Below are 114,448 nucleotides of genomic sequence, written 5' to 3' on the forward strand. Positions count from 1 at the left end.
TATGTTCCATGCCACTTCCCTGGGGAGGTTAAGTTCCACTTTCTCACCATGTAACTTGTTTGAAGACACACCCGGTATTGGCTCTTTGCCTTTCCTGTTCCACTTTCTCCTCCAGCTGGCGTTTTCTGGGGTCACCTTCTTGATAAACTATTTTTGCTAGAATCCTTGTCTGAGGGTCTGCCCTTGTGAGACCCTAAGATGTTACCAGAGAGAGTTAGGAAGCTGGGAATGGGGTGGAAGTGTTGCTGTATAGTGGTTAGACAGAGTTGAGATCTGAAGGAAAATAAGATAGTTAAAGCTCTTGACTCTGGAGTCAGAGGGTCCTGGGTTCAAATCTCAGGTTTGAGAGATCTTGGACAAGTTATAGCTCCTCTGCAAGTCTGTTTCCATTTTGTTGGTGAATGGAGGGAGGAAGGGGAATTCCTACTTTACGAGGTTGACATGATAATGAAATTATACTTTGTTGTCAATGTGCCTAGCACAGTGCCTGGTACATGATGGTTGTGATGGCTGTTATACGGGAGACTGGGAAGAGATCCTAAAGGCTGAGATTTGCTTCACTGGAGGCAGGAAGTGGAAGCTCCTTTATTGGGTGCAATGAAAGAAGGTGTTGAGAGATGGGAGATAGATGTTGATGGGAAAGAAAAAGGGAGAGATGGTGGGAAGGAGAGAGAGAGAATGGTACGCATTAGGCAGATTAACTTCTCTTTATTGCAGAGAAAGGGGGGAAATTAGGATTTTCTAGGCTGTCTGCAACTCAGCAAAAAGGGCTGTGATGACCGGGCAGCATTGAGCAACTCTGACTCCGCCTTCCCCTCTTCCCACACCTTCTGGTTACCGAAAACCCAGGGTGTAGAAAAGCTTCTTCTCTTTGAATGACAGAACCACAGCATAATGCATGGCTTCAACCTGCTCCTTTTCTGGGGTAAGTGTGAGGTTGAATGGGGGGCTAGGGGAGGCCTGGGTTGGAAATAGGCTTCAGGGGAAATGGGAGGGCCATGGATGGTCCAGCCAAGAGATCGTAAGTCCAGGCTGGATACTGCAAACACCTTCATTCGGGGAACCTTTGACAAAATTCCATTGCCCAGGGAAGTCCATCTGTCAGATTAGATTTTTCTCAATAGTCATTCATTTGACCTGTGTTTCCTGAGCACTTCCTGTGTCTTAGGTGCTGTTCTAGGCACTAGAGGGCATAGCAGTGAGAAAAAAAGACTAAGTTCCTGCACTCTTGAGGCTGATATTCTAGTGGGTAGGAGCAGACGGGAAAGAAGGCACAAACAATCATAGTCCACTTAGCACTGCTGTAACTTCTTTAAACATAGAATGTATCCAATTGTCACAACATTTCTATGACATTGGGTTATTATTAGCCCTATTTTGCAGATGAGAAAACTGAGGCAAAGGAGATAAAATAATTTTCCCAAGGCCACTTAGTCAATAAGGGGTAGAGGCAGGATTTCAAGCCAGGCAGTCTGACTGCAGAGTCTGTAAGCTTTTCCATTACACTATGTTGCCCCAAATTATAAGTAAACATAGGAATTTCAGGTAGCGATAAGTGCTATGAAAGAAGTTGTTACAGAATGTGGTTGGGGGTTATGTTGAAGGGAGAAGTCTGGGGTTGAGGAGGGGCAATTCGAGCTGAGTCCTGAACAATGAGATAGACCCTTCCTGTGCTTTTATTTCTCTTTCTTCAGGTGTCAGTTTGTCTCAACCTTGTTTATCTTCCATGTTTCTGGTTTTTCTTCTATGTCTTGTGTATTTTGGTCATTGGATCACATTTAAGAATGGAGGATATCGGGGACGTATTCTAAGTAGCAAGTATGGGTTTCCTCTGCTGTTGTACAGTGGATCTGAATCCCCTATTTTAACAAGGAGGAAACTGAGGAACAAAGAGATTAAATAACTTCCTCAAGGCCACACAATCATTAATTGGTGAAGCCAGATTTTTAAACCCAAGCATTTTGACTCCAGACATTGTATGCCTAAACAGTATGCTGAATTGCCTCTAAAATAATTAATGAATGAGCAGAAGAATTTTTGTTAGTAATAATAGATAGAATTTGGGAGTTTGGATCTGTGGGACCTGTTGACCAGCAGGCTACATTAGAAGAAATAGGTGGCCTGTGGGCATCAAATGTAGGAATGTAGCGTTGTTATTTTGGGGTGTTGGCAATGGTATTAACTGTTAACACTCCTTATTCTGCCCTGAAGCTAATCAGCAAAGAGTTGTGATGATGATAGTGATGATAATGATGGTGATGATCATGATGGTGGTGGTGATAATAGTGATGATGAAGATGGTAATGATTATGGTGATGGTGATGATGATGATGAGGAGGATGATAATGGTGATGATAGGGATAATGAAGATGATGATGGTGATGATGGTGTGATAATGACCATGAAGATGGTGATGATGGTGATGATGGTGGTGATGATGGTGATAATGTTGATGGTGATGATGATAATGGTGATGATGGCAATTATAATGGTGATGATGATGATGGTGATGATGAAGATGATGATGGTGATGATGACAGTGATAATGATAGAGATAATGATGATGGTGCAGGAGACCTAAATGCTGCAGGGCTGCATTGCCTTTAAACATTAAAAAATGGGCTGGGTGCGGTGGCTCACGCTTGTAATCCCAGCAGTTTAGGAGGCTAAGGCAGGCGGATCATGAGGTCAGGAGATCGAGACCATCCTGTCCAACACAGTGAAACCCTGTCTCTACTAAAAATACAAAAATTAGCTGGGCGTGGTGGCATGTGCCTGTAATCCCAGCTACTCGGGAGGCTGAGGCAGGAGAATAGCTTGAACCAGGGAGTTGGAGGTTGCAGTGAGCCTAGATCCCACCCCTGCACTCCAGCCTGGCAACAGAGCGAGACTCCATCTCAAAAAAAAAAAAGAAAAAAAGAAAAGAAAGGAAAAGAAAAGAAAAGTGAACTGCCCTACCCTGTCACGAAATTTTAATACTATAGACACACTGTATATCTATATATGTATTTTCTGTATATACATATGTATCTTATACATAAAAGAGTGAGCTTAAAAAAATCTCTTCCTGAGAACCAAGTTTGAGTCCTTTGGGGGAGATATCACCCCTTTTGAGAATGCATGCTTTAATGTATGCTTTAGAAAATCAACTGGAACTTTTTTTTTTTTTTTTTTAGAGACAGGGTCACCTAGGCTGGAGAGTAGTGGCATGATCTTGGTTCATTGCAGTCTCAATCTCCTGGGCTCAAGCAATCCACCCACCTCAGCATCCTGAGTAGCTGGGACTACAAGGAGTCACTGCCACCCAGCTAATTAAAAAAGTTTTTTTTTTTTTTGTAGAGACGAAGTCTCACTGTGTTGCCCAGGCTGGTCTCAAACTGCTGGTCTCAAGTGATCCTCCCAACTTGGCCTCCTGAGTAGCTGGGGCTATAGGCATGTGCCACTATGCCCAGATAGTTTTTGTATTTTTTGTAGAGATGGAGTTTTGCCATATTGTCCAGGCTGGTCTTGAACTCCTGGTCTCAAGGAATTTACCCACCTTGGCCTCCCGAAGTGCTGGGATTACAGGTGTGCACCATAGTGCTTAGCCTGGAACTATTTAATCAAAAAGAAAAAGAAGATAAAGACAGACAAAATGAAAAGCAAAAACAAAGTGCAGAAAACCAGGAACGGTCATTGTTAAGCTTATGCAAAATAGTGTATGTTTGTTCCTTAACTAGGTTTGTCATCTAGCCTCTTCAAACCTGTTTCCGTGGGGCCAAGCCAGGAGTAATTTTGCAGATTGAGCCCAAAAGGTCTTCTTTTGGTGGTTCATGGTGATTTTCTTTTCTCTCTTCACAGGATGTTGTGTTATGCACAGCTGGGAAAGGCACACAGGACCCACACTGAAACCAACGACGAAGGGTAAGTTGGCCAGAGAGAATGCAGATACCGGAAGGGGTGGAGAATATTTTCTCCCCAGGAAATATCCCAGGAAGCTGAGCCTCATCCAGATGCTTGCTGGGAGCTAGTTAGTGGCAGAGCAAGGGTTAATATGCAGGTCTCCTGATTCTCACTTCAGGATCTTTCCTTTGTACTTAGAATAGCTGTGTGATCTCAGATAAGTCACCTAACCTCCCTGAACTTCAGTTTCCCAAGCTGTGAAATACAGATAACAATAGGGATGTTGTGAAACTTAACTTCAAAGAGGTAGCTTTGGAAACCACCTGAGATAGATAGATAGATAGATAGATATAGTGTGTGTATATATAATGTAGTATATATTTTTAAATATTAATATATATTTAAATATATAAAATATATCCACTACATATTAATATATATTAAATGCATACATTATATATTATTAGTATATAAGATATATTTTATTAATATATAAATATATTTTATATGTTTTATAAATATAATATATATGTTTTATATATTGTTTATATATAAAATATATTTTAAAAATAAAATAAAAGCAAGGAGAGGAGGAGGAGGAAGAGGAGGAGGAAAGGGAGTGAAAAGAAGAGGGCATCGAGAAGTTGTAAAAATGTGGAACCAACCCAAATGCCCATCAGTCAACAAGTGGATAAAGAAACTGTAGGCTGGGCACACTGGCTCACGCTATAATTTCAGCGCTTTGGGAGGCCAAGCCAGGCAGATCACTCGAGGCCAGGAGTTCAAGACCAGCCTGGCCAAGATGGTGAAACCCCCATCTCTACTAAAAACGCAAAAATTAACTGGGCATGATGGCACATGCCTGCAATCCCAGCTACTCAGGAGGCTGAAGCAGGAGAATTTTATATATAAAATATATATAATAATAATAATATATAATGTATTATATAATAATATAACAATATATGATATATAAAATATTATATATTATACAATAATAAATCATTTATATAATATATTATATAACTTTAATATATAATGTATTGTATTATTAAAATACATATTAATAGTATTCATATATTAATAATATATAGCATATTATATATTAATAATATATAATGTATAATATAATACATGATTAATATATAAAACATATTTTATATATTATTATTATTATTATTATTATTTTATTTTTTTTTTTTGAGACGGAGTCTCACGCTGTTGCCCAGGCTGGAGTGCAGTGGCGCGATCTCGGCTCACTGCAAGCTCCGCCTCCTGGGTTCACGCCATTCTCCTGCCTCAGCCTCCTGAGTAGCTGGGACTACAGGCGCCCGCCACCGCGCCCGGCTAATTTTTTGTATTTTTAGTAGAGACGGGGTTTCACTGTGGTCTCGATCTCCTGACCTTGTGATCCGCCCGCCTCGGCCTCCCAAAGTGCTGGGATTACAGGCTTGAGCCACCGTGCCCGGCCATATTTTATATATTATTAGTCGAGTGTGGTGGTGCGTGCCTGTAGTCCCAGCTACTTGGGAAGCTGAGGCGGGAGGATTGCTTTAGCCTGGGGGTTTGATGCTGCAGTCCTCGAACACCCAGGCTGGAGCACAGTGGTGCTACCATGGCTGACTTCTGCCTCGAACCCCCAGGCTCAAGCGATCCTCCCGCCTCAGCTTCCCGAGTAGCTGGGACTACAGGCACGCACCACCAAACTCGACTAATTTTCTTGATTTTTTAAAATAGTAGAGATGGGGTCTTGCTATGTTGCCTAGGCTAGTCTCAAACTTCTGGGCTCAAACAATCCTCTCACCTCAGCCTCCCAAATTGTTGGGATTACAGGCATGAGCCACTGTGTCCAGCTGGCTCCTGAAATATTTACAGGGACTTTTAAGATATCTTTTTCCCCATTCACGTCTTTGCTTTCTGAGAACTCAACCAACCAATTTGGTAATTAAAAAGTAAACATTACTGTTTTGCTCTCATTGTGTGTCTGGTGCTAAAGCATCTCCAGTTCTCCTAAATGAGATGAAATCTTTCTCAGAATGGGTTGGGAGTAGTCACATCCATAAACGTGGAAAAGAGAAAATTCCATTAAAACATTTCCAAAAAGATTATCTTTGATAAAACAGCCATCATTATTATTGATCCCAGAAAGCCCTTGGAGGGTGGGGAAGAGGCTGTATTAATCTTTATACCTCTGGAACTCAGCCAGGATCTGGAAGCATGTAGGCAAGTAACGTGGGTAAATAAAAAAAGGAATAGACCGGGCATGGTGGCTCATGCCTGTAAACCCAGCGCTGTGGGAGGCCTAAGCCTTGGATTGCTTGAATCTATTGTGTCATTCTTACGTCTTTGCATCCTCATAGTTTAGCTCCCATTTATGAGTGAGACCATATAAGGTTTGGTTTTCCATTCCTGAGTTATTTCACTTAGAATAATGGTCTTCAGTCTCATCCAGGTTGTTGCAAATGCCATTAATTCATTCTTTTTTATGGCTGAGTAGTGTTCTGTCATGCATGTATGTATGTGTGTGTGTGTGTGTGTGTGTGTGTGTATATATATATATATATATCACAGTTTCCTTTTTTTTTTTTTTTTTTGATGGAGTCTCACTTCGTCACCCAGGCTGAAGTGCAATGCCACGATTTCAGCTCACTGAAACCTCTGCTTCCTGGGTTCAAGTGATTCTCCTGCCTTGGCCTCCCAAGTAGTTGGGATTACAGGCATGTGCCACCACACCTGGCTAATTTTTGCATTTTTAGTAGAGATGGGGGTTTCACCATCTTGGCCAGGCTGGTCTCAACTCCTGACCTCAAGAGATCTGCCCGCCTCGGCCTCCCAAGGTGCTGGGATTACAGGTGTAAGCCACCATGTCCGGCCTACAGTTTCTTTATCCACTTGTTGATTGATGGGCATTTGGGTTGGTTCCACATTTTTGCAATTTCTCAATGTCCTCTTCTTTTTCCTCCCTTTCTTCCTCCTCTTCCTCCCCCTCCTCCTCTCCTTCCTTTCCCTCCTCCTTTTCCTCCTCCTCCTCTTTGTCTTTGGGGTCTTTAAAAATTAAATCATCCTTTGGAAGTTAGTAATGAAGACTGAATTTAAACAGAGGCAGGATTCTGACAAACCCACTTTTTTTGATGCTTTATTTAATCTGTATAGTAACAGAGAACACATCTAAAGTATGGTAAACAACACTACAAAAAAAAATGTGCTGGTTTAAAAAACCTTTCTTTACCCTGTTTTGTCTGTTTGTTTCTTTTTCCTCCCATGCTTGCATTTGATAAAAGAGCTATTATTTTCCTGCATTATGATAAACTTTAAATTTATCCTGGTATGGTTTGGCTGTGTCCCCACCTAAATCTCATCTTGAATTGTAGCTCCCAGAATCCCCATGTGTCAGGGAAGAGACCCAGTGGGAGCTAATTGAATCATGGGGGCAGGTTTTCCCATGCTGTTCTTGTGATAGCATCTCGTGAATAAGTCTCATGAGATCTGATGGTTTGATAAAGGGTAGTTCCCCTGAACACGCTCTTGCCTGCCGCCATGTAAGACATGCCTTTGCTCTTCCTTCACCTTCCACCATGATTGTGAGGCCTCCCCTGCCAAGCTGAACTGTCAATCAAGTAAACTCCTTTCCTTTATAAATTACCCAGTCTTGGATAGGTCTTTATTAGCAGCGTAAGAACAGATGGATACAATCCCAACTTACTTTTTTCTGAAAATTATTTATGTTCTATTTTTTTTAAAGACATGAGCTGTCCCTCGTAGATTTTTTTTTTTTTTTTTGAGATGGAGTCTCACTCTTGTTCCCCAGGCGGGAGTACAGTGGCACAATTTTGGCTCACTGCAACCTCCACCTCCTGGGTTCAAGCGATTCCCTTGCCTCAGCCTCCTGAGTAGCTGGGATTATAGGCACCTGCCACCACGCCTGGCTAATTTTTGTATTTTTAGTAGAGATGGGCTTTCACCATGTTGGTCAGGCTGGTCTTGAACTCCTGACCTTAGGTGATCTGCCCACCTCAACCTTCCAAAGTGCTGGGATTACAGGCATGAGCCACTGTGCCTGGTCCCTTTGTAGGATTTTTTAAAAAGGGCTTTATTGAGATGGTTAGGAAATTTTTTTCAAGGAAGTGATGTTCCAGTGGACTTAAAGGATGGATGAATTGATGTTACCCAGGCAAAAGGGCAGGGTGGGATACGGCGTGACTGATGGCCAGAACAGTGGGTGCAAAGGTCCTGAGGTTGGAAAGAAGTTGGAGGACCGAGCGAAGGTGAGTGTGACTGATGGCAGAGGGCAGGAGATGAGATGGGGAGGTGAACAGGTACGTAGTCCCGCCAGACTGGGTTGTTATTGTGGACTTGGGTGGGTTTCAGTTGTGAGGGAGAGGGCTAGAGGAAGAGGATGATGGAAAACTCACAGCATGAAGGGACCACAACTGATAAAATACCGGAAGTCTGCATAGAGAAATGTTGCCTCTGCAGATGAAAGAGGAAGCTGGAAATGAGAAGAGAGATACCATCTGAGGTCTCATGCAGGGAAGGGAAATAAACAAGGCACATTATAGGAGCAAAGAACTTAGATCTCAAAACTGAGTGTATAACATAAACAGGGCGAATAATGTCACAGTCATGATAATCCCTTCCTTCTATTTTTATGATACGTTTTAGTTTTTCCATACTACCAATTGATGTTGGCATTATCGTTGGTTCCTCTCTTTTCACCCCTCACGTCCAATCCATTGGCAAATTTTGTTAGTGTTGCTTTAAAAAGAAAATTCTGAATTGCATTCCCTCCATTACTCCCTTCCGGGTTGTATCCACAGACATTGTTCAACTGGACAAGTGCAGCCACCCCATCCTTGGTCAGTTTGTTTCTGATCTTCTATAGTTCATCTTCCAACCAGTTGCCAGAAGGCTTATGTTAAAACCTTATGCTGTGTCCCTACTCTGCTCTAAATCCTCCCATGACTCCCATCTTTCTTTGATACAAAGCCCAAGTCTACTATTCATAATAGTCAAGATGTGGAATCCACCTCAGTGTCCATCAACAGATGAATGGATGAACACAATGTGGTCTGCATACACAACGGATTGCTATTTGGCCATAAAAAGAATGACATTCCACAATTTGGAGCAACGTGGATGAAACTGGAGGTTGTTAAGTGAAATGAGCCAGGCACAGAAAGGCAAATATCACATGTCCTGACTCATATGTAGTTGCCCTATTGTGCCACTGAGCACTGGATCTTATTCCTTCCGTCTAACTGTGGTTTTTGTACCGACTGGTTAATCCCTCATTATCCCGCTTCCCCACTATCCTTCCCAGCCTCTGGTAATTATCATTCTACTCTCTACCTCCGTGAGATAATGATGATGATTATTTTTAGCTCCCACATAGGAATGAGAACATGCAATATTTATCTTTCTGTGCATGGCTTATTTCACTTAACATAATGTCCTCCAGTCTTCCAGTTCCATCTATGTTTCTGCAAATGATAGAATTTCATTATTTCTTTTCTTTTCTTTTCCCTTTCCTTTCCTTTTTCCTTTCCCTTTCCTTTCCCCTTTCCTTTCCTTTCCTTTCCTTTCCCCTTTCCTTTCCCTTTCCTTTCCCCTTTCCTTTCCTTTCCTTTCCTTTCCTTTCCTTTCCTTTCCTTTCCTTTCCTTTCCTTTCCTTTCCTTTCCTTTCCTTTCCTTTCCTTTCCTTTCCTTTCCTTTCCTTTCCTTTCCTTTCCTATTTTGATGGAGTTTTGCTCTTATTGCTCAGGCCGGAGTGCAATGGCGTGATCTTGGCTCACTGCAACCTCCACCTCCGTGGTTCAAGTGATACTCCTGCTTCAGCCTCCCGAGTAGCTGGGATTACAGGCATGCGCCACCACACCTGGCTAATTTTTTGTATTTTTAGTAGAGACGGGGCTTTTTCATGTTGGTCAGGCTGGTCTCGAACTCCCGACCGCAAGTGATCCACCCACCTCGGCCTCCCCATGTGCTGGGATTGCCTGTGTGAGCCACCGTGCCCGCCTGATTTCATTATTTCTTATGGCTGAATGATATTCCATTGAGTACGTATACCACATCTTCCTCACCCATTCATCCATTGATGGACACTTAGGTTGATTCCATCTCTCGCATGCCCACCACAAGAATGACAGCATCAAGTGAGCCTCTTTCCTAGCACCTAGGAGCCTGACCCCACCTGTGATCTTGTCCTTTTGAAGCTCAGAGTGTGGTGGTGAAGGTGGCCATGAAGGAGGGAATCACTGAAACAATCAAGCAGTCACAGTTTTGATGAATTCCATAAAAGAAGAGCTCAGGGAGCTATGGAGGAGTCAGGGAAGGCTTCTTGGAGGAAGTGACATTAAAGCAAGATCTGAGAAATGAGTGGAAACTGGCCTGGCAAAGCAGAGGCAGCAGGAAGAGCATGTGCAAAGGCCCTGTGGTAGGAAGGCTAGAAATGGAGCGCAAAGAGAAACTGACATGATGAGGCTGAATGATGTGGTTGGGTCTGGTCACTGGGGGCTTTGCAGTTCATGTTGAGTGATTTGAGTTTTATTTCTAAGGAGAACAAACAGCATTATAGGCAAGGGGTGGAGGTGGGAGGTCGAATGTGCATTCAGAGATGACCATGGTGTGGAGTAGAAGACTGTGGAGGACAATGGGGGTATGTAGAAATGTTGAATTTAGAGGAAGATCTGGATCAGGCAGATGGTGGGGTGATGGTGGGTAATTGTCAAATGTTATTTGGGAGCGGGGATCAACAGGGCTTGGAGGCTCATTAAATGTGGTGGTTAAACAGGCAAACTGAGGTACAGAGACGTGAAATCACTTGTCCCAAGACTGGACTGACTAGTATAGAGTGTTGATTGCTTTCATAGAAACAAAGTAACTACGAATGAAACAATGCAGATGTTTATTTTTATCCATCTCATAAATCTCCAACTTGAAGATGGAACAGGGTCGTGGAACAACCTTGCCTAGGAGGTCATCCCGTCTCCCAGGTGCCTTTTGCCTTGTTGCCTCTCCAACCTTAGATGTGAGCCTCATCCCCCATGGTTGGGAATGGATCACCCTACTCTGTCCATCTTCCAGCCCAGGTGAAAAATGAAAGGAAGTGTAGAGTATGCTCTTTCTTTTCAAGGTCATGATCAGACAGTGAACACATCACTTCTATTCATTCTCCTCAGCCAGATTTTCGCCAGGTGGCCACAGCTAGCTGCGTCTGGCCCACCCTACTCCAGCACTACTTCATCTTAACTTATATCTTAATTACATCTACAAAGACGCAGTTTCTAAATAAGATGAAATTCACAGGTACCAGAGTTTAGGACTTTAACGTATCTTCTGGGAGGAACACAGTCCAACCCATAACAGCCACCTCCACCCTTGTATGCTGGGCTCTCTTGCAGCCTCACTCTAATGCTCTAATCTTGTCTAAACTTTTCTTTATACACCACCTAGATAATAAATGTAGAGACAGTACCATGTGCCCATCTCATGCCACCTGCACCAGCACTGTGGACAGTTACTATTGTGCTTGCAAACAAGGATTCCGGTCCAGCAATGGACAAAATCACTTCAAGGATCCAGGAGTGGAATGCAAAGGTGAGTTCATATCCCCTCAAACCCTCCAGCATTTGGTAGTAAAATCAAGCAAAAGCGGGCTGGGTATTGAATGTCGGTACTCCCCCACCCCCCTTTTTAAAAATCTGGTTTAATAATCTATACCTTTTAAGTGGAGCATTAGGCCATTTCTGTTCAAGGTTAATATTGATATGTGACGGTTTTGTTCCTGTCACAGCATTACTAGCTAGTGTTGCTAGCAAATGTGACTTACTTATTTCCTTCCTTCTTTCCTTCCTTCCTTCCTTCTTTTCTTCCTTCCTCCCTCCCTCCCTCCCTCCCTTCTTTCCTTCCTTCCTTCCTCCCTCCCTCCCTCCCTCCCTCCCTCCCTCCCTCCCTCCCTCCCTCCCTTCCTTCCTTCCTTCCTTCCTTCCTTCCTTCCTTCCTTCCTTCCTTCCTTCCTTCCTTCCTTCCTTCCTTTCTTTCTTCTTCCCCACCCTTCCTCTCTCTGATCGTGTAAATAAATTCCTGGTCACTGTAAAATTTCATGGATGGTTGAGTTTCTTCACAATATGGTGGCTGGATTCCAAGGATAAGCATCCCAAGAGAACAGGTGGAAGGACATCATATTTTTTATGACCTAGTGTCACTTCCACCATAGTCACAAGCATGCTCAGATTCCAGATGAGGACATACATTTCATTGCTTGATGGAAAAAGTACCAAAGTCACATTGAATGATGTGCATATGGAATGGGAGATATTGTTTTAACATTTTTTTTTTCAAAATACAGTCTTCCATGTAGTATAAGCAAATTTGTAACTCTAACTCTCTGTCTAGATGTTGATGAATGTTCTGAAAGCCAGCCCTGCGGTCCTAATTCAGTCTGCAAAAACCTGTCGGGGAGGTACGAGTGCAGCTGTTTACATGGTTTCTCTTCTCCCACTGGAAATAACTGGAAACCAGGAAAGCCAGGCAATTTCTCCTGTACTGGTAATGCTCTCAGACTCCCAGGGATGGGTCTTGGGTGGGGGATGATTTCATGTATTTCTAAACTTAGGCACCCAATTTCTTATCTGCTCACCCTCTTCCACTGCTTCTCAGATATTAATGAGTGCCTCACCGGCAGGGTGTGCCCTGAGCATTCTGACTGTGTCAACTCCATGGGAAGCTACAATTGCAACTGTCAAGTTGGATTCATCTCTAGAAACTCCATCTGTTTATTATTTACCTACTTAATTAATTAAGGGTCATCTCACTGGAAGACCCTATGAGAAAGGCATTTTTCTCATGTAGGGATGAGAAAATTGGGGCTCAGAGAGGTAAAAACATATAGTTGCCTATATCTTTTTCTCTATCCCTTTACTTTGGGCCTGTGGGTGTCTTTACATGTTAGGTAGGTCTCTTGTAGGCAGCACATGGTTAGGTCTTTTTTTTTTTTTTGTATCTTGTTTAACAATCTATATCTTTTAAGTGGAGCATTAGGCCATTTCTGTTCAAGGTTAATATTGATATTTGAGGGTTTTGCTCCTATCACAGTGTTGCTAGCTAGTTGCTTTGTGATCTCAATTGTGTAAATGCTTTATAGGATCTGTGAACTATATGCAAATGTTAAGTGGAAAGCTGGGATTTGAACTCCTGTCGAGGACCTACTATAAGTCAGATAATGGTATCAGAATATGATGGGGTGCATTGTCTCCAGATTGATATTTCCCCCAGGGGGCATTGGCAAGATCTGGACATATTTTTGATTGTCACAACTGGTGATGGTGGGGAGAGGTGCTGTGTATGCTACAGGCATCTGATGGGAAGAGGTCAGAGATGCTGCTAAACATCCTGTAATGTACAGGAAGGCCCTCACAACCAAGAATAATCTGACCCTAACTGCCAATAGTGCTGAGGTGGAAAAACCTATTTTGGGCTGGGCGTAGTGGCTCACATCTGTGATACTAGCACTTTGGGAGGCCAAGGTGGATGGATCACTTGAACTTGGAGTTCAAAACTAGCCTGGCAAACATAGTGAAACCTTGTCTCTACTAAAAATACAAAAAATTAGCCAGGCATGGTGGCAGGCACCTGTAATCCCAGCTACTCAGGAGGGTGAGGCAGGAGAATTGCTTGAACCTGGGAGGCGGAGGTTGCAGTGAGCTGAGATCATGTCATTACACTGCAGCCTGGGCAACAGAGAAAGACTCTGTTTAAAAAACAACAACAACAAAACACACAAAACCTATTCTGGGGAGATTCTACAGTCCAAACTTCAGAACTTTCCCCTAAAAGCTATTTGAATTAACACTTGAAAGTTATCTTTAATCAGCCGGGTACGGTGGCTCCCACCTGTAATCTCAGCAGTTTGGGAGGCCAAGGTGGGCTGATCATGAGGTCAGGAGATTGACACCATCCTGGCTAACACAGTGAAACCCCATCTCTACTAAAAATACAAAAAAATTAGCTGGGCATGGTGGTACGTGCATGTAATCGCAGCTACTCAGGAGGCTGAGGCAGAAGAATGGCATGAACCAAGGAGGCAGAACTTGCAGTGAGCCGAGATCGTGCCACTGCACTCCAGCCTGGGCAATAGAGCGAGACTCCATCTCAAAAAGCAAAAGACAGTTGTCTTTAATCTTTTCTCTCCCTTCACATTAAAGCGGTCATCACACCTTGGGGAATCTACCTGCTAAATATGTTTTGAGACTGGGTGTGGTGGCTCACACCTGTAATACCAGCTCTTAGGGAGGCTGAGATGGGAGAATCGCTTAAGACCAAGAGTTTGAGACCAGCCTGGGCAACATAGTGAGACCCTGTTTCTCCAAAAATTTTAGAAAATTAGCCGGGTGTGGTGGCATGTGCCTGTAGTCCCAGCTACTCAAGAGGCTAAGGTGGGAGGATCACTTGAAACTGGGAGGTTGAGGCTGCAGTGCACTGTGCTTGCATCACTGCATTCCAGCCTGGGTGACAGAGCAAGACTTTGTCTCAAAAATAAATACATAAATAAATATGTGTTGAATTCCTTCACTCTTTTCCATCCTTGGTTCAGGCTTGATCATCACTGCAGCAGCCTCCTCTCTAGTCTCACCTTTTTCGGTCTTATTCCCTCCAATCCATCCTCTATACTGCAGCCAGAATTTCCTCACCAAGAGACAAGGACTCCATCTTCCTGTGTCTGGTGCATTGTTATTCTCCACATTCATTTACAGGGATGATGACTCCATTGAGAAAGGCAAGGAGTGATCAAGCCCTCATTATATCCCCCTGGCTTAGTTTAAGAGATGTTTGAAGTCATCTCTGCCTTTGCTACTCCATTTGTAGCAGTGAGCTATCACTGGGTAACAAATCATCCTAAAAATTACTGTCTAAAAACGACCACCACATATTTAGCTCTTGATTCCATGAGCGGACATTTTAAATGGTCTATTCTAGCCAGATCTTTTGGTCTCAACTGGTCTTGTTCTTGTGTCTGCAGTCAGCTGATCTTGGCTGGACTTTTGTCTTATTGCCTCTCCAAACTTAGGTATGAGCCTCATCCCCATGGTTGGGAATGGATCACCCTACTCTGTCCATCTTCCAGCCCAGGTGAAAAGGGAGAAGAAGTGTAGAGTATGCTGTTTCTTTTCAAGGTCATGACCAGATGGTGCACACATCACTTCTATTCATTCTCCTTAGCCAGATTTTCACCATGTAGCCACACCTAGCTGCAAGAGAAGCTGGGAATGCAGTCCTCAACTGGATTGTTATACTATTACAAGGAGGAGGGAACGGGTCTCACATGTCTGGGGCTCATCTGGGAGGATTCATTTCTTTTTTTGTTTTGTTTTGTTTTGTTTTGTTTTGAGGCGGAGTCTCGCTCTGTCGCCCAGGCTGGAGTGCAGTGGCGTGATCTCAGCTCACTGCAACCTCTGCCTCCCAGGTTCAAGCAATTCTCCTGCCTCAGCCTCTTGAGTAGCTGGGATTACAGGCATGTGCCACCGTGCCTGGCTAATTTTTGATTCGGGGCAGGTGAGCCCCAAAGTGGGGTTTACCTCACAAGGGTTCTTGGCTTTGCCCAGGAAAGAATTTAAGGGCAAGCCAGAGGTAGAAGAAAACAGCTTCATTGAAGAGGCAGTGTTACAGTTTTGTAAGTGTTGCAGCTCCTGCAGAGCAGGACTACCTCATAGCAGAGAGCAGCAGCTCAGGGCAGTTTTGCAGTCATTCTTATACCGACTTTTAATCATATGCAGATTAACAGGTGGTTTCTGCAAACATTTCTAGGGAAGGGGTAGTAACTTTTGGGTCATCGGGTCATTACCATAGAAAGGGGAAGTAACTCCCCAATGTTGCCATGTCAATGGTAAACTGACCTGGCACACTGGCGAGCATGCCTTATGGAAAGCTGCTTCCACTCTGTCCTTGTTTTAGCTAGTCCTCAATTTCCTCCAGTGTCCGAGTCCCTCCTCTGGAGTTGAGTCCTGTTTCCTACCTCATTACTAGCTTAACATAATAGAAAGTTATCACTCTCATAACAATTCAATATGGATATACCTGGCCAGTGGGCAGCTTTTCTCCACGTGGTGATAAAGGAATTCAATCTCTCTCTATCTTTTGGTTCTTGCATTCCTTAGAGCCTTGGAGTTCCTGGTTTTAGCCAGTTGAGGTGAAAGAGGGAGGAGAGAAGTTACACTCACTTCTTGACCACCTTGTCCCTGAAATGACATATATTGTGGCTCTCATATTCCACGAGTGAACAGTAGTCACATGACCTCACCTAGACGCAGAGGGTTCTGGGAAATGTAGTCCCTGGCTGGGGTGCCATTTTCTAGTGAAACATGACTCCGTATTTTGCAAAGGGAAGTATGATTTTGTTGGCTCACTGACCAACTTGACTCCACACCCATTCTATACCCCACAGACATTGATGAATGCACTGAAATGTGTCTCATCAATTCAACATGCACCAACACTCCTGGGAGCTACTTTTGCACCTGCCACCCTGGCTTTGCACCAAGCAATGGACAGTTGAATTTCACAGACCAAAAAGTGGAATGTAGAGGTGAGAAGAGGGTTTGATGGACAATCCAGAAAAGACATTTCTCTTTGTTCTTCTGGGTTTCTTGATATTCTCCAGTTCTTTGCAGATATTGATGAGTGCCGCCAAGATCCATCAACATGTGGTCCAAATTCTATCTGCACCAATGCTCTGGGCTCCTACAGCTGTGGCTGCATTGCAGGCTTTCGTCCCGATCCAGAAAGCTCCCAGAAAGACGGCAACTTCAGCTGCCAAAGTAATCGTCTCTTCGTATGTGTTGGCAATGGAATCTGTTTCTGGCTTTGACTGGAAAATTCTCATTCTACCCAACCTCAGCATCTTCCTCTTACTGTTGCCTCATCTGCATATTCTGTTTCTTTTCTTCTTCATCCATTTCCTCTTTCAATAAATGATTTTTGGAGTACCTATTAATTAATTAATTAGTTAGTTAAACAGGCCCCTGCAGTAGGCGCTGAAGATTTGGTCCTAAATATGATAGGCATGATTCTTGTCCTCTTGTAGCTTATAGTGTAGGGAAGGAGCCAGAAAACACACACACACAATTATTTAATTATAACTATGAATAAAACAACAAAGAAACATAGTGTGCTTTGAAGTGACTAATAGGATATTGATTATGCTTCAAGCAAACAGTTAAGCAGAAACCTGAAGGAGGAGAAGGACTTCTCTAGAGGAAGAATGGAGATCATGCTGTTCTGGGTTATAGCAGATGCAAAGGTCCTGAGGCTCACACCAAAGGAGGACAAGGGGAAGTGGCATTAGACATATCTGATGAAGTGGACAGAGGTCAGATTCTGCAGGTTCTTGGTGGCTTGTGAAGAATTTTGAAAGGGCTGGATGCAGTGACATGCCTATAAACAGCACTTTGGCAGGCAAAGGTGAGAGGATCACTTGAGGCCAGGAATTCAAGACCAGCCTGGGCAACATTGCAAGACTCTGTCTCTACAAAAAATAATGATAAAAAATTAGCCAGATATAGTAGCATGGGCTTGTAGTCCTAGCTACTCAGGAGACTGAGGTGGGAATATCACTTGAGCCTAGGAGATCGAGGCTGCAGTGAGCTATGCTCATGCCACAGCACTCAAGCCTGGGTGACAGAGTAAGACCCTGTCTTTTATTTATTATTATTTTTTTTGACGGAGTCTCACTCTGTCGCCCAGGCTGGAGTGCAGTGGTGCTATCTCAGCTCACTGCAAGCTCCATCTCCGGGTTCAAACGATTCTTCTGCCTCGGCCTGCTGAGTAGCTAGGATTACAGGTGCCCCCACCACGCACAGCTAATTTTTGTATTTTTAGTAGAGACGGGGTTTCACCATGTTGGCCAAGCTGTTCTTGAACTCCTGACCTCGTGATCCGCCCACCTCGGCCTCTCAAAGTGCTGGGATTACAGGTGTGAGCCACCATGCCCTGCCAACCTTTCTTTTAAAAAAGAATTTCAGAGTCCTTTCCCCCCCCAAGAATAATGGGGAACCATGAAAGATTTAAAACTGTTAAATTATGGATTATTTACATTAAAAATATGTGTACCTTATTGGAGGCAATGAAGTATAACAAGTAAATGAATATAGCTGATGTATTTCCCAATATAATAAAGATAGTATCACCAATGCCACTGAATCTCCTATGCGTTTCTTCTCCACTCTATCTCCTTGTATCCTCCTCAGAAAACCACTTGGAATTTTGTGTTTATTATTTCCCTACTTAAAAAAATATTTTCCCTGGTACGTACCCCTAAACAATATCTGCCTAGTATTGCTTGTTTTGGAGCTTTGTAAAAATGATATCATACTACATATGACTATAGATGTATGTCTTTTATATGTATGACTTCTCTAATTTGCTCTGTTTCGCTCATTATCATGCCTTTTAGAGTACAAGCTGTGCAGGGACATAATATGGAGTGAGAAGTCACACATATAAAAAACATACATCCATAGTCATATGCATGATTGCCTCTAAGAGGCATGATATTGAGTGAAATAGAGCAAAGTAGAAAATTGTGTGTCGTAGTAGACACATCCTTCATGTTGTAGTGTGTAGCTGTGGTTTGTTCATTTTCCCCGTTGTGTATTAGGGTAATAGATGGATTTTAAGCCAGGGAGGGGAGGACATGAAATCAGACGTGAATTTTCATCATATTTTGCTGAGGTTGAAATTTTTTTGGTTACTGTTGTTTTCTTCCTAGGGGTTCCCTTCAAATGTAAGGAAGATGTGATACCCGATAATGAGCAGGTCCAGCAATGCCAAGACAGAACCACAGTGAAACCTGAATATGCAAGTATTTCTTAAGGTTCCTAGTTTCTGAGGTTTTCTTAGAAGCCATTCAGGTAGAATGTTGTTTTTGCAGTTCTAACAAAGGCAAAAGTAATAGTGGCCAAAACCAGACAGCAGTTTATTTTTCTCCTCTGTAACTGGCTGAGTGTAAGCTGTGCAGAGTTCGTACGATGGCTCCGTTATGCTCTGCCAGCATCAACACAACAAGCCGCTCACTTTGTGGTCCAAGATGGCTGCTCCAGCTCCTGCCCTCACATCTGCATTCCAGCCTGTGGGAAGGGGAAAAGAGGAAGTGAAAAGCACGATCCTTCTCTTTAAGCATATGACCCAGCACCACTTCTGCTTGCACCTGATTGGGTAGAAATTAGTCACGTGGTCACATCTAGCTGCAAGGGAAGCTGGGAAGAGAGGATATTTGCCCATCGAAAACTTGAGGATTCTCTTAATAAAAGAATGGGAGAATATATTGGAGTCTTCCTGTCGGTGAAGGTGTTGATGCTGCAACTGAGGGATGTTGGTGTGGGGCTGTTACACAGCCAGCCAGGCCAAAAGGAATTTGGACATCCTGATTGTCTAATGAAGTCATTGCAATGAGTAAAGACTCCGTGGCCTCTTTAGACATTGATGTCACTATTCTAAATATGAGCTTGTAAATTAGCTTTGGACCACTGTTTTTCTTTTTAAATTGTGGTGAGGTACACATAACATAAAATTCACCACTTTAACTATTTTGAAGTGTGCAATTCAGTGGCACTTAGACCATTCACAATGTTATGCAATCATCACCTCAATCTAGTTCTAGACTTGTTTTTTTTTTTTTTTTTTTTTGAGATGGAGTCTTGCTCTGTTGCCCAGGCTGGAGTGCAGTGGGGTGATCTTGGCTCACTGCAACCTCCACCTCCCGGGTTCAAACAATTCTTCCTGCCTCAGCCTCCTGAATAGCTGGGACTACAGGCACCCACCACCATGCCTGGCTAATTTTTGTGTTTTTAGTAGAGATGGGGTTTCACCATGTCGGCCAGGGCTGGTCTCAAACTCCTGACCTCAGGTGATCTGCCCACCTCAGCCTCCCAAAGTGCTGGGATTACAGGTGTGAGCCACCATGCTCAGCCAAGTTCTGGAATATTTTTATCATTAAGCAGTCACTCCCCATTTTCCCCTCCCACTAGCCCATGGCAAACACTAATCAGCTTTCTGTCTCCGTGGATTTGTCTATTCTTGACATTTTATAGAAATGGAATCATGCAATATTTTCTCCTTTGTGTCTGGCTTCTTTCACTTAGCATGATATTTTCAAGGTTTATTCATGCTGTAGTACATATCAGAGAACTCCATTCCTTTTTATGGCTGAATAATATTCCATATGGACCACTGTTAGTTCATACATTTTCTCTTCTTTTAATATCACTAAGTAGTTTCGCTATTTGTTTATGTTTGTTTTTTTTATTCATGGGAGGAAAAGGTGATATGATTCTAATTCTGATCACACAATGAGTTTTTATTTCCCTGAGAATTCTACAGACTCAGGAATTCAGGGTTACCTCATATGATGGGCTTTATGGGCTAATTTATAGATTACATGCTTGGTGGATTAATCAATTCATGCTCATAAATGCTCTTTTTTTTTTTCTGGGTCACAGGTCTCCTTTTGTGCACAAATGAATAACATCTTCAGTGTTCTGGACAATGTGTGTGAAAATAAAACAACTGTAGTTTCTCTGAAGGTAACAATTGGGTCTTTTAAATTGCGTTTTGAGTTTCAAACATCCTGGGCACACTTTGGGTGTCTTTATGGCCGGGTGTGGTGGCTCACACCCATAATCCCAGCACTTTGGGAGGTTGAGGCATGTGAATCACTTGAGGTCAGGAGTTCGAGACCAGCCTAGCCAACATGATGAAACCCTGTCTCTACTACAAATACAAAAATTAGCCGGGCATGGTGGCGGGTGCCCATAGTACCAGCTACTCAGGAGGCCGAAGCAGGAGAATTGCTTGAACCCGGGAGGCGGAGGTTGTGGTGAGCCGAGATAGCACAACTGCACTCCAGCCTTGGCAACAGAGTGAGACTCCGTCAAAAAAAATAAATAAAGGAAAGAAAGATCTCTTTAAAATTAATGGATTGTGAATTAATATTTGATTTTTTATAGCTGTAAGATTTGAAAAATTAGCATATAGTAAAATTACCTTTTTACTTGTATAGTTCGATGAGTTTTCTAACCTGAATAGATTTGTGGAACTACCACTATAATTAAGATGCAGAACAGTTTAATTATCTCTAAACATTCCCTTGGGCTTCTCCTTTATAGTCAGATACTCCCTCCACCACTAACCTCTACAAATCCCTGATCTAGTCTCTGTCACTAGAGTTTTGTCTTTTAAAGATTGTTATATAAATGAAACCACATAGTATGTGGTCTTTTGAGACTGGCTTCTTTGACTCAGCATAATGCATTTGAGATGCCTGGATAGTGTGTGTATAAACAGTGCCATTTCCTCCTCCTCCTCTTTCTTCCTCCTTTCTTTTCCTTCCTCTTTACTGTGAATGAGATTCAGCACATTCTCATTGCTGTATAACCATCCCCACTATCCATCTCGAGAACTTTCTCATCTTTCCCAAAAAACGCTGTCCCTGGCAGGGCACAGTGGCTCAGCCTGTAATCCCAGCACTTTGGGAGGCCGAGGCAGGCAGATCATGAGGTCAGGAAGAGGTCAGGAGATCGAGACCATCCTGGCCAACATGGTGAAACACCGTTTCTACTAAAATACAAAAAATTATCTGGGCATGGTGGCACGTGCCTGTTGTCCCAGCTACTCGGGAAGCTGAGGCAGGGGAATCACTTGAACCTGGGAGGCGGAGGTTGCAGTGAGCTGAGATGGAGCCACTGCACTCCAGCCTGGGCAACAGAGTAAGACTTCATCTCAAAACAAAAAAAAACCAAAAACAACAAAAACAAAAAAAAACACAAAATATCCCACTCTGTCTCCCTGAAACACTCACTTCGCATCCCAATCCCCAGCTCCTGGCACCCACCATCCTACTTTCTGTCTTTGTGAATCTGGTGACTCTAGAAACCTCCTAGGAGTGAGATCACACAGGATTTGTCCTTTTGTGTCTGACTTCTCTCACTGAGTGTGATGTCCTCGAGGTTCATCCACGTTGTAGCATGGATCAGTGCTTCATTCCTTTTTCATTACCGAGTAATATTCCATTTTATCAATAGAGCTGCTATAAACAAACATCCAGATATAGTTTGTGTGTGTGTGTGTGTGTGTGTGTGTGTGTGTATAAGCATAAATTTTAATTTCTCCAGCATAAATACCTAGGAGTTGTTAGGTTATTACAGTTGTTGATATTAAGTTTTTCTTTCTTTCTTTCTTTTTGAGGTGGAGTTTCACTCTTGTTGCCCAGGCTGGAGTGCAATGGTGCAATCTCGGCTCACCAAAACCTCCACCTCCCAGGTTCAAGTGATTCTCCTCTCTCAGCCTATAGGCATGCACCACCACATCCAGCTAATTTTCTATTTTTAGTAGAGAGGGGGTTTCTCCATGTTGGTCAGGTTGGCTTCAAACTCCCGACCCCAGGTGATCCACCCACCTCAGCCTCCCAAAATGCTAGGATTACAGGTGTGAGCCACCACTTCTGGCCAAAACCTAGTTTTTCTCCAGCTTTAAGTTGAACTCATTGACATTGTCATTTTCTTTATAAATCTGGTTATTTCTGTATGAAAATAAGAATAACTTTTTACTTGTAACTTTATTAATTTTAAATTAATACATTTATTCATAAAGTACACATTCATTCCTAGGGTTTTCAGATTAAATTTTAATAAATGGTTAACCCAATTTACAAACAGTTTAATTTCCTCAAATGTTTTATACTATGTTTATAAATATTCCAAATCCCCCCTCCCCGCTCCACGCAAATTTCAAGTACCTAGTGAAGAGGATTTACAAATCTAACACGCAAAGTCACCTGGGTCCTCAGCGACTCATAAATCCAATTGATCGAATCTGTAAATGTAGTAATTCAGATTCTTTTAGACATTAAATATGGTTTATAGACAGCCATGTTATCTTAAATTGTTCATATAAAATAACAAGTCTAATTGCTTTTTGCAATAAAAATCATGTGGTTAATTGGTTAGCTTCTCTAACGTGTCAGACTGTTCCAACTCTTTTTTTTGAGGGGGGAAAGAGTTTCTCTCTGTTGCCCAGGCTGGAGTGCAGTGGCGCCATCTTGGCTCACTGCAAGCTCCGCCCCCTGGATTCACGCCATTCTTCTGCCTCAGCCTCCCAAGTAGCTCAGCCTACAGGCACCCACCACCACACCCGGCTAATATTTTGTATTTTTAGTAAAGAAGGGGTTTCGTCATGTTGGCCAGGCTGGTCTCAAACTCCTGACCTCACGTGATCCACCCACCTCGGCCTCCCAAAGTGCTGGGATTACAGGCATGAGCCACCACACCCAGCCCCAACTATTTAAATGACAGATGTTTGTAGATTATGCTAAAGATGTCAAAAACTTCTAAATTTAACACAAATCCTACTAAGGAGTTTTAGTTGGCCTAAAATTTTCTAACTTTCCTGAGGATATAACATAACTTTCCTAGCTAGGAAGAATAGACATGACAAATCAGAGGGGCAGGATTTGAAGAGATTTCGTCAGCTGTAGAATTGAGTAATATGTTTCCTGGAGATGGTGCTAGTTGAGATATTTCTGCTATGTCAATGGGGAGGGGAATCCCACACCCATACCTTTCGGGGAATACAGAACTCAGGGCATCCTGTTTCTCTTGGACACATATCTCGCAGCTGTCCTGCTTACCCCGTGTTTATCGAAATCCTTTTTTTCCTTTTATCATCTAATTTGGATAGATAGAAATTTGTGTTGCTGCTCAAATTTCAGTTTAATTTCCTCTACCATCCGACTGGATTTAATTCATTTAATACATTTTCTTGCATTTATTAGGTTCTGAATTCCTTTTAGTTTTGGGGTTTTTTTTTGCTTGGGTCAGAGTCATATGTGATAATCCATTTATTGATGATCATCAATAATAAGGGTAATCACATGAATATTACTATTACTATTGTTGTTATTGTTTTTCTTACCTTAATCCTCTTCCTCAGACATATCCAGTGTTAAGAGGTAGAAAAGTATCTTCCCCTTTTTACCTTGTGAGCAGGTACACACATACACACATATACATACATACACATACAAATAAACACACACATATACTCACATGCACACACACATACATGTACACTGGATACATACACACAAATACACACATACACATATACACACATATACATCTCCCCCACATGCACACACATGCACACACATAAGTACATGCATACACACATATGTATATGCACATACATATAACACATACATACACACATGCACACACACACACCCCACACACATTTACACACATACACACAGGTATATACACATATATGCATATACCCATACACACATACAGACATACAGACATCTACACACAGATACACACATACACATACATACACACACATATCCACGTTCCTCACACACATACACACGTATATACATACAGGCATATACAAATGTACACACATTCACCAACACACATATACACACACGTATACATAATATACACACACATACACAGGCATACATAGACATACACAGAGATACACACACATGCACACACATGTACACAGCCCAACACATACATATACACACACTCACATACATAAGCGCACACACACACGCACACACATTGGAGTCATTTTATTGAGCACTTATTTGAGAGGTTTAGGACAGTGATTAATGATTCAGCCTCTGCTGCCAGACTGTCAAGGTTCAAATCGTAGTTCTTCCACCTGCTAGAAGAGTCCTTGTTTCTCCTTTCACACATCAAAATAATCATAAATAGCCTCTACTTCCTAGATATCTTCTACAAATTAAACAAGTTAATATATAAAAGACATTTAGAGCAATACCTGGCTCATAAAAAGTGTGTGCTATTTTTATTTCTATATACCAGAACATAAATACCATAATATATAATTTAAAATTAAACCAATTGTTTCTAAACCGAATGCGATACTATATACATGATACTCTGTAATTTGCTTTAGTTAACAATGGCTCAGAGACCTTTTTGCTTGTTGGTGCCTGTAGGTGTACTGCGGTATTCATTTTAACAGCTATATGGCTATCTCATTATTTGATTTCATTTTCATTTATTGACCCAACCTGTAGGGCATTGAGGCGTTCCACAAACTATCCAGAAATGAACACCACTGGACAAGATCCTTGCACAACTTTTAAGTATTTCTGGAAAGATTAATTCCTGGAAGGGGAATTGCTGAGTCAAAGGGTATATGCAATTTACATGGTTATAGGTACTAACTTACTACATTGCATAAAGGTCACATCAATTTTTCTTTCTTGCTTGCTTGCTTTTGACAAGATCTCACTCTGTCACCCACGCTGGAGTGCAGTGGAGTGATCACAGCTCACTGCAGCCTTGAACTCCAGGGCTCAAGAGATCCTCCCACTTCAGCCTCCTGAGTCGCTGGGACTAGAGTCATGCACCACCGTGCCTGCTCATTTTTAATTTGCTTGTATAGATGGGGTCTTGTTATATTGTCCAGACTGGTCTTGAATTCTTGGACTTGAATTTGTATTTCTTTTTTTCGTTTTTGAGATGGCCTCTCGCACTGTCGCCCAGGCTGGAGTGCAGTGGTGCGACCTCAGCTCACTGCAACCTCTGCCTCCTGGGTTCAAGCTATTCTCCTGCCTCAGCCTCCTGAGTAGCTGGGATTACAGGCACGTGCCACCACACCCGGCTAAATTTTTTTGTATTTTTAGTAGAGACAGGGTTTCACTGTGTTCGCCAGGCTGGTCTCGAACTGCTGACCTCATGATCCACCCACCTCAGCCTCCCAAAGTGCTGGGCTTACAGGTGTGAGCCGCTGCACTTGGCCTCAATTTGTATTTCTTTCTTTTTTTTTTTTTTTGAGACGGAGTCTCGCTGTGGTACCCAGGCTGGAGTGCAATGGCATGATCTCTGCTCACTGCAAGCCTGCCTCCCGGGTTCACGCCATTCTTCTGCCTCAGCCTCCCAAGTAGCTGGGACTACAGGCGCCCGCCACCATGCCTGGCTAATCGCTTTGTAATTTTAGTAGAGACGGGGTTTCACTGTGTTAACCAGGATGGTCTCGATCTCCTGACCTCGTGATCCGCCCGTCTCATCCTCCCAAAGTGCTGGGATAACAGGCGTGGCCACCACGCCCGGCCTCAGTTTGTATTTCTAATGGGGCTTCTTGAATCAGAAAAAAGAGCCCGAGTGGATGCCCCTTTTAATTCTCCCTTGGATTGACTCCCAGCCTATTCTTAATGAGAAAAAGGACAGCTGTTATTTCATTAATGAGAGAGAGAGACAGAGACAGAGAGAGAGACAGAGAGAGAGAGAGAATGAACAAACACGTCTTTCCTTGCAGAATACAACTGAGAGCTTTGTCCCTGTGCTTAAACAAATATCCACGTGGACCAAATTCACCAAGGAAGAGACGTCCTCCCTGGCCACAGTCTTCCTGGAGAGCGTGGAAACCTTGACACTGGCAGCTTTTTTGAAACCCTCAGCAAATGTCACTCAGACTGTTCGGACGGATTACTTAGGTAGGAGATACCCTTCGTGGCAAGGTTACATCTAGGTGATGATTTTGAGAGTTGACTTTGGCAATGGAATTTTCCCTGGGTTTCCTACCCATTCTTTCTCCAACTGTTTAAATACCTTGAATTCACAGCAAAGTAAGTCTAATCATATTAACAACATTTTCCATTCACTGAGCACTTGGCAAAGGCCAGGCACTATGCTAAGACCATATCATTAATTTATTCTACAAATATTTGCAGATTAGCTGCTATGTGCTGGGCTAAGGTGTGACAGTCATAGGCTGTGCTCAAGTACTTCCTGTTTGCCCTGCTGGGCCCACGGTAGAATTGTACTTCCTGGCTACCGTGTGGTTAGGTGGGATTTGGGGACTAGTTCAGGCCAATAAATTGGGGAATAGAGTAGTTGCCAGTATGAGACTTTCCAGAACTTTCTTTCCCTCTGCCCATACGATTAGCAGTGCCTCAGGTCACAGTTGCTCCATCTGCCTGGGTGCCAGAATAAAGATAATATGGAACATGGCCTCAAGTCAATTTACAATAGATACAAAGCATTAATGAGATATAAACGCTTGGTTTTTTTAATCCACTAAGACTTAGGGTTGTTTGTTACTGCTGCAAGACTGATCCTTTCCTGACTCATACATACTTGATAGATGACTACTTGGGAATAGTGGCTGCTGTAGATCTTTTGCATTAGCACCCTACTCCTGGTAGTAGTTCCAGTATCATTCACATAAACCTAGGAAGTTCCAACCTAATGGACGCCCAGAAGGCCAAGAGGTGGAAATAAAGTATTTGGTGGACTCCAACCAGTAGTGAACAAAATTAGCCTCATGAATCTTATATTTTAGTGAGTTGAGTCAGACAATAAACAAACAGACATCTGGTATACCAAATAGAGGTAGTGCTACTGAGAAAAAATACAGCAGGCTAGGGAGGTTAGAGAGGGTTGGTATTAGAGGGAGAGTTGCTACTTTATATAGTGAGATCAGGGTAAGTCTCACTGATGTCAGGGAAGAGAGTCATGTAAATATCTGGAGAAAGAGCAAGTGCAGGAATACCTGGAGAATTCAAGGAACCATGAGGTGCCCAGTGTGGCTGAAGTGGCATTGAAGATGGCGATAGCAGTAGGAGAAAGGAAGGGAGATAGAAATGTAGATAAACGTAGGGACTTGAGGTTTTTCTTTTTTTTCTTTCTTTCTTTTTTTTTTTGAGACAGGGTCCCACTCTGTCACCTAGGCTGGAGTGCAGTGGTGCAATCATAGCTCACTATAGTTTCACACTCCCAGGCTCAAGTGATCCTCCTGCCTCAGCCTCCTGAGTAGCTGGGAACTATAGGCGTGCACCACCATGTTTGTCTAGTTTTAAAAATTTTTGGTAGAAATGAGGTCTTGCTATGTTGCCCATGCTGGTCTTGAACTCCTGAGCTCAAGTGATCCTCCTGCTTGGCCTCCCAAAGTACTAGGATTACAGGCCTGAACCACTGTACCCAGCCAAGATTTTATTTGAAGTGAGATGAAAAGACATTGGAAAATTTGGGAACAGGTATGGTATTATCTGGCTTATATTTTACAAGGATTCTTCTGGTTCCATTATCTAGTTTATTTTCAGGAAGGGCCAGTGGGTTAGGTCCTGCAATGTGTTGCCATGATACAGATGAGAAATAGGAGGCATAGAGAGCTTAAGTCAATACTCAAATTTAGGCAGCTAGTGCTCCACAGAGCTGGACCTCCCAGTTACCACCATCTGACTGCAGAACCTGAGCTCTTGTGTACCATGCTAGGCTTGCCCCAATCCCTTACTATTTGTTTTGGTTTTAGAAAACACATGAAGCCGGGAGCAGTGGCTCACACCTGTAATCCCAGCACTTTGGGAGGCCGAGGCGGGCATATTACGAGGTCAGGAGATTGAGACCATCCTGGCTAACACGGTGAAACCCCGTCTCTACTAAAACTACAAAAAATTAGCTGGGCATGGTGGCGGGCGCCTGTAATCCCAGCTACTTGGGAGGCTGAGGCAGGAGAATGGCGTGAACCCAGGAGGCGGAGCTTGCAGTGAGACGAGATCGTGCCACTGCACTCTAGCCCGGGCAACAGAGCGAGACTCTGTCTCCAAAATAAAAACATCAACAAAACTAAAAAACAAAAACAAAACAAAAAACTTAGAGTAGAGAGAGGATCATGACTGTTGCCTTCCATCACTGTTGACTTTGACCCCATCTTTCCCTGATGCATCCCCTAGAATATGAGAGCTGGCTTCTAAGGCTCCACCTGGGTTACTCATTTGTTTGGTGCTATGGTTCTCCTATCATTCATTATGGGACTCAAGATCTTTCCTATCATGAATTGAACTTTCTATTCTTTTTCTCTGCTCGCCACGATGGATGTGTACTTTTTTTTGGACAGAAACCAAATTCAGGACTGACTTTCTGGGCGACCTCATAGGAACTCTCCCTTTTTCTTTTTAGACATTGAGAGCAAAGTTATCAACAAAGAATGCAGTGAAGAGAATGTGAACTTGAGCTTGGCAGCCAAGGGGGATAAGATGAAGATCCGGTGTTCCACAATTGAGGAATCTGAATCCACAGGTACAGTTCCTCTCCTGAGAATGCAGGTTATGGTGTATTCCATTAATATGCATTTATTGATCCCTTTCAAGGTGCCAAGACCAGTGCCAGATGGTTGAGAACCAATGAGGGCAGAAATGGCCTATGCTCTCAGAGTTTTCCATCTGCTAGGGAAGTCAAACATTAAATGACCTTGTAATAATGGAGTATTGAGACCTTTACTGGCCTGTATGATATGAACTGGTCACATTCAGCTGTTGAGCAGTTGAAATTTGATTAAGCCAGGTTGAGAACTACTGTAAACCTAAAATAAACATTGTATTTCAAAGGCTTGGTGCCCAAAAAGAAGGATTAAAACATCTCACTAGTCATTTTTTTGTATTTAAAATAATATAAAAATAAAAAATATTTAAATTTTTAAAATATTTAAATTTTTAAAATATATATTTAAAATTTAAAAATATTTAAATTTTTAAAATATGTAATATTTAAAATTTTAAAATATGCAATATTTAAAATATATTTTTACATTTTAAAATATCATTTATATGTTGAAATGATAATATTTGGCTTATACTGAGTTAATATATTATTAAAATTAATTTTATCTTTTTTTAATTTAAAAAAATGTGTACTAGAAAATTTAAAATTACATATGTGGTTCATACTATATTTCTGTTGGACACTGCTAATCTATGTCAGGGATGACAAACTTTTTCTGTAGAGGGCTCGTTAGTAACTATTTTAAGCATTGCAATTAATACAGCCTCTATCACAACGACTTAACTACCATTATAGTTCAAAAGCATTCATAGACAATATATGAATGTGCCTGGGCGTGTTTCAATAACACTTTATTTAAAAAAGTAGGTGACAGCCAGATTGGCCCATAGGCCATAGTTTTCCAGCCCCTGATCTGATCTATGCATATGATTAACACTGTGATTAATACTTTAATGTGCAAAATGGAAGAGATATTTAAGCGAAGTCCTGAGGAATACGTAAAGAAAGTAGGAGAGAGTGTGTTACAGGAAGTGCAAGCTATGGCTCTGTGTTGAAAAAAAGCTTGGTATGATCATGGAACTAAAAGTAGAGTGGGCTGGAGCACCAGGAACGTGGGGGAGAGAGGGAAAAGAATTGAAGGTCACTGGGCGTGGCGGCTCACACCTGTAATCCCAACACCTTGGGAGGCCGAGTTAGAAAGAGAGAGACAGGGATATGTCCTATGCCGCTTCCTGTAGGGTCCAGCCCCACAGGGTCGGTGGGTTTTTCTCCCTGTGTGTGGAGACGAGAGATTGTAGGAATAAAGACACAAGACAAAGAGATAAAAGAAAAGACAGCTGGGCCTGGGGGACCACTACCACCAAGACGTGGAGACCGGTAGTGGCCCCGAATGCCAGGCTGAGCTGATATTTATTGGATACAAGACAAAGGGGCAGGGTAAGCAGTGTGAGCCATCTCCAATGATAGGTAAGGTCACATGGGTCACGTGTCCACTGGACAGGGGACCCTACCCTGCCTGGCAGCCGAGGCAGAGAGAAAGAGAGGAGAGAGAGAGAGAAACAGCTTACGCCATTATTTCTGCATATCAGAGACTTTTAGTACTTTCACTAATTTGCTACTATTATCTAGAAGGCAGAACCAGGTGTACAGCATGGAACATGAAGGTGGACTAGGAGCATGACCACTGAAGCACAGCATCACAGGGAGACGGTCGGGCCTCCGGATAACATCAGTCAGGCCCTTCATAAGAGGTGGAGGAGTAGAGTCTTCTCTGAACTCCTCCGGGGAAAGGGAGACTCCCTTTCCCTGTCTTCCCTGTCTGCTAAGTAGCAGGTGTTTTTCCTTGACACTGACGCTACCGCTAGACCACGGTCCGCTTGGCAACGGGCATCTTCCCAGATGCTGGTGTTACTGCTAGACCAAGGAGCCCTCTGGTGGCCCTGCCTGGGCATAACAGAAGGCTCACACTCCGGTCTTCTGGTCACTTCTCACTATGTCCCCTCCGCCCCTATCTCTGTGTAGCTTGGTTTTTCCTAAGTTACAATTGTAGATCAAGGATTATTATAATATTGGAGTAAAGAGTCATTGCTACAGACTAATGATTAATGATAGTTATACATAATCATATCTATTATCTATATCTAGTATGACTATTCTTATTCTATATATTTTATTATACTGGAACAGCTCGTGCCCTCGATCTCTTGCCTCGGTACCTGGGTGGCTTGCTGTCCACAGCTTCCTGTCCCAACCAGACAGTACCATCCCCCAGGCTTCATCTGTCACTGCCAAGCTAATGAAGGGACCCCTTGGATGTCCCCCCCAGACGTCATAAATTGAGCACTTTCTCCCTCCTCCTCCTCCTCCTCCTCTTCTTCTTCTTCTTCCTCTTCTTCTTCTTCTTCTTTCTCCTCCTCCTCCTTCTTCTTCTTCTCCTTCTTCTTTTTCTTTTTCTTTTTTTTTGAGATGGAGTCTTGCTCTGTTGTCCAGGCTGGAGTGCAATGGCATGTTTAGCTCATTGCAACCTCCACCTCCTGGATTCAAGTGATTCTCGTGCCTCAGCCACCTGAGTAGCTGGGACTACAGGTGCCCGCCACCACGCCCATCTAGTTTTTTTGTTTGTTTGTTTTGTTTTGTTTTTAGTAGAGACGGGGTTTCACCCTGTTGGCCAGGCTGGTCTTGAACTCCTGACCTCAAGTGATCCACTTGCCTTGGCCTACCAAAGTGCTGGGATTACAGGTGTGACCCACTGTGCCCAGCTGTGGAAGTTTTTGTTTTGTTTTGAGACGGAGTCTTGCTCTGTCACCAGACTGGAGTGCAGTGGTGCGATCTTGGCTCACTGGTTCAAGAGATTCCCCTGCCTCAGCCTCCCAAGTAGCTGGAGCTACAAGCGCGCATCACTACGCCTGGCTAATTTTTTGTATTTTAGTAGAGACGGAGTTTCACTATGTTGGCCAGGATGGTCTGGATCTCCTGACTTTGTGATCCACCCGCCTCGGCCTCCCAAAGTGCTTGGATTATAGGTGTCAGCCACCGTGCCTGGCCGGAGTTTTATTTTTTAAACCTAGAAGCCCGCTGGTTATTTTAATCTCGGAGCAGCACAGTGAGGTGCATCTCTCTCTCTCTCTCTCGTGTGTGTGTGTGTGTGTGTGTGTGTGTGTGTGTGTGTGTGTGTGTGTGTGTTCGATCTTCTATAATAACCATTGAGCAAACGATTCCCTCTTTTTTTCATTTGGGGAAACCTGCAGGGACCACTGGTGTGGCTTTTGTCTCCTTTGTGGGCGTGGAGTCTGTTTTAAACGAACGCTTCTTCCAAGACCACCAGGCTCCCCTGACCACCTCGAAGATCAAGCTGAAGATGAATTCTCGAGTCGTTGGGGGCATCATGACTGGGGAGAAGAAAGATGGCTTCTCAGATCCAGTCATCTACACTCTGGAGAACATTCAGGTTTGTGAAGAGGTCTCTGCTGAGATTCCTGTCTACCTCTTGGGAACTCCTCGTCTCTCGATTTCCTTAACTCTCGTTTTTTATAGGAAGCTATTGTGGTCGGTAAGCTTCCACAATTTCTAGCAATTCAAGTCAATTAACAGAAGCCACCGCTAGAGGAATGAGGTCTCCCACTGTTACCAAACAGAACTAGGTCCATTTGCCCATGTGCAACAGAAAGTCAAACACTGAAGCACCGGGTTTTTGTAGAGAGAGAAGTTTATTGCAAGACTGCCAAGAAAGGACACAGGAGTCTGGCTCAAATCTGTCTACCCAAGCTGCCGGGGCTGGGGCAGGTTTTATAGTCAGTGGGTAATGAGCTGCGTTCTGATTGCATCTTACAATGAAGTGATGCAGGAAGGCGTGATCTGATTGGATGTTGCCATGGGGTGATGCCAGGGCTTGATCTGATTGGATCCTGGATCCTGCTATGTGGTTGTTGCTTCTTTTATTATTATTATTATTATACTTTAAGTTTTAGGGTACATGTGCACAACATGCAGGTTTGTTACATATGTATATATGTGCCATGTTAGTGTACTGCACTCATTAACTCATCATTTACATTAGGTATATCTCCTAATGCTTTCCCTCCCGCCTCCCCCCACCCCACAACAGGACCCAGTGTGTGATGTTCCCCTTCCTGTGTCCAAGTGTTCTCATTGTTCAATTCCCACCTATGAGTGAGAACATGCAGTGTTTGGTTTTCTGTTCTTGCGATAGTTTGCTGAGAATGATGGTTTTCAGCTGCATCCATGTCCCTACAAGGGACATGATCTCATCCGTTTTTATGGCTGCATAGTATTCCATGGTGCATATGTGCCACATTTTCTTAATCCAGTCTGTCATCGATGGACATTTGGGTTGGTTCCAAGTCTTTGTTATTGTGAATAGTGCCGCAATAAACATATGTGTGCATGTGTCTTTATAGCAGCATGATTTGTAATCCTTTGGGTATATACCCAGTAATGGGATAACTGGGTCAAATGGTATTTCTAGTTCTAGATCCTTGAGGAATCACCACACTGTCTTCCACAATGGTTGAACTAGTTCACAGTTCAACTAGTTGAACTAGTTCACACTGCAACCCCTGCCTCCTCGGTTCAAGCCATTCTCCAGAGTAACTGGGATTACAGGTGCCCACCACCACGCCCAGCTAACCTTTTTGTATTTGGTGGAGACAGGGTTTCACCGTGTTGGTCAGGCTGGTCTTGAACACCTGACCTCAGGTGATCCACCCGCCTCAGCCTCTTAAAGTGCTGGGATTACAGGCATAAGCCACCATGCCCACCCTTCTAATATACATTCTTAAAGCATGTTGTTCTTAAACTGTTACTAAAAATGTTTCTCTGTTTACTTGGCTTTTATATGTTTTTCCTCCCACTGCACTATGATCTCCTTGGGGGAAGAACTGTGTCTATTTTATTTACTAATGTCTCCTGTAAACAGCACAGATCAAGGCATGTGATAGGTATTCAATAAAAACATGTTGAACGAGGCTGGGTGTGGTGGCTCATGCCTCTAATCCCAACAGTTTGGGAGGCCTATGCAGGCGGATTACTTGAGGTCAGGAGTTTGAGACCAGCCTGGCCAATATGGAGAAACCCCATCTTTACTAAAAATACAAAAATTAGCTGGATATGGTGACACACGCCTGTAATCCCAGAACTTTGGGAGGCCCAAGGCAGGTGAATCACTTGACATCAGGAGTTCAATACTGGTCTGGCCAACATAGTAAAACCCCGTCTCTACTAAAAATACCAAAATTAGCCGAGCATGGTGGTGGGCACCTGTAATCCCAGCTACTTGGGAGGCTGAGGCAGAAGAATCACTTGAACCCTGAGGCGGAGGTTACAGTGAGCTGAGACTGTACCACTGCACTCCAGCCTGGGCGACACAGTGAGACTCAGTCACACACAGACACACAAAAAAACCACACATTGAATGAGTAAGTAAATAATGAGTGACTATGCAGAAGGCCTTATTATGGATTTGATGAAAGGAGGAGTTTTCTTCTAGCAACAGGAATGTAAGCTGCCCCATCGGATTGGCCCTCATTGCATAATGAAATATCAGCATTTTCCCCCATTCCCTCAGAATGTACCCTGTGTATTCTTGTTCCCAGTGACTCTCGAGGATGGTCACATTTAATCTATTTGATGGGGATCCTCAGGTGACCAGGGCCTTTGTTTTTTTTTTTTTTTTTTTTGTTGTTGTTGTTGTTTTAAAAATTTTTGGGGTTTTTTTAGCCAAAGCAGGAGTTTGAGAGGCCCATCTGTGTTTCCTGGAGCACCGATGTGAAGGGTGGAAGATGGACATCCTTTGGCTGTGTGATCCTGGAAGCCTCTGAGATACATACCGTCTGCAGCTGTAATCGGATGGCGAATCTTGCTGTTATCATGGCTTCTGGGGAGCTCACGGTTAGTAATGATTATTTGTTCCCTGAGGCAGAGTATCTGCCTCCAAATCCAATGGGAAAATATTGATTAAACGTCTGTCGTGTGTCTCCCACGGGGTTGGGTGTTGTGGGACGGAGTCATGGGGACAGAAGGGGTAGGTGATACGCCGTCGCCCCTGCAGAACTTACAGTCTGGTTGGAAGGCCATGAAACTCACGTATACAATGAGAAATAATGACCCTAAATAGGGCCAGGCACTGGAGCAATCACAGATCTTAATGAGCACCTACAGCGTGCTGGGCTCTTTAAGTTAAGCCGTTTCAGACGCATTTCACAGAATGGGCAAAGTGGCCCGTCTAGTCCTGAAGTTAGAAATTGGGGCAGGTGGAATTCAAATCTGGGGAAATCTCTTTCGACTAAAACATGCAAATGGGTCAAGAAGGAATACTATAAGAATTCAGAGGTATTGGCCAGGCACGGTGGCTCATGCCTGTCATCCCAGCACTTTGGAAGGCCACGGCGGGTGCATCATGAGGTCAAGAGATCAAGACCATCCTGGTCAACATGGTGAAACCCCATGTCTACTAAGAATACACAAATCAGCTGGGCGTGGTGATGCATGCCTGTTGTCCCAGCTACTCCAGAGGCAGAGGCAGGAGAATCGCTTGAATCGCTTGAACCTGGGAGGCAGAGGTTGCAGTGAGCTGAGATGGCACCACCGCATTCCAGCCTGGCAACAGAGCGAGACTCTGTCTCACATGGAGCATTCCTGAATGTCTGCATTATCAGTTGGGATGCAGTACAGGAAGGAAAAAACACCCCAGGTATTTCAAGCAGAAAGGGATTTAATACAGGGAAGTGGGTGCTCACAAAAATCTCTGGGAGAGGATGGAGGAGTTGAAGTCAGGGGGCTGTCACTTCAATTTTGGCTTCAAGATCATCCCCCAATGCAGCTATAACTCAGAGGTCAGAAATTGCTGCTGTCGTTTTTGCCACCCCACTCCACCATGAAATTGGGGACTGGACAGTGGAAATGTGGAATGAAGCTCACTCCTGTCTGCCAAAAGCTGATATTTGCCTCCCTTCTGCATTCCAAGACATTCACAGATGTATCTCACTGGAGAACCTAAATTACATCCAGGACCTTAGTTCCCAAGGATTCTGGGAGATGTAGTTTGTGGACATCCAGTTCCAGTCATACCTGGAGTAGCGCATAAGACAGGGCTGGGAATAGGTGCTGGTGGATGCCAGTTGATTGCAAAGGATAATGAAGGACAATATCTAGTTCACTGAGTGTTAGAGGGAGAAAAGGCCCCCAAGCTAATTTTGCCCGAGCCAGGGTTTTAGATAACTGTTCTTCCCACCTGGGGGAATTTTGATCCCATTCTCAGGCCAACTATGAATTCCTTCCTGACAGATGGACTTCTCCTTGTACGTCATTAGCCACGTGGGCATGATCATCTCCTTGGTGTGCCTCGTCTTGGCCATCGCCACCTTTTTGCTGTGTCAATCCATCCGAAATCACATCACCTACCTCCACCTGCACCTCTGCGTGTGTCTCCTCTTGGCCCAGATCCTCTTCCTCGCCGGTATAGACAAGACTGACAATCAGGTCTACATCGCTGGGGCTGTGTCCCTACCAAACCCCATCTTCTCCCCACCTGCCTCAGCTCATTCCTACCCAATCCCCTCTACCCCTGTTCCTACCTCAGGGCCTTTGCATAGGCTGTGCCCTCTGCCTGTAACACTCACTTCCCAGCTTCTCACCTGCTTGACTCCTTGTGACAGCTCTCAGTTCAAAATTACATCCCTGATCATGTTATGAATTGTAATGGTTCCTCCTATTACTTGTTTTTGTTTGTTTGTTTTTGATACTGAGTTTCGCCCTTGTTGCCCAGGCTGGAGTGCAATGTGATCTTGGCTCACTGCAACCCTATCCTCTGGGTTCAAGCAATTCTCCTGCCTCAGCCTCCTGAGTAGCTCGGAATACGGGCATGAGCCACTATGTCCTGCTAATTTTTTTGTATTTTTAGTAGAGACGGGGTTTCACCATTTTGGCCAGGCTAGTCCTGAACTCCTGACCTCAGGTGATCCACCCGCCTTGGCCTCCCAAAAAGTGCTGGGATTACAGGCTTGAACCACAACGCACAGCCCCTCCAATACTTTCTAAACCAGACGTGGCAATGTCTGGAGACATTTTTGGTTGTCACAACTGGAGGAGCGTGCTACTGGTATCTAGCGGGTAAAGGTTAGGGATGCTGCTAAGGATCTTGTAGTGCACAAGACAGCCTTCCATGACAGAGGATGATCCTGCAATAATGTTACAAATGTCGATAATGCTACAGCTTAGAATCTCCACTTCTCTTTTTATTTTCTCCCTTCCTTCCTTCCTTCCTTCCTTCCTTCCTTCCTTCCTTCCTTCCTTCCTTCCTTCCTTCCTTCCTTCCTTCCTTCTTTCCTTCCTTCCTTCCTTCCTTCCTTCCTTTCCTTTGCTTTCTTTCTTTCTTTCTTTTTTTTTTTGAGACAGGGTCTTGCTGTGTCACTCAGGCTAGAGTGCAGTGGCTGAATCACACCTCATTACAGCCTCCCGGGCTCAAGCGATCCTCCCACCTCTGCCTCCCAAGTACCTGGGACCACAGGCCTGTGCCACCATGTCTGGCTAATTTTTGTATTTTTCGTATGGAGAGGGGGGTTTCGTCATGTTTCCCAGGCTGGTCTCAAACTCCTGGGCTCAAGCGATCTGCCTGCCTCAGCCTTCCCAAGTGCTGGGATTACAAGCGTGAGCCACCACACCCAGCCAATAAAGCTTTATTTACAAGGCAGGCAGTCAGCCTACGGGGTCTAGTTTGCTGAACCCGCGTATTCTCAACCATTCCCTAAAGTAGGGCGATCAACAGTCAGTTTTCCTAAAACTCTTCCTGTTTTAGAACTGAAAGTCATGCGTCTTGGGAAATCTCAGTTCCAGACAAACCAGGACCATGGGTCGCCTTACCAGGAAGTGGTGCTGCTTGTGGTCGAGAACCACTGCCCATCTCTATAAATGTTTGTGAGATGAATGAGTGAGCTAGGTTTGGCGAATTTCCAGCTGAGGAGTCTCTCTCTTCCTTTCTTCCTCTCGATTTCTCTCTGGGGTGGAGGACCCTGACATGCATGCTTCTCCCCTCCAGACGGGCTGCGCCATCATCGCGGGCTTCCTGCACTACCTTTTCCTTGCCTGCTTCTTCTGGATGCTGGTGGAGGCTGTGATGCTCTTCTTGATGGTCAGAAACCTGAAGGTGGTGAATTACTTCAGCTCTCGCAACATCAAGATGCTGCACATCTGTGCCTTTGGTTATGGGCTGCCGGTGCTGGTGGTGGTGATCTCCGCCAGTGTGCAGTCGCAGGGCTATGGAATGCATAATCGGTGAGTGACATCCTCTCTCTTCCTGAAGACCGTGCTGCCAAGGATCACAGTGATAATGACATGAGCAACAAGGAGAGTAACAACAGTAGCAGTAGTTGTGGCTACCATTTATCGAGCTCTTACATTATGTGCTATTGGTTTCAGGACCACCATGTACAGGAGCACAGGTTGTGCACTGCACAAATCCAGGGTCACTACTATTTGAGATTTATGTTCCAGGAGGAGAATATCTAGTTTACCTAACTTGATTATTTTCCTTTTCTTGTGTGTATGACATGGAAGGTGGGGGTGAAAGCGAGAGAGGAATACTTCTGCATGGTGGCGTGTGTCTGTAATTCCAGCTACTCGGGAGGCTGAAGCAGGAGAATGGCTTGAACCCGGGAGGCGGAGGTTGCAATGAGCTGAGATCGCGCCATTGCACTCTAGCCTGGGGAACAAGAGTGAGACTTTGTCTCAAAAAACTGGTGGGGGGAATATTGGGGTGCTGTTATTGAACGTGACGGAATGGCTGTTATGTAGTAAAAGCAGCTAATGTACACTAGAGACATAATAAAAAGAGGCAATCCTTTCTTCCTCCCTCCAACCCTCCCTCACTCCCTCCTTCCTCCCTTCTTCCTCTCTCCGTATCTCCCTCCCCTCTTCCCTCCCTCCTTCCTTCCTTCCTCCCTTCCCTCCTTCCCTTTCTTCCTTCCTTCCCTTCCCTCCCTCCTTCCCTTCCCTCCCTCTTCCTCCCTTCCTCCTTTCCCTTTCTTCCCTTCCTTCCCTTCCTCCCTTCCTCCCTCCCTCCTTTCCCTTTCTTCCCTTCCTTCCTTTCCTCCCTTCCTCCCTTCCTTCCCTTCCCTCCTCCCTCCCTCCTTCCCTCCTTCCTCCCCTTCCTTCTTATCCTTCCCTCCTTCCTTCCCTCCCTCCCTCCCTTCCTTCCTTTAAATAAACAATTATGAAATATCTTGTCTATGCTAGGCTTTGCTCTGAGTGCTGAGTATTCAGAAATGAACAAACACCCAAGGCCCAAATTCTCATGAAGCTCATAGTCTAGTAGTGGAAGACAATTTGCAATTACACAAGCAATTAAACAAGGTAACTTATGATAGCGATAGCTGCTATTTTAAAAATGTAGTGAGCTCTGCTAGATGGATACCAGGAGTAGAGATAGGATGCCCTATCTAAGGATAGTCAGGAGTGGCTTCTCAGAGGAGGTGACGTTTGAGCTGAGATTTATTTATTTATTTATTTGTTATATATTTATTTTGAGACAGAGTTTTGCTCATGTCGCCCAGGCTGGAGTGCAGTGGCGTGATCTCGGCTCACTGCAACCTCCACCTCCCGGGCTCAAGCGATTCTCCTGCCTCAGCCTCCCAAGTAGCTGGGATTATAGACACCCACCACCACGCCCAGCTAATTGTTGTATTTTTAGTAGAGATGGGGTTTCATCATGTTGTCCAGGCTGGTCTGAAACTCCTGACCTCAGGTGATCCACCTGCCTTGGCCTCCCAAAGTGCTGGGATTCCAGGCGTGAGCCGCCGCGCCCGGCCTGAGCTGAGATTTCAATGACCAGGTGTAGCAGTGGAGAGTTCTGCACAGAGGGAAACAGGATTAGGAAGTTGTGAATTGCGAAATGAGCTCAACCTCGGGCACCAGGTAAACATTTCAGGTACATTTGCCCAGGAAGAAGGTCTAAAAGAGGAAGCACGGTGGTCTAAAGGAAGCTGAACTGCAACGGGGACCATCCTGAGTGTCATCTGAGTCTCACCTCCCAGTGTTCTCCTCCACTAGGGCATTCGTTGGGGCAGGGTTAACTGTAAGGTCCGGACTCTGAGACGAGCACTGACTCCTCCTATTTCTCTCCGTAGCTGCTGGCTGAATACAGAGACGGGGTTCATCTGGAGTTTCTTGGGGCCAGTTTGCACAGTCATAGCGGTAAGCAAATACGACAACAGCCTGGCAAAGTGTGTTCTGGAGGAGGAGCAAGGAGACCTGCGAGATCTGGAATTTCCAGGGACGTGTGCAGCTGAGAGGGTCACTTATTCCCATCAGGAGTTCTCCTTTCCAGGCTGAGCGCAGTGGCTCACGCCTGTAATCCCAGCACTTTGGGAGACTGAGGCGGGTGGATCACCTGAGGTCAGGAGTTTGAGACCAGCCTGGCCAACGTGGCAAAACCCCGTCTCTACTAAAAATACAAAAAATTAGCCGGGTGTGGTGGTGAGCACCTGTAATCCCAGCTACTCAGGAGGCTGAGGCAGGAGAATTGCTTGAATCCAGGAGACACGGAGGTTGCAGTGAGCCGAGATCATGCCACTGCACTCCAGCCTGGGTGACAGAGCGAGACTCCATCTAAAAAAAGAAAAAACAATGGCAGCTCCTTCTTCCCTTTTGTTTGTAAACCATGTGGACAGTAAGGAGAAGACAACATGTTGCCAGCCAAGTAAAGGCCCCATTTGCATAATAAAAGATCAGGGTGGGTGGCCAGCTTCCTCGTGCTCTATGTAAATGTCACACTGGGTCCAACCAATCTTTGGGCCCTATGTAAATCAGACACCGCCCCCTCAAGCCAGTCAATAAAATCCGGTACACTTTGCTGTGGGCCGGAAGTCCCACTCAGGAGGCCCTCTCTCTTGCGAGACACAGAGATCTAGTCTCCTTTCTCTTTCTTTTGCCTATTAAACTTCTGCTCTTAAACTCACTCCTCATGGGTGCCAGTGTCCTTGATTTCCTTAGCATGAGGCAATGAACCTCCAGTATTATTACCCCCGGACAACAACTCCACCTCAGAGAGACTCATGGACCCGTACACAAGATGGATACAATTATGGTCCCTCCTAGGGGCATTTGCCTTTCAGAAGGAAAAACAAAATTCGCGAATCAAAGAAATTACTCTAGGACTTAAAAATCTCAAGAATGAAATATTGAAAAGGAGAACTCATTTTTTTTTTTTTTGAGGCTGAGTTTCACTCTTGTTGCCTAGGCTGGAGTGCAATGGTGCCATCTCAGCTCACCAAAACCTCTGCCCCCCTGGTTCAAGCAATTCTTTCCTGTCTCAGCCTCCTGGGTAGCTGGGATTACAGGCGAGCACCACCACGCCCAGCTAATTTTGTATTTTTAGTAGAGATGGGGTTTCTCCATGTTGGTAGGCTCACTGCAACCTCTGCCTCCTGGTTTCAAGCTATTATTCCGCCTCAGCCTCCTGGGTAGCTGGGATTACAGGCGCGTACCACCACACCCGGCTAATTTTATATTTTTAATAGAGATGGGTTTTCACCATGTTGGCCAAGCTGGTCTCAAACTCCTGACCTCAGGTAGTTTGCCTGCCTTGGCCTCCCCAAGTGCTGGGATTACAGGCACGTGCCACTATGACCAGCTAATTTTTGTATTTTTAGTAGAGATGGGGTTTCACCACCTTGCGAGGCTCTCTACTAAAAAATACAAAAAAATTAGCCAGGTGTGGTGGCAGGCACTGATGGTCCCAGCTACTCAGGAGGCTGAGGCAGGAGAATCGTTTGGACCCGGGAGGGGGAGGTTGCAGTGAGCCGAGATAACACCACTGCACTGCAGCCTGGGTGACAGAGTGAGACTGTCTCAAAAAAAAAAAAAAAAAAAAAAAAAAAAAAAGAACCCCAGTCATATTTCAGTCATATTAGATTAGGGTCTGCCCTAATGAGTTCATCTTAACTTGATTATTTCTGTAAAGATTCTATGTCCAAATAAGGGCATATTCTGAGATCTTGGGACTTAGGGGTTCAACACACCTTTTTCTGGAGACACAATTCAACTAAAACTAGGTACGACCAACCTGAAACAATTTTAAATAAATGCCTCATCTAACAGCTTCCTAGACTATGAAGGTAGTGTAAAATTGGACTCCCAATCCATGGAAGGCCAGAGCTGGGGTTCTTTTCTCTCCCCTCCTCCTTCTCCTCCTCTTTGTCCTCCTCTTCCTCATCTTCCTCCTCCTCCTCCTTGTCCTCATCCTTTTCTTTTTCTTTTTCTTTTTTTTTGAGGCAGGGTCTTACTCTGTTGCCCAGGCTGGAGTGCAGTGGTGCAATCATGATTCACTGCAGCCTCAACCTTTCGGGCTCAATCGATCCTCCTGCCTCAGCCTCCCAAGTAGCTGGAACTACAGGTGCGTGCCACCATGTGGCCCAGGCTGGTCTTGAACTCCTGGGCTCAAGCCATCCTCCCACCTCAGCCTCCCAAAGTGCTGGGATTACAGGTGTGAGCCTTGGCAGCCGGCCCTCATCCTCTTCCTTACCCCTCTCTTCCTCTGCTTCCCCTACTCTGTCTCTCTCCTCTCTTTTCTTTTCTCTTTGTTCTTCACTAAGATCCAAAGCCTAGACAGAACAGTTACCTTGTTTCCTCTGTTGGCCAGAATTTTCTTTTGTTTTCTTTTCTTTTTTTCTTTTTTGAGATGGAATCTCACTCTGTTGCCTAGGCTAGCACAGTCCCAGCTCACTGCAAGCTCTGCTGCCCGGATTCACGCCATTCTCCTGCCTCAGCCTCCCGAATAGCTGGGACTACAGGCCTGTGCCACCATGCCTGGCTAACTTTTTGTATTTTTAGTGGAGATGGGGTTTCACTGTGTTCGCCAGGATGGTCTTGATCTCCCGACATCGTGATCCGCCTGCCTCGGCCTCCCAAAGTGCTGGGATTACATATGTGAGCCACCACGCCCAGTCCAGAGTTCTCCTTTTATAGGTGTTCTGGCCGTTGTCCATTTGTATATCCAGCCTCTCCATCCTTCTGCTTGACTTTGCAGATCAACTCCATCCTCCTGACCTGGACCTTGTGGATCCTGAGGCAGCGGCTTTCCAGTGTCAATGCCGAAGTCTCAACACTAAAAGACACCAGGTACAGCCCTCTTTCATCTCTCCTCCTCTTTTAATTTCCTCTTCCTTCTTCCCAGAAAAGTTCTTTGAGCACTTTTTGTGTGCTGGGTCCTATGCCCGAGACAGAGGTGATGAGGTCTGTTTAGCATATCACACCACCTAGATCTGGAGGCTTAAAGTCCAGCTCCCCGTCTCTACTAAAAATACAAAAAAAAATTAGCTGGGCATGGTGGCAGGTGCCTGTAGTTCCAGCTACTCGGGAGGCTGAGGCAGGAGAATGGCGTGAACCCGGGAGGCAGAGCTTGCAGTGAGCCGAGATGGTGCTACTGCACTCCAGCCTGGGCGACAGAGCAAGACTCCGTCTCAGAAGAAAAAAAAAAATTCCAGCTCAACTATTTACGAGCTGTGTGACCTCAGGCAAGTTACATAACCTCTCAGAAGCCCATTTGCCTCACCTACAGAATGGGGATATTAATATTGCTTATTTTAGGTGCCTTACAAAGCGTTTAGCACAGTTACTAGGAACAGTGGGTGTTTCATATATTACAACTATTAATAAACTTTCTAATTTTTCCCTGTGCATGCTTATATGTGCATATTTACAAGAAACTGAATCATAGTATTTGGTTTTTTATGTTTTTTTTTTTCTCTCAAGAATGTCCTGGCGATTTCTGACTTAGTTAGATATTATTCTACAATATGATTTTCTTGCACAGCATTTCGGTGTAAATTTGTAGCATATTGTATTGAAGTCATACCATATTCATGGACACTTAATTTGCTTCTGTGTGTTATCAGTTTTGTTTTGTTCTCTGTATAAACAATACCGCTTTGAGCACCCTTGTAGGTAAATCCTTCCACACCGTGGTTATTTAATTACAACACAAAACATGAAACTACATAAATCCAACTGCCTAAAGGGTAGGTTGGATTGTAATGCTTCTAGTATGTGCGTCATAAATTGATTTTCAGAAAATTTGTTTCCAATGATGAGAATATACCTATTTACTTGCAATATTGTCAACACTGGAGTGTATTGTTTTTGATGCATTTTGTGCTGATTTAATGTGTGAAATATTCTATTTCATTATTTTTGTTACACATATTTTATATTAGGGATTTGGGACTTCTTAAGTATTTTTATAGATCAGTTGTGTTTCCTAACTTCCTTACTCAACTACTGTTCATTTCAAGAAACTTCAGCAACCATCGTCTAGGTTTTATTGTCAGTAACCTAATAACATTCTTTGTGTCTTTTTTCTTCTGTATCCAATCCGTTATCCATTTTAAATATGTTTGAAAAGTTAGTACAAAAGTCAAAAAGGAGGCCAGGCATGGTGGCTCACGCCTGTAATCCCAGCACTTTGGGAGGCTGAGGCCGGCGGATCATGAGGTCAGGAGATCAAGACCATCGTGGCTAACATGGTGAAACCCCGTCTCTACTAAAAATACAAAAAATCAGCTGGGTGTGGTGCCAGGCACTTGTAGTCCCAGCTACTCGGGAGACTGAGGCAGGAGAATGGCGTGAACCCATGAGGCGGAGACTGCAGTGAGCAGAGATCACGCCACTGCACTCCAGCCTGAGCGACAGAGCGAGAATCTGTCTCAAAAAAACAAAAAAAAAGGCAAAAAGGTAAAACAAAGTTAATATATACACATGGCAGAAAATTTAAGCAATAAATTTCACATCAGATGAAATTCACTATTTTAACCATTTTAAAGCATGTAATTCAGTGGCTTTTAGTACATTCACGGTGTTGTGCCCTGACCACCACTATCTAGTGATCTAGTGGCGGATCCTTTTTTTTTTTTTTTAAGAAAGAATCTCACTCTTACCCAGGCTAGAGGGCAGTGGCATGGTCCTGGCTCATTGCAACCTCTGCCTCCCAGGTTCAAGCGATTCTCCTGCCTTAGCCTCCTGAGTAGCTGGGATTACAGGCATCTGCACCTGGACTTTTTTTTTTTTTTTTTTTTTTTTAACTTGCAAGATTCATCCATGTTCGGTCATATTCCAATACGTCATTCCGTTTCACGGCTGAATAAGATTCCATTAAATAAATATACCACATTTTGTGTATCCATTGTTGGATACTTGCATTGCTTCCACTGGAGGGAGAGGAGACTGGGAAACAATCAGTATGGGGTTTCTTTAGGAGCTGATAAAAATGCCTTGCTATGGCCGGGTGCAGTGGCTCACGCCTGTAATCCCAGCACTTTGGGAGGCCAAGGTGGGTGGATCACGAGGTCAGGAGTTTGAGACCAACCTGGCCAAGATGGTGAAACTCCGTCTCTACTAAAAATACAAAAATTAGCCAGGTGTGGTGGTGGGTGCCTGTAATCTTAGCTACTTGGGAGGCTGAGGCAGGAGAATTGTTTGAACCTGGGAGACGGAGGTTGCAGTGAGCCAAGATCATGCCACTGCACTGCAGCCTGGGCGACAGAGGGAGATTCTATCTTTTAAAAAAAAAAAAAAAAAGCCTTGGTACTATATAGTGGTGATGGTTGCACAACACTGGGATAAAATGGTGAATTTTATGTTAGGTGAATTTGACCTAAATAAAAAGAAAGGCATCACAGTATTTCATACTATGATTTCATCACTCATTTAACATGTCCCGATTTTTTGGACCCATGGGTTTTTCTACCCTTTTATTACTACAAACGAAAATTCACCAAATCCACGTGTGCATAGTGTCCATGTATATTGAAGGCTGATTGCATTTTTTTTTTTGAAATGGAGTTTCACTCTTGTCACCCAGGCTGGAGTACAATGGCATGATCTTGGCTCACTGCCACTTCCACCTCCTGGGTTCAAGTGATTCTCCTGCCTCAGCCTCCCAAGTAGTTGGGACTACAGGCATCCGCCACCATGCCCAGCTAATTTTTGTATTTTTAGTAGAGATTAGTTTTTACCATGTGAGCCAGGGTGGTCTTGAACTCCTGTCCTCAGGTGATCCACCAGCCTCGGCCTCCCAAAGTGCTGGGATTACAGGCACCCACCACCACGCCCAGCTAACTTTTGTATTTTTAGTAGAGACGGGTTTCACCATGTTGGCCAGGCTGGTCTCAAATTTCTGTCCTCAGGTGACCCGCCCACCTTGGCCTCCCAAAGTGCTGGGATTACAGGCTTGAGCCACTGCACCCAGCCTGATCGTGTTTTAAATGTCTATAGGATTTGATTTTCCCACACCTAAGCTTGGAGACCCCACCCTACATTTGTCCCCACCCAGGTGGCAAATTGCACAGTGGCCACCTCAGACCATTCCTGGAAGCGTGGCCTACAAGGACAATAGCCACCTCCCAGAGCCTTACACGCTGTACATCTCCTCCCCAGGTTACTGACCTTCAAGGCCTTTGCCCAGCTCTTCATCCTGGGCTGCTCCTGGGTGCTGGGCATTTTTCAGATTGGACCTGTGGCAGGTGTCATGGCCTACCTATTCACCATCATCAACAGCCTGCAGGGGGCCTTCATCTTCCTCATCCACTGTCTGCTTAACCGCCAGGTATGTAGCTGCTGCCCTCCCCATCCCCTCTCCCCACCCCACCCCCAGCATCCCTCCACCCAACATCCCTGTCCCTGGACCATTTCCCTGCATCTGGGTGTGCCTCCTTCTCCAGGTACGAGAAGAATACAAGAGGTGGATCACTGGGAAGATGAAGCCCAGCTCCCAGTCCCAGACTTCAAGCATCTTGCTGTCCTCCATGCCATCTACTTCCAAGACGGTGAGAGACTGCATGCTCCCTGCGGGTGCTGGTCAAGGGAGGTGCCGGCCACTTGGTGACACTCAGCTCTGCCGCGTGTTGGGTACTGAATGGGAGCTGAGGGTGCTCACCCTAGTTAGCTCATGGATGAAGTGTGGAGTTGAAGACTGGGGATTTTTATGTATATATCAGCAGACACACACACATTATCTATCTGTCTATCATCTATCTATCTATCATCTATCTATCGATCTATCATCTATCTATCTATCATCTGTCATCTATCTGTCTATCTGTCATCTATCTATCATCTATCTATCATCTATCATCCATCTATCTATCATCTATCATCTCTCTATCATCTATGTATCTATCATCTATCATCTATCTATCATCTATCTATCATCTATCTATCATCTATCTATCTGTCATCTATCATCTAGCTATCTATCATCTATCTATCATCCCTCTATCATCTATCAATTTAAATAAAATTTCAAGAATAAGACATATATAATTTATAACAGAAGATTTACATAGATGCATTTGTATACAAATTATGTAACATATTAAACATAATACATATTTTATATATTATGTTTATAAAGTAAATTTATATACATTTATTATGTACATATAATGTATAATATATACATATAAATGTAAGATGTAAGTTTAAATATAGATATCGGCTGGGCATGGTGGCTCACGCCTGTCATCCCAGCACTTTGGGAGGCCGAGGTGGGCAGATCACCTGAGGTCAGGAGTTCGAGACCAGCCTGGCCAACATGGTGAAAACCCGTCTCTATTAAAAATACAAAATTAGCCAGGCGTGGTGGCAGGCGCCTGTAATCCCAGCTGCTCGTGAGGCCGAGGCAGGAGAACGGCTTGAACCCAGGAGGTGGAGGTTGCAGGGAGCAGAGACTGCGCCATTGCACTCCAGCCAGGGCAAAAAGAGTGAAACTCCGTCTCAAAAAAAAATTAATTAAATAAATATAGATATCTTCACATATATATTTATATAGAGAAATTTTTATGTATTATGGATAGCGTATTTATATATGCAGATTTTCAGGAGTATCGAAATATTACAATGAATATGCAAATGGAGGCAAAGTTGATTTTCCCACTAGAATGTCTTATTTTTTTTCAACGATGTTTTCCATGCCCCTGAAATGCTGTCTAGCACACAGTAAGTTCTTGGTGAATATTTCCTGAGTAAATAATAATTCAATAGCTTAGTTTCCTCACTGATAAAATGGGGATAATGGTAATCCTTACCTTGGAAGGTTATACTAAATATTAGATGAACTGGTATGCAACGGGGTTGGAAGAGTGCCTAGGACGTAGCAGGATCTCAGTGTTAAGCCTTGCAAAAGTCCAGTGAGGTAGGTATCATTGGTCTGTTTTCATTATGAGGAAACTGAATGTCATCGAGGTTAAGTTTGGTGATTTCAGAATGAGCCACAGGAATCACCCACTGTAAAAATTGTCCAAATCACAGATGACGTATTCTCTTGGCAATAAGTTTTTAAGCATAATAAGGTTTACTATAGTTTTAATGAAAAAGTATAGGTATAGAACATTTTAGAAAACGGTTGTATGCATTGAAAACAAATAAAATTAAAATGTCCCATTATCCCACCACATAAAGATCCCAGTGAGTCATATTTTTGGATGCAAGCACCTTAGATCCAGTGGCTTAATTAAATAGGGAATGATTTTCCTTGCAAGAAGAGAAGTCCAGAGTTAGGTGTTGGTAATATTGCTGGTATTGCTGGTTCTATGCTTAGTGGTGTTGTAAAAGCTGTAAACTAAGAATCTAGGTTTTCCCGTTTTCCATTCCACCCTCAGCATGTTGACATTTTATTGTATTTTCATGGTTGCAATACGGTTGCCACAGCTCCAGACATCATGACTATGTTCCAGTCAAGAAGATGAGGGATGGGCAGGACCAGAAAGCCCTTCTTTCATGTCTCTGTCTTTAACAGTAAAGAAAAACTCAGAAAACGCCCAGTAGATTTCCCTTTACCTGGTTGGTCAGAAGTGTATCACGTGACCACTCATATGGGCAAAAAAATCCCAACCAACAGCTGTTTGACTTTCTGAAGTCCTACATGGGCGCTATCAATGCTGAGGAGGTGGAGAATGGCTTTTGGGTTTTCCAGCTGTGCCTGTCACACTAGGGACAATCGCATTTATCATTTTAATGTGTATCCTTCTAGTCTTTGTTACTGTATTTTTAATACTCCTGCCCCTGTAGACATGACCCTTGGAATCATGTTTGCATTAATCCCGCTGCAGACTCTGAAGAAATTCTTTTCTCTCTCACAGGGTTAAAGCCCTTTCTTGCTTTCAAATACGCTATGGAGCAACAGTTGAGGACAGTAGTTTCCTGCAGGAGCCTACCCTGAAATCTTCTCTTCGCAGCTTGACATGGAAATGAGGATCCCACCAGCCCCAGAACTCTCTGGGGAAGAACGTTTGGGGCCGTCTTCCCAGGGTTGTATGCACTGATGAGAATCAGGGGTTTCTGCTCCAAATGATCATTTTATCTTCTGTGCTCTGCAACTCCTTGAGTTCCAGAGTTTTTGAGAACAGACTCCAATTCAATGGCATGACCAAGAACATCTGGCGACCGTTTTGTTTTCTCCCACCCTTGTTGGTGCATGGTTCTAAGCGTGCCCCACTAGCGCCTATCACACGCCGGACGCAGAGGACCTCTCAATAAATTATTTGTCGGCCGGGCGCGGTGGCTCACGCCTATAATCCCAGCGCTTTGGGAGGCCGAGGCGGGTGGATCACAAGGTCAGGAGATCGAGACCATCCTGGCTAACACGGTGAAACCGTGTCTCTACTAAAAAATAGAAAAATTAGCCGGGCATGGTGGCGGCGCCTGTAGTCCCAGCTACTCGGGAGGCTGAGGCAGGAGAATGGCGTGAACCCGGGAGGTGGAGCTTGCAGTCAGCCAAGATCGCGCCACCGCACTCCAGCCTGGGTGACAGAGCGAGACTCCGTCTCAAAAACAAAATAAGAATAAAAATAAAAAATAAATGATTTGTTGCCTGTCTGACTGATTTACCCTACGACAAAGACTCTTCGTGATTTTAAAGAAATGGTCAGTAAAACTGTAATGAGAGTCCCAGGGAACCAAGATGGTGCATAGACAGATAAGCTACTTTGGCACAAACATTTAAAAAGAATTATGTTGGTAAGTAGGGGGACATTTGATGTAGCAGAACTCTAACGCTTCCTGGAGGGTTGAAGCACTTGATGACAACACCCTTTGGAAAGTGCTTTGGTTTTCTGGGGTCCTTCAGGTAACCAAGACCTCCCTTTTTTCTAGAAACTATCTAATGACTTGGCTAGGATTTAGGATTTGCTCTGTCACAGTTATCTCTACCCATCCTTAATTTTTTTTTTTTTTGACAAGAGTCTCACTCTGTTGCCCAGGCCAGAGTGCAGTGGCATGATCTTGGCTCACTGCAACCTATGCCTCCCGGATGCAAACGATTCTCCTGCCTCAGCCTCCTGAGCATCTGGGATCACAGGCAACTACCACCACACCTGGCTAATTTTTGTGTTTTTAGTAGAGACGGGGTTTCATCATGTTGACCAGGCTGGTCTTGAACTCCTGACCTCAGGTGATCTGCCCACCTCGGCCTCCCAAAGTGCTTGGATTACAGGCATGAGCCACTGCGCCCAGCCAATTATTATTATTATTTAGTGACAGATCTCACTTTTTCACCCAGGCTGCAGTGCAGTTGGTACAGTCATAGCTCACTATGCTTCAAACTCCTGCACTCAAGTGATCCTCCCACCTCAGCCTCCCAAGTAGCTGGAGCTACAGGTGCCCACTACTATGCCTGGCTAATTTAAAAAAAAATTTTATAGAAATGGGATGGAGGGGTGGTCTCACTATGTTACGCAGGCTGTCCTCGAACTCCTGAACTCAAGCAGTCCTCCTGCTTCAGCCTCTCAAAATGCTGGGATTACAGGCATAAGCCACTGCACCTAGCCCCAAATATTTTAAAACTTCTTTTTTTTTTCTTTTTTTGAAGGTCTTCATGGTAATCTGGGGTATTCATGTGTCATAAAGTATTTAATCCCAGTTTGTATCATTTCTAAATTTTCAGCACTATAAACAACACTGTAATGAATATCTTTGAGCTAAAATTTTAACACTCTACTATGTAAGTGCCTTTAAAATATAAGCAGTAGGTTATAAGTGGGAAGAAATTTATATATTCCCCTTAGTGTTTGATTAAAACAAACATTTTTCACTGTACAAAGGCTGCCAAAACTTTCCCAAACTGTAAAAAATAAACCATTACAGGCCGGGCATGGTGGTTCATGCCTGTAATCCTAGCACTTTGGGAGGCTGAGGTGGGTGAATGACTTGAGCCCAGGAGTTCAAGATCAGCCTGGGCAACATGGCAAAACCCCGTCTCTACCCAAAATACAAACATTAGCCAGTCTCATAACTGGTCTCTAAATAAATAAATAGATAAAAATTTAAAATAAAATAAATTTAAAAGCAGCCATTAGAAATATAGTAATTTGGATGGGCGCGGTGGCTCACGCCTGTAATTCCAGCACTTCAGGAGGCCGAGGCAGGAAGATCACGAGGTCAGGAGATCGAGACCATCCTGGCTAACACGGTGAAACCCCGTCTCTACTAAAAATACAAAAAATTAGCCGGGCGTGGTAGCGGGCACCTGTAGTCCCAGCTACTCGGGAGGCTGAGGTAGGAGAATGGCATGAACCCAGGAGGCAGAGCTTGCAGTGAGCCGAGACCGCACCACTGCACTCTAGCCTGTGTGACAGAGCGAGACCCTGTCTCAAAAAAAAAAAAAAAAAAAAAAAATATATATATATATATACACACACACACACACACGTATATACATATATATATATGTATATATATGGAGCATGAGTCATACCTCAGAGTTGGTCTCACTTTGAGTCAAGGGCCCCAGCCTTGTTTATGCCTGTGTCAGTCAATTATTGGCTACGTTGCCCCGACAATGGTAGGGCCGTGTGTCACCTCCCAGATGGAGCACTTCCTGTTCAGCTGAAGCCAACTTCCTGGAGAAGGGGATGGGGGCTGAAAAGGAAATTAGGAAGCGGCTACTCTGTAGCCCAGGCTGCAGTGCAGTGGCACGATCTTGGCTCACTGCAGCCTCTGCCTCCTGGGTTCAAGCAATCCTCCCACCTCAGCCTCCTGAATAGCTGGGATTACAAACGCGAGCCACTGCACCCAGCTAATTTTTTTTGTATTTTTAGTAGAGACGGGATTTCACCATGTTGGCCAGGCTGGCCTCGAACTCCTGGTCTCAAGTGATCTACCCACCTCAGTCTCCCAAAGTGCTAGGATTACAGGTGTAAGGCACCGCACTCCCCCTCTGGAAGCATTTTTGATTGTCATGACTGGTGGGGAAGTGTCACTGGCACCTACTGAATACAGGCCAAGCTGCTTCTAAACACCCTACAATGCAAAGAATGACCCCTTACAAATAAGAAATTATCAGCCGGCATGATGGCTCACACCCGTAATCCCAGCACTTTGGGAGGCTGAGGCAGGCAGATCACAAGGTCAAGAGATTGAGACCATCCTGGCCAACATGGTAAAACCCTGTCTCTACTAAAAATACAAAAATTAGCCAGGCATGGTGGCGTGCGCCTGTAGTCCCAGCTATTCAGCAGGAGGCTGAGGCACAAGAATCGCTTGGGAGGCGGAGGTTGCAGTGAGCCAAGATTGTGCCACTGTACTCTAGCCTGGGCAACAGACCGAGACTCTATCTCAAATAAATAAATACATAAATATTCAGCCCAAAATATCAATAGTGTAGAATTTGAGATATAATGATTAGGTGGAGGCCAAGAATATTTAATGTATCATCTCTGCCATTCTTGCCTTCACAAATTTTATAATTGAGGGAGGCATGATTTAAAAACACACACAACATCATTTGTGAAACAGCACACCACGTGGAGGGGTAAGTCATGTCGTACAGGCCTGAATAAATTGAGTTTAAAAGATGAATTTATTTGGCCAGGCGCAGTGGCTCACACCTGTAATCCCAGCACTTTAGGAGGCTGACAGGCTGACACGGGTGGATCACGAGGTCAGGAGTTCAAGACCAACCTGGCCAACATGGTGAAACTCTGTCTCTACTAAAAATAGAAAAATTAGCTGGGCATGCTGGCACATGCCTGTAGTCCCAGATACTCTGGAGGCTGAGGCAGGAGAATTGCTTGAACCTGGAAGGCGTACGTTGCAGTGAGCCGAGATGGTGTCATTGCACTCCAGCCTAGCCACACAGCAAGACTCCATCTCAAAAAAGAAAAAAGAAAAAAGAAAAAAAGATGGATTTATTTGAAAGCCTGAATAAGAAATTGATTTTGAAGGAAGCAGAAGCCGGACTGGCTCTTAAAAAGAGTGGAAAAGAATGGGAGAGGCAGGAAAGAAAGGAGCCTACCGGGCACGGTGGCTCACGCCTGTAATCTCAGCACTTTGAGAGGCTGAGGCAGGTGGATCACCTCAGGTCAGGAGTTCGAGATCAGCCTGGCCAACATGGAGAAACTCCATCTCTACTAAAAATACAAAATTAGCTGGGCGGGCATGGTGGTGTATGCCTGTAATCCAAGGTACTCGGGAGGCTGAGGCAGGAGAATCACTTGAACCTGGGACGCATAGGTTGCGGTGAGCCGAGATTGCGCCATTGCACTCCAGCCTGGGCAACATGAGTGAAACTCCACAAAAAACAAAACAAAAAAACAAGAAAGAGAGAGAGAGAGAGAGAGAGAGAGAGAGAGAGAGAAAAGAAAAGAAAAAAGTAAAGAAAGAAGGAAGGAAGGAAGGAAGGAGAAAGGGGGGAAGGAAAGAAGGAAGGAAGGAAGGAGAAAGAGGGGGGGAAAGAAGGAAGGAAGGAAGAAGGAAGGAAGGAAGGAAGAAGGAAGAAAGGAAGGAAGGAAGGAGGGAAGGAAGGAAGGAAGGAAGGAAGGAGGGAAGGAAGGAAGGAAGGCTTCAAGTTGGAAGGGAGGGAAAATGGCCAATAGAGGAGTCTGAATTCAAACCTGCAGCACCTACAATACATGGCTTATTTATTCTGTCTTTCTTCAACCGCCAAGGACCAGAGAGCAATAGCAACATGAGTAGGAATTCGGCACAAGGGTTTGTCAGCTGCCCAGGAAGATTGCGTTTTACGCAGCCTTTATTCGTGTAAACTTGAAATTATGCAAAACAAAAAGTTGCGCAGCATGCACACATTTTGCAACCATGTGAATTTCCCTACATTTTTTCTTTTCCAAAGGAATTACATGACTTCAAAGCCAGCAGGTGGAGTGGATGTACACTACGCTGTTTACATCGATGGAGGAGACATTTGCGTTAATTAAGCAGAAAAGTCCTCAACCCTTTGTCTGCAACCCCAAAAGAAGACCTCACATGATTTTCTTTTTTTTTTCTTTTTCTTTTTCTTTTTTTTTTTTTTTTTTTATAAGACAGAGTATCACGGCCTCCCAGGCTGGAGTGCAGTGGTGCAATCATAGCTCACTACAGCCTCGAATTCCTGGGGCTCAAGCAATCCTACTGCCTCAGCCTCCTGTGTAGCGGGGATTACAGGAACGCACCACTATGCTTAGTTAATTTCGTAAATTGTTTGTAGATATGGAGTCTCACTGTGTTTTCCAGAGCGTCTCAAACTCCTGGCCTCAAGCAATCCTCTTACATCAGCCTCCCAAAGTGCTGGGATTACAGGCATGAGCCACCGCACCTGGTTTGAAATTTCTTCAAATAAATGATGATGATTCTTGCCTATTTTTTTTTTTTTTTTTTTTTTGAGACGGAGTCTCGCTGTGTCTCCCAGGCTGGAGTGCAGTGGCGTGATCTCGGCTCACTGCAAGCTCCGCCTCCCGGGTTCATGCCATTCTCCTGCCTCAGCCTCCCGAGTAGCTGAGACTACAGGCGCCCGCCACCACGCCCGGCTAGTTTTTTGTATTTTTAGTAGAGACGGGGTTTCACCGTGTTAGCCAGGATAGTCTCGATCTCCTGACCTCGTGATCCACCCGCCTCGGCCTCCCAAAGTGCTGGGATTACAGGCTTGAGCCACCGCGCCCGGCCAATTCTTGCCTATTTTAACATTGACAGTCATTAGCATTTAAAATCTTTTTGGAGCTATTCTGTCATAACAATCATCCACACATTTACTAATGCGCTGAAAACCATACCTAAAACGCAGTAACTTTGCAAAAGCAATTAGAAATGGTAAAATGAAAAAATGAGTCTGAATGCCCCACGGTTTTTGTTTCTGGACATTTGTACTGGGACATGTTCAAGAAGACATTAAGGAAACAAAATGATCTTTAATCCATGTGTACATGCAGCTTCGAGAAGTCTCAGGCAGGCCGGGCTCAGTGGCTCACGCCTGTAATCCCAGCACTTTGGGAGGCCAAGGTGGCTGGATCACCTGAGGTCAGGAGTTCAAGACTAGCCTGGCCAACAATGGTGAAACCCTGTCTCTACTAAAAATACAAAAAATGAGCCAGGCGTTGTGGCAGCCGCCTGTAATCCCAACTACTCGGGAGGCTGAGGCAGGAGAATCTCTTGAACCCAGGAAGCAGAGGTTGCAGTGAACCGAGATGGCACCACTGCATTCCAGCCTGGGCAACAAGTGCAAAACTCTGTCAAAAAAAAAAAAAAAAGTCTCAGGCAAAGAAAATGGGGAAAATGCCAGTGTCTTGGACAAAAGAGCCTGTCCAATGACAATGCACCCCTAAGCTGAAATGATACCTTTTTGTATTGCGAAATGCAACACCCTCTTTAATATTGAACCGCATGGAAATTGCTGAATTATGTGAATGTGGAGTGACGATGTAAGATCTTTGGGAGCATAAAATACAGCAGAGAGGCCAGAAAGGGAACTATGAGCTGAATCCACATTCCAGTTAGTGATTTTCTGGCAAGGTGGCAGCAGCTGCAAGAAGAAAATCCACTTCTCCCGCCCGCCATCTTTAAAATGCATCCTTCAGACACTTCATTGCATGTGCCACACTATTAGACTCCGGATCTAAGAATTCTCCCAAATGTCTTGTTCTTTCTATGAAGATAAAAAGCCAAAATAGGTGAATGAGCCTGGACTTTTCACAGGAAAGCTAGAAATAGTAGCATTTGTCCAATCTGTGTGTGACCACAGGGGCGCCGTAGACAAACGGAAAGGAATGGTAACTTCCGGGTCATTGCCATGGCATTTGCCAGGTCAGTTCACCTTTAGCCAATCAACAGAGACGAGATGAACCTGTGGCTGTGGTTGCTTGCTTGAAACTGTAGATGATGATGGAGTGTCTCCTTTATGAATGAATTCTGAGGACTTCCCCACTTCTTCCTACTTAGGGGAAAGATAATAAGGAGAAAAGGTGAAAGAGAATGTAATACCTCAGAAATTAACTAAAACTTCTAACCTGCCCAGAGATGACAAGCTAGGATTTCTGTAAGATCCAAAGCTCAATATCTGACATTACAACTTCCCACCCTCCTCCAAAAAAGCTCCACCATCTAATAATGGTTATTTTATTTTATCTTTTCACAAACATTTACAGGGGCTTCCTGTGGTGCCAGGCAGCCTTCTACGTGCTTATTTGACATCATTTAATCCTCACGATGAGAGGTGCTACCCTAGCTAAGAAGCTCTCTGTCCCAAATAAAGCTCATATCTTTGCAACAGCTCCATGGTCTTAGCATTCAGGATGCCCTCTAGGGGCAAACCCAGTTTCATGAGTCACAGCACTCAGGAATCTGTGGTTTCTGACCAAAAGTCTCTTCCTAGTCCTCCAAATCTAGATAATTTCACAAACCAGAGGTCGTTTTTATCATACACAGCCTTCAAATTTTGGGTCAAGTGCCAACTTCTTGTAGTCACCTTATTTAAAACTGGAATCCTCCCACCCTGTCATTCCTGGCTGCTCTCCATTGCTCTATTTTTTTCTGAAGCATTTATCACTTTGTAACATACCATAAAATTCACTTTTTGAGGTCTGTTGTCAGTCCCCTCACCCAACTAGAATGTTAGCTCTGTGAGGTCAAGGACTACTGTCAATGTGTCCACTGATGGTTCTCTGGCACCTAAACAGTGCCGGACAATAAATATTTGTTAAATGAGTGTAGCTAATAAATTTTTTAAAATGTTAAATATCCTTTGGATATTTGTTGAAGGAAGAAATGAAAAGAGAGAGGAAGAGAAGGAGGGAGGGATAGAAAGAATGGATCAGAGAGTCAGAAAAGAGAGAGAAGGAGGAAGGGAGCAACAAAGAGAGATAGTGAAAAAGAGAATGAGAAAGAAATAAAATGTAAGGAAGGAAAGGGAAACCAGGAGTGAGGGAGAGAAAGAGACTGAGAGAGAGCAAGAAAAAAAGAGAGAAAAAGAAAGAAAGAAGGAAGGAAGGAAAGAAGAAAGGAAGGAAGGAAGGGTTGGTTCTGGTTTTGGTCTCAATACCCAGAAACTTCAGCTGCATAATACAGGAACCTAATGCAATTTCTCTTTTCTTTCAGATCAAAGAACCAGGAAGCTTCCAGAGGCATGAGATGTTGGGTTCCAATAAGGAACTCAGAAAGGGCTGATCTTACCGTTTTGGTTTGGGTAGTAGAGCGAGACATCTCAGTGCTTTCAGTTTCTACTCCTTTCCGCATCCCACTAAACCATTTTTTGTATTCCATTCGCACCTGGAAATTTGAGTAGAGAGGTCCATGTTACATCCAGGGCTCAGTTTAGGAGAAAGGATCCTAAAATGGGAGGTTAAAGATAAAGACACCAAGCCCTACTCTCTTTCTAGTTTTCCATATAATCTTGGCCATGCTTATGTTGATTCATTTTATTTAAACTCAAACTTCTCAGCTGTAAAAAAAAGGTATGTATTAAATATCAGACACTATAGGACTCAATAGATGATGATGATGATGGTGATGAAGGTGACTGTTGATGGTAGTGGTGGTAATGAAGGTAATTAAGATGATGATGGTGATGATGATGAAGGTGATGGTAATGGTGATGATGGTGATGATGAAGGTGATGATGATGAAGGTGATAAAGGTAATGATATTGGTGATGGTGACGTTGATGGTAATGGTGATGATGGTGAGGGTGATGATAATGAAGATGATGATAATGAAGGTGATAGTGATGATGATGGTGAAGGTGATGATGATGAAGTTGATGATAATGGAACGGACAATGGTAAAAGTAACGGTGATGATGGTGATGATGATGAAAATGATCATGATGAAGGTGATGATGGTGATGATGAAGGTGATGGTAGTGAAGGTGATGATGAAGGTCATGGTGACGGTGGTGATAGTGATGTTGATGAAAGTAATGTGAAGGTGATGATGAAGGTGATGGTAATGGTGATGATGGTGATGATCATGAAGATGGTGATGTAGGTGATGATGGTGAAAGTGATGGTAAAGGTGGTGGTGATGCTAGTGATGATGATAAGGGTGAATTAAAGGTTATGGTAATGGTGATGATGGTGATGGTGATAATAGTAAAGATGATGAAGGTGTGATAAAGGTAATGAAGGTGGTGATGGTGAAGGTGGTTATGATAAAGATGATAAGGTGGTAATGATAAAAGTGACTATTGTGATGATGGTTAGATGATAATGGTGGGAGTGTTGGTGATTATATGATGGTGAAGGTCACCATTTGTTGAACACTAGCTATATTCAATACACTGTATATGCAATATATCATTTAATTCTTACATAAATGGAGTGAGAAAGACATTTCTCCTACCCACAATTAAAGATGAAGAAGTTGAGACTCTTGCAGGTAAATTGACATGCCCAAGGTCACACAGCCAGGACTCAAAACCTTGTCATCTTTATTCAGAGCCCTGACGCTAGCCATTACACTCACCCATCCTCCATGATTCCAAGAATTGCCTTCCTCTAACCTCCTTGACATGCTAAAACTGATTTTACTTCTTCTGTGAGTGAGAAGTATCAAGCATTAAGGCACTAAAAGGTTGAAGAGAAATTAATGACATGTTAAGATAGCATTTTGCCACTAGCGTTTTAACTGCTTGTAGTTTTATTCAACAGCAAAGGGAAAATGACAGGAGAACTGGTCCTAATTTTCTATGGAGAGTAAAATTGAAATAACGACACTCACTGAGATCTTAATGTGTACTAAGGACTATGCTAGGAGATTGCACTGATTCATTTAAATATTCAACCCTGTAATGAAGGCATCACCACATTTGCAGATGAGAAAACTACAGATGAGGCTCAGAAAGGATAGGAAGTTTACCCAGAGTCACACAGCCACATACTCAGTGGAGGAACTGGGATTAGACTTGAAGTCTCTTTGAGTTTATGGTAGATTATACCACATATTTCAGCATCACTTCCTGTAGTGCTCCTCACTACAGGAGGATTATTCATCCCCTTCTTGGTGAACTGAGGTATGGCCATGTGACTCGCTTTGACCAATTAAACAAGAGCAGAACAGAGGTGCATCACTACTAGGTAGAAGCTTTAAGAGAGCTAAGCTGTGCTTTCCCACAATCTCCTTTTCCTGTGCCATGAAACCATCAATGTTCTAAAGAGGTCACACCTTCAGCCTGCACCCCAGAGGAAAGACGATGTACTTATGTAGCACAAGCAAGAAATAAACATTTATTGTTGTAAGTTGCTAAGACTGAGTGTGGGAGGCAAGGGGCTATTTGTTATTGCAGCATAGTCCATCTTATCCTGACTGATCCATGCTCTTCAGAGATATGATGCCAAACAGATGAAACCCACAGGATATAGCATACCCCAGCAACACCTAAACCCTCATCTTCAAACCAAGAAGACCCCAAAATACAATTATAAAAGGTCAGAGAAGAGTGAGAATGTGAACAACCATTCAATTAGACTTTGGGACTAGGCTGATGACAGACAAAATAAGTTGCCTTACCTGGCGATTAAGGAGACAGTGTACCACAAACAGCAATGCTCCCTGAAGAGTGTTGATGATGGTGAATGAGTATGCAAAGATTGATCCAATCGTCTTCCCTACTTCTTCAACCATAAAAAGACCAAGGCCCCAAGAACAGCCCAGGATAAATAGCTGAGCAATGGCTTTAAATGTCATGACTCTGCAGGGAATAAAAGTAATAATAACTACGGTTTACCAGGTATTCACCACAAGTGTAGTTAACATTAGTGCTAACTAAATGCTTTCCCTTATTTAAACCTCACAACAGCTTCATGCAGTTAAGTGACATATACAACAAGGTCACACAGCTTGAGGATGAAGTGGAACCCATGGTTTCAATCATGGCAAATCACTGAGAATAGTGCTTTTTCCCCACCGCTGAAAATAATTTGATTTATCTGCATGTCTTCTGCCTAGACTTTTTGGAAGATTTATGGGAAAATGCCTTCTAGAAATCTGTATTTAAAAATTTGAAGAATGGTGAATTCCTGACTTTAGAACATAACATAATGTTGAGTTTCTTCACACAAAAAATATTGTGTTTCATATAATGGAGTGGGATTGTTGATGGCAGCTGGCTGGGAGAGCTAATGAGTGTGTGTGACAGTGTGTGTGTGTGTGTGTGTATGAGACTTCACTTTTTACTTTTTGCATTACCCCCTGGGAATATAAACTCTACGAGGGCAGGGATTTTGGTCTGTTTTACTCACTGCTTTAATTCCAGTCCTTAGAACAATGCCTAGCACAAAGTAAATACTCAATACATATTATGGTTTGTGATAAACGTGCTAATCAGTCCTTCCTGCTCCTGATTTGGTTCCTAGGTTTTCCACAACTGCAATCTAGCTTGGTGATTTTTCTCATATCCAGTCCTCCTTCCATTTCCGCTTACAGAAAGATATATACTTATAGAAATGACAGAAAACCTACCTATGTCTACATTTAGGAGACAGCATAATCACTGGTATATCAGGATTCTCCCATGACAACTTTCTCTTTGACCTAAAGGGTACCATATGGCTTCATCCCCACTGACCATAGCCAGTTACCCCAGAGTAGACACCTGACCTGTAAGAAGTCAATCAATGCATTTTCCCCCCAGCCAACCAGATTTTCTGTCTTAAGCATTTGAAGTAAGAGGCTTGGAGAATGAATCTGTGAGACCCCTTTGGGGTGGCTCCGCCCTGTTCATCAGCTGTGGGTAGTCAGTCTGCAGGGAGAAGAGGACAGAGCCAAGGTGCAGGCAAAGGGAGTCATAAATACGTGATTTTTGTTTCTTTTTGAGATGGAGTCTTGCTCTGTTGCCCAAGCTGGAGAGCAGTGGTGCAATCTCGGCTCACTGCAACCTCCGCCTCCCAGGTTCAAGCGATTCTCCTGCCTCAGCCTCCTGAGTAGCTGGGACTACAGGTGCCCGCCACCACGCCCAGCTAATTTTTGTATTTTTAGTAAAGACGGGGTTTTGCCATGTTGACCACGATGGTCTCGATCTCTTGACCTTATGGTCCACCCGCCTCAGCTTCCCAAAGTGCTGGGATTACAGACGTGAACCACTGTGCCTGGCCAGTTATGGGATTCGATAGCACTATGGTTTATTCTGGAGCTTAGGAGGCAAAGGGACTCAAGTGGTTGGGGGCTTCTAACAGATCTGGAACAAGTCTCTCAACTCCTCTTATCCAGCCTCCCCTTCCTGCCATGATGTTTGAAATTTCTAGAATCCAAGTCCTTCCTATTGAAAGAGCACGATGTTTCCACCATGTCAGTGTTAACCTCGGATTTATTACTTAGGAAATAGATGAGATAGTTAATCTCTACCCCAAAGTATGACATTAACCTAGTGTAGCACAACGGGATAACTCTATTCACCAGCAAGAGGAAGAGGTTGGCAACAGGGCATGGCTGCTGGGGATGAGGTCAGACATGGAGCTTGCTGCTTGCAGTTCTAAGGAAGAAGTGAGCCCTTAGAGGATAAGGAATTGAGAAATAGGGGGATGGGGAACCACCAAGGAGGGTGGCACGTTGACCCTCAATAATTGAGGAAACCAAGGCTAAGAAATGTCAGACTGGTTTACTAAGTAGAGGAGACTAGAGACAGGGCTTGAAATTAGACAGATAGTCCTTTTAATTTTCATACATATGACTCACCAAGGCAAGATCCTTACCCACCCTTGGGTAAGGTGAGCTGTGGGCTCATATTATCAATGAGGGTATTAGTAGCATTCACCCCATAGGTTGAAAGTATTAGCATGCCATGAAATAATATTGATAAATGTCCAGCATCTATCAAGATTCTATTGAACATTAGTTTTTGTCATCATTATTTTTAATAGCGTAGATTGGTACCCATGAGAATTGAGTTACTACAACCAAAGAAATGGAGTCCAGGTCAGGTGCGGTGGCTCATGCCTGTAATCTCAGCACTTTGGGAGGCTGAGGCAGGTGGATCGTCTGAGGTCAGGAGTTCAAGACCAGCCTGACCAACATGGTAAAACCCCATCTCTACTAAAAATACAAAAATTAGCTGGGCGTGGTGGCGTGCACCTGTAGTCCCAGCTACTCAGGAGGCTGAGACAGGAGAATTGCTTGAACCCGGGAGATGGAGGTTGCAGTGAGCCAAGATCGTGCCACTGGACTCCAGCCTAGGTGACAGAGTGACACTCAGTCTCAAAAAAAAAGAAAAAAAAGAAAAAAGAAGAAATAAAGAAAGAGAGAGAGAGAAAGAAAGAAAGAAACAGAGTCCAGAGGTATATGGGCTCTTGGTGGAGTGGGAGGAGGATGTTGATACTCTTGGAAGAGTATGTTATACAAAGGAGGCACTTGATGAATGTTTCTTTTACTTTTTTTTTTTTGAGAAAGTCTCGCTCTGTTGCCCAGGATGGAGTACAGTGACGTGATCATAGCTCACTGCAGCCTCAACCTCCCTGGATCAAGTGATTCTCCTTTTGCAGCCTCCCAAATAGCTGGGACTGCAGACACACGCCACTATGCACAGCCAATTTTGTAACTTTGTTGTAGAGACAGGGGTCTCAATATGTTGCCCTGCTGGTCTTGAGCAACTAGACTCAAACAGTCTTGTCACCTCAGCCTCCCTAAGTGCTGGGATTACAAGTGTGAGTCACTGCACTCAGCATGAATATTTACTGAATAAGGAAATGAAGTTACCTGAAAATCAGAGTTTCTATTTCTTCTATAAGTTGTCCTTCACATACCCTTTATCGTATACCAGGGTAATTTATATCATATTTCTGCGTGGGTTCTTTTTTTCCCGAAAGAGTGATCATGTAGGAATAACGTGTGGGTACCACTGATTCTGATGCCCTCTTACCTGGTATCCTGAATGGTGGAAACTTCTTTATTGAGGGAGGAAAGTTTGCTTCTTAAAATCCACAGAATTTGGAAGTAGAACACCAGGTTGATCTGTGGGAACCGCATGAAAAAAGTGACTTGGAATTTTCTTTTGGAGTCATTTTATACAGTCTAATTTCAGGGGGACCTAAGAATCTTTTCCCAAAAGACACAGGTTTTATAAAGATGGTACACATATATGTTCTGGTCCATTATGTGCAACACACAGCATATGCCCTGTAGCATTTGGTGCTTGATTCGGTGACGATACAATTTATCATTCAAACCAGGACACTTTGAAAGTGGAAGGGTGCTATTAATGTCTCTACCAGGGAACAGGCGTCATCAGAAAGTTTCTGGCAAACAGGAAACCATGTCACCCTGTGTAGAGAGGCCAACCATTAAATATTTGTTGAATGAATGAATAACAGCATTTTGAAAAAGAAGTCCCAGGAGAGATGATATTATTACATCAAACAACAAGCGAGCCAGGGGGAATCCAAGGAAAGAAAAGTGAAGACAGTACTTTCGGGAAGAGGGATTGATCACATTAGGCTGTATTTCTTATCTTCATCTCATTTCCCCTTAGATAAGAAAAACATTTTACATGCTTGTTCAACCCAAGGCGGGCACACCCATAAATAATTATCACCTACCAAGATAATGACTGCCACTGGCCCTGTGAAGCTCCAGATGAATCCTTTATCAGGCTTGAGCCAACAGCTGTTGAGAGAGAGAAGCATTAGCTGCCTCTTCCCTGGGAGAAGGCAGAGACCTTGAATACAGGCTCCTGGTGCAAGATCTGAACAGGGCCAGGAGTTGCTTCGCTCAGAATCCTGAATTTTAGATGGAGTCAGATGTGAGTTCTCATTTGACGCAGATGCATGCTCTGAGGCTGAGTTTTTTCAAGTGTATAATAGAGCTGATCAAAGTACTGGAAAGATTAAATGATGACTGTAGCTCTCTACTGAGGCTTGAAGTCAGGGAATGTCAGTTCTCTGTCTTCGTTGTTCTCCTTCTAAACAGTGTTGGCCATTCTAGGTTTTTTTGCCTCCTTTATCTAAACTTCAGAATCAGTTTGTCAATATCCACAAAATAATTTTCTGGGATTTTGATTTGGAATGTGTTGGATCTATAGATCAAGTTGGGAAGAACTGCCATCTTGATAACGTTGAGTCTTCTTATCCATGAACATAGAATATCTATTTGGATATCCTTTGATTTTTTTTCATCAGAATTTTGTCACTGCTTTCATATAGAACTTGTAGGAAAGATTAAAGAAGATAATGTGCTTAAAGTTTTTGACTACAGTTCCTAGCAATGAGTTAATGGTAATAAATGTAGTTAGCAAGTTGATAATGATTGTTATATTGAGAGAGTAAAAACAATAACTTAACTACAGCTATAAAAACTAACTCTAATAAAGCATATTCCATGCATCAGGTACTCTGTTGTCCAAACAATGTGTATTCTTTCTTGGCTTATGATGGCAAAGGTAGCATACCTTTCTTTTTTTTTTTTTTTTTTTTTTTTTGAGACGGAGTCTCGCTCTGTCGCCCAGGCTGGAGTGCAGTGGCGCGATCTCGGCTCACTGCAAGCTCCGCCTCCCAGGTTCCCGCCGTTCTCCTGCCTCAGCCTCCCGAGTAGCTGGGACTACAGGCGCCCGCCATGTCGCCTGGCTAGTTTTTTGTATTTTTTAGTAGAGACGGGGTTTCACCGGGTTAGCCAGGATGGTCTCAATCTCCTCGTGATCCGCCCGTCTCGGCCTCCCAAAGTGGCATACCTTATTTTTAAATGGAAGCTGACAGCCTGAATCTCCAACATTCAGTAGGCAGAAAAGCTTCCAAATTTAAGTTCTATCCGAAGGGTCGCCAACTATGGCCCATGGATCAGATCCAGCCCACTACTTGCTTTCATAAGTTTTACTGAAAGACAATCATACTCATTCAGCTACATATTGTCCATGCTGCTTTCACACTACATGGGTAACATTGAGTAGTCACCTCAGAGACCCTGTGGCCAGCAAAGCCAAACATATTTACTATCTGGACTTTCATTGAAAATGTTGGTTCCAAGTCTTTGCTATAGTGAATAGTGCCACAATAAAACATATGTGTGCTTGTGTTTTTATATCAGCATGATTTATAATCCTTTGGGTATATAACCAGTAATGGGATGGCTGGGTCAAATGGTATTTCTAGTTCTAGATCCTTGAGGAATCACCACACTGTCTTCCACAATGGCAACCCAAATGTCCATCAGTGATAGACTGGATTAAGGAAACGTGGCACATATACACCGTGGAATACTATGCAGCCATAAAAAGGAATGAGTTAATGTCCTTTGTAAGGACATGGATGAAGCTGGAAACCATCATTCTGAGCAAACTACTGCAAGGACAGAAAACCAAACACCGTGTGTTCTCACTCATAGGTGGGAATTGAACAATGAGAACACTTGGACATAGGGTGGGGAACATCACACACCGGGGCCTATTGTGGGGAGGGAGTACAGGGGAGGGATAGCATTAGGAGATATACCTAATGTAATTAACGAGTTAATGGGTGCAGCAAACCAACATGGCACATGTATACATATGTAACAAACCTGCACATTATGCACATGTACCCTAGAACTTAAAGTATCATTTTAAAAGAACACACACACCAAATTTCCATCTCCCATAATAGAAAAATATCAGAAGGGAGTACCTAAAATTGTAAAAAAAAGAAAATGTTGGTCAACTCCTCCACCATTCTATCTCCACCATTCTGGCAGGATATAGAGTTCAAGCTGAAAACAAAGCACCTCTTTGACTTTAAGAGGGACAACATTGGGAGGCCGAGGCAGGCAGATCACCTGAGGTCTGGAGTTCAAGACCAGCCTGGCCAACATGGTGAAACCCTGTCTCCACTAAAAAATACAAAAATTAGCCGGGCATGATAGCGGGTGCCTGTAATCCCAGCTAGTCAGGAGGCTGAGACGGGAGAATTCTTTGAACCCAGGAGATAGTGGCTGCAGTGAGCCGAGATCACGCCACTGCACAGGTGAGCAAGACTCCATTGCAAAAAAAAAAAAAAGAGAGGGACTGCATACATGATAAAACAACATACATGATGTTTTAGTGTATGCACAACCTACTTCCTAACCCAAGCACCATTAACAAAGTATTAACTACTTCAACTAACGGTTGTGTGTTGAGTTTTGCAAGCTTCTTTAGTGAAGCAATAAAACATGGCTATTCAGAGTATTGCCTTGAAAATTCTGACATACTCACCTTGCAGCTCTGACCTTGGAAAAGTTTATGAAATGCACTCAAGCCCAGGTGTCCCGTAAGTAAGAAAATAAACTGCTGACATCATAGGGTCATGGTGAGAATGGCATGAGCTGCTGCAGAGAGGAAGCACCATTTTTGATGCACCACAGGGCTTTGATACTTTTAATATTGGTGTTATTCTTGACATCTTGGAGATTCATCTCAGCCCATTCCACCTACTCTTTCAGAATCCAGGAGAACATGTAGCTCATGGGTGCTTAATGTGGGGCTCTGAATTTGCTTTTTTTTCTTTCCTTTTGACACCAAGTTTTGCTCTTGTTGTCCAGGCTGGAGTGCCATGGTACAATCTCAGCTCACTGCAACCTCCGCCTCCTGGGTTCAAGTGATTCTCCTGCCTTAGCCTCCTGAGTAGCTGGGATTACAGGCATCCACCACCACGCCCAGCTAATTTTTTGTATTTTTAGTAGAGTCGCGGTTTCACCATGTTGGCCAGGCTGGTCTTGAACTCCTGACCTCAGGTGATCCGCCCACCTCGGCCTCCCAAAGTGCTGGGATTACAGGTGTGAGTCACTGTGCCTGGCCGGAATCTGCCATTCCTGTCTCAGAATTAACTGAAGTTGTATTCAAAATTTTGTTTATATGTACATTTGTCTGAGGAAAGGGGCTTTGACTTTCAACAAAATTCTCAAAAGGATCCAACCTCAAAGATGCTGAGAACCACTGCTCTAGGGATTTTCAAGAGAAAACAGGCTTAAGAAAGGACTGGTTTGAAGTATAATTGGCAATTAAAAGATGGACTAAGGGCTGAGTGTGAAGGTTCATGCCTATAATCCCAGCACCTTGGGAGGCTGAGGTATGTGGATCGCCTGAGGTCAGGAGTTCGAGACCAGCCTAGTCAACATGGTGAAACCTCGTCTCCACTAAAAATACAAAAATAAGCCAGGCATGGTGGCAGGCACCTGTAGTCCCAGCTACTTGGGAAACTGAGGCAGGAGAATAACTTGAATCCAGGAGATGGAGGTTGCAGTGAGCCAAGACCTCACCATTGCACTCCAGCCTGGGCAACCAGAGCAAAACTCCATCTCAAAAAAAAAAAAAAAAGAAAAGAAAAGATGGACTAAGAAAACATTTTGATTTTAGTCACACAGGAGCCATGGCCATTGCTACCACCATCATAAAGACACGCATTATGCTTACTGAGTAAATGTTCCATAATTCTGGGGTCCAACTATTGCAGACACAGCAATAATCACAGCTGGGATCCCGTAGCCTACAGGGTACATGAACCTCTTCTTGAATCTGCCCATGCTGGTGTAGTTGGCCACCCTGAGGTTCCTGACGGTGAGGAAGAGGTGCAGCCCTTCCAGGAGCATCCAGGTGAAGCAAGCCAGGTAGAGGAAGTGCAGCAGCCCTGCAATGACGGAGCACAGCACCTGAAGGGAACAGAAGAGTCAGGGGTGTACAGCAGATGTGGTCTGTACCTGATTATATGCTCAGCACGTAGCATTTCCTGGATGCTGCCTGGAATTTCTATTTGAGCATCTATAACATTTTGCCTGGGGGCTAAACATTTTCTGAGGACTTCTGCTACTTATTGAAGTCTGTTTACATCATGCATAGAGCAGGGTAGAAACCCAAGGAATACATGTCGTGGGAACAGCCCCCAAATGTATAATAAACAAAAATTGGCAGAATCCACTAATATCTAAGACATGTTCTCTACACTGCCCCCTGGGGATCCTCGGTGGAATTGAGCTCCAAATGTCCACAGGAGAAACTCTTAAAAACACATTTATTGGCTAGGTGCGGTGGCTCACACCTGTAATCCCCAGCATTTTGGGAGGCCGAGGCGGGTGGATCACCTGAGGTCAGGAGTTTGAGACCAGCCTGGCCAACATGGTAAAACCTCATCTCTACTAAAAATACAAAAATTAGCCAGGTGTAGTGGCGCATGCTTGTAATCCCAGCTACTCGGGAGGCTGAGGCAGGACAATCGCTTGAACCTGGGAGGAGGCGGAGGTTGCAGTGAGCTGAGATTGCGCCATTGCACTCCAGCCTGCATGAAAAGAGCGAGATTCCATCTAAAAAAAAAAAAAAAAAAAAAAAAAAATCATGTGCTGATGTTCTAATCCCCAGTATCACAGAAGGTGAGTGTACTTGGAGACAGGGCTCTCCAAGAGATCATTAAGTTAAAATAAGTTCAGATATGTGGGCCCTAATCCAATACGAGTTATGTACATCTAAAAATCTCCTATTTTTCGATGTACATAGAGGAGGATGGATCATTTGAGGTTGGGAGTTCAAGACCAGCCTGACCAACATGGAGAAACCCCGTCTCTACTAAAAATACAAAAATTAGCTGGGCGTGGTGGCACATGCCTGTAATCCAAGCTACTAGGGAGGCTGAAGCAGGAGAATCGCTTGAACCCGGGAGGTGGAGATTGCAGTGAGCTGAGATTGCACCATAGCCTGGGCAACAAGAGTGAAACTCCATCTTAAAAATAATAATAAATAAAAATTTAAAAATAGGAGATTAGAGTGCAGACACATGCAAAGGGATGACCAAGTGAGAACACAGGGAGAAGATGGCCATCAACAAGCCAAGGAAAAGGACCTCAAAAAAAGCCAATCCTGCTGACATATTGATCTCAGACCATGAGCCTCCAGAATTATGAGAAAATTAATTTCCATTGTTTAAATCACCCTGTTTGTGGTACCTTGTTATGGCAGCCAAAGCAAATGAATATACTTTTATAGAAGTCATGCTTCATGATTTCTCATAATTCTCTAGATGTGTTCCCAGACACAAAATTTTCCATTCCATGTGCGGAATAAGCTTCCATTTCTAATCGTGATAACATAATGAGGATGGGATTTACCCTCCCATATTAAAAAACTAAATGCTAAATGACATGTGTGACATTATGAATTACAGATATTGGAGAATAGGCATTGAGTACTTATGTTTACCGTGATCTCTAAAAGGAGGGAAAGGCGGAGCACAGTGGCTCATGCTTATAATCCCAGCACTTTGGGAGGCCCAGACGGGCAGATCACCTGAGGTAAGGAGTTCGAGACCAGCCTGACCAACATGGAGAAACCCCATCTCTACTAAAAATACAAAATTAGTTGGGCATGGTGGCTTATGCTTATAATCCCAGCTATTCTGGAGGCTGAGGCAGGAGAATAGCTTGAACCCAGGAGGCAGAGGTTGCAGTAAGCCAAGATCGCGCCATTGCACCCCAGCCTGGACAACAAGAGCGAAACTCCATCTCAAAAAAAAGGAGGAAAAAATGAGTTAACTTTCTCAGGTCATCTACTCACTACCTGAAGAGAGTCTACGGGTCATTCTTCAGGGAGAAGTAATGCCCCAAAAGTCCAGCAGTCTTGCTGAATTGAGGAAATAAAGTGCAAAGTATGAGGAGACAGCTGGGTGCAGTGGCTCACGCCTGTAATCCCAGCACTTTGGGAGGCCGAGGCGGGTGGATCACGAGGTCAGAGTGAAACAAGAGTTTCGCTCTTGTTGCTCATGGTGAAACTCCGTCTCTACTAAAAATATTTTAAAAATTAGCCAGACGTGGTGGCGGGTGCCTGTAATTCCAGTTGCTCAGGGGACTGAGGCAGGAGAATCACTTGAACCCTGGAGGTGGAGGTTGCAGTGAGTTGAGATCACACCACTGCACTCCAGCCTGAGTGACAGAGCATGACTCTGTCTCAAAAAAAAAAAAAAAAAAAAAAAAAGAAGACTGTTAAGCATTGAATTTTGTCTTCCCTCCCCAGATTCATATATTGAAGTCCTAACCCCCAATATCTCAGAATGTGAGCTTATTTGGAAAAATGGTCTTGCAGATATAATTACTTAAGAGCAGGTCATACTAAACCAGGGTGAGCTCCTAATCCAACATGGTTGATATCCTTCTAGAAAAGGAGAGAATCAAACACAGACACATACACAAGAAAAACATTGAATGAAGACAAAGCCAGAGATGGAGGTGATGCTTCTATAAGCTGAAGAATGCCAAAGATTGCCAGAAAAACACCAGAATCTAGAGGACAGGCATGGAATAGATTCTCCCTCACGGTCCTTAGTAGAAATCTTCCCTGTCGGTGGGGGACAGTGGCTCACGCCTGTAATCCCAGCACTTTGGGAGGCCGAGGCAGGTGGATCACCTGAGGTCAGGAGTTCGAGACCAGCCTGGCCAACATGGTGAAACCCTGTTGCTACTAAAAATACAATAAAAAAAAAATTAGCTGGATATAGAGGCAGGTATGTGTAATGCCAACTACTTGGGAGACTGAGGCAGGAGAATCACTTGAACCCGGGAGGTGGAGGTTACAGTGAGCGGAGGCTGTGTCATTGCACTCTAGCCTGGGCAACAAGAACAAAACTTTATCTCAGAAAAGAAAGAAAGAGAGAGAGACAGAAAGAAAGAAAGAAAGAAAGAAAGAAAGAAAGAAAGAAAGAAAGAAAGAAAGAAAGAAAGAAAGAAAGAAAGAAAGAAGGAAAGAAAGAGAGGAATTTTTGAGGCCAAATACCACGGGGTAGGGAGCAACAGTGGGGATGGGAAGTGGGGAAGCGGAGAGACCGGCAGAGGGTCTGGTTACTTATCAGCAAATGCTTGCAAAGAGACTGACCAAAACTAGGAAAATACTCCTAAGAAGGAGTAGGCAGAACACCTTCTGAGTTCACACAGGACTGGAAATAGTTTGTTCCTATTATCCAAATGGTTTGTTCCTATTACCCAATTTTACCTGAAGTTCTGTGTGTTAGGGAAGTCTAATATACAGATTCCCTGTATGTTAGAGCAGATTTTCTGTAAACAGGCTCTCTGTATGTAGACTCTCTTAACATCCAGAATTTCAGGTAAAATTATCAGGAGAGTATTATATCATGAATGGGGCCAAATGAGCCCTAGACGAAAGAGAATTCTGTGACCACGCTATCCAATCTTAGCATCAAGACTTGAATGTATCAAACTGTTTCCAAGTCACTTCATTATGTCCCCTCAAAAGCCTAAAAATGTTTAAAGAATTTTTTAAAAAGATACAGCGCTCATAATTTAAAATTCACCAAGAATGGCATTCAAACAAAAATTAGCAGGCATGCAATGAAGCAGGTAAATCCAATCAAGTAATATACACACATCCTACTATTTCTGTGTCTCCAGAAACCCTGACTAACATAACCTCCTAACTAACAAATCCAGCAGTCTCTCTACTTGCATTTCTGGGTTTGTTTGTTTGTTTGTTTGTTTGTTTTTGAGATGGAGTCTTGCTCTGTTGCCCAGGCTAGAGTACAGTGGCATGATCTCGGCTCACTGCAACCTCCGCCTCCCAGGTTCAAGCGATTCTCCTGCCTCAGTCTCCTGAGTAGCTGGGATTACAGGTGTGTGCCACCGCACTCTGCTAATTTTTGTATTTTTAGGAAAGACGGAGTTTCACCATGTTGGCCAGGCTGGTCTGGAACTCCTGACCTCGTGATCCACCATTGGATTGGCCTCTCAAAGTGCTGGGATTACAGGCATGAGCCACCGCACCTGTCCACCTACTTGGCCTTTCAGCAGAAGCTGATCAACCTAGTTGACACTTCCTGTCCTTCGATGTCCTGGACACTCATCTATCCAGGAATTCTCACCTGCTTATCTTTGAGTCTTCTCAGGTATCTCGTGTATCTTCCTCCTCTGAATCGTTAGATTACAGGCGTGAGCCACCGCACCTGGCCTGAATTTGCTTTTCCTGTCCCTGAATTAACTGAAGTTTTATTCAAACTTTTGTGTATATGTCCATTTGTCTGGGAAAAAGGGCTTTAGCGTTCAACAAAATTCTCAAAGGGATCCAACCTCAAAGATGCTGAGAACCACTGCTCTAGGGATTTTCAAGAGAAAATAGAATTCAGGCTTAAGGAAGGACTGGTTTGAAGTATAGTTGGCAATTAAAAGGTGGACTAGGCTGGTGTGACTTCTAAGCCTCTGTGTCCCCACCTGGAATGTGGAGATTGTGGCTCCTACATCCTGGTGGTCCCTACCTCATATGTGTTTGCAGAGGGCCTGGTACCTGTGAAGACCCTCCCTACAGGGTGGCCTCCATTCTGAGACCACGGCTTCAAGGACTCGGAGAGGATTATGGACAGACTATGTGCAGAGTTCTCCTCCTCCTCCTGTCCCAACGTCCCCCCTTCCTCTTCCTCCTCCTTCTCCCTCTACCCCCTTCTTCCTCCTCCACAGAGCTTTATTCTTAATCCATTTTACGTATCTCTCATCATTATTTCTGCAGCTTGAAGTGTCTCCTTCGTGTAGAAAACTCCAATATCCCTTTCTCATGCTCTAATCTCTCCAGGGCTCAAAATTCCTATGTCCAATTTTCTATTGTATGTCTCAATTCCAGTGTCTGACCAGCACCTCTAACTAACAGATTTAAAACCGAATTCATTCTACTTCTTGCTTCAAGTCTGTTCCTCTCTCTCACCATCCATCTACCCAACCTCCCAAATGGGAAACCTCTAATTCATCCTTATTTCTGCTTTCTCGGACATGTACCACTTCCACATCTATTTGGGCCTCAAGTCTGACCAACTCCCCTTACAAATATTTCTAAAATCTGGCCCACTTCCTCTAGCAGGGTTCATATTTTTATTATTTTATTTTATTTTATTTTATTTTATTTTTTGAAATGGAGTCTCCCTGTCACCCAGGCTGGAGTGCAGTGGCGCGCTCTCTGCTCACTGCAACCCTCGCCTCCTGGGTTCAAGTAATTCTCCTGCCTCAGCCTCCCAAGTAGCTGGGAGTACACGTGCCCGCCACCACCACACCTGGCTAATTTTTTGTATTTTTAGTAGAAACGGGGTTTCACTATGTTGGCCAGGCTGGTCTTGAACTCCTGATCTAGTTCTTCACCCACCTCGGCCTCCCAAAGTGCTGGGATTACAGGTGTGAGCCACCGCACCTGGCCCATATTTTTAGTAACTCCCACTCAGACTCTTCATAGCCCTATTGCTGTTCTTTCTGCTGCTAGTTTCCTCTCACTCCAGTTACTTTTACCTTCAACTTTTGTTGACCTGAGAAGTGTTTTCTGTCATTCCCAGCTTGAAGTCCTTTCCATTGCTGCCTTGAGCAGGGTTAGGAAATCTGTGGCTTTGGGCCAGTTCTGGCCCAGTATCTATTTTTGTAAGTAAAGTTTTATTAGCACATGGCCACACATATTCATTTACTTTTATCTGTGGCCACTTCTTTTTTTTTTTTTTGAGATGGAGTCTCCCTCTATTGCCCAGGCTGGAGTGCAGTGGTGCAAACTCAGCTCACTGCAAGCTCCACCTCCCCAGTTCAAGCCATTCTCCTGCCTCAGCCTCCCGAGTAGCTGGGATTACAGGCGTCCACCACCACGCCCGGCTAATATTTTGTATTTTTAGTAGAGGTGGGGTTTCACCATGTTAGCCAGGCTGGTCTCAAATTCCGGACCTCAGGTGATCCACCTGCCTCGGCCTCCCAAAGTGCTGGGATTAGGTGTGAGCCACCACACCCAACCTCAGCACATGTTTCTAAGCTGTGAACTCTATGGGGAAAGTAATTGAGGTAGTTCACCTAATTATTAATGTATTCTCAGCACAATGCCTGACACACAGTAGGTATTTTAAGAATATCCATCAAATGAATAAATAAATAAATAAATAAATAAAATAAGAGGTAGGATTTTAGAGCATTATATAAAAGCATATATTTTCAAGATGACTAAGTCAACTCCATCTTAACCACAATATTATTTTTACAGATTTTAAAAACATTATTTGAAAATTTTATCAGAGAAGTAATTAGTACCTTCTGAGCACTTAACTAAGGGTGAACACTGATCAAATTGCTTTGTAAGTATTAACTCAACTCATATTATTACCTCACTACTGTGAGACAAAAAAAAAATTTTTTTTTTGAGACGGAGTTTTGCTCAGTCACCCAGGCTGGAGTTCAGTGGCGCGATCTCGGCTCCCTGCAAGCTCTGCCTCCCGGGTTCACGCCATCCTCCTGCCTCAGCCTCCGGAGTAGCTGGGGCTACAGGCGACCACCACCACGCCCAGCTAATTTTTTGTATTTTTAGTAGAGACGGGGTTTCACCGTGTTAACCAGGATGGTCTCAATCTCTTGACCTCGTGATCCGCCCGTCTCGGCCTCCCAAAGTGCTGGGATTACAGGCGTGAGCCACGGCGCCCGGCAAAAAAAAAATTTTTAAGGGCCAGATTTTAAGTTTTGCGGTTGAATCTCTATTGCAACTACACTATTCTACCATTGTAGCACAAAAGCAACCACAGACAATATGTAAATGAATACATGAGGCTGTGTTTTAATAAAACTTAATTTACAAAAACAGAAGGCGGGCCAGATTTGGCCTGAGGACTGTGTCTTCCCAACCTCTGCCTATTTTCAAATGAAACACCAAGAGGTTAAAATCTGGCCCCCAAATCTCACAGCTGATAAAAAATAAAATTGGATTTGAACCTAAACTATCTCCAGAAAATATACTTACTCTTAACCATAAAACTATACTATTTGTCAGGAAGAAAAAAATTTAAAAATCAACAGAATGCTTTTGTAACTTTCTAGCTGTGTGATCATAGCGTTTTAGGGTTAACAGAAGACTTAGAGAACCGTCTAGCTTTAAATCTTCCAGGATCATATGATGGCCATGATCATGATAAAGACAAAGATGAACACTGTTCTCTGAGTGATTAATTCATAATCTTTTATATGTTTTATCTTGCTAAATTCTTACTAAATCCTACGACTAGGCCCCTGTTTTGCAGAGGAAGTTTAAAAAGGGGAAGCCACAAGAGCTCTATTGTAAAACATGGTGATCATAGTTACATGGTAGCAACGTATGTATTCTCAAAAACCACTAAAAGAATAGGTTGTTAGTATTCTCGCCATTAAAAAAAAAAACAAAAAAAAAAACTACACACACAGCAAAGCTGAGTGTGTGAGGTAATGCAAATGTTAATTAGATCACTTGAGCCATTCTACAACGTATACATATTTCAAAACATGCTGTACAGAAAAAAATATCATATATATAATTTGTATTTTTCAGATTAAAAAATAGATGTAAATAAATTAATTAAAAGGGGAAGTCACTTCAACAAGGTTTTACAGCAAGTAACGTGAAGAGCTGTGATTCAAGTGCAGATCAGTGCAGCAAACTCACTGCCCACCAAAAATTTAAGCCTCTTCCCCACCCTCAAATCCAGAGTATAGATTTGTCAGGAGGAAGTGGCTTCCCAGAGACTACATTTCCCAACTGCCCTTGCAGTTATGTGTTATCATGTGACTGAATCCTAGCCAATAGAGTGTGAGGGGAAGTGATATGCACCACTTCCTGGTGTGGCACATATTAACCTCCCACCGTGGGACTCAGCCATGTTCTTTTCCCCCTCCCAGTTGGTTGAAATGTGAAGAACACCAGGATGACCTTGGGAGCTGTGTATGGAAAAATGACAGAGCTTCCCTCAGCCTGACGGTGCAGGATAGACACTCTTCAGACCTGTTTGCTCACCCTCTACTGATACATAAGGCAAAAATAACTCCCACTGTGGCAAGCCTGTGACATTCTGGAGGTGATCCTAACAACCACTAATGTTACCCTATTTAATACCATCAGCCTGACACTCAATCACTTTGCTAAATGGCCTTTGTATAGGAGGACAACTGAAATGGAGCTCATACTTTTCCTCTCTACACCATCACTGCTGACTAATGTCTTGCTCTCCATCTTCTTGTGGGACAAGATGGCTGGATTCATTATGACCATGAGGTAATTTGGGTAAATTACCTACCTCAGGCTCAGTTCTATTGATGCCCGTCAGGAATAGGAGGTGGGCCAGGAAGAGGCAGAGGGAGAACTGTAGGTGGAGGGAGGTGCTGGTGTTCTGGATGGGCCGGCACAGGAGGAAGGTGAGGATGGCCAGGAAGAGGCACAGCAGAGAGATGGCCAGTCCCACCTGGGTGATTACAGTCAGCACAGGGTCCTCCTGCAAAACACCAAAGGGGGAATCCATGATAGTGTCCAGTGGTGGTGTTATGTTCCTGAGGTAGTGTCAGATGGGCTTCCTTGTTCAGTCCCTGAAACAATTGACTTTACCTCTCTGAGACTTAGTGTTCTCATCTTCAAAATGAGGGCAGTAATAACACTCATCACACAGGAATGTTAAAAACCGAAACAACTAGACCAGTGCTGGATATAGCTCTTAACAAATGACTAATGGGAGTTGGTGTATAAATACCCCAGCTCCCTTGCAGCTCAGATAGAATGACCCAGAGATGTGAGTTCTACACTGACTCCCAGAGTCCCCTAGAGGGAATAAAGTCCAGTTACCTATGGTGGTAACTGGCTTGATAATGCTGTCTGCACTGACATCTGTCTTACTTCCATCTCATTGTCTCAATCCCCCACTAGTGTTTCCTGTAATCTGCTTTCAAGTAGCTACTACTATCTGACTCTTTGTCTTAGAATCTCTTTTTTTTCTTTTCTTTTCTTTTTTTTTTTTTTTTAACATGGAGTCTTGCTGTGTCACCAAGGCTGGAGTACGGTGGCACAATCTTGGCTCACTGCAACCTCCGCTTCCTGGGTTCACTCAGTTCTTCTCCCTCAGCCTCCTGAGTAGCTGGGATTACAGGTGTGCGCCACCATGCCCAGCTAATTTTGTATTTTTAGTAGAGACGGGTTTTCATCATGTTGGCCAGGCTGGTCTCGAACTCCTGACCTCAAATGATCCACCCACCTTGGCCTCTCAAAGTGCTGAGATTACAGGTGTGAGACACCATGCGTGGCCTTTAGAATCTTTTTGTAAGAAACGCAGAGGATGACTCATAGCTTCCGGGACATACACAGGTTCACAGGAATTAATCTTGGTACCTTGGGGGCAAGAGCCACGAGGACGGCAAAGCTGGACAGATGGAAGCACTTGCATTTGGTGTAAGAGCCGTTGCTGCACACACGAGAGCAGCCCTCAGTGGACCAGCTGCCTCCCTCCAGTCCCTCCCAGTAGACACAGATATGTTTTGTTCTCTCGTCACCAGGCTGGAAAGAGAAGAGTATGAAAGTGGGTCTCTTCCTGGTTTTATTTTTTATTTTGTTTTATTTTGAGACAGAGTCTTGCTCTATTGCCCAGGCTGGAGTACAGTGGTGCGATCTCAGCTCACTGCAACCTCCACCTCCCAAGTTCAAGCAATTATCCTGCCTCAGCCTCCCAGGTAGCTGGGACTACTGGTGCACACCACCATGCCCGGCTAATTTTTGTGTTTTCAGTAGAGATGGGGTTTCACCATGTTGGCCAGGCTGGTCTTGAACTCCTGGCCTCAAGTGATCCACCCGCCTCGGCCTCCGAAAGTGCTGGGATTACAGGCATGAGCCAACGTGCCCAGCTTATTATTTCAACTTTATAGGTTAATCACTATGCAGTGTTGGAAACTGGATTGGAAATACACTTGTAGGGGAAGAGTTTCACACCACCACGCCTGCGGTGGGTTTATTCTCCATCTATTCTGCCCTTCTCTGGTCAGCTCAGAACCCTGGTGTTGACCCTCTGAATGGCTTCGCCAGCTTCCCTGCTATTTATAGAACCAAAGAGAGGCACTGGTGAGACTCTTTGGGTGAGAGAAGAGAGAGAAATAAAGTATTTCTTCCCTGTGCCCTTTCTACTTTAAACCATCTCCATCTTCTGCAGAGTGATCCCTCATTCCTGCCTCCTGCTTCCACTGAGCTCAGTAAAGCTTCTCCTCCATTGCCTTTTGGCTTCAACGTGAGAATGGCATCTCACTTTGGCAATTTCTGGATGCCCCAACATTTCATTTCTTCCCAAGCTTTACTGAGGTGTGATTGACCAAAAACAAAAAAACAAAAAAACAAAAAAACCCCACAAAAAACTATGTTTATACATTCTGATAGATGTATACAGTTTTAAATGATTACCACAATGAAGCTAACATATCCAACACCTCACATATTTGTGTGTGTGTGTGTGTGTATGTGGTGAATACATTTGTGATGCACTCTCTCAGCAGATCTCAAGTATACACTTATTAAGTGTAGTTACATTGAGTGTGGTACATTAGGCTGGGCATGGTGGCTCACGCCTGTAATCCCAGCACTTTGGGAGGCTGAGGCAGGCAGATCACCTGAGGTTAGGAGTTTGAGACCAGCCTGGCCAACATGGTGAAATCCCGTCTCTACTAAAAATACAAAAATTAGCCAGGCATGATGGCAGGGGTCTGTAATCCCAGCTATTCTGGAGGCTGAGGCAGGAGAATCATTTGAACTCAGGAGGAGGAGGTTGCAGTGAGCAGAGATCGTGCCATTGCACTTCAGCCTGGGGTGAGAGTGAGACTCCGTCTGTTAAAAAAAAAAAAAAAAAAAAAGCTATTGGCCAGGCACGGTGTCTCACACCTGTAATCCCAGCACTTTGGGAGGCTGAGGCAGACGGATTACCTGAGGTCAGGAGTTCGTGACCAGCTTGGCCAACATGGTGAAACCCTGTCTCTACTAAAAATATAAAAATTAGCTGGGCATAGTGGCACACTCCTGTGATCCCAGCCACTCGGGAGGCTGAGGCAGGAGAATCGCTTCAGCCAGGGAGATGGAGGTTGCAATGAGCCGAGATAGCACCACTGCACTCCAGCCTGGCCGACGGAGCGAGACTCTGTCTCAAAAAAAAAAAAAAAAAAAAATCTTCATTCATCTGTTGACAGATACATAGGCTGTTTCCATATCTCGGCTAGTGTGAATATTACTGCAATAAACATAGGAGTGCAGTTATCTCTTTGAGATCCTGATTTCAATTCTTTTGGCCACATACCCAGAAGTGGAACTGCTGGAACAGATGATAATTCTGTTTATAACTTTTTGAGAAGCCTCTGTACTGTTTTCCATAATGACTGTACCATTACAGATCCATAAGGGTTCCTGTTTTTTTTTTTTTTTTTTTTTTTTTTTTTTTTTTTATTTTTTGGCCACATACTGATATGTTAGGTTTTTGATAATAGCCATCCTCACCATGGTGAGGCAAAATCTCATTGAAGATGCCTCAGCATGTCTTGTGTGTTCTCTTACTTCTGAATTCCGTTTCCTACTTGGGAAGCTGTCCGCACCTGCTCACCCTTTAAGGTGCTGCATGAAGACCCAGCCCAGGGTGTTTCTCACCTGATTATGGTGAAAAGTCAGGAACACAGGTTCAGACAGGGACACTTTTTCCTTCAAACCGATGCTGCCACTCACAACATGAGAGTTCAGTTTTACTTCCTGCATCCCTTTTCTTTTACTAAAAAAGGATGCATTCAGAATATCCCCAAGAGATTCAAACGTGATGAGGGCAACTGCAGTGCTCTCTGAGAAAAATGGAGAAGAAATGCTGTTAGTGGCCATCCATAGTTTGGAGAGAAAGGACAGTAGTGTCTAACATGAGGGTCATAAGGCAAGCAAGGAATGGCTAAAACTGTTCTTGGAAATCCCTTAAATGCCATTCAAGACACTGTGTGTCGCTTGGGGTGCAGCATTTTTGTTTATGTAATATGTATTATAATGCCCCACATATTATAAGCGGTTTATGTGCAAAATATGCTCATCAGAGTCCTAAAATATATATACAAGCCCTGGAGCATTATAACCAGAGTTGTGAGGCAGGATGCTTGTCCTCAGAAGGGCACGTGGAACTCAGGCAGTCTAAGAAAATCACACTCTCTCAGCCTTCACCTCAAGCTCACTCTGGGGTACCTAATTTAGTGGAATGGTATGCAGAATGGCCCACTGTATTTAATTAATTCACTCCTTTTGTCTCTCTCTCTCATCTTATCACCCTTCCTCTCCCTGTCTTCCTTTTCCCCCTCCCCTTTTCATGAAGCCACAGTTTAATGTAGAGAGCTTCAGGCTGGGCACGGTGGCTCACACCTATGATCCCAGCACTTTGGGAGGCTGAGGCAGGTGGGTCATCTGAGGTCAGGATTTCAAGAACATCGTGGCCAACATGGCAAAATCCCATCTGTACTAAAAATACAAACATTAGCCAGGTGTGGTGGCGGGCACCTGTAATCCCAGTTACTCGGGAGGCTGAGGCAGGAAAATCGCTGGAACCCAGGAGGCAGAGGTTGCAGTGAGCTAAGATGGTGCTACTGCACTCCAGCCTGGGCGACAGAGTGAGACTCTTCTGACTCCAAAAAAAAAAAAATCATGGAGGTGCAGTGCACACAGGATGCCCGTGTGATGGGGTGTTTCCCAAATTGCAGTTGTCCACGTGCTACCATCCCATTTTTGACCAAAGCTACTTATCATCTGTATTCCTATTTGCTCCATTAAAAAAAATCAACTCAGCTGGGCATGGTGGCTCACGCCTGTAATTCCAGCACTTTGGGAGGCCAAGGTGGGTAGATCACCTGAGGTCTGGAGTTCGAGACCACCTTGGCCAATACAGCGAAACCCCGTCGCTACTATAAATACAAAAATTAGCTGGGCGTGGTGGTGGGTGCCTATAATCCCAGCTACTTGGGAGGCTGAGGCAGGAGAATTGCTTGAACTCGGGAGGCAGAGGCTGCAGTGAGCCAAGATTGCGTCACTGCACTCCAGCCTGGGCAACAGAGTGAGACTCGGTCTCAACAACAACAAAATCAACTTGTTTTTAGATCCCTTTCCTCCCTTCCCCTACTCTATAGCTATAGTAAGGAGTGAAGATTGACAAGTAACCAGGAATTTTTGGAGGAAATGCAGCAGATATTTCATTTTTAAGGTAACCAGGTTTTTCTCTTTGAAATAGTTTATATACATTCATTCATTTATCTTTCAGGGAAATATTTTTTTATCCTCTACTGTGTGCCAGACATTCTAGGAATTATTATACAGCAGCAAACAAAACAGACAAAACCCCTGCCATCAGAGAGCTGATGTCATAGTGAGAGAGATGGGCCACCAACAAATAAATAAGTTAGAAAAAAATACATAGTGCAGGAGCTTTACAGAGACTTCAGGAGATGAGATAACGCGGATGTGAAACACTATGCTGTGAGGGTAAAACCCAGCCTGCCGCCTGCTTTTGTAAATAAAGTTTTATTGACACACAGCCACACTCCTTCACTGACACATCATCAATGGCTGCTTTCAATGGCTGCTTTTACTCAACTCTGATGGCAGAGTTGAGTAATAACAAAGGTCATCTGGAACAAAAGACCTAACATATTTACTCTCTGAACCTTGTAGAGAACATTTGTTTTCCAATCTGTGGTAAAGAACAAGACGGGATGGCTCTCTTAAAAAGGGTGTTCATAAACGCTTCTCAAGGAAGTGTTCAAGGCAATCTGACACCATTGAGTGTTACCTTTGCAGACCATCACATGGAAACGGCATGCATCAGCCGGTCCTTTTTTTTTTTTTTGAGTTAGAATCTCACTCTGTCACCCAAGCTGCGGTGCAATGGCGCCATCTCGGCTCATTGCAACCTCCGCCTTCTGGGTTCAAGCAATTCTCCTGCTTTATCCTCCTGAGTAGCTGGGATTACAGGCACGCACCAACACGCCTGGCTAATTTTTGTAATTTTAGTACAGATGGGGTTTCTCCATGTTGGCCAGGCTGGTCTCAAACTCCTGACCTTGTGATCCGCCCGCCTCATACTCCCAAAGTGCTGGGATTACAGGCATGAGCCACTGTGCCCGGCCCAACCAGTCCCTTTTCAGGAGGCATTTCAAGGAATCCCTGTGCAAACTTTTGTGTATATCACAAAGTACACACCCCATATGGCAACCTGACTTCTCTCTGCAAAATGCCTAGTTAGTGCTCAAGGAAGATCTTTTTATTCCACCATGTAGAATCTCCCTACCTGAAAAGCTTTGTGAATTCCCACCCCGGGGTTTAATCACCTAGAAATGAAACAATGATGCATAGAATTCAGAGTCAAGAGAATTCATTGGAGACACAGTACCTCTTGGGGTTCTTTTAAAAGCATCAGCACAGTTGATATCCATGGTGTTATTTCCAGCTTCCAGAAAAGCGTTCTCCCTTGTTTCATTGCACCTCTTGGTTTCATAAACTGAAAACATTAAGAAAGTCAGTCCTGTTCTCAAGCCTCATGCCTAAATAATTTGCTAAAGAACTCCCTTCTCTGGAAGACCACCTATTGGTGATCCCATCTCCCCTGTGCAAGGTTGGCCACATGGCACTTTCTTCCCACCTTTGGCTGGTAGAAATGGAGTGGCCAAAATGGCCTTAGCAACACACTGGCCACAACCCAAGAGAAGAGAGGAGAAGGGCATGCTTCCCAGAACAGGTACTCTGATAGGCAAGCTAAGCAGTTTCCACAGGACACTTAATGGTACTGGAGTGCCTGGTTAGGGGCGAATGCAATCTTTATAAGCAAGAGTAGCTAAGCATTTTAAAGTTTTCCCAAAAAAATAGTCACTAGGAACAGAACTTCTGCATTTGGGAAGAATCCCTTGAGTAAACACTATTCATCAAATATATAAACACATTTTGTGAGATCAACCTCAACATTTTGGGGGTATAACCAGAGTTTGTCTCTGAGCAAGTGAGAAAGCTGTCCTAGGGGCTATGGCAGACTGCTTATTACCTGTGATCACCATTTACCTATTCTTTCTTTGGGTCTAGAACTACTAAATTTAAGCTGAAGACAAGCCATTTTCCAGCTTCCCTTGCAGCTAGGCAGAGCCATGCAACTATTTTCAGGCCAATGGATCAAAGAACAGAATGGCATGTGCTAAGGGAAACAGACATCCTTTCAACTTATTTTTTCCCCTTTTCACTGGCTGGTAAAAGGGTGTGATAGTAGAACAGCTCTCTTGTAACACAAAGTGAAAGTGAATGATGAAGGCAGCAGAGCATAGAACTGCCATGGTATTGCTACATCAGCCCTGACTCAATTATGCTAAAACTATTTAAAAAATAATGGTTAAGCCACTGTTTACCATGCTTATACCACCAGATTTGGTATGTTAATTCAGACACTAAGTTCATATGGAACATTTGCCAAAATAGACTATCAATCAAGTCTCAATGAATTCAAAAGGATTGAAATCCTACAAAGTATGTGCTCAGACAACTCATCAAAGAGTATATATCACAACTATTTTTTCCTGGTGAGCAAGTGTGGTTTAACATACGTAAATCAATCAATAGGATTTATCACATTAACAGAATGAAAGATAAAAACCATCTCAATTGATGATAAAATGATCATCTCAATTGAGGTAGAAAAAGCATTTGACGAAGTTCAACATCCTTTCTTAATTAAAACCCACAATAAATTAAATGAGGCCATTAACAGAAGGAAACCCTAAAAAGCCACAAATATTTGGTAATTCAGCAACACACTTCTAAATAAACCATGAGTTAAATGATAAATTACATAGGAAATGTTTTAATATTTTGATCTAAATGATAATGAAAGCCCAGTATATGAAAACTTGCAGGATGCAGCTAAAGGTGTGCTTAGAGGGAAATATATAGCTCTAATTTATAGCTAAGTGTTAAGCTTTAAATGCATATATTGGGAAAGGAGAATGGTTTAAAATTAGTAATCAAATTACTAAGTCAATAAGTTAGAAAATGAAAAGCAAGTTCGACCCAAAAGAAGTGAAAGGAAAGAAATAATACAGAAAATTAAAGAAAAAGGAAATGGAATAATAATATAAATAATCAACAAAGCCAAAAATTGATTCTTTGAAATGATTAACAGATACAGAGGTTAGGAAGAAACCACAGTTCCTGATATAGAGTTCCTAAAACCCTTAGCATTTCCTGAGCAGTAGGAACACTAGGAAAATCTCTTGTTCTAATATTTGGTCTTGGACTCAAGTTGCTGACATATCGCCCCTAAGACCATTGTAATTTCCTGAGTGACAGGAACATGTGACTCAACTCAAATCCTTTGTATTCTCTTGGTTATAGGAACATCTTTTTTTCTAATGTGGTGACTCTTAGCCAGCTCCTGGATAGCCTCAGGATGGGGGTGGTTGCCAAGGAAACCAATGGTGAGATTAAAGGGTTGGAACTTTCAGTTTCACCCCCATCCCAGATACAGGAAGAGGAGGGAGGCTGAATGTTGAGTTGATGTAAATGGCCAATAATGTACCCAATCATGGCTAACTAATGAAGCCTCCATACAAATCCAAAAGATTTGTTAAGCTGTCTAGGAGATTCTAGATAGCTTAAAATATGTGGGTCCTCAGCGTGGCACCCCTAAAGGGGGCTTAGAAGCACTGCACCTCTTCTCCTATGCCTTGCCCTGTGTCTCTCTTCCATCTAGCTGTTCATCTGTATCATGTTTTATTTATATATATATATAGTATTTATAAATATATATTTATATTTTAAATATATTTTATATATATATAGAGAGAGAGATGGAGTCTTGCTCTCTTGCCCAGGCTTGAGTGCAATGGTGCGATCTCAGCTCATTGCAACCTCCACCTCCTGGGTTCAAGCAATTCTCTTGCCTCAGCCCCCTGGGAAGCTAGGATTACAGGTACACAACACCACGCCCAGATACTTTTTTTTTTTTTTTTTTTTTTTTTCAGTAGAGATGGGGTTTTGCCATGTTGGCCAGGCTGGTCTTGAACTCCTGACCTCAGGCGATCCACTTGCTTCAGCCTCCCAAAGTGCTGGGAATACAGGCATAACTCACCACACCCAGCCCATTTGTAATATATTTTTAATAAATGGATAAATGTAAGTAAAGTGCTTTCCTAAGTTAAGTGAGTCACTCTAGCAAATTACTCAAACCCAAGGAAGGGGTTGTGGGACTCTAATGTGTAGCCTGTCAGTCGGACGTACAGGTTACAACCTAGAACTTGAGATTGGCATTTGAGGTGAAGAACACTTTTGTGGGATTAAGCCTGCAGCCTATGGGATCTGACACTATCTTTGGTAGAGAATGTTGTGGAATCTGAAGTTTGGCATGAAAGTCATTAAGCATTCATAATGTCATAATTGAATTATAGAACACCCCGCTGGTATCCACTGGAGAACTGTGCGGTCAGTGTGGAAAATGAGCCCACACGTATTTTGGTGACCAGAGATGAAGTATTCTGTGTTCTCGTTACTATGTGAGAGTAGAGTAGGAAAATAACCGAGGATTTTTCTGTCCTCTAGCCAAGGAGGCATGGTGAATATGCTCTTAAATACTTTCTGACATACCAAGGGAAGCTGAAAAGAAGACGAGAGCTGGTTTATTCTCTTGTCCCTTGAATTTGCATTTTTGAAAACAGAGTCCTTCTCATGTAGAATGTTGGTGTAGAGGGTCTATGATCCTGGAAACCCACAGATTTCATCATTCAGAAACCCTGGCAAAGCCAGGACCCAGACCTCTTAATGGTCTTTACGGAGGGTGATAAAGACTCTACTCAGCCTCTCTTACCTACATCTAAGTCAGAAATTCGACCCTTTCCTGGAGAAGCAAAACTGTCATTCCAGATCTTCAACTCCACGCTCTGAATTAGTTGAGTAGCCTGTCTTGCAATGTCCTCTCTGCTTCCATTTCTTCTCAGATTTTCCTTCAAAAAAATAAAGCTAATTAGATTGACTCTCACTGAAATGTAAGAAATAAGGAATATGCACAAGTGTTGGAGTGGGGAGCCCAGAAGGCAACGATATTTATTAAGGTGCTACAAGGTGTGTGTGGCATTGAGAATCTAGGTGCTTGATGTAGGTCTTTGAATGACAGCTGAGGCACTTTCCCCCTACCCTTGTATTTCTCTTTCTCTATGGACATGTGGCACAAGGAACTTCTTAATTGTGGGAGGCTGTCCCAGGCACTGTAGGATGTTGAGCTGTATCCCTGGTCTCTATCCACCAGATGCCAGTCACACATATCACCCTGAAGGTATGACAACCCAAAGCGTCCCCAGACATTCACAGACAACCTTGGAATGGAGGACAAAATTACCCCTGGATAGAACTACCCTGCCCTAAAAATCACAGGAAGACATGTTAATGTTTGGGTAGGAGAATGACTTAGTTATACATACCAACTGTTTCCCAAATCCAGGCTTCACCCCACTCACCCAAATATCCACTTTTGCCTGTGTCCCTTGACTATCGTCCTCTGTGAAAGAAAAGATGTCATTGAAAGAGATGTGGGAGAAAATACACCCTGCTTGCATCCCTTCCTCCAATCACCCTCAAGTTAAGTCTTTCCCTAATACTTCCGCAGCCCATCCTAATTCCCCTCTAAGAAGCCTAAAAAGTATTGCACAGTAGAATTATAAAAGAGAATTAGAATGGGGCTTCCAGTTCCATATTGAGTTGGTGCAAAAGTCATGGCAATCTTTGCTATTGAAAGTAATGGCAAAAACCGCCATTACTTTTGCACCAACCCATTACTTTAGTCAACCCTGTTTATTGAGCACCTACTCGAAACCAAGCACAATGCTGAAATATATGGATATAGGCTAGGAAAAGAAACAAAGGTGTCCCCTTGTGGAATCTGAAGTTTGGCATGAAAGTCATTAAGCAAGTTATTATGAATAAATAATTAAGCAATTGCAAGGGATGCTCTTACTCTTAATAAATAGAACATGATATGTGGACAAAAAGATGGGAACTATAGACACTGGGGACTACTAGAGGGAAAGGGTGGGAGGCTGAGGAGGGCTGAAAAGCTACTGATTGGGTACTATGTCCACTACCTGGGTGACGGAAACATTCATACACCAAACCCCAGAGACACGCAGTTTACCCACGCAACAAACCTGCACATATACCACACCCAAACCTAAAATAAAATAAAACAGGACTTCCCAAAATCAATCAATCAATCAATCAATAATAAATAGGACATGATGGTGTGGGAGTATATAGCAGAGGATCCCAACACATCAAGGTGACATGGAAGAAATCAGTGTTAATTGACTTAATAATATAGAAGCAGTTGTCTACACATCGCAGTATATAAAGTGCCATCATATATATTATCTCATTTCAAGGAACACAGAAAGTTGTAGAAAAGGCACATACAGCATAATAACCAGTATTAACTGACTTTTCCTAGGTGCCTAGGACTGTTAAGTATTTCACATACATTAATAATGAGTAGGGGCTGGGTGCAGTGGCTCACGCCTGTAATCCTAGCACTTTGGGAGGCCAAGACGGGTGGATCATTTAAGGTCAGGAGTTCCAGACCAGTGCGGGCAACATTGTGAAACCCTATCTCTACAAAAAATGCAAAAATTAGCCAGGTGTGGTGGCATATGCCTGTAGTCCCAGTTACTCAGGAGGCTGAGGTGGAAGGATTGCTTGAGCCTGGGAGGCAGAGGTTGCAGTGAGCGAAGGTCACACCACTGTACTCCAGCCTGGTAACAAAGCGAGACCCCATCTCAAAAATAATAATAATGAATAGGTAAAGTGTATTAATTTCCTGGGGTTGCCATAATATAGTGATACAAATTGGGTGGCTTAAAGCAATAGAAATGTATTGTCTCATAGTTCTGGAGGCCAGAAGTCCAAATCAAGGTGCCAGCAAGACCATGCTCCCTCTGAAGGCTTCAGGGAAACACCTTGCCCTGCCTCTTCCAGCCTCTGGTGGTTGCCGTCAGTCTCTGACATTCCTTGCCCTTTGGTAGCATAACTCCAATCTTCACCTCTGTCTTCACATGGCCATCTTCCCTCTGTGTGTGTCTCTGTGTCCAAATACCCTTCATCTCATTAGGACACCAATCATGTAGGATTCAGGGTCCACTTTGATCTCGTATAACTGCATCTTGACTTATTACATCTACAAATACCCTATTTCCAGATAAGATCATATTCACACATTCCAGGTGGAATCAATTTGGGGAGAACACTATTCAGTCCAGTAAGAAGGATTCAGAAATGGCTGCAAATAATCCCTGCCTCTTGGCATTCACATCGTTGGGTAATCTTCCCTTGACTGTGGACTGGACTCAGTGACTCATTTCTAAGGAACAGAATATAGCAAACGTGATAGGATGTCACTCTGAGAATGGGTTATAAAAGACTATGACTCCTGTCTTATTCATGCTCTCTTTCTGGCCATTCTAATGTGTTTGCTATAACAAAGCAAGCTGTAGAGACCCACATATCTAGAAACTAAAGGCTGTCTCCCACCAATCACCAGAAATGAACTGAGGGTTTCAGTCCACCAGCTCTGAAGGAATTAAATTCTCCCAGCAACCTTGTGAGTAGCTTGGAAGCAGAACCTGCCCCAGTCGAGTCTCCAGATGAAACCACAGCCTGGACAAAACCTCAGTTGCAACTGTGATAGACCCGGAAGCAAAAGACTCAGCTAAGCCATGCTTAGTTCCCTAACCCAGAGAAACTATGAAACAATACATATGTGTTGTTTTAGGCCACTAAATTTGGGGGTAACTTGTTATGCAGCAACATGTAACTGACACAATAGATACTATTAATATTACTATTCCCATTTAAAGATGAGGTATATAGGAATTAAGTCATTAACTGAAAGCCAGATGATAAGTGGAAGATTTAGCACTTCAATCTCTCTTACCCAAACGTGAAATAATGATGGAATTAAACAAATAAATAAATTGTGGATAGTGAGAGACGGGTTTCTCATTGTTGGAGAAGGAAGTTACAAACAAGGAAAGAGGGAAGGTTCCAACAAGCCTTGATGTTGAACTGGAACCAGAGGTATCAGTGTGAATTCATCAGATTTAGTAGATAGGTAGATAGACATAAACATTGAATTTAAGATGAGTGAGAGATGAATAAATAGAGGAATTCAGAAGAAATTTAAAGGTGCCCTTTTGGAAGCTCAGGAAACAGACCTGTATTGGACACATACATTTGGAAGCATCTATATAGAGATGGTTATAGATGCCAAGGCTTGGATGACACCATCTTGGAAAATATCATCAAAGACAACAAAGGAATGAGGGATGAGGGTTAGGATGGAGCTTTACTCTCTTACCCTGGCCTAAAATTAGAGAATCTCTCAGAGTTTCCCCCAAGTCCCCATCATTTTTCAGTGAAAATAGTATTTGGAGGTTCGTACCATAACAATCTGGAAAATTATAATCTATAAAACCAGCCAGCCAGTTGAGGACAGGATGTTTTATCCAACAGCTACAGATGTAAGTTCCAATTTTATTTTTACAATGAGCTTCATACTTGCACTTTGCCAGCCCGGTCTCACATTCATTAATATCTGTGAATCAAGAGAAAGTGTTACTTTCATTTTCATAGAATTATACCATTTCCCTTGCCCATGAAATCTTTATTGCCCAACCATTGTCCATCAATGTTCTCCCTAAGTTAACTTATAAATCCAATACAATTCCAATTTTTAAAAATCTACATGTGAATTTTATGAAGTGAGAGACAAATTGTTGCTATCATGCAGGTGCAGCCAGAAAAAACTACAAGGTGGGAACAAAGTATAGGACATTAAGTATAGGACATTAAGACAAAGTATAAAACTGCAACTAAACAAGGAGGTACTGATGCATGCATAAATAAAAATAGACTAATGAAATAGACTAGAAGTCCAGACGTAGACCCAAGTACCTATGGAGCTTTAGAACATGGTAAAGATGACATATCAAATCACTAGAATAAGGACGGAATGTTGTTTTTAATGTTGTTTTTAAGTCACACCATTTGCTAAATCAATTTAACACACATAGTGCATGGCAGGGTAATAAACATAGGGTAAGTTAACACACTATTATAAAAACTTGAGAGAGATGAGGAAGGACCACACTACTAAAATCCTGGCTTGGCCGGGCGTGGTGGTTCATGCCTGTCATCCCAGCACTTTGGGAGGCTGAGGCAGGTGGATTACATGAGGTCAGGAGTTCAAGACCAGCCTGGCCAACATGGTGAAACCCTGTCTCTACTAAAAATACAAAAATTGCTGGGCGTCATGGTGTGTACCTCTAATCCCAGCTACTCAGGAGGCTGAAGCAGGAGAATCGCTTGAACCCGGGAGGCAGAGGTTGCAGTGAGTTGAGATCGCACCATTGCACTCCAGTCTGGGTGACAGAGTAAGACTCTAACTCAAAAAAAAAAGGCTAGGCGTGGTGGCTCACACCTGTCATCCCAGCACTTTGGGAGGCTGAAGCAGGCGGATCACAAGGTCAGGAAATCGAAACCATCCTGGCTAACATGGTGAAACCCCGTCTCTACTAAAAACACAAAAAATTAGCCAGGCATGGTGGTGGGTGCCTGTAGTCCTAGCTACTCGAGAGGCTGAGGCAGGAGAATGGCGTGAACCTGGGAGGCGGAGCTTACAGTGAGCCGAGATTGCACCACTGCACTCCAGCCTGGGCGACAGAGCGAGACTCCATCTCAAAAAAAAAAAAAAAAAAAAAAAAAAAAATCCTGGCTTATGCAATGTTTATGTGTCTTGCCGCTCCGAACCACATCAGCCTTCTCTGCTGAATGGACCAGAGCTGAGGCTCAAGCAAAGGACCCACAGACAAAAGGTGCTCTGGACCACAGACTTATACTTGTGCTCTCCATCTGAAGGACTCAGGGACAAGCACACCTGGCCGACGGCTGTACTTTATCAAATAGTCTGCTGAAGAGAGACAAGTTTTATTTGGGCTATGGGTTTATGTGTTTTGGGCAGAGGACACATGGAACAGAATAGTTATCACTAATGAGAGATTAAATTAAAACCCCGTTAACATTTTTACCTTCACACTTCTCAGAGAACTCATGAAAGTATGTCCTGCCAGACCTGGCCGAAAAGCCGTGTTCACAGGTGCAGTGGGTGCTGTTGTGGCACTTGGCATATTTAGGGCATTGAGGACAGAAAGCTGCAGAGAAACAGAATCCATTCATTCGTCTAAGAAATATTCAGTATGCGTCTACCCTGTACCAATGCTGCAGTCAGAAGAATGTCATGTTGGGAATAGTTCTGTTGGCATCCGTTTGGCATCCAGACCTTTGCTGAACACAGGGGCACACAGTGCCCAACCATGTCCCACTTCTGCCACCAACACCACTTTTGCCAGATGGGTGAACCTCCAAATGCCAGCACCTGTTTTTCTTTCCTTGCAGGCTCACCCTGGCTACCAGAATTCTCTTTGTTCGTCACATGGCAGGTTAACAATGCCTTTCCTCTCATAAGTAGCTCCCTTTATCAATGATTGATAGAAGATAGTGCATTTAAAAAAAAAAGAAAAGCAAAAAAAAGCCAATTTTGGCCGGGCGCGATGGTTCACGCCTGTAATCCCAGCACTTTGGGAGGCTGAGGCAGGTGGATCACGAGGTCAGGAGATTGAGACCATCTTGGCTAACATGGTGAAACCCCGTCTCTACAAAAAAATACAAAAAAAAAAAATTAGCTGGGCATGGTGGCAGGCACCTGTAGACCCAGCTACTCGGGAGGCTGAGGCAGGAGAATGGCATGAACCTGGGAGGTGAAGCTTGCAGTGAGCCGAGATAGTGCCACTGCTCTCCAGCCTGGGCGACAGAGCGAGACTCCATCTCAAAAAAAAAAAAAAAAGCCAATTTCATTATTATTGTAAAAACAACAGAAAATAGCAAGTGTTGGTGAGAATGTAGAGAAAATGGAACCCTTGTGCCCTGCTGGTAGACATGTAAAATGATGCCATGTCTATGAGAAACAGTATAGCAATTCCTCAATAAATTCTAAATCAGAATTACCATATGATCTTACCATATGATCCAGCAATCACACTTCTGGGAATATACTCAAAGGAATCAAAAGCAGGGTATAGAAGAGATATTTGTCCACTCATGTTCATATCACCATTATTCATAATAGCCAAATGTTGTATGTAATCCAGGTGCCCATGAATGAATAAATGAACAAAATGTGGTCCATCCACACAATATTATGTTATTCAGCTTTTAGAAAGAAGGAAATTCTGGCCAGGCATGGTGGCTCACACACCTGTAATCCCAGCACTTTGGGAGGCTGAGGTGGGTGGATCACCTGAGGTCAGGAGTTCGAGACCAGCCTGACCAACATGATGAAACCTCATCTCTAATAAATGCAAACAAACAAACAAACAAAATTAGCTGGGCATGGTGGTGAATGCCTATAATCCCAGCTACTTGGAAGGCTGAGGCAGGAGAATCGCTTGAACCCAGGAGGCTGATGTTGCAGTGAGCCGAGATTGTACCATTGCACTCCAGCCTGGACAACAAGAGTGAAACTCAGTCTCAAAAAAAGAAAAAAAAAAAAAAAAAGAAAGAAAGAATGGAATTCTGACACATGCTACACCATAAATGAACCTTGGGGAACATTATGCTCCATGAAATAAGCAAAGCATCAAATAATGTATTATTCCACTCCTTTGAGATGCCCAGAGTTGCTGGATTCATAGAGACAGAAAGTAGAATGGTGGGTGCCAGGGCCTTGGGGAAGAGGAATGGGGAGTTCATGTTTCATAGACACAGAGTTTCAGTTCTGCAACTAGAAAGAACACTGTGGGTGGATGGTGGTGATGGTTGCATGGCAGTGCAAATGTTGAATGGCATTTACCTGTACCCTTGACAATAGTTATAAAGCTACATTTTACATTATCTACATTTTACCACAATTTGGAACATAGTCATAATCAATAGGTTCCTTACCCGTTGAGGTGTATGAGGTGCCTGTTCCATGCCACGCCCAACAGCTTCCCCCAGGTATTAAACTCCAGCTGCCCACATGTAACTTGCTTGATAAGGATCCTATATGAGCTCCTCCCCTTCCTATGCCACTGCCCACTCCCAGCTGGTGCCTCCTAGGAGTCCCTCCCAGAACAACGGGTTGCTCTCAGGGTCTGCTTCTGGGGGAACCCAAGCAATGGCTTGTGGTGAAGGCAAAGTATTTCCTGTAATGACTCAAGACACAGGCTTGGGGAAAGAAAGAGGAGAGTCTAGCGTCCACCAGCCATGTGACCTTGAGCCAGCCACTTTTCTGGAGGACCCTTGATCAAATGGGGATAATGTCTTTGTAGGAGTGTCATGGGGATTGACTGAGATGGTATATGTGATGTGCTTTGCTATGTAAATGCAGATGATGGTGATAATGGAGATGGGAAAACAGCTCTTGGTATCTCCAAGGAGCCAGAAGGAAGTGCCAGAGACTCCATGCTCTGTCTCTTGAAAAAAGCTCCTTCCCTTCTCTGAAGGAAGCTTCCAGATCCCAATTTCCTTTCCTCTGGCCTTTGGCTATGAATAGACTCACCTCCAGAATTCTCGGCTTCTGATCCTGGCAGAACCACTAAGATAGTGAGACCTGGAACAGAGAGAGGAGGGGATCATTCAGACGGGGATCCCCTGGACTCTGCTTGGCTGAAGGCTGGGTGAGTTAGGGGCAACTAGCCCTAACTCTTTGCCCAGTCACACATGCAAGCTTCACCATAGCGTCTTCCAGGCAGGTTATAAACACAAGAGTCACAGATTTGGACATCATATCCTTCTAAAGTATGGGAAGTTCATCTGATTGGAGCTGTGTTTCCCAATTTCCGAAAACCCAGCAGCGAATTCAGCTTCTTCTCTATGTCCCAGCACCAAAAGATAAGGTTGGCAATCTCCTTTCTATATTCAACAGTTTATTTTAATATCAGTCCGGACCTCAAACCACACACTGTTCAAGAAAAATATAAATGGAAACCCCATAGGTCCTTTTAAATTTTCCATTAGCAACATTTTTTTGTCTTTTGAGACAGAGTTTTGCTCTGTTGCCCAGGCTGGAGTGCAACGGCATGTTCTCGACTCACTGCAACCTCCACCTCCCAGGTTCAAGCAATTCTCCCGCCTCAGCCTCCCAAGTAGCTGGGATTACAGGCACCTGCCACCATGCCTGGATAATTTTTGTATTTTTAGTAGAGATGGGGTTTCACCATATTGGCCAGGCTCATCTCAAACTCATGACCTCAAGTGATTTGCACGCCTCGGCCTCCCAAAGTGCTGGGATTACAGCTGTGAGCCACCACACCTGGCCATCTATTACCCACATTTTTAAAAAGCAAAGAGAAACACTTGAAATTAATTTTGATAATATTTTTTAGTTCAATGTAGTTGAAATATATTACCATTCCAATACATAATCAATATGCAATAAATAATTCATCCATTATTTAAATTTATATGTGTTTATTAGGTCTTTGAAATCTGGTATGCATGTTGTACAGACGGCACATGTCCGTTTGGACTAGACACATTCTGAGTGCTCAGTAGCCATGTCCGGCTGACGACAGTGTAGGTTTAATCCTTAGGAAATAGGGTTTCCTCTGAGGTACGAGGAGATTTGAATATTCATGGGGAATGAGAATCCTGGGAGTTCCGATATTTTGACAAATTTGGAATGGATAATGATGATTTGAAGATGATCTCTTCCTGCTGCCATGTTGTTAGACTGAAGTTAAATACATACACTGGGGATGAACTCAGAAATGCAGAAAGCTGCTCCACCTATTTCTTCCTGGATTATCTAACATCACTCCCTTAAGGCAAATACGCTTGGAATGAGCAGGCACTTGAAGAAGGAATTTTTTTCCTATCCCTTCCGTTGCAAAGTGGCTCTGTGCGAATCTTTTGCTAAAATATGGAGGCATCTGCTTCTATGAACAATGTCAGCCCCCAGATGGTGTAAGCATAGCAAATAATACCTAGGAGATTGGATTTGGGTCATGCTCATGGTCCATTCGAGTTATCAAAGAACAAGGCAAGGTACCTGGGCAAGATAAAGTCACCTGCTCCTGTCTCATTCATTGTATTTACTATTTTCAATATCATGCATACTGATGAAAACATTATGTTTAAAGATTTATAATATTAAGTTATCTCTTACGACATTTTGTTTTGTTTTGTTGTTTCTTTCTTTTTTTTTTTTTTTTTTTTTGAGATGGAGTCTTGCTCTGTCTCCCAGGCTGGAGTGCAGTGGCACGATCTCATCTCACTGTAACCTCTGCCTCCCGGGTTCAAGCAATTCTCCTGCCTCAGCCTCCCAAGTAGCTGGGATTACAGGCGCGTGCCACCACGCCTGGCTAATTTTTGCATTTTTAGTAGAGACGGGGTTTCACCATGTTGGCCAGGCTAGTCTTGAACTCCTGACCTCATGATCTGCCCACCTCGGCTTCCCAAAGTGCTGGGATTACAGCCGTGAGCCACCATTCCTGGCTGACAGGGCCATTTTTTCAGAACCAAAACACTCAACACCAAATTTCCTGTGAATAATTATTATTTTTTTTTCCAGAGAGAAATGTCACTTGATTCCCACAGGGTAGGGGTCGGCAAACTGGACCTATGAGTTGAGATGACTTTTATATTTTTTACATAAAACATTTTAAATGGTTGAAAAAATCAAAAGAAGAATAATACTTAATGGCCATGAAAATGATATGAATTTTAGCTGCTTATGTCTGTAAATAAAGTTTTATTGACACACAGCCACATCCATTCATTTCCATAAGGCCAATGGATGCTTTAGGGCTGGAATAGCTGAATTGAGTAGTTAAGGCAGAGGCCATATGGCCCACAAAGCTGAAATACAAATTATCTGTCCCTTACAGAAAAAAATGTGTCCACCCCTTACATACAGTATGGAACATCACTTACCTGTAAGGTCTCCTAACAAACCTTCCATCCTTAAACTGTATCTGATGCCTCCTACGGAGATTTCTTTTTCTCGTCTCTAAGACCCTAAAGCCCAGAGGACAGGGTGGGAAGGTCTAGGTTGTAACTTACTGAGCTATGATGCTCCAAGCATGGACCTGCTTGGCGTCAATCCATATAGCAGATACTTGAAGTGACCCTTTAGCCTACCCCAGAGGGGGTTCCTATGAATGCAGATGACATTCTTTTTCTTTCTTTTTTTTTTGAGATGTTTTCTTTTGAGATGGAGAGTCTCACTCTGTCACCCAGGGCTGGCGTGCAGTGGCGGAATCTCGGCTCACTGCAGCCTCTGCCTTCTGGGTTCAAGTGATTCTCCTGCCTCAGCCTCCAGAGTAGCTAGGATTACAGGCATCCGCCACCATGGCCGGCTAAATTTTTTGTCTTTTTAGTAGAGATGGGGTTTTACCATGTTGGCCAGGCTGGTTTCAAACTCCCGACCTTAAGTGATTCACCTGCCTTGGCCTCCTAAAGTGCTAGGATTAGAGGCGTGAGCCACCGTGCCGGCCGCAGATAACTTTCTGTCTCTCTCTGCAACAGTGCATTTTACTGCACCCAGCCGGGGAGTAGGCCAGAAATGTGGGAATTACACCGTCTCTTGGAGGTCCCTAGCAGGACAGCACCCACCTGCCCGCAGTGGTAACCCCCTCACTAACACACCCTTCAGCGGCTCTTCACCCCTCCTTGTGTGACCTCCCCACACCCTCCTTTCCTGGGATCCCCTCCCAAATAAACTATTTACGCACACAAGTCCTTGTTTCAGTTCTGCTTTGTGGCAGCCCAGCCTGACTTGCGATGAGAGCTTCTAATAGGAGAGGCACACGCAGTTAATGCTGGAGAAAATGCCAGATTTGAAGGAGCAAATCAAGCGAGGATACCAGGCGCATGAGGAGAAGGGAAGGGAGTTCTTAGTTCCACTTACCCAAGAGCAGGACCAGGAAGCACCTGCTCCCCATAGCGCTGAGATGCCGGGAACAATCTCTCTCAAGCAGGACGCGGTCAGAGTGCCTGGAATGAATAAGCCCCATGAAATCTGATTTCTGATGGTTCAAGTTCAGAAGCCACATGGCCAATGCTTATCAAAATGTAAGGCCAAGGCAGGAGAATTGCTTGAAACCAGAAGGCAGAGGTAGCAGTGAGCTGAGATCGCACCACTGCACTCCAGGCTGGGCAACAGAGCAAGACTCTATCTCGAAACCAACCAACCAACCAACCAACCAACAAACAAACAAAAACCGTTCATCTCTCCCTCTCCTTTGACCCAATAATTCTGCCTCTGGTTAACTCTGTCAAGGAAAAGACCCTGCAAGGATGATCATAGCACATTTGGTTATAGGGAACAAGTTTATCACTCAACAAATGCTAAAAAACGGATGCATCTGATGAAATATCCGGCTGGAATTTAAAATCCTGTTCTATGGCAATCAGCAAGATCGAGAGTGGAAAACTCCACCAGACAAACTACTCATTTTTTCTTTCTTCTTCTTTTTTTTTTTTTACATTGCTGTCATTGATTTATTTTTAATTTTTAATTCATAAATAATTATATATGCTTATGGGCTATAATATGATGTTTTGACTTATGTTGACATTGTGGAATAATTTTTTTTTTTTTTTCGCTCTATCGCCCAGGCTGGAGTGCAGTGGCCCGATCTCGGCTCACTGCAAGCTCCGCCTCCCGAGTTCACGCCATTCGCCTGCTTCAGCCTCCGGAGTAGCTGGGACTACAGGCTCCTGCCACCACGCCGGGCTAATTTGTTTTGCATTTTTAGTAGAGACACAGTTTCACCGTGTTAGCCAGGATGGTCTCGATCTCCTGACCTCGTGATGCGCCCGCCTCAGCCTCCCAAAGTGCTGGGATTACAGGCGTGAGCCACCGCGCCTGGCTGACATTGTGGAATGATTAAATCAAGACAATTAACATATGCATCACCTCACATACCTATCGTTTTTTGATATGAGAACTTTCAAAATTTATTCTTTTAGCAATTTTGAAATATATAATATAGGCCAGGCACGGCGGCTCATGCCTTTAATCCCAGCACGTTGGGAGAACGACATGGGCAGATCACCTGAGGTCAGGAGTTAGAGACCAGCCTGGTCAACATGGTGAAACCCCATCTCTACTAACAATACAAAAATTAGCCGGGTGTGGTGGCAGGTGCCTGTAATCTCAGCTACTGGGGAGGCTGAGGCAGGAGAATCACTTGAACCTGGGAGGTAGAGGTTGCAGTGAGCTGAGACCGTGCCACTGCCCTCTAACCTAGGTGACAGAGCAAGACTCCATCTCAAAAAATAAAAAAAGAAAGAAATATGTACACATATATTTATAATATATTTATATAAAAGGCTACTATCTCCTCTGTTTTAGGAAAATGTTAGCCTTCTATATACAATTATCCATATTTGCATGTGTGTATGGGTGTTTATATGTGTATACACAAAATCATACATACAAATGTACAAACATAAATGCATCAAATGCATCTGTATGTGTATGATAATTTTGTATTTGCATAAAATATTCCTGGAAGGTACCTAACAAACTCATAGCATCCGTTACATTTGAAAACAAACGTATGCGAGGCTTAACACCTAGGTGATGGGTTGATAGGTGCGGCAAACCACCATGGCACATGTTTACCTACGTAACAAACTCACACGTCCTGCACATATATCCCGGAACTTAAGATAAAGTAAAATTTATTTATTTATTTAGAGACGGAGTCTCACTCTGTTGCCCAGGCTGGAGTGCAATGGCCCGATCTCGGCTCACTGCAACCTCCGCCTCACGGGTTCAAGTGATTTTCCTACCTCAGCCTCCCAAGTAGCTGGGATAACAGGCACCGGCCACCACGACTGGCTAATTTTTTATATTTTTAGTAGAGACGGGGTTTTGTCATGTTGGCTAGGCTGGCCCTCCTCGGCCTCCCAAAATGCTGGGATTACAGGCGTGAGCCACTGCACCCAGCCTAAAATAAAATAAAATATTTTTAAAAAGGAGAAAGAAACCAAGTGACTGGGAAGCCGAGGCAAGGAGACTTTTCAGTTTATCCTCTTCTATCTTTTGAATTTTGAGCCAAGTGAAGGTCTTGTCTATTCAAAACAGAAATCATTTCTAACAGAGAAAATAGTGGAGGTACTAGACATCACTATAAATGAGGCTTTCTGGCCGTGGCGCCCAGGCTGGAGTGCAGTGGTGTGATCTCGTCTCGCTGTAACCTCCGCCTCCGGGGTTCAAGCAATTCTCCTGTCTCAGCCTCCCTAGTAGCTGGGATGACAGGCTCCCGGCACTACGCCCGGCTAATTTTTGTATTTTCTAAGTAGAGACAGAGTTTCACCACGTTGGTCAGGCTGGTCTCAAACTCCTGACCTCTGGTGATCCACCCGCCTGGGCCTACCCAAAGTGCTGGGATTATAGGTGTGAGCCACCAAGCCAGGCCTAAATGAGTCTTTCAAAGAGGACTTTAAGAAGCATTGTAGTAAGCGTTTGCCTACGGATATCAATTTAAAATGCAGAAAGCACTCTCCTAAGGTAATGTCGGTGGCCAACTGGGGTTTAAGATAAAACCTCCAGTGCACATTAGCAAAAATGATGTACTCTGCAGATCGGTGAAGCCTTTCAAAGGCGCTGCCAGTGATGATGGAGGAACTGATGGAGAAGATGCTTTAAGTAGTTTGCAGAAAAGTTTCACAAAATGTAAGCAGGAAGAAAAACAACAATTATGTGCAATGCAAACAATCCGGTATCACATGCAAAAAATAATGTTGTAGGAGGCTATTAGAACAACATAGGGCCGGACGCGGTGGGTCACATCTACAATCCCAGCCCTTTGGAGGGCAGAGGCAGGTGGATCGCTTGAGATCAGGAGTTTGAGACCAGCCTGACCAACATGGTGAAACCCCGTCTCTGCTAAAAACACAAAATTATCCGGGCGTGGTGGCGAGTGCCTGTAATCCCAGCTACTTGGGAGGCTGAGACATGAGAATCACGTGAACCAGGAGGTGGAGGCTGCAGTGACCTGAGATCAAACTACTGCACTCCAGCCTGGGTGACAGAGCGAGACTCGTCTCAAAAAACAAAACAAGGCCGGGCACGGTGGCTCACGCCTGTAATCCCAGCACTTTGGGAGGCTGAGATGGGCGGATCACAAGGTCAGGAGATCGAGACCATCCTGGCTAACACGGTGAAACCCCGTCTCTACTAAAAAATACAAAAAACTAGCCGGGCGAGGTGGCAGCGCCTGTAGTCCCAGCTACTCGGGAGGCTGAGGCAGGAGAATGGCGTAAACCCAGGAGGCGGAGCTTGCAGTGAGCCGAGATCATGCCACTGCACTCCAGCCTGGGCGACAGAGCGAGACTCTGTCTAAAAAAACAAAACAAAACAAAACAAAACCCCATAGAAAGTGATTATGACGTAGCATTAGGATCAAAAGGAGGTTATATATATATGGGCCAGGCGCGGTGGCTCAAGCCTGTAATCCCAGCACTTTGGGAGGCCGAGACGGGTGGATCACAAGGTCAGGAGATCGAGACCATCCTGGTTAACACAGTGAAACCCCGTCTCTACTAAAAAATACAAAAAACTAGCCGGGCAAGCTGGCGGGCGCCTGTGGTCCCAGCTACTCGGGAGGCTGAGGCAGGAGAATGGCGTGAACCCGGGAGGCGGAGCTTGCAGTGAGCTGAGATCAGGCCACTGCACTCCAGCCTGGGCGACAGAGCGAGACTCCGTCTCAAAAGGAGGTTATATGATTCTATCATTACACATTGTATGCATGTATCAAAATATATCATATGTAACTCACATATATGTACCACTATTATGTATCAATATAAAATGTAGGTTATAAAGAAAGTATATAATATCACATGTAAGAGAATTTTAAATGTTAATAGAAGAATGTCAGTATGAGTGATTTTAAATTTCTCTTTATTCAGCTGTAATTCTAAATTATGTACATTGCCTTAGCAATAAAAATAATAATATAATGAAGTGTTTTAATAAAAGAGGAAACAAAATTACTTTTTTTTTTTTGGTTTTGAGACATGGTCTCACTCTGTCGCCCAGACTGGAGTGCAGTGATGTGACCTTGGCTCACCGCAACCTCCGCCTCCCAGGTTCAAGCGAATCCCCTGCCTCAGCCTCCCAAGCAGCTGGGATTACAGGCACCTGCCACCACACCCAGCTAATTTTTGTATTTTTAGTAGAGACGTTTCACCATGTTGGCCAGGCTAGTCTCGAATTCCTGACCTCAAGTGATCCACCCACCTCATTCTCCCAAAATGTTGAGATTACAGGCATGAGTCACCGCGCCCAGCCACAAAATGACTTTAAAAATTGTTCTTGAGAGGTCTGCGTTGATACTCCTGCTTTGATATATTCATGCTGCTTTGATCTCTGAGTTTGGAATCTGTTGGTGCTGCCTGTGTGTTTATGTGGCAGTTCTCCCTCCATGCTTCACGCACAGTCACATACTGGCCCTACACAGTTAGATGGCTTTAGAATTTGGTGCACAGGCAAACCTGGGTTTGAATCCCAAATCTACAACTACTAGTTGAGTGACTCTGAGGTTGTGACTTTACCTCCAAGCCTCTCATCTGCAAAACATAGCTAAGAAAGAGCACATATTTTACAGTTTCATGCTGATTCAGTGAGACGACCCTTCACACCTGCCGGCATGTGGTACGTCCTGAATAAAGCTACCTGTGAAGGAAAGAGGGAAGGATGACAATGGTGGTAGTGGTGGTGGTGGTCGTAGTGGATGTGATAGTAGTGGTCGTGATGGTAATGGTGGTGATGGCAGTGGAGATCATAATGATGGTGGAGGTAGTGATGAAGGTGGCAGTGGTGGTGATGGTCCTGATGGTGGTTATGATGGTGGACGTAATAGTCATGGTGATAGCAATGGTGGCAAAAGTGGTGGTGATGGTGATGGTGGTGATAGTGATGGTGGCAAGGGTGATGGTGGTAATCATGGTGATGGTGGTGATGGTGTCAATGGTGATGGTGGTGGTGGTAATAATGGTGATGGTAGTGATGGGAATGGTGGCAATGGTGATGGTGATGGTGGTAATAGCAGTGATGGTGGTGATGGTGACAGTGTCAATGGTGATGGTGGTGGTGGTAATCATGGTGATGGTAGTGATGGGGATGGTGGCAATGGTGATGGTGGTGATGGTAATGGTGGTGGTGATGATGGTGGTAATGATGGTGGTGATTGTAATGGTGGTGGTGATGATGGTGGTAATGATGGTGGTGATGGTAATGGTGGTGGTGATGATGGTGGTAATGATGGTGGTGATGGTAATGGTGGTGGTGATGATGGTGGTAATGATAGTGGTGATGGTAATGGCGGTGGTGATGATGATGGTGGTAATGATGGTGGTGATGGTAATGGTGGTGCTGGTGATAGTGATGATGGCGGTAATGATGGTGGTGATGGTAATGGCAGTGGTGGTGATGGTGATGATGGCGGTAATGATGGTGGTGATGGTAACGGTGGTGGTGGTGATGCCAATGGTAGTAATGGTGATGGTGGTGATGATGATGATACTGATGATGGTGCTGATAGTGATGGTGATGATAGTGGTGGTGATGGTAATAGTGAAGGGGGACAGCATGGTTGTGGTGATGGTGGCAAGGATGGTGGAAGTGACAGTAATGCTGATGGTGATGATGGTGACGACAGAGGTCATGGAGATCTCTCATGTCCTTTTCCTGACCCCAACTGTAATCACAACTTTGCATGCTGAGGACTGACTTTTTACCCAGTGGTGATGAGAATTAACAAGGGTCCTGTGAAGTCACCACAGGAACACAGTGGTGGCCTAAGAAGACCCATCCCATGGAACCACTTATTCCTAAGCAGGCCAACTGCACATTATGCATTGGAATCCTGCTTGCAAATCAAATTTTGCTGCAGATGCTTCTCTCATCCCTTCCATTACTGTCTCCTAAAATCACTTATGGAACTTCTACTATGGGCCAAGTGCCTTAAGAACTTTCTGGCTAATATGGCTATTCTCTTATTGAAAGCTACAACCATCTTATGATGTAGGTCTTTATTTTATTTTATTTTATTTTATTTTATTTTTTTGAGATGGAGTCTCTCTCTGTCACCCAGTAGTGTGATCTCAGCTCACTACAACTTCTGCCTCCTGGGTTCAAGCAATTATCCTGCCTCAGCCTCCCGAGTAGCTGGGACTACAGGTGCGCATCACCATACTCGGCTAATTTTTGTATTTTTAGTAGAGATGGGGTTTCACCACGTTGGCCAGGCTGGTCTGGAACTCCTGACCTCAGGTGATCCACCCATCTTGGCCTCCCAAAGTGCTGGGATTACAGGAGTGAGCCACCATGCCCGGCCATGATGTAGGTCTTATAATTTTATGTCTCCTCAGTCTTCAGATGAGGAAATTGAGGTTCCAAACAATGATATCATTTGCTCAAGATTGTGCTGCTAGGAAAATACAAATCTAAGACTTGGAGGACGTCAGCTTGAGTCCAAAGCCCATGCGCAACCACCTCACCAAGGTCATAAACTCCAAGGTCTCCCAGCATCTAGACATGCAACATAAATACATAAGGCCATTGGTGGGAAGTAATAAGGACTGTGTGGAACTGGACACCAAAGGCTATCTAGAGACACCCACACCCACGTTTTCCCTAAATACAGAACCAGGAGGCCAATCACTTGCAATCTGTACTTCACTGAAATCAAATTCTGTCGTGGGAAACTTGTGTCCCGTTGGTAGAGTTATACTTGATTACTTTCTGGATACCTTTCCTCTTTCAACCTTTGTCTTCTTTTTAGAGTCGTGTTGCTCCACCCTTCAAAAAGTCTACTCTAAAATATAACTGGAAAATTCTCAATGAAAAGAACACCTGTCCAGATAAGGGCATTTCTTTGCTGAGGCCTCATTTGAAACAAGTTTAACTAAAGTGAGTATTTTGAAAGGAATAAGGTGGTAAGATTTTTCACAACAGCCAAGGCCTCTAGGGATGCTGATTTGGAGAGGACATTTGACCATCACCAATTATAAGAAAAGAATTTCACATCAGAGAGAAAGAGAGGCAGACACAGAGAACTGAGCCAAGGATCACACACAAAGAAACTCACTATTTGCAGCGACTGATATTATCTAATTAGGGTTGTTTTCATTTCTGCTTGTTGCCTTCGTGGTTGTTACCCCACTAAGGTGGTGCCATGGTGGCACATGCTAAGGACTGACCTTTTACCCAGTGGTAATAAGAATTAACAAGGGTCCTGTGAAGTCCCCACAGGAACACAGTAGTGGCCTAAGAAGACCCATCCACTGAAAGCGACCAGCCTCCTCCAGTGGGTCATAACCAGCTGGGTGAAAAAGTTGACCTGTAAATCTCTGCTTTGGTCATGAATAAAGCACAAAACCCTTCCACCATGAAAATGACGATGACTGTGAGACTGGCATTTAAACACATGTGCTGATGTGTATATTATGGGTGTGAGGTGTATGCAAAAGCTGCTAATTCATCCTACGGACTTAGGAAACTGGCTCATCTTTTTAGATCTTGTTTTCCTTGTTTTTCATAACATGTTCGTTATAAGCTATGTTCATCTTAGATTATTCTCGAATCTTGATCATTTTAGTTCACCTTAAGCCCCTTTACACACCATTGCCCCCTTCTTTGTGCGTGATAAGGCATCCCAGCAGGTTTCAGACTATCGCATAACGACACACACACTCCTTGCCCAAGCAGAAGTGGAAAAAATGAATGTGAGATAGAAGCTGTCATAGCAGCTCTCAAGAAATAAAGTAATTGGACAAGTAATGAGGCCTCCTTGAAAATGTTTCCAGAACGAGAATATTTTTCTTAGATTCAGGATCACAAGTAAAACACTTCCTATTTTCTATAGGAAGATACTACTTACCCTAAAGATGAAAAGTCCTTGCCTCTCACTGAGCCTGGTAGCTTCTCAGAACTGACAGAAGAGGAAGTATGTTGGTTTTTATCTTGAGCTCCGGTTTCTCAAGGAGTCTTGTGGGTGGACACGGGAGGCTGTGTTGTTGTTTGGGGAGTTTGCATAATGCAGGGTCTATTAGTTCTCCTTCCATTGCCGTAATTTAAGTGGTACATTATCATGGTGGACCATATCAAAGTGCCTCAGAAAATGAACGGGCAAATGGTGATGGTGGTCAGTGGGAAATGGAGAGTGATAATGGAGAGTGAGGCCAACTCCCAAGGATATGGGTTCAACTTCAAAGAGGTCCTTTTAATTTAATTTTCACTACCAGAGTTGAAGGCCAGAGTGTGGAAAGGAGTCAGCATATCTTTGTAGAGCTTAATTTCCTGTTCCAGTTGACCAACTTCGGAAAATGACTCATCCATATTCTTGGTCTTTGGGATGGTACCATTTAACAGAATTACACTGATAGACTTGGCTGATAAGATTTTCAACTGGTTTTATTAGGGTGGTATTCTGAAATTGTTGTCTCATTTGTATTAGAAGAATCTTGGTAAGATCCAGCATGAATATGGCAAATAATGCCCTAATTTGGCAAGTCCAAATACCCAAGAAGCAATTTACTCCTTGTCTTGATTTTATTACGTGTATGAAACATGGTCTTATTCTCCCAAATGTTAACACCTTCATCTTTCTGTTTTCCATTTATTTTTATAAATTCATAAGAGTAAATGCAATAAATTATGCAAATAATCACGTAGATACGGCTGTATAGCTGGGCTGGTAATCACCTCCTCCATGTACTACTCAAAATGTTTGCCGCATCATCTTTTTTTTGAGATGGAATTTCACTCTTGTCATCCAGGCTGGAGTGCAATGGCACAATCTTGGCTCATTGCAACCTCTGCCTCCTGGGTTCAAGCGATTCTCCTGCCTCAGCCTCCCCAGTAGCTGGGATTACAGGCACACACCACCACGCCCAGCTAATTTTTGTGTTTTTAGTAGAGACGGGATTTCTTCCATGTTGGCGAGGCTGGTCTCGAACTCCTAACGTTGGGTGATCTGCCCGCTTCAGCCTCCCAAAGTGCTGGGATTAGAGACGTGAGCCACCGTGCTCAGCCTGCTGCATCGTCTTTCAAATGACAAACGAAAGACGGATTCAGCCTGCCATTGTCAGCTGTACTGAAGAGAAAATTGTCTGAATGTAAAATAGAAACGCCTAATCCCAAAGGAAGTCCCTGAAATTCTGAGTATTCTGTGTGCTCATGGCCCAATTCTGCACGCGACAGATTGCACCCTGGGATGGAAGAATTCTCCATCTTTAAGTGTAGTCTCTGGTTCTTATCTTGGCCATGTGACTGGCTTTGGACAATGAAACAACAGCTAACAGAATGCAAAAAAAAATGCTAGCCTGCTGGAGTGTAAGAAGCCATGTGAAAGAAACCAAGGCTTGATAGCCAATCATTCATCACTTCAGTTGCCAATCTGCCAATCACCACACGTGTGGGTAAGACCATGTCAGATCATCCATTCAACCAGCATACCCTCCAACTGACCACAAACACATATGAATGGAACCAACAAGCCAGCCCAGATCTGAAGAAAGGTCCACAGAATCGTGAACTAAGTGAAATAGTTGTTATTTTAAGCAAAAAAGAAAAAAGAAGAAAGAAAAAAAATTCAATGAGGAGAGGATGGTTTGTGATACACCCAAGGCCAACTGAGACACTTCCCAAGGTGTGCTGGAATAAGTTATTTGCACTCATGTTGTCAGACATGGTATTATTTAACTTTGCCTCCCAACCGCAGCTGATTGGAACATGGACTGGTCCATATGGCAAACAACAACTTATGAGATGGCCAAGAAGATAAGTGTACCTTCAAATAGTTCTGTCTATTGAATATTGACTGACGAATCCATTCAGCCTGTGTCTCTCTTGAGGAATCTGAATAAGTCCCGGAAAGGGATGCAGACAGCAGCATGACTCATGAGCCACAGTGAACAAACTAAGAAATAACAAAAGCAGAAGCCATCAGATAGGAGAATGATGACCTTCCTCTCTAATCTCTACGTCGGGTATCTCACCTTGCCTCGGTAGAACAGCACAGTACACTGCCCCCATCACAGAAACCAGCCCATTTCAAAACCCAAGGAAGCAAATGTTCGGTCTAGGAACATTTGATATGGCCTGGTCATTTCCCAAACTTCAACAAGCATTTAACAATTGACTTTGGGCAATTGTGAAAAACACCTGTTCTCCATCCTTCTGCAACCGGCCCTGTGCATTGAGAGGCTTCCCTGTATGTTCTGGATCATGAGGCACTTGCATGCTCTGCTGTGAAGCTGGATTTGACCAGTGTTAGCCCCGGAAGAAGAAAAGAGAGCTGGTGCAGCAAGAGATGTGGTGTTTGCTTCCCCAGCCTCCTCTTCCCCCGCAGCATTGCACATTTGGACAGTGGTTGGGTTTTTCTGCTGCAGGCTAAAGCCCTTCCAGGTTCTTATAAATGCTCCCTCCCTTCATGCCTTCAAGTCAACGAGTGGTAAGAGATCACCCACATTGCCAATCCCAGGGTGCCTCGCCATCCTCTGTTGATTTCCCTTAGCCCTACCCCCACCTAAATAAACAGTCCTTTAATGAAACCCCCCTCATTTAACTCATTTGAGGGCGCAGCTGTTTCTTCCCATGTCACCAATTAATACACACTTTGGTCCTGATTCTGCTTATTCTAGCTTTCTTATCAACTGTCATAGAAGAGGAAACCCTTACTTCAAGAAAAGAAGAAAACACCATTCTTCGACCAACGCGTGGAAGTGAATCACAAAACACAAATATCACTTCCTCCTTTGGCAATCATTTAAAAGGAATTGTTTCTCAGCCAACTTCCCATGCCTTGAAATAGTGGTGTTCGGTATGTGAATTGGCTGGAAATATGGTGTATGTAGGTGGTCCACTTGGAAAGAATGGGATATAGGAATCAGAGCTTAGAACCTGGGCTTTATCAGAATGGCAGCCCAGACTTGATGCCTAAAAGGTTGTGTTCAGTGGCTCGTACATATGATCTTTCTTGCTGGTTCACTGGACACCAACAGAATTACGCCCTTAGATAATATTGTCACCTTTGTTTCTAACAAACTTCTTATGCTAAGTGTGCTTGGTGCCTGAGATGGTATTAAAACATGGCCCCACACTTTCTGACATTCTTTTCTGGAGAGCTGAAGTCTATGTCTCGTCTTCTTGTATCTGGGCTTTGTAACTTCTTAACTAGTAGAACTGACAATAGAAAATAACTCTATGTAGCCGTGCGCGGTGGCTCACGCCTGTAATCCCAGCACTTTGGGAGGCCAAGGCAGGCGGATCATGAGGTCAGGAGATCGAGACCATCCTGGCTAACACAGTGAAACTCCATCTCTACTAAAATTACAAAAAAATTAGCTGCGTTTGGTGACGGACAACTGCAGTACCAGCTACTCGGGAGGCTGAGGCAGGAGAATGGCGTGAACCCAGGAGGTGGAGCTTGTAGTGAGCCGAGATTGCGCCACTGCACTCCAACCTGGGTGACAGAGCAAGGCTCTGTCTCACAAAAAAAAAAAAAAAAAAAAAAAAAGAAAAGAAAAGAAAAAGAAAGAAAGAAAATAACTCTATACATCTTACAGGACCAGATCTTATCTTAAGACACTGGTAGCTTCTTTCTTTTTTTTTTTTTTTTTTTTTTTTTTGAGATGGCATCTCGCTCTGTTGCCCAGGCTGGAGTGCAGTGGCACAATCTTGGCTCACAGCAACCTCTGCCTCCTGGGTTCAAGCGATTCTCCTGCCTCAGCCTTCTGAGCAGCTGGGACTACAGGTGCTTACCACCACCCCCAGCTAATTTTTGTACTTTTAGTGGAGACGGGGTTTCGCCATGTTGGTCAGGCTGGTCTCGAACTCCTGACCTCAGAAGATCCACCCGCCTCAGCCTCCCAAAGTGCTGGGATTATGGGCGTGAGCCAACGCACCCAGCCCATGACGTTATTTATGAAATAAGAGTGCACATGTACCCTAGAACTTAAAGAAAAAAAAAAAGAAAAACAAGAGTGGTCACTTCAGGAGACAGAATGTCAGAATAATGTTCTGTTGCTGTGCAGTAGACTGACACATGGTCTTTCTCAGATGTATTCATTCCACAAACGTTATAAACCCAATCAGTGACCCCAGTATCCTGCTGGGTAATACACTTACAGAGATAAATCAGACAAGGAACTCATCTGATTATGATCCAACATGCTGAGTATTACAAATAAAAGATCGATAATAACTTTGGACACAATGAAACAGAAATGTTAAGTCAGGAAGTAACCGGATGACTTTGAACTGATGATGGAAAGCTCTTCTATGAGCAAAAATTAAATAAACTTCAAATAAGGTGGGCACGGGGGCTCACGCTTGTAGTCCCAGCACTTTGGGACGCTGAGGCAGGTAGATCACTTGAGGTCAGGAGTTTGAGACCAGTCTGGCCAACGTTTTGAAACCCCATCTACTAAAAATACAAAAATTAGCCGTGCATCATGGTGGACACCTGTAATCCCAGCTGCTTAGGAGGCTGAGGCAGGAGAATGGCTTCAACCCACAAGACAGAGGCTGCAGTGAGTGGAGATCATGCCGCTGCACTCCAGCCTGGGTGACAGAGTGTGACTTGGTCTCAAAAGAAAAAAAGAGGCCGGGCGCGGTGGCTCACGCCTGTAATCCCAGCGCTTTGGGAGGCCGAGGCGGGTGGATCACAAGGTCAGGAGATCGAGACCATCCTGGCTAACACGGTGAAACCCTGTCTCTACTAAAAATAGAAAAGTTAGCCGGGCGTGGTGGCGGCGCCTGTAGTCCCAGCTACTCAGGAGGCTGAGGCAGGAGAATGGCGTAAACCCGGGAAGGGGAGCTTGCAGTGAGCCAAGATTGTGCCACCGTACTCCAGCCTGGGGGACAGAGTGAGACTCCATCTCAAAAACAAAATAAGAATAAAAATAAAAAATAAATGATTTGTTGCCTGTCTGACTAGGACAAAGACTCTTCGTGATTTTAAAGAAATGGTCAGTAAAACTGTAATGAGAGTCCCAGGGAACCAAGATGGTGCATAGACAGATAAGCTACTTTGGCACAAACATTTAAAAAGAATTATGTTGGTAAGTAGGAGGACGTTTGATGTAGCAGAACTCTAACGCTTCCTGGAGGGTTGACGCACTTGATGACAACACCCTTTGGAAAGTGCTTTGGTTTTCTGGGGTCCTTCAGGTAACCAAGACCTCCCTTTTTTCTAGAAACTATCTAATGACTTGGCTAGGATTTAGGATTTGCTCTGTCACAGTTATCTCTACCCATCCTTAATTTTTTTTTTTTTTTGACAAGAGTCTCACTCTGTTGCCCAGGCCAGAGTGCAGTGGCATGATCTTGGCTCACTGCAACCTCTGCCTCCCGGGTGCAAACGATTCTCCTGCCTCAGCCTCCCGAGCATCTGGGATCACAGGCAACCACCACCACACCTGGCTAATTTTTGTATTTTTAGTAGAGACAGGGTTTCATCATGTTGACCGGGCTGGTCTTGAACTCCTGACCTCAGGTGATCTGCCCACCTCGGCCTCCCAAAGTGCTGGGATTACAGGCATGAGCCACTGCGCCCAGCCAATTATTGTTATTATTTAGTGACAGATCTCACTCTTTCACCCAGGCTGCAGTGCGGTCGGCACAGTCATAGCTCACTATGCTTCAAACTCCTGCACTCCAGTGATCCTCCCACCTCAGCCTCCCAAGTAGCTGGAGCTACAGATGCCCACTACTATGCCTGGCTAATTTTTTAAAAAAAATTCATAGAAATGGGATGGAGGGGTGGTCTCACTATGTTACCCAAGCTGGCCTCGAACTCCTGAGCTCAAGCAGTCTTCCTGCTTCAGCCTCTCAAAATGCTGGGATTACAGGCATGAGCCACTGCACCTAGCCCCAAATATTTTAAAACTTCTTTTTTTGAAGGTCTTCATGGTAATCTGGGGTGTTCATGTGTCATAAAGTATTTAATCCCAGTTTGTATCATTTCTAAATTTTCAGCACTATAAACAACACTGTAATGAATATCTTTGAGCTAAAATTTTAATACTCTACTATGTAAGTGCCTTTAAAATTAGCAGTAGGTTATAAGTGGGAAGAAATTTATATGTTTGATTAAAGACAAACATTTTTCACTATACAAAGGCTGCCAAAACTTTCCCAAACTGTAAAAAATAAACTATTCCAGGCCGGGCATGGTGGTTCGTGCCTGTAATCCTAGCACTTTGGGAGGCTGAGGTGGGTGAATGACTTGAGCCCAGGAATTCAAGATCAGCCTGGGCAACATGGCAAAACCCCGTCTCTACCAAAAATACAAACATTAGCCAGTCTCATAACCGGTCTCTAAATAAATAGATAAAAATTTTAAATAAAATAATTTTAAAAGTAGCCATTAGACATACAGTAATTTGGATGGGCGCGGTGGCTCACGCCTGTAATTCCAGCACATCAGGAGGCCGAGACGGGAAGATCACGAGGTCAGGAGATCGAGACCATCTTGCCTAACACGGTGAAACCCCGTCTCTACTAAAAACACAAAAAATTAGCCGGGCGTGGTGGCGGGCGCCTGTAGTCCCAGCTACTCGTGAGGCTGAGGCAGGAGAATGGCATGAAGCTGGGAGGTGGAGCTTGCAGTGAGCGGAGATTGCGCCACTGCAATCCAGTCTCGGGGACAGAGCAAGACTCCGTCTCAAAAAAAAAAATTAAAAAAAAATATATATATATATAGTAATTTGAAGTTCACTTAATTTTTGCTCCCAGAAAATCTTTCCATCATAAGTTCTAAGCCATCTGGTTGCCTCCTGATGTGACTTTTCTGCTCCATTTTGCCTAAAGTTATTGACTTTTTATTGGTAATACTTGGAATGTTAGGAGAAAAGTGAGGGCATCAGGATGGAGTTGGGAAGTTACAGGGTAAGGCTATGGTCTCAGCTGGAAGTGACTGCAGCCTGATCTCTGGGGAGCGCTGGAGCACGAGTCATATCTCAGAGTTGGTCTCACTTTGAGTCAAGGGCCCCAGCCTTGTTTATGCCTGTGTCAGTCAATTACTGGCTACGGTTGCCCCGACAATGGTAGGGCCGTGTGTCACCTCCCAGATGGAGCACTTCCTGTTCAGCTGAAACCAATTTCCTGGAGAAGGGGATGAGGGCTGAAAAGGAAATTAGGAAGCGGCACCAACAGTACCAGCTACTCTGCTCATGACCATCAAATATGAAAAAGAAAGCTGTATTATGAGTCTCTTAGATACTTGAAGTTCATTGTTGTGAGATTTTGAACTGCATTAAAAAAATTGTTTCTAATGATATTGCAAATTTCTTAGACATCCCAGTAAACATTTCACTTACTAAATTTTTTTTTTTTTTTTGCCTTTCGCTTAGACTTCTTTTTTTAATGTTTATTTTAGGTTCAGGGTTACATGTGCAGGTTAGTTATATAGGTAAGTTGCATGTCACGGGGATTTCATGTACAGACTTTTTTTAATCATCCAGGTAATAAGGATACTACCTGATAGGCAGTTTTTTGATCCTCTTCCTCCTCCCACCTTCCACCCTCCAGAAGGACCTGGTGTCTGTTGTTTGTTCCTTTTTTGTTTTTGTTTGTTTGTTTGTTTGTTTGTTTTTGAGATGGAGTCTTGCTCTGTTGCCCAGGCTGGAGTGCAGTGGCGTGATCTCGGCTCACCGCAACCTCCGCCTCCCGGGTTCAAACAATTCTCCTGCCTCAGCAGGATACCCAATCCCAGAGAAGTTCAAAGCTAACATAAGGTAGAATATAGTTATTCCCCTAGTTCCTTATAATTGAATAGAAACATTTTACCAACTTATGTTAATATTATACAATTTTAATCCCTGGATACTGGAACTGGGTCTGACTCACTAACTGAAAAATTTCACATTTTGTGCTATTCACAATAGGACGTTTCAGTGCTATCGTTTGTCTCATTTTTCTGGCTCTAAATCACCTCAGACATCTGTAGTTATTATTGCAACTTTGTATTTACCTATAAACTAATCCCTAGACAAATGGTTTTCAACTGGGAGCATTTTTGTTCCCAGGTGGCAATGTCTGGAAGAATATATATATATGTGTATATATGTATATATGTGTATATATATGTATATACGTGTGTGTGTGTGTGTGTATATATATATATTTTTTTTTTTTTTTTTGAGACAGGGTCTCACTCTGTAGCCCAGGCTGCAGTGCAGTGGCATGATCTTGGCTCACTGCAGCCTCTGCCTCCTGGGTTCAAGCAATCCTCCCACCTCAGCCTCCTGAATAGCTGGGATTACAAACGTGAGCCACTGCACCCAGCTAAATTTTTTCTATTTTTAGTAGAGACAGGATTTCACCATGTTGGCCAGGCTGGCCTCGAACTCCTGGTCTCAAGTGATCTACCCACCTCAGTCTCCCAAAGTGCTAGGATTACAGGTGTAAGGCACCACACCCCCCCTCTGGAGGCATTTTTGATTGTCATGACTGGTGGGGAAGTGTCACTGGCACCTACTGAATATAGGCCAAGCTGCTTCTAAACACCCTAAATGCAAAGAATGACCCCTTACAAATAAGAAATTATCAGCCGGCATGATGGCTCACACCTGTAATCCCAGCACTTTGGGAGGCTGAGGCAGGCAGATCACAAGGTCAAGAGATTGAGACCACCCTGGCCAACAAGGTAAAACCCTGTCTCTACTAAAAATACAAAAATTAGCCAGGCATGGTGGCGTGCGCCTGTAGTCCCAGCTATTCAGGAGGCTGAGGCAGGAGAATCGCTTGGGAGGCAGAGGTTGCAGTGAGCCAAGATTGCGCCGCTATACTCCAGCCTGGGCAACAGAGCGAGACTCTTATCTCAAATAAAAAAATACATAAATAATTATTCAGCCCAAAATATCAATAGTGTAGAATTTGAGATATAATGATTAGGTGGAGGCCAAGAATATTTAATGTATCATCTCTGCCATTCTTGCCTTCACAAATTTTATAATTCAGGGAGGCATGATTTACAAACACATACAACATCATTTGTGAAACAGCACACCACGTGGAGGGGTAAGTCATGTCCTACAGGCCTGAATAAATTGAGTTTAAAAGATGGATTTATTTGGCCAGGCGCAGTGGCTCACACCTGTAATCCCAGCACTTTAGGAGGCTGACGCGGGTGGATCACGACGTCAGGAGTTCAAGACCAACCTGGCCAACATGGTGAAACTCTGTCTCTACTAAAAATAGAAAAATTAGCTGGGCATGCTGGCATGCACCTGTAGGCCCAGATACTCTGGAGGCTGAGGCAGGAGAATTGCTTGAACCTGGAAGGCATATGTTGCAGTGAGCCGAGATGGTGTCATTGCACTCCAGCCTAGCCACACAGCAAGACTCCATCTCAAAAAGAAAAAAAGAAAAAAAGATGCATTTATTTGAAAGCCTGAATAAGAAATTGATTTTGAAGGAAGCAGAAGCCGGACTGGC

At 43.8% G+C, this 114,448-nt stretch overlaps 2 protein-coding genes across 5 annotated transcripts; one reads left to right on the forward strand and one right to left on the reverse strand.

Annotated features, from left to right (window-relative positions):
- Positions 1 to 794: 794 nt before the first annotated feature.
- On the forward strand, positions 795 to 49,837 carry ADGRE1 (adhesion G protein-coupled receptor E1). Of its 2 annotated transcripts, XM_015122649.3 has the most exons (19): positions 795 to 925; positions 3,841 to 3,903; positions 11,335 to 11,478; positions 12,277 to 12,429; positions 16,322 to 16,462; positions 16,548 to 16,694; positions 18,644 to 18,732; positions 20,373 to 20,456; positions 26,230 to 26,407; positions 28,872 to 28,991; positions 32,222 to 32,421; positions 34,710 to 34,880; positions 36,276 to 36,470; positions 38,026 to 38,261; positions 40,112 to 40,178; positions 43,012 to 43,103; positions 46,416 to 46,584; positions 46,700 to 46,804; positions 49,118 to 49,837. In XM_015122649.3, the coding sequence occupies exons 1-19, from the start codon at positions 895 to 897 to the stop codon at positions 49,121 to 49,123; spliced, it is 2,391 nt and encodes a 796-aa protein (XP_014978135.2). In that variant the 5' UTR covers positions 795 to 894; the 3' UTR covers positions 49,124 to 49,837. The 2 variants fall into 2 exon arrangements, with proteins under 2 accessions (XP_014978135.2, XP_077835814.1); XM_077979688.1 differs by lacking the exon at positions 36,276 to 36,470.
- Positions 49,838 to 54,437: 4,600 nt separating this feature from the next.
- On the reverse strand, positions 54,438 to 104,932 carry LOC100424416 (putative adhesion G protein-coupled receptor E4P). Of its 3 annotated transcripts, none has more exons than XM_077979690.1 (18): positions 104,886 to 104,932; positions 96,896 to 96,981; positions 93,545 to 93,595; positions 91,035 to 91,157; positions 89,390 to 89,542; positions 86,418 to 86,458; positions 85,772 to 85,907; positions 82,322 to 82,429; positions 79,561 to 79,745; positions 77,278 to 77,442; positions 76,199 to 76,393; positions 67,582 to 67,817; positions 63,764 to 63,830; positions 63,088 to 63,179; positions 59,745 to 59,925; positions 57,411 to 57,506; positions 55,460 to 56,172; positions 54,438 to 54,658 (listed from the first exon to the last, which is right to left on the reverse strand). In XM_077979690.1, exons 2-17 carry the CDS (start codon positions 96,927 to 96,929, stop codon positions 56,047 to 56,049), a joined length of 1,989 nt encoding a protein of 662 aa, XP_077835816.1. In that variant the 5' UTR covers positions 96,930 to 96,981; positions 104,886 to 104,932; the 3' UTR covers positions 54,438 to 54,658; positions 55,460 to 56,046. The 3 variants fall into 3 exon arrangements, with proteins under 3 accessions (XP_077835816.1, XP_077835817.1, XP_077835815.1); XM_077979691.1 differs by having other exon boundaries at positions 55,451 to 56,172; XM_077979689.1 differs by having other exon boundaries at positions 54,438 to 54,726; positions 55,401 to 56,172.
- Between the last annotated feature and the right edge of the window lie 9,516 nt (positions 104,933 to 114,448).

This window comes from Macaca mulatta, chromosome 19 (assembly GCF_049350105.2).
Source record: "Macaca mulatta isolate MMU2019108-1 chromosome 19, T2T-MMU8v2.0, whole genome shotgun sequence".
NCBI classification, from domain to species: Eukaryota; Metazoa; Chordata; class Mammalia; order Primates; family Cercopithecidae; genus Macaca; species Macaca mulatta.

Coding starts and splice junctions, on each gene's coding strand:
- ADGRE1 (XM_015122649.3), top strand. CDS start 895: ATGCATGGCTTCAACCTGCTCCTTTTCTGGG. Junction 926..3,840: donor CAACCTGCTCCTTTTCTGGG/GTAAGTGTGAGG, acceptor CTCTCTTCACAG/GATGTTGTGTTATGCACAGC. Junction 36,471..38,025: donor TAGACAAGACTGACAATCAG/GTCTACATCGCT, acceptor TCTCCCCTCCAG/ACGGGCTGCGCCATCATCGC.
- LOC100424416 (XM_077979690.1), bottom strand. CDS start 96,929: ATGGGGAGCAGGTGCTTCCTGGTCCTGCTCTTGG. Junction 79,746..82,321: donor TTTTAAAAGAACCCCAAGAG/GTACTGTGTCTC, acceptor CATTTTTCTCAG/AGAGCACTGCAGTTGCCCTC. Junction 56,173..57,410: donor CTACTACCCAAACCAAAACG/GTAAGATCAGCC, acceptor TCCCCTAAGTAG/GAAGAAGTGGGGAAGTCCTC.